The following is a 107,692-nucleotide window of genomic DNA, read 5'->3' as shown; positions in this document are numbered from 1 at the left end:
TTGTGTCAGCTGAGGCATTTGGGAAACCTTTGAACTCTTGATACTCCCATGCTGGCTTTCTGCTCCCAGCCGTGTATGCTTCTCCCATAGGTCATGGCTGCCACATTCATGTTCCTGTGCTCCTCCTTAGACTGCATTTTCCTCTTCTTGAAGAAACCCTTGCATGTAGCCCAAGTAGTGTGTGCTTTGCCACTCAGAAGGCATACTTGTTCTGCACAGACTTCGGTTCTCCCCTCTTGAGTGTTTCCAGTCCATGGTGGCCCTATGACCAGGGTCCCTTACTGGAAGGTGTAAAGAAAGGCAGGGCCAGATCCGAGTTGCTGCTGAAATCTGCAGCCTTTTGCTGCTCACATCACTGTTCTTCCCCAGGTAACCGAGTGTGAGCAACTCTTGTGTGCAGGGATGATCTCTGCAAGCAGTCACACAGAGCTCTGGCTGCTTTGAGGGTTTAGGTTGTGGCTGTGACAGTGGAAGAATGCTTAAATTAGTGGTTGTTCTATCTCTTGGGTTTTTCCTTGAGTAAAAACAGAGGCCAAAGGTGGTTTTATCTCTTGTGGTCCTGCTGAGTGGTGCAGCCAGCACTGAAATTGCTCTTGCTGTCAGGTTTCCAGCTTTTAAATAGGTGGGGTTTGAGGTGTATTCAGCAAAGCTCTTTCCGGGTGACTTCAGGGCACGGTGATTGTGTTGGTTTCTATATGGCTGATGCATTCAAATTGGTGGAGTCTTAACATCAGATACATGAACCAAATGGCCTGGTTTTCCAAAAGGGCTGAATGACAAATGTTTTAGTGAGCCTGAAGCGTGTGTTTGGATAACCCTGATTCATGTGAGTTACACACATAGAGCTCGGGCGTGTTAGAAACGGGAGGGAATCCTTACTGGGTTAAGAGTGGTGAACTGGTGAAGAGGCTATTGCCCCAGTGAGGCTGGTACCCACTGCTACAGAAGGATGCAGTGACAGAGGCTGCAGCTGGCTCCAGTCTCTGATTTAAGACCCATCTGTCTTGAAGCCCTAAGAAAGAGGAAGAGATGTTCCTTAGCTGCCCCAGCCCTTCCAAAGGAAAAAGGTAACACAGAACATCTCTGATAGTCTCTAAAATGGATCCTGGTGTCAAGCAGGAGCCGCTTAGGCTGTGGAACCATATTGCTGGAACAACCTTACAACAGCACCCCAGGTACGGTGTCTCAGCCTAGGCAAACTGGAGTACAATATCCCTTAGAGGACCAGCCGGTAACTGGCGATGCCATGTGAGGAGGGGATGGAGCGAGCTGGAATGCGCTGCCCGCATCTCAGGAGTGTTGGATTTGAGCTCTCCGGGGTTTGGAGGGCGAAGCTGGGTGATCAGAGAGGTGCACGCTGTCCCGTGTCTCCGTTTCTGTTGTGTGTTTCGATTTCTTTTGGTGTGTGAGTGTGTGGGGGTTCTGCAGCCTGTCTGTTCTCTCTGGGCAGAGTGCATGTGTAGAACAGGATGGTGTGTTGCCTCATTGAGTCTGGGAGAAGTCCTATGATAGCACATTGAGGGGGGGAAATAAAGGAAGCTTTTTCCTTGATGTATAAATGAATATTTGTATGATTAAATTAACACAGAAAAAAATGTTCTCTAGCTGTTGAGAGTTTTATTGAAGCTGCAAAAGCATCCGAGTCTGTCATGGTGTAGTTAAACGTACACGGCTTGTTTCTATCTCCAGGGTGCTTCCAGGCACTAAAGCACAGTGTCATTAAACCAGTTCTAGCCTTGTCCTCACCCAAATCGCTTTAACAACAAACCACATTTGGTGTGTATTGAATTTACCAACCAACCTTTCCGCTCCAGGGAGGCAGGGACAAGGATGGCCAAGAAATGCATCTGGGTGTTTTTGTGAGGGGTGATGGGGAGCAGAGCCTGTGACGAAGGGAGCGGGCTCACCACAGCATCTGTTTTGGAAGGAGGATTCCCACCGGCGCTGCACCAGGATCTCGGTGCCGGTACAGACCATTGCGGTGTGCAGTTGCCTGCTCAGTGATGTCGGCGGTGGATGTCCCTCGCTATAAGGTCAAGTAACTTCCCAGCATGAGCCCTCAGACAGTGCATGCAAGGGGATGTGCCAGAGCTGCAGCTGAGTGATGAAGGTGAGCACCAGCTCAGTGCCGTGCTGGGAAGGGCCTGAGGCAGCACTGAGGGGTGCAGGGGTGGATGTGAGGAGGAGGAGGAATCTGGCTTCAGTGATCGTAAGGGGGTCAGCATCACAAAGTGAGGCTGTAGCCACAGCCGCATCCTTCGGTGCCCCTTGTGTGGCTTATTTACATCCCAGCACTTTACTGGGAGCCTTGGTGTTCTACATCTTCACATAAGTGGCAATGGATCAGACCTGCTGTTCTGTGAGTATCTTGACGATGCAGGAAAGGAACCCTGAATGATGGGGATTTGGGTTTTCCTCTTTTCTCACTGTCGCTGAGGGAGCAGCGTTCCTGTGTACCAGGATGGGGACGTGTGAAAGTCTCTGCTTCGGTTTGCACTTGCCTGGTCACTGTAGGCTGCTGCTCTTTCCCAAGTGACACCTGACCACTGGAGGCACCCAGCCCAAGCATTTGCCTATATAAACTGTATTGTGGAGCAGCTTAGCTGAAGCCTTTCTCTCTGCTTACATGTGATTTTGTTACTAATCCTCGCAAGGAGCCTCAATGTGTGCACACGGGGTTTGCTTTTTACCATTTGAATAAGTGCCTGGAGCTTTCAGCTGCTGTTTCAGCTTCACTGAAAGCCTTAATGGGAACAGACATCCTGCTACCTGTGCCTACGGGTATTTATTTTGTGCCTTGAAAAGAACACAACCCTTGAGCTCTCGGTGCTCATGGGTGCCCTTGCAACCAATCTGGGTGGGTTGGGGTTGCCTCTCCTTCCCATCTTGTCATTTCCTAGTTATTTCCTGAAAGAATATGTTTGCCTTTAGGGTTGCGACCTGGCGATGCCAGTACAGGGCAATACAGTACGGTACAGGGCAATAGCATCGCACCTTCTTCCACTGTCCCCTGATCAGCCAGGTAACCTCAGGGATGGCTGTAACAGAGGTCATCCTAGCGCTGTGATCCCTGCATGGAGACTGGCTGTGGTGCAGGGTGGCAGGGCAGTCAAAGGGCTCCTGCAGCCACCTGTGAACTACTTGGGTTTGCTTTTTTTGCCTATTGATTCTTTTAGGGGGTCCAGGTTGTTGTTTATTGAAAGTTATAAAATAACCCTGGGTTTAAGCAGCTTTTGTTAGGTCCCTGAAGTGATGCTGCAGGAGGCAGGAGGGTGCTTTCTACTGTGTGTGATGAACTACAGCGAGGACAGCATGCTCAGCACGCTGGGTAGTGCCCAGGACTGGGCAGCATTGTCCCCTGCTCCTGTGCTCCTCTGCAGTGCCTCGGGGTGCAGGGTGCTCCAGAACCTCCACAGCATCGTGGTACCTGCAGGCTTGAGGGCAGCAGCTCTGACTGCAGCAGAGAAGGGAAGGGCAGGGGCTGTGACTTCTTTATCCCCTCCACACCAGCCACGTGCACTAAATCCTGCAGTGCACAGGAGGTGCTGAGGGGGCGTTTGTGCTCGCTTCACCTCTTCCCTTTGCTCTTGCTTCTCTGCAAGTACTTTGGGGATGCGCAGTGAAATATTAACAGGTCCAGAGGGAAAACCGGGCCATGGTGGTGAAGGGGATGGTGTGAGGGAGTCCCTGGAGAAGCAGTATGGGATCTGCATGTGCCTGCACAGGGTTGGGAATAACTTGTGGTGTAGGCTTTCTCTGGCATCTTTCTCTAAGCTGTGGTCTGTTGTTCACCTGCTGTACCTGTGTGTTGGAAAATACCTGGTTAAACAGGAATTACTTAAGGAAATCTAATCTCAAACGTTTCCTACACCATTCATAAAACAGCCGAATAGTAAAAGCATGCGGCAGAGACCGAGCCAGGAAGCAGATGGCACACACACAGGTAAGGACCAGCCTTGTTTGTCCCATTGAATGCAGTGGGCAGAAGTGGTGCCTTCCCAATAACTTAAAGGGCATGGGGGGGGGGGGCGGGAAAGGATGTTTTACACCTATGTACAAACAGAGTAACCAGTGCAGTGTCCTGTGAGGCTGCTTGGCTGTGTTGTGCTGGTGACACTGTAGAATCATGGCTCCATCTTCTGCCACGGTGATGGCGTTGGGACAAGGTGATGCTGGCGCCTGGGTGCAGGGGTTGACCTGGGCAGGGTATCCTCCACAGGAAGAGCTCATTGCTTGGCTTATTACAGTTCGCAAGCTTCCCAGAGGCTGCATCCCTGGCTCCTGCCAGTCAGGGCTCTGTGTTTGAACACCACCTGCATAAAACCAGTTGTAGAACCAGCTTCCCAGAGGCTCCCACGGGCTGCCCGAGCTGCTCTCCCAGCTCAGGTGTATTCCCATTCAAGCTAAGGATGTTTGAACAAGCCTGAGATTGTATGCACTTACCTTCACCAAGTGGTGTGTTTTCTTGCAGCAGTCAAGTGCCAGCTCTTCATCTCCGGGGCTACCTGGTGCTGCATTGGCTGTTCATGGGAATTCATTAAGGATCTCCACTACAAGGATAAACACCTTCACAGGAGCTTTCCCACTTGCTGCAGGGCTCAGCCCTGTGCTGCTTTGCTTGGCTGGCTCCAAGTGCTGCTTCAGGTGTGTGTGCTGTCCTGAGAGAGCAGGACTGAGCTGGGTGATGCTGCTGCTCCTCCTAAGGCACTGTGAAGCTCCAGAGCCACTGATCTCTTGCAGGTGGAAGGTGCTTGGCCAGGAGGCCCCGCTGCTTCACTCCCAGGTATGTTCCCACCAAGGTCAGTGCTTGCTGTGATTTATAAGTGGGAGATGCTGAGGCCGGAGATCCCAGGTCCCCCAGCCAGCCCCTGGGACTGCCCCACAGGGCCCATCTAATGCCAGAAAGTGCTGGTGGGTGCCTTGTCTTTGCTCCCCAGGGCTGTGGCTCATCCCTGCTGCCCTGGCTGAGCTTCCTCACCAGGGATGATTGCCCTGAGGAGGCTGGATGCATGGGTGCATGGATGCGCTGTGTGTCCTGAGCAAGCTGCATGGGTTGCAGCATCTTCCAGCTGTGGCTGGGCGGGTGTCACCGTGTCCCGCGAGGCGGGAGGTGCGAGAAGCTGCTTGGGAATGTTCTTTATAACCAGGTTTTCCTGAAGCAGGAGCCAGCAGAGGGAGCTGAGGCTGTTCCTCAATCGCAAATCCCAGCCCCCGAGCTGAGATGCCCCGAAGGCAGAGCTGCCCCGCCAGTGGGGATGAGGAAGGTGTCTGAACAGCAGCAGGTCCACGTTGTGCTCCGGTTGGGAGGGTGCTGTGCTGCTGGGGGCAATACAGGCTGGAGCCAAACATTGCTTGGATGCAGCTGAGAAAGGGTGAGAGGTTCCCCTTTGTTGGGACCCTGTGGCTGTTGGGGTGCAGTGGGTACAGGAGCTCTGCTGGCCAGGACCCTGCCCTGCCTCTCCACCAGGATAAAGCAACCCTGTGGTCACTCCTACCTACCTCCGTGTAGGCCCATGGGGAACCTTGCTCCGCTCTTGCTGCCTGCCCCAGGGCGATGCACGGCTCTGTAGGAGGGAGGGGACAACCTCTTGGGTCTGGGATGAGCCAGACCTGTTCGAGGAAAGCCATCCCATGGAAGGGGGATTCAGTGTTTCCTGGGGTCCTTGCACTGCTGGCAGGGAGCAGCCTGAGGCAGGCAGGGTTTGCCACGCAGAGCGAGCTGCAGCAGGAGCCTGGCGTTCCCGGTTATCTAATCTGCCCCTGCCTTCCCTCCTCCTTGTTTGCCGTGGCTGGGTTTCCTCAATCAGCTCCGACAGCTGCAGGCTGGGCCCTGACGTCAACCGGTGGAACCCAAACCCCCAGGGTGAGTGGTGTGGGACAGGACCTGGGGCACGGACCCCTCGCCCCCAGCCGAGCCTCCCAAGTAGGTGACAGCAGGAGATGCCTGTGGACCCACACGAGTCCAACAGCAGCGATGGTCTCTGTCCCCAGAGACCCATAGGATGTCCCTTGTCCATGCTCGTGGGACACTTGAGCCCATCCTGCTCTTGCCCCCATTGATGCTGGGTGCTGGTCTGTCCGGTGCTGTTGGTACTCGAGAGCAGCGCTTGGCTGGATTCTGCACAGAGGTGTTGGGCAGGTGTGGACATCGCTTCACAGCAAACAGAGCTGGAGGGAGAGGGCTTGACCAGCACCAGGTTCATTCCTGCTCCCTCTGGTCCCCAGCAAAGGCCTCTGGTGCCTTTCCGTGGTGGGAAACGTGTAGAACATCATTTTCCTCCCCAGCCCTCTCGCTGGCATCACTGCTCCCCTGAGCTTGGCAGCACTTCGCAGCAGCCCCAAAGCATCTGTGTGTGCTGCCATGGCCCATGGTGGGATGGGGAGAGGAGGATGAGCTCCCCTAAACACAGCTATGGAGCATCCCGGTTTGTCCGTCTCAGAAAGGAGGGGGTAAGCAGGGGCTCGGTGTTCAACACATCCCTCCCCAAGCAGGGGACCCCCGGCTGGGACAAGCCTGGCTGCTCCGCCTTGCCCGCAGGCAGCAGAGGGGGAAAGCTGGGAGGAAGCGGGTGCTGGTGCCTGAGAATCAGGTTTGTCAGAATTTTAAAGGGATCTAAATAAATAGCGATAAGGAAACAATTATTTAAAGAGCAAACAAAGGGAAACTGCTTAAATGTACTCGCTTTTATTTCCCGCGGGTGAAGGGTGCAGCGCTGATGCCATCGGGTGCTGGGAGCGGGTCCCTGCAGAGGAGGGGACCCCAGGCAACATGGAAATGAGCCTCGCCATGACCGGGTGTGCTTCATCCCACCACAGAAAGGGCTTGATGGGTCATCTGCAAATGCCTGTCCCCAGGTGAGCCCCTTTGTGCAGTCACTTCAGAGCAAGGATGTGCTGCTTGCACCTCCTGCATGGCCCTGCTCAGGTTTAAGCAGGGGCATTGATTTGTGGCTGCCCTGGAGCCATCCCTGCTCTGATGGAGAGCATTCCCCTGCCCTGCTCCTCTGCAGGCTGGGGGATCCCCATTGCCCTCGTGTCACAGCCGCACCAGCACTGCCAGCCCTGGAGATGCCATCCCCTGCTTCGGGCTGTGGCTGTCACCACCGGGGCTTTGTTTCAAAGGGCAGCTGATTCCCATCCTCCCTCCTCCCCCCATGGCTTTTTCATCAGCTTTTCGCTGGGGATTAGGCAGGTATTGACAGAACAAACATTTTGCTGCCCTCCAAATCCACCACTGAGGAGAGAAGCGATGTCCTCGCTCTGCCGGTGCCCAGAGCCAGTGCTGGGATGGCGAGAGCTGGGCCTTGGGGCTGGGGCAGCCCTTAAAGGAGAAAGCAGGCCCAGGCCTGTCCAGAGCTCCCAGTGCTGGTCACAGTTCCATTGCCCCCAAGCCAGGCTCTGGGAACCAAGGTGCTGGGGAGGTAACAAGGATGAGGACTCAAGGCCAGGTTGGACACAGGGGCTTGGAGCACCCTGCTCTAGTGGAAGGTGTCCTTGCCCGTGGCAGGGATTGGAGCTGGAAGAGCTTTAAGGTCCCTTCCAACCCAACCCATCCTGTGATTCCATGCCCATGAACTGCCCCCAGGACAAGGGTGCCTGACCTGAGCAATGCCCACCAGGAGCTCTGTTTCCTTAGGAGCCAGTGTCTCTGCACTGAGGCATTGCTGTCTCTGCAGCAGCTCCAAGCCCACTGGATCTCTGTCCCCAGCTTTCTTCCAGCCCCACAGGTTTTACCCATGCCCACAGCTCCATGCGGTGCTACGGGATGTGGAGCAGCTTTAACCCTTGTGGGGTCCCTGCCCTCTGTGTGCTGGGGGCACAGAGGAGCCATCCGCCCTCTGCACCCCTGCGAGCTGCAAGCCTGGTTCACCAGGGCTGCGGCTCTCTGGTGCCAAGATGGGAGGAAGGTGGCTCTGGTCCCTGCTGCCTTCCCGTCTCCATTCAGCTCGCAACAGCAGAGGTGAGCGCTGGGTTTAGGGTTATTTGCCCTGGGGCAAAGCCTCCTGCAGGCTCCCCAGGGATGGATTGCCTTGGACTGAAGGAGAAACTGCAGCCAAGAGCCTACCCTGCTCTCTGGGGCATTGCGTGCTGCCCTCCTTGCCTTTGAGCCCATTGGAGCTGCTCGTGCTCTGTGCTCCCACGCTCCCCAGTGGCCGCTCTGTGGGGCCGTTATGCCCGAGGATCATTTTGCCTGTGGGGAGAAACCCCAGCAGCAGAAGAATGGGGAATTTGCATTTCTCGATGGCAACCGGTGTGGGAAACGAAGCCGGGCCCCGCAACCGGGGCTGTGTGAAAAGACAACATCGCGTCTGCTGGCCGCGGGCCCGGCCGTCTCACCTGGCTGCCTCTGTGTGCCTGGGAACCGCCAGCACAGGCGACCCCGAGCCCGGCACAGGGAGGGGATGCTGGCCCCATTGCCCAGCTGTGCCGGTGGGGTGGGTAAGTGATGCTGGTACCTGGCCTGGAGGGGGTTCTGTCCTCCTGGATGGGGTTGGGACCAGGAGCATCCCCACGTGTAGGTTTCCCCTCTCTGCACCCCGAATCACAGGTGATGGGGGGGTGTGATCTTTCCTCCTCCTGCCAGGGTTCACCGTGCCACTGAGCCAGAGCACCCATGCCACCCTGAGCCGTCTCCTCCTTGGCACCCCTGGGCAACCAGCGGCCGTTTCTAGGCTTTTAATCCCAAGAGACAAAAGCAGGAGTTTAATGAGATTGGAGGAAGAAAAGAGCAGGGCTTTGGGCAGGGAACAGCAAACACTCCGGTGGATCCCATTGCTTCCAGCCCGGCCGGGTGCCCTGCGCCCTCCCTGCCTGCGTCACCCGAGGTTTGCATTGGCAGCGTTTAGGATGAAGCATGGGAGAACCGGCGCTGCGGGCATGGGAAGGTCTGGGGGCAGGAAGGGCAGTGTGTTTTGGTGGTCCAAGGTGCTGCTGGCATCAGCCTGACGCATTCATCACCCACCAGCCGGTCCTTCCTTGCCCATCCTGTCCCATGTCTGAAGGAGTGAGGATGCAGCAACCCAGAGCCAAACCTTGGAGCCTCCCACTGCTGCGGGGTGTGAGGAGCCTTTGTGCTGACACCTCCGTGCTCAGCCAAGGGATGGCTCTGGGACCTCCAGCACCGCCAGCACAGAGCAGACACTGGCCCCTGTGCTCCGGGATGGAGCTGGGTTCTCCAATGCCGCCTGCAAGCACCCTCGAGGGCTGTCCTGTCATGTAGGTGACACCCTTTGGGTCGTGGGACCATTTACTCTCCTTTAGTCTGTTTGGCTGGGTTTTCTTGCTCAAGTCTCCCTGCCACAGCTGGGAACACAGCTGGGAAGACTGGGAATGCTGGGAGCACCTCGTGCAGCATCAGAGCCCAGCTCTTTATCAGGGTGGGCCCTGCAGGCGGGTGCCAGCAGCAATAATTGTGACTGTTTGCGTCAAGCATACAAGCATCCCCTGTAAACGGGGTTTATGGCAGCATCTGGAAGGTGGTGAAGCCAAGCAAAGGTGGCCAGGGGAGGTAATAAAGAGGAGTGGCCCTGCTTGGCCCTGGGCTGCTCGGAAAATGGGTGTATTTGGGGTGAGGAGGAGTTTAAGGAGATTCAGTTGTCTCTGCTTTGGAGCGGTCGTAGGGATGCAAGAGCTCCAAGCATGGTCCTGGTGGATCTGCACAAACAAAAAGGGTGCTGGCTTCTCTGTGCATGCCTCTGAGCTCCTTCCCTTGCGCTCTCTGGCCCTTTGGTCACCTTCAGGGCTGCAGGGACCTCTTCCCCTCCCAGGTTCTCTCCAAGGGTAGAGGAGGCCTTGGCCAATGCCCACGGGAAGTACCCAGTCCCGGGATGCCCAAGCAGCATCTCACTCCCTTTCCGCATAGTGGTGCCTGCTCACACCCCTTATGGAGGGGTTTGGGGTGACACGAGGGGAGCACGAGCAGCTCATGTGGATGCCAGTGTTGTGCTTCCTGCTGTTCGCTCCAGTTTGGTGGCACTGCAGCCTCGCCAGCTGTGGGACTGTGACCGAAGGATGCTGCTCTGCACTGACACCTCTCACCACAGCATCTCCAAAACTCATCTGCAAAACCCAGCCTTCCTGGAGAGCAGGACACATGGATTGACAGAAGTGAGGGGACCCCTCGGAGGGTGGGCTCTGAGCAAAGCACGTGGGAGCTGGGGTAGGAAATGTGGCTGGTTCCCACCTCCTGCCCATTATGGGGAAAGAGGAGCCTGCGGGCAGTGGGTGAGAGATGTCTGAGACCCACTGGCTCCCAGGCCTCTGCCTGCTCCAGGCTTTGACCCTCTATATGTGCATTAGCTTGAACCAGCACGAGGGTGATGAACCCTCTCGGTGCGAGCTGGGAGGAAGCGAATTGTCAGCAAACAGCGAGTGAAGAGCAATTAAGATTGTGGGTGGCAGGAGGGGAGTGAGCAGCCACCTCTTCCCACCGGGACCTTCCTCCTGCGTGGTGGATCTCAGGCTTTCCTTCACCTTTAACAGGGCTTCCCTGCGTCCTGGCGCTTTCCCAGTAATGGGAAACCGATCATTTGTAGGCTGGTTTCTGCCTTGGTCTCAGCCAAGTGCAGGGAGCATCCCCAGAGCCCCTGCAGGTATGAGGGCAGGGGCGATGGTGTTGGAGAGGTGGAAACCCAAAGGATGCTTGGTCCAGTGGCAGCCTGGGAGCATCCGTCCTCATCACACTGCTGAGTGCTGCAGATCTGGCTCCCATGGGTTCACAGGTGCAGAGCAGCACTGAGCTGGGGGATGCGTTAAAGGCATTCAAACCATTTCCAGTCTCGTTGGGCTGCAGGGAAGCCTGGGAGTGGGATCCATCTCCCCTGTGAGCATCACCCAGAAGCACAGATGCAGGATGCAGGGCGAGGCCTCTCAGAGGGACCCAAGCTTATGGGTTTGCTTTGCATGGAGACCACCGCTGTCCCCAAGTGCTGTGTGGGAACCAAAGCAGAGGAAACACTGCTGCTGCAGGGGACCAGGAAGCAGCACTCAGGTCGGACACAAATGGGGCTCAAATCATCTCTGTGGTTTTTGCAGTGACATCAAGCGCCTTCAATAGTTTTATTATCTATTACATGGCTGCTGATCTGTTATTCTTGTGATGGAGCCAGAGATTAGCTGCAGGCAAGCAGGCAGAGAGATTCTTCCAGGCTGATTCACGAGCCCTTTCTCCATCCCTTCCCTTGGGCTGCGTTCCCAAGCGTTGAGGTTTCAGCCATGGCAGAAGGCACCGGAATTGGGTTGTCAGGGAGGACAAGGGAAAAGCGTTGAAAGCTGCGCACACAGGGCAGAACATCCAGACTTTATTTCCCCTCTTTTGTTGTTTCTCAGGTGTCGCAACCTGTCTTTGCCTGGTTTGCATAGGCAAGCATGTGCCGAGCCACCGATTGCGAAAGGCAGGGGTGAGAGCATTGCATGGCCGGTGACGCCAGGCAGCTGCAGCCACCAAACCTGCTCTGGGGAGGAGAGCAGAGATCTCACTTTTGGGCCTGTTTTTGCTGCTCTCCCCGAGCACAGCAAAGCAAATGTTGTTTCCCTTTAATCTCTTTTGCTTATCGGAATCTCCGGTGCTACTGATAAGAGGAGCAGGGAAAGCTTTTCCAGACCCAGATGTGAACCTGGCTTACCGACGGACCAGGATGACCGGGGTCCAGGATGCTCCAAAGCAGGGACCTAGCACCAGGTACTTCCAGCGCATCTCCTCTGCTCAGTGACCTCCTGCTTGCACCCAGTGTCCCCGATTGCGCTCACTGCTCCGTTGCTGGGTCCTTTGGGGTGACTGTTTTGGTGTTTGCTCTGGTAACGAGCAGTAATGAAACCTAAGGCACAAGGGAGACCTGGAGGTGATGTCACAGCAGGAGCTGCAAATCCAGCTCGCACAACCCGTGCAAACTGTAACCTGCTCAGCAAACTGCTGCTGCGGGAAGGTGCGGGGTGGCCGCAGTGATTTCCTACCGTGGCTTGTGTGTAGTTTAGACATGGTTTCACTCGGTACCTTAAGTTTCCACAGCCAAGATGCCTGCGTTTCTATGCTATGATAAAGGTACCCGCGCTTGGAGGGCTACAGTCTCATCTCTGGAGCTGTGTTGGGATGCTCCACCCCGGTTCCTGCGTGGGGATGCTGAGCTAGGACACGGGAGCAGGTTTGGGCACGGTGCCTGCTGTTCCCAGCTCCCCGCGGTGGCACTGGCTGGGACCTGGCAGCTCTCAGGAGCTTTGCAATGGCTGCAGGACCAGGCTGCATTGTGCTCATGGTACCGGCTCTGAAGCAGAGGGGCGATGCCTCAAGGGGTGCGGGGGGACTGCGCTGTGGCTGCTGTGAGGAGCCTGGGCCCCCTCCTGGCTGTGGCACATCCCCATCTCCTGTGCCTGCCCCATGGCAGAGCCTGGGGCACATCCCCACCGCTGCTGCCCCCCCGTGTCCTCCCCAACCCACATCCCCCCCCACGGCTGCCACGTGTTCTGGGCCTGGCCGTGTTTACCAAAACAGCTCAGAAAAGCTCCCCCCGGGTGCAGGAGCCTGAATCCGGGGGCAACTTTTTCCCCACCGATAAGATAACATTGAGGCTTTTCAGAAGGGACAGAAACCGCTGGTCCTGGCGATAGCGCCGTGAAGCCAATGCACGGGGCAGCCGTGACACCGGGGTCACCTCCTGACGGGGGGCTGTTTCCATCCCTGCAAACGGTGCTGATGGGGCTGCGTGGTGCTGAGCCCGGCTGTGACGGCTGCAGGGCCACGGTGACGTGGGTCTGACCCATGGGTGTTTGTGGCCGGGGTTTTGTCTGACGTTGGGTTTTAGGGCATGGGAGGGTTTGGTTTCAGCAGCGCTGCGTGCACGGGGGACCTGGCTGAGCTGCTCTGCTCTCTTCATGTGTTAAAAAGAGACAATAAATACCAGCTCGGTGTCTGTCTCGGTCAAAACAGCTTTTTCCTGCTCATTCCGGTGGAGACAACCCAAGCCTGGAGCGCTGCACCTTCTGGCCATGCCCCTGGTACCTTGTGCTGCTCCCAGGCAGCAGCAGCGTGGACCCTTCGGATACCCTCGGGGCATCCCTGCTGTGAGGGGTGGTTGGGTTGGTGTGAGGGGCTCCTGCTGTCCCTGACAGCCCTGAGCATCCTCACTCGCAGTCTCTATTGCAAGCCCCTTGCGCTTGCATAGGAGATGCTCCTGGCCCCGAACTAGTCCAGCCTGTGCTGGGGAAGCGGTGTCATGCGGCACAGTCCAGACAGGGGCTCTAATGCATCCCATAGGTCTCTGTGCTGCAGGGTCTGGCTGCAGGAGGAGCTTTTGGTCTCACCCCCTGATGTGTCCCCATCTCTTGGGTGGGTGTCCCAGATGAGGGTGGGAAGGGGTTAATGATGCCCAGATTTGCCCTCCTCGGGCCCATTTGGGTCTGAGCCCCGTGCCTTGATGCACCCATCAAGGGTTAACCCTGGCTTAGGCTATTCAAACACCAGCACCCAGCTTGTTTGTTCAGGTAAATAAGGAAGGAATTGGATATAATGGGCCAAGGAGGCATTTGCTGAGCTGAGCACCTTGCGTTCACTGCCGGCTTCCCCTCACATGCCTTGGCTGCCTTCACCCACCCATCACCCTCGGAGCCACTCGGGGTGCCCTGTCCTAATCCCTGTGCCCTGTCCCCATCCTGCAGTGGGGATACAGGGACGGCGCTGAGCAGGGCCGGGTGCTGCTGGCCGCCCTCGCTGCCGGTGCTGGGGCACCCTGCCTTGGGCCATGCGTGTGGAGCGCCATGGGGATGGCTCTTCCCACCCTGCGCTGGGACCTCTGCGGTTTCTGAGCCTCAAGGTAAGCCCTGCGCTGTATTGAGACCTTCCCCCCTTCCCGGGGGTCCTACAGCCCTTTAGGCACTACGTCTGTGTGGATGTGGTGCTATCCCATGTAAGCATCCCCAGCTGCAGCTCCCTTCACCTCCGGGTGCCATTAGGGCTAAGCAGGGACAGATTGTCCCCCAGCGCGAAGTTCCTGGTGCTTCCTGGCATGGCATCACCTGGAATGAAATGGGATTTGCCAACTGGAACCCCCTCCTGCTCAGGCAGCAACGATGCAATGAAGACAGAGCCCCTGCGGCCAGCTCAGCCGGTACCCACAGGGACACTGAGTGTCCCACAAGCCCCTCTGCCTGGCAGGGAGCAGGGGACACTGTGCTTTGGGGCACTGTGCTCTGTATAGAGCATCACAGGCTCTGGGCAGCTCAGGGGTGTCCCTATGCCTTGAACCCCTTTACAAGACCTGCACCGTCTCAACATTGCTTCTCTGCTGAGTGGTTTTTTCTCAGTGCTAAAGGCACATTGGCTCTAGGTTTGATTTTTGTGGTTCTGCTCGGTTAGTGAAACACAAACGCCGCTCAGTTGCCAAATCCCCCACAATATGGGCTTTCTCATGGGCAGGAGCTTGGCGGGGAGGAAGGTGCTGCTATAAATAGGAGCTTTCTGGCGCTGCATGGGGACACCAAGCTCTGCTGCTCACCCTGGGGACGCAGAGCACCGGGGCTCCGCTCAGGCCTGCCCCGTTCCTCCCCCTGCGCCTGCTTTCCTCCCTGCACCGATGGCAAGGGCAGCCTGACCCAGGGTGAGGGGACCTGTGGGGACACTTGGTCCCTGCACCAGCATCCATGCAGGTAACGGCAGGAGGAGCTGGGGGTCATCGGTGGTGTTGGAGACAGCTGGGTGAGGAGATGGGGGTGCAGGGTCCATGGGATGGGCTGCATCCCTCCTGCGGTACCTCCAGTGTGAGCCCTGGGCTCGCCCTGGCCCCAATCCTGTCATTGTCAGAGACAGATCCAAGCCCCTGCCCTGGCTGAGGGCAGATTTTGGCCTCCTTCTACCCAGAGATAAAGGGGGCTGTGTGGTTTGGACCTGGCCAAGCACTATGAGGCTGGTGGGTGGATGGGATGCGCTGGCAGCACCCCAAATTGTCAGCAGATTTTGAGCACCCAAGTGCTTGATGCAGCCCTGGCTCATGAAGGGACTCCAGGTCCCTTCACCTGCTTAATGTGGGCCTCATGACACAGCTCGTGTCTTGTCCTGGCCAGCAGTTGACTGGCGGAGGCAATGGGCTCCGTCGTCTCTCTGTGCCCCTTGGTGCTTGCATCGCCCTCCTTGGGGCCCAGAGTGAGAGCTGAGCCCAGGGAGGTGGCTGGGGCAAGAGGTGCTGAGTCAGAGCAGAGAGCAGGGGCAAAGCACCCAAATCATAGCCCCTCTTTGGGCAAAGAGAGGATTCCTGTGTCCGTGGGGTCCCTGTCTGCTCCTGCCTTGCTGTGCTGAGGGATGTGGGGCAGGCAGAGCTGAAGGGATGGGTTAAAGGCAAACCCCACTGTCCATGGCGCTGCTTCAAGCAGTCTCGGGCAGCTCTGAATTCCTCATGTCCCCAGTTCCTCTCTGGGCAGCAAAGCACATCCCTGTCCCCATCCTCAGTGTGGGACCTGGAGGCGACCTTGGAGCCTGGTCCTGTCCCACCACCCGGCGGCTGTTTGGGAAGGGCTTTGGAAGCACCTGGAGACTTGGGAGACGTCCTGAGTGCTGGGGGCCAGCCCTGCCCGATCTCGGCTGTGGCACAACCTGTTTAACTGCGGATTTAATCCTCATTAACGGGGTCATTGTTTGAGGGTGGCGGTTGGGCCCATTTCTGATTTATTTAATTCCTCTTGCTCCCAAGGGCTAATCCCAGCTCTGCTCCGTCACTGGTGCTGGGTCACTGCCCCGAGCAATGGGTTGTGTTTGCCAGAAGAGCTGGGGATGACACAGGAGATCATTGTCCTCATCCTCAGACCCCTCAGCTGTGGCATCCGCTGCTTCCCCCAGCATTCCTTGGAATGTGGCTGAGTCCCTGCAGCCCTGTGGAGCTGAGCCATGACCTGAACCCCTGGGGAGAGCAGGAGCACTGTCGCAGCCCCAGGCTTTTGACTTGAAAGGAACATGTTGGAGCTGTTTGGGCTGAGTTCTTGCGGTGCCCTTTGGGGCTCAGGAATGGCAGGAACCTCCCAGCTGTGCCCTTCAGTGGCAGAGCTTTGTTGTGGGAATGGAGAAACCTCTTGGGTGCTCAATGGCTCCATCCTCGTTTGGGATCTGCTCCTCCTCTGCTCTGAGCCAGATCCTGCCCATGGCAGGGTGCAAGCGTTGCAAGAACCAATTCTGTTATCACTTCCCCTCTTGCCCGGAGCAGCAGGATGAGCACAAGGCTGCGCTGATTTGGCTTCGCTGCAGGAAGGCTTTGGTGCAGAGCCCATGCTCACCATCAGCAGCACGCACAGGCCAGAAAGCGCTTGCTGTTGATGCAGTGACCAAAGAGCCTTGTTCAGCCTGGGCAGGGCATGGGAGGGTTTCTGGGGGTCCATGTGGGTCCGTGCTCCCTGTGAGCATCTCCCTGCGCCCGCGGCTGCCCCTCCTGCCTCTGCTTTTCCAGGGAACTGCACAACGGGAGAGGAGAGGGAAGCGGCTTCTGGGAGCAAACAGGTCCCACCCAGCCCGGCCGCCTGCGTGCCGCAGCGGGACAAAGTCAAACAAGGGCCCCCGCCCTGGGAGTACAGCACCGGCTGCACGGTGGCTGCTTGGCCCCAGGGATCGGGTCCTTCTGGTCCCAGTCGGGATGGGGAGAGGATGAGGCCGGGGCCGTCATCCTGCCCTGTGCCCAGGGCGGCTCCACAGCCCCGCTGCTCCGCTGCAAAGGATGCACCAGGACCCCGGAGCATCCCGCAGACCCTGGGAACAAGACCCCCATCCTCTCCCCAGTGAGCCCCGGTGCTGTACATCAGGCTGGAGCTGCACAAGCTGTTACCACTTCCCTTTTGTGCCGGGAGCAGCGTGGGGCTGGATTTAGCGCTGATCTTCTAAAGCTCTTCCTTTAATCCAGGGCGAGTCAAGGAGAGGTTTGGAAGCCAGCACCGTCTCTCAGGGAAACTGTTTGGGTGGTGGGGGCAGTTGGGTGCTGTGCACACCCCTTGTGCCCATGGGCAGCCTCTCTCCGGCACCCACTTTCTCTTCCCAAAGCCTCGGGGTGTTTTGTGGGGAAGTTTCTCCATGGATGGAGCTGTTCCCTGGTGTTGCTATGGAAATTCAGCAGGCTCATCCTCTCCTCCGTGGCCTCCGGGACTCCGGCGTGCTGGAGACAGATGGGGACGGGCTGATGTGGGGTAGTTTTTCTTGCAAGAGAATGAAAGGAAAGGTCTCATCTGGGGCAGTCCTCAGGCTCGGGGAGCTGGATTTGGGCGCTGTTGTGCAGGGGCATCCTTAGGTTAAAGCAGCAGCAGGTCATGCTTTCCATGCACAGAAATGTGCCTATATGGTTTAGGCATCCTCTGATGCCCACAGGCTGCCCAAGCAGGTCCTCAGAGCCCCTGCGAGGCACAGGGCACGGGGCTGGGACTGAACTGCTGCCAACCCAATGTGGAACTCATAGGGAGAGCCTAAGAGCCTGTGGTGCTTGGGACCTGCTTCTCCCTGCTGTCTGCTGCAGTGTCCTCCCCAAATCAGGACAGCCCCCAGCCCCATGGCTGATCCCAGCCTGCATTCATCCAGGGGCTTGCAGGGAGCCATGGGTTCTCTTTGGATGCTTTTTTCCCCTCTAACAGGCTTAGTTCCTCTCTTTGTGCCTGGCTGCTGGGCAGAGGGCAGGAGCCGGTGCCGGGCTGAGCATCTCCTCTCCTCTTCTCCTCTCCAGCAGGGTTGGAGCCGGTGCTGAGCGCAGCGATGGGCAGCGCCAGCCCCGCGCTGAGCGCTCTGCCCCCCGGCCGCCTCGCCTGGCCGGACACTGCCCCACGGGACCCCCACAACCGGAGCTGGGGCTGCCCAGGCAGCCCGAGCCCCCCCACAACCCCTCAGCAGCCGCTGCCCACTGTGTGCCTGCACTACTTCGACATGATTTACTCCGAGGACATCGCCTGGACCACCAAGGACCTGGGGGAGCCATCCCAAAGCGGTGCCCAAGGTGGGCAAGGGGAGGCGCAGAAGGAGCCGGAGCAATGTCCCATCATTGACAGCCAGGGCTTGGGGCTGGGGGCCGAGGGGGACCTGCAGGCCAGCCTGCCCCTGGAGGAGCACTCTCTGGAGCAGGTACAGAGCATGGTGGTGGGTGAAGTGCTGAAGGACATCGAGACGGCCTGCAAGCTGCTCAACATCGCTGCAGGTCAGTGTCCCCACAGCCATGGGGTGCAGAGAGGGAGGGATGTGCCGGGGCAGGAGCTAAAGCCATGGGCAGAGCCCAGTGCTGGGTGCGGGGTGACAGCGTGACCGAGCCATTGCCATAGAGCCAGGGAGCTGCAGGGACACGGCAGCCTCTTGCTGAGCCCTTCCCCTCCCAGGGCATTAATACGGAGGTGCCTTTCAGCCTCACAGTTGCATCTTGGGGGTGTGCGTGTGTAGTGAGGACTTGGATCATCCATTTCGTTATCCCATTTTCCCTGGACGTTAGGAATGGGCAGAGAAGAGTGTGGGGATGGGGACAGCCTGGAGGCTGCTGCATTACCTGAGCTAAGGGTAGGGTTGGGTGCAAAGGGAACAGGACAGCCCAGGTCCGAGTCCCCTGGGGTACTGGTGCCACTGGGCATCACCGAGATCCTCCTTGGGGTGTTACTGCCTCCAGACCCTGTGGACTGGAGCCCTGGCAATGTGCAGAAGTGGATCCTATGGACGGAGCACCAGTACCGGCTGCCGCAGATCGGGAAGTCCTTCCAGGAGCTGTCGGGAAAGGACCTGTGTGCCATGTCCGAGGAGCAGTTCTGCCAGCGCTCGCCTGCCTGCGGGGACATCCTGCATGCCCACCTCGACATCTGGAAGTCTGGTGGGTGCTGGGGACCGGCGGGTGGGCGATGCTGGAAATGAAAGATGCTCCTCTGATGCCTGCTCCTGCCTTCCAGCTGCCTGGATGAAGGAAAAAGCCACCCCTGGAGATGGGAGATACTGCGGTGAGTTCTGTGTGGGCTCAGCTCCATCGGCCTCACTGCTGCATCAGACAGGCCTGGGGTGGGTGGGAGGTCGCTCCCTGCTTAATTGCCATTATCTGGTGTGCGGCAGCAGCTGCAGCAGCAGCATCCATGTGGTCGCACTCCCTCTGCCCCACAGCAGCCCCTGCAAGGTGCAACCGAGGGGAAATGACCACAAGACTCCTGCACCCTGTGAGTCCCAGTGGGGCTGTGCCAGGGCAGGATGGAGCGGTTTCCCCAGCTCCAAGATAGGGAGGAGAAAGCGGTGCTTCCAGACCCAGCCTCCGGAGATGGACGAGCGTTGAGCTGAGGTTTTCCAGTTGAGGACTCCTGCAGGTCCCCAGGATGGTGAAGAGCAGCACGGTTTCTCTCCTCTCTCATCTCACCCATCCCTCTCCACAGCAGGAGGTGATGCTGGCTGGGCCGACAGTGAAGCGGACTCATCCTGCGCTGGCCAACCCATCCACCTCTGGCAGTTCCTCAAAGAGCTGCTGCTGAAACCCCACAACTACGGCCGCTTCATCCGCTGGCTCAACAAGGAGAAGGGTGGGTGCTCCAGCGGCCCCACGGTGGGTGCTGGCAGGTCAGGGGGTGCAGACAAGGCTGTAACCCCCCGGGCGCTGTTCCTCTCCCAGGCATCTTCAAGATCGAGGACTCGGCACAAGTGGCGCGCCTGTGGGGCATCCGCAAGAACCGCCCGGCCATGAACTACGACAAACTGAGCCGCTCCATCCGGCAGTATTACAAGAAAGGCATCATCCGGAAGCCCGACATCTCCCAGCGCCTGGTCTACCAGTTCGTGCACCCGGTCTGAGTGGAGGCACCTGCGCCCCGGCAGGGACAGGGGACCCTCGCTGCCTCCCCCTGCCTCCCAGCCACAGAAGCCATCTGCCAGCGCCAAGGACCGGGATGCTGAGGGGCTCCATCCCGCTGCCAATGGACCACAGGACTCCTGTCACCACCCAGCCTTGGAGAGGAGGGATGACCCCCAGCTAAGGGATAAGCACCAGTGTGGGGTTGATGGGGGTGAGATAAAGGCAGATAAATCTGTGCCTGTCATGGGGCTCCCCACAACCTTGGTGCCCTTTGGCAGGGATTGATGGTGGGAGAGCAGCTGGGGTCACCCAGGGGAGGAGCTGGGGGACACAGGAGTCCTGCCCTCAGGTCTCTCGCCCTGGCACATCGCCCCTTACCCTACAGCCCCAGGGCATTGCCAGGACACAGAGGCCAAGCTGGACACCTCAAGATCCCCACAAGCATCAGGACCATATTCCCCTCGGGTGAGAGCCTGTTCCCATCTCTCCACCAGCCCAGTTGTGGGACCAGTTGCCTTCAGTGCCCATTAGGAGGGGTGCAGTGGGGCTGCAGTGGGGCTGCTCTGGATTGACCCTAACAGAGCATCTCCTGACCCTCAGCTCTGTTCAGGATGGAGGAGTTCTGCCCATTGCTGCACCTCAGCTGTAAAGAAAGGGGCTGCCTGCATTTTGTGCTCACAGTGGCCAAGCTTGTCCCTCCCTCCTCCCCTCCCTCCAGGTGCTGGCTGCAGGTGGCATTGCCCCAGCCATTGTTTGGGGAGGACAAAGCACAGGCATGAGCTGGGACAATGGCATCTGAGGGAACGAGGGCACCTGTGGCTGCCCTTGGCTGTGCCCATGCGGGAGCAGCCTGGCACCAGCAGCACCCAGGGATGCTGGGAGCGGGGTGGCTGTGCCCTGGGGACCACAGGCATCCCCTCAGATGGGCGCATCCTCCCTTTGCTTCCCAGCTCTGCTTTGTCCCTCTGCAGGGATTTGGGGCACTTTGCAAAGGGAGCAGCTGTAGAAGGTGGGTGCAGGGCTGTCCACCATGGGCATCCCTCCAGTAGTGGGGGTCCCCCTCAGCTGGGACCGCATCCTTGGGCATGGGGTCACCCAGAGCCTCCCGAAGCCCCCAGCTCCTTGGCCTTGGCACAGAGCGCTTCCCTTGATTTGGATTTGGTTTTTGGACTGCCTGCTTCCAGAGTTCTGGAAAAGGGAGGTGGCAGATTTGCCATTTCCCTCTGGACAGTAAATCAGAAACGCAACCCCCTGAGCCTGGACTGGGACAGAAACCCGGGGGTTGCTTACACTGCACATTTCCCGACAGCCTGAGTTACCTGGTGATGTTGGTCTTTTATATTGCATCTTTATTTGTATATTTGCTTTCTGGTTTGGGCTGGCAGCAAGTTGTGGTTTAGGTTCAGATGATGTGGGGTGATGGGCCCCGGGCCCCATGAGATGCTTTGTGGGAGCTTTAAAACAAGAAAAAACCCTGGTTCTTGGTGTTTTGGTTTTAATTTAGCATAGCTGCCTGTGATGGCTCCTGCCCTTTGGGGTTTGTTCTGCCTGTGCCATCCTGCTCACATGGCCGCAAAGCAGCCACGCTTCCTCCAGCCCTGCAAGCTTCCCCGCTGGAGGGATGGAGGGCACTGAAGGAACAGGGGAAGGAGGAAAACTGCCTTGGCCTCTGGAAAAATGGTGGGGAGATAAAGGGAAGGGGGAAGATCTGCCTTGTGGTTTCCTGTGCGCGACCGATGCTCCTGCAGCGGTGTGGGAAGCACCAGGAGGATGTGCTGGCGGTGCTGGTGCCCCAAGTCTCGGGTCTGTGTCACAGGTCCCTTGGCTGCGTGTCGCTGTGAGGAAGGTGATCAGGAAGGGGGAGAGCTGGGGCCAGCTGGGGAGGGTGAACGTGGGGATGTGGGGACCTGACACAGCAGATCCACTGCAGCAGGACTGGGTTTCTCACCAGACCTCTTGCAGCTCCAGCCTTTAAACAAGGGGAAACCAATCCCTTTTCTCTGCCCCCTCTCCATCAAGAGCCCAGTGAGTGCCTCCATAACCCCATGATCCCGGTCTCACCACCCTGTCCCCCTTGTCCATGGCCCTGTCCTGGTCCTTATTCCCAAGGTTTCAGCACTCATAAGGAGCCCAAGAGGCTCTGTCACTTCTGTCAGCACCAACTCGCTGTGCCAGGGCTCCCCCATCTCCCCCTGCCCGGGTTCTGCTGGGCTGGGGGCTGATGCTGGGACCAACCCCAGAAACTGCTTTATCCCGAGTTACCCCATGCCTTTCACAAGGTTTTACCCCACGCGTTAGCAGGGGAGTTCCCAAAGGCAGTGTCTGCTCCTCCCCTTCTCAGCCCCCCAGCGCTGCATCTGAGCCCCCTTCCCACTGCACCCCAAACCCTCAGTGTGGGGGTGTCCCTGTGACTGTGGCTCCCCGAGGTAGGGGGGGTCCATTACCCCGGCAGCCTCCTCCATGGGGGCAAGACTGGAGCAGGGAGGCACACAAGGACCCGGACCCGAAGGACGCTGACAGAGCTCAGGTATTTTCGCTTGCTGCTTTTCGTTGTTGTATCCACGGTACTACAATCACGAGATATATATATATTATATATATACTTCTTAAATTACACCATCAATGTACAAAAAACCGGGGTGCATTGCTGAGACAGGAGGTTGGTTGGGTTTTGCCTGACTGTTTTGTGTGGTTTCTGCTTTCTTGCATACCTGGCAGGGGCGAGGGGCAGCGCAGCTCTCACCCGCCGTGCCCAGCACATGGAGCATCTCCTGCCTCCTGAGAACACTTGATGCCTGGGGCCAAGAAATTCACAAAGCAACAGAGAGGGCAGGAGAGGAGCAGGAGGAGTGTGCAGGGAGATGAGGGCGCTGATGCTGGATGGAACAGGGAAAACAAAGAGATGATCTGTAGGGAAGAGCTCAGGATAGCAAACATGCCTGGGGCAGAGGGGTTGGGGTGACTGTGCTGGGTGGCAGCATCCCTGGGTGCTGAGGGGCTCCTATCCATGCCATAGCCGGTTGCAGAACCCAAGTGCAGGAGGGTGAGAGCCCTTTGAGGAGAAGCAAAGGGCAAAGCTTGCATCCGTTCCCCTTTTGGCATGTCTTGTTTCCAGTCATCTTCACCAGGCAGCTGCTTTGCTGCCCACACTGGGGTCTGCTGCCTGCACCAAGCCTCCTCATCCTCTGGGTGCTGCAGCTCCTGCTGGCACTGTGCAAGGCTGGACGTTGCTTATCCTTCATCTCTGCTCTGCTCCTGCCTCTCTCCAGGAAGCGGGTGGATGGGGACTGCCCCCAGCAGCATCCAAGCCGGTCCCCGCTAGCCCAGGCTGGGTGCGAAGGTGCTTGCAGCAGCGTTGATCTGCAGCGGGTCCTTCTCCAGGTGGGTCCTTCTCGGAACAGATGGATTTTAGGGCCATCCCACCCGGAGCTGGATAACTGCGCTCATGAAGGGCGATGCTGCTCCCTGCAGCACACGCAGGGCATCGGCTCCGGCCACGAACAGGAAGAGGAAGCTGAGGAGATGCCACCAAGCTCCATGGCAAGGCTGGTCCCACCTCACCTGGGCATCCAAATCTGCCACGAGCAGGGCCCTGCCTGCGGATGAGGCCAGGTGGCTGCAGAGCCAGAGGGGGGGTGCTCATTCCCTTCCTTTGAGAAGGGAGGATGAAGCAGGGAGAAGAACACGGAAGCATGGAGTCAGACTCCAATCCACCTTGGGCTTTTGGGATGAATTTGATTAGTCCCAGGAGCTTCAGCGCTGTGCATTTCGGAACAGTTCCAGCCAATCAGAAGGCGGCTCATGATTTCAGTATCTTTAAAACCAACCGGTCAGGAGCTCTCACTGGTTGGGATTTAAGATCTTGAGGTATCGGCTTTTTGTTCAGAGAAAAGATCAACTAACGCAGACGAACAGACGACGTCATCTTTCGCTTCACGTTATCTTGAAGAAGAAGAAGAAAGCGGCTATGCAAAATACTCTTCGGAGACAACTCTTAAAAAAATAAAAGCTTGGTCGGAAAATATGTCTGAATCTCTAACTGTGAGGAGTGAAGGACCAGACAGCACCACGGCTGGTTGGTGGAGCGATGGAGGCAATGGAGGGTGGATTGAGCTGCTGACTGCGACAAGGAGCACACCACAAGACTTAGATTGCCTCCACGTAGTTGGCGGGGTAGAGACCTAGCTGCCCGTTGTCCAAGCGCCCTTTGCACCATCCTTGCTCGTCTTCTTCACCAAGTTTGGTTAATTCATCACCTGGGAGGAAGGTGGAAGGGGAGAGGTTTGTTGTGAACTTCTTCTACTACCTTATTTCTCTGCTGGATGGAGCTGCTGGGGGGTTTAGGACTGATCTTGAGCATGCTGATTTGTAGGGTAGAAAGGCAAGGGGGTGACCCATGAGACCTCATGGGTCTCATCCCACCTGGGTTTGGGCTAAGCTTGTGCTTTCCCCTTTCTGCCAGTTCAGCTTCCTGAAGGGCTGGGATAACCCAGAAGTTATTTGAGGGATTTCCCACTGAAACATGGGGCACCTGCAGCTCCAGCAAACCCAGCACTGACAATGGACCGTACCTGCTTTGAAGCTGAGCTCATCCTGCTCCTGCCCATCGTAGTCGTACAGAGCCCGCACCCGCACACCCTTCCCCACCGACTCCTCGTCGAAGGGGTTGGTGCCACCATTGGCCTCGCTGGTGTTGAAGGAGTTGCTGCCTTCATCATCGGACCACTCGGCGCTGTAGGTCTGCCCACGGTCGTGGCTGCTCACGCTACAGCAAAGAGGAAGAGGGGCTGTAGGAGTGGGCAAGGGATGGAGGACTGGGGCAGGCACCGGGTGCCGCTGGAAGGATGCTGCAGTTTCCCTGAGGCTACAGGGGAGCAGTGGCTGCAGCACGACCCCAGCTCATGAGGACCAGGACATCCTGCATCCCCATAGCACTTGCAGCGTTCCCATAGCATCTTCCCACCCTGCCAGCCCTCACCTCCCGCGCTCGCCCGCCGGTGCCCCGCTCTCGCCCGTGCCGCTGGCATTGGTCAAGGTCACCCCCTCGCCCTTCCTCTGCTTCTCCTTCCGCGTTATCGTGTGCGTCAGGTCCGGGTTCCACTCCTGCAAGCACAGAGCAACCAGCCCCTGAGCGCCCGGCTGCCCTGTGGGGCTGCCAGCACAGCCGTGGTGCTCAGCCTCACCTCAAACTGCGGCCAGTTCATGGGCATCCCGGGGCCGCTGGTGCTGCGGAACCACCGGAGGTCCTCCTGCGCATCCGAGAGGCGGATGGCTTGCTCCAGCTCCCGATAGACGTTGGCATAGCTGCAGGAGAGGTGGGGGTCAGGGGGCTGCAGGTAGGGTGGACCCCACTGTGGACGGGTTAGATGGGGACATGCCCAGGTGGGGTTACCCACTACAAGGCACAGGCCTCCTGCCACTCCAGTGCATCTTAGTGACCATGGTGGTGCCCATGCCTGTTTCTGGCCAACGCCATGGTCACCAGGATGTACTGGAGCGGCAATGGGCTGTCTGGAAGCACCCGATCCCTCCAGGGCTTGATTTGCCTTCCAGGCACTATAAGGAGACCTTGCATGGGCCCTTTCTGCCCAGCGAGCACAGGAGGCACCTACCTGCTGCTCTCGGCCAGGTTCAGGTGCCTCTTGATGTCCAGGAGCACTTCCTTGAGGAAGTTGAGCCTCTTCTCCTCAAACTGCTGGCACTGCTCGAAGACTTGCTCCATGCTCTCGATGTACTGCGGGGTGCACTTGTTCAGCTCGTCCAGCACCTTCTCGTACTTCTCCTGAGTCTGCAAAGGTACCTTGGTTATACCCCGAGCACCTCAGAGCCCCTCTGTGGGTGCTGAGAGGGCCTGGTTTGGAGGCTCCCATGCTGGGGAGCCCAGGTTGAGATAAGAGCCCCTCTGTGGGTGAAATCAAGTCTGTTACCAGAGAGATTTTGCCCTGGTAAAAGGGGTGAATCTCTGCCTTGCTCACGCTCCCCTGAGCACTGTCTGCAAGTCATCACACTTCTATAGGAGCATATGGATGGCAAAATGGGAATGAATGGGGGAAGAGGGCCACAGTGGTCATTCCCACCGCTTTTCCCTGCCCGATGCCTCGCACCTTTTGCACATCCTGCTTGCACTTTTCTACTTTGTCCTGGAGCTTCTTCTGCTGCTCGGGGGTGTTGGACTGATCGGCCTTGCTGTTGGCTTCCCGGGTCATGGCCAGCTTCTCCTCCTTGCATGCTAGGTGGTAGGCTTTCTTGGCTGTCTCCAGCTGGGGAGAGAAGACACATCAGAGCAGCAGACACAGCTCCCTGCCCATCCCGCTGCTTGCAGGGAGGTGCCACTCGGACCTGGAGCCAGGAGATGGCAGGGATGCCCCATGACATGCAGCGCTTCTCCTCTCACCTCCTTGAGCTTCTTGGCCCAGGGCTTCTGGGCTTTCCTGAAGCCATCCTCAGCCTCCTTGGCCTCCTTGAAGCCTCCCATGATCTGCTTGTGGTAGGCGTCCTTCTGCCAGTTCTTGACCTTCTCGAAGTCATCATTCAGCAGGCTGTTCTTCACGTCCTGGTGCAGCTCACTCACCTTGTCTGCCTCCGTCATGATGGCACCCCACGCCTTCTCCAGGCTGCCGTACTGGGGCCCTGGGAGGCAGAGGGGAGAGCTGAGCATCACCGCATAACCCTTACCCCCTCCACCTCTACCAGGTGAAGCTGTGCTGGTGCACGGGTACCCACGGGACCCGGCTGCTCTGGGGGAGCCGGTTCTCGATGGCACCTTTCTCAATGAGCTGCCTCCACCGCTTGGACCAGTCAGTGAGCTGCTGCGCATAGGACTTCTCGATCTTGGCCCGCTCGTGCACGCAGTTCATGAGGTCATTGCAGAGACGGTGCCCGTCGTCGATCCGCTTCACTGTGCGCTTGTAGTTCCCCACCTGGGAGGGGGATGCAGACAGACAGGCATGGGAGCTGCGTCCAGAGAGCCCTAAACCTCAGCTGACCTTTGGTGGGGATAGGGGTGGCACCAGGCACTTTGGGGGTACAGGGATGGAGCCTTTGCTTTGGGGCTGCTCAAACCCAGCTCTGTTTGGTCCCTTCCATTGCTCTGCACCCCTTGGGGACAGCCGAGGGTGAGAGCTCCAGCAGAGCTGGCTTGGATGCCAAAGCCACCATGGCAGGCATGCCCGCAGCAAGCACTGTCCCCTGCCATGCGGGGCCACCCTGGGTGCAGTGACAGCAATGGGGGCCCCATGGGAGCAGAGCATGGCTGGGACTCACCTCCCAGAAGCTGTCGGTCGTTTCCTCTGCAGCCGCTGCCGACTCATCGTAGGAACCCGACATGGCTCCCGGTGCTGCCTGCGGCGTCCGTGCGGGCACTGGGTGGCTCTTGGGCAGGCACCAGCCTCATGCACTTCGGGAAGAAGAGGGGGTCATGGTGGGGGTTGAGCAGGGCACCCCCATTGCTCCTGTCCACAGCACCATGGGTCAAGCACCCAGCTGCAGGGGATGGGGATTGTGATGGGCATGGGGATGGTGCCCATTCCAACCCCTGCACCGCAGACTCCTCCAGCGCCTGGACCCCACTTGGTGCCATCCAAGCCTGCTCCAGAGCCGTGGTGCTGGGAGGGGACATGGTGGGGATGGTGGCAGGAGCTCACCAGCCAAGGTCACCAGCGAGGGGCCGTGGTGGGGATGGGGGGGGGTGCACCACACAAGGAATGCTCGTCTGGATATTCCACCCTAATCCGTCCTGATCTTCAGGAAAACGGCATCCCTGGAGCGTCACGTGGCCCCGCTGCACGGCTTAACCCTTTGCCGCTTTGCCAAAAGCTGTGGCTGACCATGGCAGCTTGTGGGGATGGAGAGGGGGCTGTGGTGGCCATAAGCATCGTTGGCATCCCCATCCTGCCTGGGATTCAGACAGTGCTCCCACAGGAAAGCGCTGGCCCTGTCCTGCATAGCATGTGCCACCAGGATGAGGACACAGTAGCCATGAATTGCCCTGGTTTCCTCCTGCTCTGTCCCCAAAAGGGCTGTGGGAGTGGGAGATGTGGTCATGGTCCCCATGCACCATCCCTTCCCCTGGGGAGGTGGAGCAGGCAGTGGGAGACCTGGCCACCTATCCTACCCTGCACCTGGGCAATGAGGTGGGAGGTCAGGGTTGTGGGGGCACAGGGTCCTGGTGACCCACTGCCCACTCATGGGGAGCAGATGGTCCAAGCTCTCCAGCTGGGCACACAGCTGGCTCCAAGGAGCCCATGGTCCAAGGCAGGACGTGGCCCCAAGAGGACCAGGAGGGCCGAAACAGTTACTGGAGCGCAGCACAGGGCTCACTGTGCTGGAACTAACAGGGCCGGCAGGGATTTAGTGATATAACCAAGGAGGCACCAAGCCCGCCCTCCCCAGCCAGTTAAAAATAAACGCGTGGCTGTCCCTCGCTCAGCTGCCGCGATGCTGACGGAGGGGGGACCGCAGCGATGCACAGCGCAGCCGGCGCCAGTCTGGCACCTACCACGCTCCATGGACACCCATGGGCTGCCCCAGTGCACCTGAGCAGTGGCAAAGCACCCATGGGCTGCCCCTTCTGCAAGCCCTGAGCATGGTGCAGCTCTTGGCACCGGGGGCTTGGTTTGTGTCTCTGGTCTGTGGCTCTTCGTTTTGCTGCAGAGGCTGTGTTGGCGAGGCAATGGCATCCTTGGGGTGACAGCCCCAGGGCTGGGACAGGGACCCTGGGGAGGGAGCACCTCCATAGCTGGCTGTAGTGCCATGGGATCCATGGGCACATGAGCCAGCCCCAGCCTCTCCCTGCTCCTTCTCCTCAGTGACACCTGGTCAGAGCTACAGCCTGGGGGTTATTTTTGGCTCTGCATCACTTCTCATCTAACACTGCTGCCTTGTCGCCGCTCTGCTGCCACGCACCCCCCCGCATGCATGTGCCCCACCGTGCCGGGCTGCCCCACAGCGCACACAAGCCCCGTGCCCACTGCCGCAGCCCATCGCATCGCATCAAGGAGGCTGCGGTGATGCCCGGTGCCGGCAGCCAAACCGAGGGGTGGTGCTGAGCTGCCAGCCCCAGCCACACACTGCTGCTCTGGTACCCTCGGCCAAGGGGCTCTGCTGTGCTCCCCCAGCCCCATGTTTGCACAGCGCTGCTGGAGAGAAGCCACAGAGCATTTGGCATCGAGGGATGGTGAAGTTTGCCCCAGCTCCTGCGTGCCCTTGGGTTGCCCCGGCAGCAGCCGCTCCCTTGCATCTCTGTCCCCATAAGCCCGCTCAGTGCTGAGCACTGGCGCAGCTCATCTCACCCAGCTCCTGCTGGCGTTGCTGGGGGGTCTGTGCCCTCCATGGGGACCAGGGACGGTGCCGACCCTGTGCAGGCAGGAGGTGCTGCAATGCAGAGAGCTGGCGCTGCCGACACTGCGGGCATGGGAGCTGCCTGTACCCCACGGCACGGCAGTGCCCTGGCCCCGTGCAGCCCAGGTTTGCTGTCCCTGCCCCTGGCAGCGGGGCTGCAGAGCTTTGGGCAAAGCACTGCTTGGGAAGGGTGAATGTGCCAAGCCGGGTCCGCTGGGGGGGGCAACAGGGCCCCTGCCTCTCCCTGCTTGCCTTTGCTGTAGCACCACCATTACATGTGCAACCCCCAGTGTAGTGGCCTTGGGGTGTGCTGTCAGATGGGGGTGCCCCATCCTGGGCTCTGGGGTCCTCAAGTGAGGTGCCAGGCAGCAGCCCCAGGCGCAGGGATGCTGCAGCCAGGAGGCAGCTTGCTCTGCCTCCAGGTTTTTTCATTGCCCTGGCCCCAGCATCTCTGCTGCAGCCAAAAAGCAAGGGATGGGGATGTGATACAGGGAACAGGCACCCGCCTGAATGCATCCTCATCCTGCCTGCTTGCACATCGACTGAAAATGGTGGGGACCCAGGGCTGCAGAGCCTCCTGGTACAGTTTCTCCTGCTGCAAAGAGCCCTCTGCCAAAGCAGGACGGTGGTGGATGTGCTGCAAGGAGCACCCTGTGCTTCCATCCCTGTCCCCATCCTGTCCCAAGGCAGGAGGTTCACACTTTGCAGTGAATGGGAGAGGGCTGGGTGCTGTGGGAGGGGAGTCAGGGGGGAAATCACTGATGAAAGCACCCAGGAGAGAGGGATGCCACGCTGAGCTGCACTCCCGCTGTGGGAATCACAGCAAGCAGGAGCTCCCCGACACCAAACCCAGCACAAACCAGTGCAACGCATGACACTCCCCTGGTGCAAAGCCCTTCTGAAGTTGCAACCTGGCCAAGGGCTCCGGCTGGAGCACATGAGCTGGGGATGGGAAGGTAATTTACTGTGTGCTGTTGCCTTGTAGTTACCCGAGCCCTCCCAGTAATAAAGCCAAAGCTCAGCAATTGGAAAGGACCCAATGGTCTGAGCTGGTTTTCTTGCAATTAAACACTGGGACTGACCTGGCCTGTCAAATCAAACCATCCATGGGGCTGCAATGTGAAATAATTGCTGCGTTTTGGCTCCTTTTGTAAGCATAAGGCTGAAGGTGAGTGCAGGGGGTTAGGGAAAGGGAGCCAGGCTGCGGTTCTATGGGGAAGGTCATTTGCTCTCCCTTATCTTGGCACGGAGCTGGTGGAGGGTCTGTCAGGGAGTGCAGCACCAAATGCCGCTGCAACACATCAGTGCTATGGCCACATTACGGCCACCATGGGAAAGACAACGGACTAGAAACTGCCAAGGAAGCCCAGGGCAGCCTGGCAGCAGCATCTCCCATTGCACTGCAGCAGCTCTGGAGCTGCCTTGCTGCTGCATCGGCTGCTGCTGGTACCCGACCTCAGTGCTGCATCCACTGCAGGCACCAGTGCCTACATGCTGCTCTCTCTGTGGCCAAGTACGGGTGGGTGAGATGCCCTGGCACGATGGCAGGGCCTCAGGCAAAGCTGGTGACACCGATGTGCTCTGCAAGAGGCTTTGCAGCAGCAGGAGCTGCTCAGCTCGGACCTGGCCGGATGCTGAGGGTTTCCCACTGGCATAGGGCTGGTGCGTGAATCCATGGGGCTGGGGCAAGGGAAAGCCTCCTATAGGGGTGGTGAGGGTGGCAGCAGAGGGGGTTGGCTCTGGCATGGCTGAGCTGTCCCCCCCCTTCGGAGCCGATATGGACCCTGCAAGGAAACAGTTAAGCGGGCGCTGCTGATTCACGCTGGCACTGGGCATGGAGGCAGGAGCAGGAGGAGGCAGGAGCTGGGAACCAGGGTTCTGGTTGAACAGCCCGGAGGGTCGTGAGCAGAAGAACACCCGTCCTGCCTCCTCATTATCCAGCTGAGCCCAAGGCCAGGTGGGAGGTGAGCCTGAACCCTTCCCAAGCTGCCAGCTCCATGCGAGCAGGCTGCAATCAGGGCCCCATCCTGCATCCCCAGGCAAAACCCCTCCAGCTGCAACACAAACAGGGTTGGAGCCGCAGGCAAACAGCCAAATCCTGCAGCCAGAACCGTGACCGGATGGGAGAGGATGGGAGGCACCCGCACAATGGGTGCTTCTCCATGGGATTTAGGTCAGGGCAGCGCCGTGGGGCTGGCCTGGACCCAGTGCACGTGGTTGCTGGAGCAGCGCAAGAGGTGGCTGTGAGGGCAGCAGGTCCCTGGGGGTAGCACGTTGGGAATGGTGGGAAACACCTGGGAACCACTTTTCCAATGAATCCTGTGCAGGATGCACCAGTGGCAGCTGCCTTGTTCCCACTGGGGCTGCCTGCACGGCCCGGGGGGAGCTGAGGATTGGGAAGGGGATTTGCCAGGTCAGGGCTTGCAGGGTCCCCAACCCAGAGTGTTTGCAGAAGTGGTTCAGTGATCCAAGGACACTATGGGGAGCCACGTCCTGCATGCAGACGGGAGGACACCACCTCACTGACCAGGGTAGGGGCCACGCTGCCGGGTTGCAGCAGATGGGGAGATGCGTTTCCTCCAAGAAAACAGCTTTGCATTCCATGTGTGCTCTGCAGAAACCTCCCCTTTCCTCCCCAGGACACCCATCTGAGTCTTCAGGGATTTTATGAGCCTTGTGAAAAGATTTCTGGAGATATGCACGGCATTTACAGGTAACGGGAGTGCTTCTCTCCAGGGAAGCTGCAGCCCAGCTCAGGTACAGCTGAGGATGTGCCAGGAATGTGGACAGGCACCACAGTGAGGTGCGGAAACAGGATTGTCAACCCCATGCATAAGCTCAGGCCTGGGGAAGGGAGATGGGGCTTGTAGGATTTCCACTTGCTATCCAACTCCGCAGCGTTTGTCAGCCTGCCACCTTAGCTTGCCGCTATAAACAAGGATGCTCAGGCTCTCAAGCAGGGATTTTTGTGGTCCCAGGGGTAGGGTTTAGGCAGAAATCCAAATATGAGGTTTGCAATTAAACCAAGAGGCAGCAAACGATGGTGGTGGAGTGCACGGAGGTGCTGTCCCCTCACTTCTGCAGCAGGGAGGGGGGAAACCAGAGTGTCACACGCTGGCACGGGATGGGGCGTCCCATCCACTGTACCTTGGCAGCTCAGACCCAGGGTTGGCAGTGACAGGAAGCGAATGGGGCTGCCAGGAGCAGGGTAGAGGGACAGTGGGATTACAGCTGCCTGTGGTGGCAGGAAGAGACAGGGAGCCGGAGGGGGCTCAAAGAAGGGATGGGAAAGCAGGGGGAGGATCAGGGGGGCTGGAAGGGGGAGAGGAAGAAGGAAGCTGAGGTGACAACAGGGCCATCAGTGGTGGGATGAGGGACTCCTTTGGGCAGGGGGACACAATGACACAGAGGGCACAAGTCCCCCCCATCATTTGCAGCTGGGGAAACTGAGGCACAAACCCAGGAGTGTGGCAGCATCGCAGAAGGGGTGTCCCCTACCCCAGCACCCCACCAGGTGCACAGGAGGGGTGAAGGTCATGTTCCCCCCGGCCTTCCTGGCTTGCAGACAGGCCCGGGGGGCACCGTGTCCTGCCGGGGGCTGCAGGGGGGTACCAAACCCACACAGCGCTACCCGGCTCTTGCGCAGCATCCCCCGAGCCCTCCCCACATCCCCACAAGGAACCCGCGTGCGCCACAGCCCCATCCCCACCAGCAGCCCCATCCCCACAGCGGACCCCATGGCAGCCGCGGCCCCTTCCCCCGGCAAAGCCCCGCGGGGGCCGGCGCTTACCTGGGCCGGGGCCCGGTGCTGCGCCGGGCTCGGCGGGACGGGCCGGTCGCGCCGCTCCGCTCCGCTCCGCACCAGCCGCGGGGGCGCGCACGGCCGCGGGCACGCGCCCTGCCTGCAGCCGCCCGTTGCCATGGCAACGGGGATGGAGCCGCTGCCCGCAAAGGCTGCAAGAGCCGTCGGGGGAGGCGGGGGGGGAGGGGGGGGGGGCGCGCGGACCATGGCCCGCAGCCTGGGTGCGGGGGTCTCCACGATGCACCCCCGACGGGGCACAGACCCTCAGCGCCCACCCATGGGGTGCTGCGGGAGCACCGCGGTCGCTGCGGGCTCCGTTAGGGCCACAAGCGGGGTCCTCCCCCCTCAAGCTGCACTGGCGAGAGGCTCCTTGGGGAGCTGAGGGAGGATACCCCCGGGGTACCCTCGCCTTCGGCCCCTGTCCCTCCTGCACAGGACAGAGCAATGCGCTCCCTCCTCTGCTCCCCTGGGAGCTCTGCCGCCTCCATGGCCCCGGGAAGGGGATGCAGGGAGGGATTTGGAGCTGAGACGCAGTTTTTGCAGGAACAAATACCCCAAAAACGCCTTCAGAGAAGCAGACGGTGCTGCCTCCGTGCCAAATGTGCCAGCGGGGAAAGGCTGGCAGGAGAAGCAGAGGCTGTCCTTCCCACCCAGCAGGGCTATGGAACGGGATGACGGGGTGACAGGGGCTGCATCCCCCTAAGGCTTCTTCGAGGCCATGGAGCCAGGCAGCTCCTTCCCCACTGCCTTCTGCCTCCTCCTGAGCACAGAGGCTTGTGCCTGGGGTCAGTGGGGCTTGGCACAGGATGCAGGTGCCAGAGTGGAGCAGAAGGCTGGAGCCGTCCTGCCCCACGGCTGGGGATGCTGCGAAGCCAGGGGGATGCAGGTGGGGGTGCAGACAGGCTCTGCCCCTCTCAACTGCCCCTGTGCACTGGGTCTGTGCTTGCCCCAGCTTGCGGGTGATGTCAGGGAAATGAAGGGCCAGCAGGAGGGGAAAGCTTCCAGCCGAGTAACCGAAGCCACAATAATGAGGCTGCCGGGGGCCGCTGCCACCAGGATCGGGTTGCCCAGAGAATGTGACCCGGTCCCAGGAGGCTCCGACGCCGGCTCAGCTTTCCCCTGACAAGCGCCTTCCACAGCTTAATGAAGCACGGTGGGGCCCCATCCTGCTCCTTCCAGCTTCGTGCCATCCAAGGGTGTTTTCCCACCTTCTGTCCCCAAAGTGTTTCACTCCCAGCTGCGGCTGGCAGCAGCGTGTGGGACCCCAGCAATGTGATGCTCCCCCATCCCAACACGGGAGCAGGCATGGGCTGTGGTTCCTGCTGGTGCCAGGGCATCTTTGCCCATTGGCATTTCAGAGCGAGGACCTGGAGGGTGCTGATTAACTGGGCATCATCCTGCGTGCAAGCAGCTGGCAGTTCCCAGCACAGGGTTGCTGCAGTGCAGAGGAGCAAATGTTGTTAGGATTTGCTCTCCAAGAGGGTGACGGGGGGACTCAATGACTTGGGAGGGCTTTCCAGTGCTGACAACCCCATTGCCACCAGATGTGGCCCATGCAGGTAGGACTGACTCAAGTCCCCTTCCCCAGCAGCTCAGTGGAACTTCCCCCACAGCATGAGGCTCTTGCAATGTCGGTTGGTTCCTTCACCACAAACTTTTCCCTGGCTCTTGCTATCCCATTGCTTACTACTCCTCACGATAAGTCATTTTCCCCCTGTAAAAGAAGTTTCCTTGTGGGAGGCAGCAGCCAGCATTGGCAGGAAATAAGCCCTGATTTATCGTGCCACTCGCCACTCTGAAATTACGGCTCTGTGAGCACCATGGCAAGCTGAGAGCAGCAAATCAGCCCACACCGTGCTCTTGCGGCTGCCAGCAGCCTGCCTGCGCAGCAAGCTGGTGCGGGCAGGGGAGGAGAGAAATGACACCAGCTATCAGCCGCTCTGCCCATCACCCGGCCACAAATGCCAGCTTTTACATGAATAATGGGGGGGATTTTCAGCAGTGGCTTCATCCCAGCAAGGAAAGGAAAATGCATTTCCTAAACCACGGCAGAGCCCCCTGTTATGGAGCTTTCTGCTGAGCCGGCTGGCGCTGAGAGCAAGGGGAGAGCCCTCAGCCCATGGGAAGGCTGCTTGGGGTTGGGAGCAAAGAGGCCCAGCATCCTGCTTATCCTGAGCCCATCCATGGCTTCTCCCTGCCCCTTCCCACTCAATACCAGGGGCAAAGAGGAGCATTATGGCACCTGGCTCCCCTCAGGGCTTATGGGGCCATTGCCCCCGTGCTTGCCCCATGCCCAGGATATGCCCCCATCGCGGAGATGCCGTCGGTCCCAGGAGCCCTCTGGGGCTTGCTGAGAGAACGCAAGTGAAGCTATTCTGCATCTCTAATTAGCAGCGAGGATAATTGGCCGCTCTGCAGCAATCACACAGAAAGGCAGTCATTGTGGAGGGCCCCAGCGCAGGGCAGGTGCTGCCAGACACCCAACTCCCACCAAAACAATGCCCTTCTTGTCTGCTCATGACTGGCCCTGGGGGCATCCCCCGAGCCCTTCCGGGGAAGGGGCTGGGGATGGGACATAAAGGCTCTGTTTTTCCTGGAATGCTGCATGGAGCCCGGTGCTGGGACCTCGCTGCCTCCTTCCCCCCATGCTGTGCCATGCCGAGGGCAGCCTGGCTCCTGCGGGAAGCTGCCAGTTGGATGCGGCCTCTCCCTGCCCAAGACTCATCTGCAGAAGCCCGGGAGGGTCCTGTGTTTGCCTTCAAGGTGTTGCACAAGCACCAGCTGGTCTGGCCGCCCTGCGGGGACAAAGTCTGTCCCTGGGCAGAGCTGCTCCATGAGGTCTCCTCCTCCTGCCGCCTGTGCCAGGGAAGCCCAGCTCCATCCCAGCTCCATCCCGGCCGTGGCATGGCCAGGGGGATCACCAAGGTTGAGGACACAGGATTTTTGGCAAGCAGGATCCCACATAGAGCCAAACCCAGGCTTTGGCTTGCTGCAGGATGTGGCCCCAGTGCGGATGCACGTTGCCGGTGCTGATATTCCCTTTCTCTCCCTGCCCCTGTGCACGTCACCAGTTGATGCCTGCCAGCTGCCCAGGCATTTTTTCCCCAATCCTTTTACAGTTAAAACCAGCTCCCGTCCTGCTGCCCACACCCAGGGAGAGATGGAGAGGAGGGTTCAGATCATGGATCAGTGCGGACCCCAGGGCAGGGTCAGCACCATCAGCAGTGGCCGACACAGTGGCAAAGGGAACACAAACCCCAGAAGATGGGAAAGACCTCCAGGGTTTTGGGGTCAGGAGCAATGGGAGCCGCAGTTTGGCACCGAGTCCCCATTGGTGTCAGTGATGCGGTCTCCAGGCTGTGCTGTGGCAATGGCCTTGCTCGGAATGCATGGCTTAGGGATGGGTTTGCCTGGGGAAGGCGGTGCGGGGCTGACGGAAGCGGGAGCAGCCCGAGAGGCTGCCGGGGAAGCTCTAATCCGTTTAGCAAAGCACTTGCTTTGCCATTCCCCAGGCAGGTGCCAGAGGAGATGCTGGCAGAGGTGGGCGGTGCGGCAGGACAGGCGGACAAGGGCAGCAATCCCGCTCCCTGGGATGAGCCGGGAGACGCGTTCCTCCCAAGGGTTGCTGCAGAATCCCAGGGGCTGCTCTGCGGGAGGGTCCTGCCCTCAGCTCCATCCCTGCAGTCCCAGAGAGGGTGATATAAAATGGGGGCAAAGCCCAAGGATGGCACTGGCAGGTCCAGTGCCTTGGACATGCTGCATCCCTCCTGCCCCAGGGCTGCACGGGCAGCCCAAACCATGCAGGAACCCCCCTGGGGAGGGGGTAATGGGCGTCTTCCAGCCCCATGCACCCTGCAGGGACTTCGCTGCTCGCTGCAGCGATCCCAAAATCACAGCTCTAGTGCCCCGTGTGCCTCCATAGCAAACCCCCTGGGCTGGTGGGATGAGCACCGGCCCCTGGGGAGGCAGAGCCCTCTGGTAGCACTGAGGCTCAGCCTAAGCCGCCTTGCAGAGCCTCAGCTCCTGCCAGCTGCCCCGGTGCCGTGCCCTGCGGCTGAGGGGATTAGGGAGCTCTGGGCGGGCTCTGCCGTGAGCTCGGCTCCAGAGCACCCGGGAGCCGCTGGTGCACCTGAACCCCTTCGGCTGCGGGGCTTGGAGCAGGAGCCAGGGCTTCGCGCCGGGTAAGACGATGTCAGACGCGTCCCAGGGAGGTGAGGGGGGGATGCCAGCCCCCAGACCTGGCCTCAGGCTGTCCCCGCTGGGGTCCCAGCCCTTTATGCGTCCACGGGGGGCTGGAGGGACCCCACACCCAGGGCTGAGAGCAGCTGATCCACCAGCGGTGCCAGCCCCAGCCGGGCAGGGTGAGCACAGCCCTGGGGCATCCCTGGCCCCACAGTCAGTGTGTGGGGCCAGAGCTGCTGCCCGGAACCCCCGGGAGCCCTGGGTGCGATGGGTGGGCTATGGGGTGATGGGCACAGCATGCAGAGCAGGGCTATGTGAGCACCAGACTGTAGGTGCCCAGGGAGGCACAGCAGCCGGGCAGGACCTGTGGGACCCACAACTGCCTTCCCACCCAACAGAGACACCACCAAGCCGGGAAGAACAGGCGAACCCGAAACCGGGGGCGGGGTGCACACGCTGGAGGTAGACAGCGAGCCCCACTCAGCACAACCCAGCAGGAGCTGGGAAGTGCCCAAACAAGTCAGGGAGCTGCTCTGCTAAAGTGGGGCTCATTTCCCAACAAGCTACCATTGGCACAGGTTGGAGCCCATTTCAAACCCCCCACCAGCCAGGAGGAGACTCAGGGTGACTGCGCGGTCACAGCGCACCGAGCCCCGGCATCCCATCGCCACCGGGGGACACCGCCACCTCCATCACCGTGTGTGCTGCAGCAAGCCCCGGCCAACCCACCGATGCCAACCTCCCTCCTGGCCCCAAACCTGCCGGGAGCCTCATAGGGGGTACCTTTGGACGTGGGGAACGCGGCAGAGCGGGGCTGGCTGCGTCTCGCCGGGGCTGGCTCTGCACATCGGCAGGAAGGTCACGGCAGATGGGGAGGAGGGGGGTAAAGATCAGCATGGAGATTAGGGAAGCATTTTTAGCCAACCAATCGCCGCCCCCGTGTAACGACTCCTTGGCCGCACAAGGTGAAAACACGACTGTGGAGATGGGGATGGGGATGGATGGGAATAAGCCCCGAGCCCCTAGGCTGGCGGTGGTGGTGGGGGGTCCCCAGCCTCCCCGTGCTCCTCTGTGTGAGTTCATCCATCCTCTCCCGCTCTTCCAAGCCTGCTTTGCACCCTGCCAACCAGCGACAGGTCGGGGGGTGCCATGTGTGAAGCTCCCATGGGTCTGGGGTGGTCGTGGGGTGCTCAGACCTCCGGACAGGGCAGAAGCAACCCTGCTCTATGGGGGAACATCGCACACAGGAACACAGCTCTGGTTCCCCCTTTATCACCCTGCCTGGGGCCACCGCATCCCCCCCGGCTATGCAGGGCATTTCGGGGCACAAAGCGGACTCCGCGCGGCTCCAGCGAGCCCCGAGCCCTTTGCCTGGGTGTGAGCGGGGCAGGGAGCAGCGCGGGGCGCGCCGCAGCCCGGCTCCAAAGGGCACTGCCATGGGGATGGGCTGCGGTGGTGCCCAAGCGGGGCTCCTCGGCCCGGTACCCGCAGGGTGGGAGCGGGCAGCGCCCCGTGGCCGGGGGCAGCCGAGCGGGCCGCGCTCAGGATGTGACACGGTCGCCGGTGGCTGCGCGCCCGTCAGGCACCGCGGTGGGCACCTCACGCTCCAGCTGAGCGCTCTGCTCAGGCACCGCCGCGGTCACCCTCGTCTGCAGGGGACCTTTGGGAGGCCGGAAGCGGCCGCGCGGCGCTTGCGCCCTCCTTTCCGCTCTTGGGGCCGCCGCCGCAGCCACGGTGAGGCCGCGCTCGGGGCCCGCATCGGGCTCGCATCGGGCTCGCATCGGCGCCATCCCGCGGCGGGGCTGCGGGGTCGCTGCTGGGCAGGGGCAGGGAGGCGCGGCCCGGGCCCCCGCGGAGGGATTGCCGCGGTGGGGGGCTCCAGCTCCGACCTTACGGGGCGGGAGCGGCTGCGGGGCACTAGGCCGCGGGGAGGGCCCGCTACCGGGCAGTCAGGCTTTGACGCTGTGGCGGCGGCAGGGGCAGGCCGCGGAGGGAACCCCCTTGGGGCACCGGGGTGTTCCCCCCTTGAGCACCGGCAGCGCGGCGGTTCCCGCTGCTCGAGTCGCAGCGTCCCGTTCCCGGCCCGTGTGTATCGGGAAGCGGGGTGCGGCGGCAGCGGTGTGGCTGTGATGCACGGCAATGGGCTATGGGCACGGTTATGGGCCTCGGGTGCGCTTCCAGACCTTGCTCTCGGCTCCGAGAGGGGAGTGTGACCGGTTTCCCTGGCTCCGGAGTTAGGTGGATTGACAAGAGCAGCACAACTGAGCACGGGTCTGTGGCAGTGGAGGCGAAGCAGACCTCACCCGGAGCTGTATCTCTGCCGCATTTGTGCCGGCCCTTGTCTCGGCTGAGAGCAGATCGTTCACAGTCTTTATTTAACACAGTGATGTGGCTTAATGTTAACGCTCAGAAGTTCACATTGCTGTTTTCCTTCACAGGAAAACCATGGGAAGGGATGCCCAGCAGCCCAGGTGTTGAAATTGTTTGGTTTTCCCTATGAACTAGCACTGGTTTTGTTTAGTTACTTCTGGTAGACTTCTGAATGTGTTTACTTTAAATTGGCAGCATTTATCGTCTACCTCTAATCTCATTTAGATGTTGATGCCCAAGAAGAACCGAATTGCCATCTATGAGCTCCTTTTTAAGGAGGGAGTGATGGTGGCCAAGAAAGATGTCCACATGCCAAAGCACCCCGAGCTTGTGGACAAGAACGTGCCCAACCTCCATGTCATGAAAGCCATGCAGGTATGGAGGCGAGGGTGGGCTGCCACCAGCCAGGGCCTGGGCACACCAGGGTGCTGCCTACCTGTGAACAAGCATCATCAGCCAGGAGCAGATAAACACAGAAGTTGCATGCTCTGTTTCTTTCCTATTACAGCTCTCTCCCATTTTCCTGATTTTTGCCGTTTTCTCTTTGATTTATTGTTCCCCCCCAGGCCACAGGTTATTTATTTGTGGATGCACATCTCTAGTTCCATTTCTGAAGCTATGACGCCTGTGTGTGTGGTAGCCTTGTGTTTTTCACAGGGTAGAAACAATGCTGTGATTCAGACCTGTGCCTGTGAACTTTTGTCTGTTTCTAAATTCTTATTCCCCACGTACCCTCGATGAGCTCTTGTGTTCATAAAACTGTCTGGTGAGGATATTGATCAGAGCTGTTGAATGATGATCAGGCTCAGACGTGAAGTAATGCAGAATTCTCTCTCTAGTCTCTGAAATCCCGTGGTTATGTGAAAGAGCAGTTTGCATGGAGGCATTTCTACTGGTATCTGACCAACGAGGGCATCCAGTACCTGCGCGATTACCTTCACCTGCCCCCTGAGATCGTCCCTGCAACCCTGCGCCGGAGCCGCCCAGAGACAGGCAGACCACGGCCCAAAGGTGAGCTGAGAGGGGGCTGTGCTCAGGAGGAGAAGAAGGGGACAGGTTGAGTATGCTGGTGCAGGTGTAGTGCACAGTCAGCTGAACATCAGCTTCCAGAGCAGAGCAGTGTCAGTTATTGTGATTTTTGGACTCCTAAACGTGAACAGATCAAGCTGTGTAGGTTTTATTGCTTCAGTATTTGTTACTCATCTGATGGCCACTGGCCTACAGAGAGGGGGCTAAAGAAAGCTGTGAGGCTGACTGGGTGAGCTGTTTTGAGTGAGAGACTTGGCTTCTTGGTGACACTGGTGCCTGGAAGAGCAGGTGTGCTGGAACTGCAGGCTCTGGGTTGAGGCATCAGTTGGTTCCCATAGATGGCTGAGGTCTAGGATGAGGGATGCCTTTGGCTGCTGGGGCTTTTCAGAAGTGGTTCTTGTCATTTGGGAAGGGCCTGCTGCAATCCTTCCCTGTCGTTTCAGGAGGATGGTGTGCGTGCTGCCCACCTAGCGCAGCAGGAGCAGAGAACCTTGTCTCTGGCAGAGTTATACTTAGACAAACTGCCTGGAAGGCTGGTGTGTAAAAGCTGAGTGGCTTTGGCTGGGGTGGGTGAAATGGGGAACAAACTTGGGGTGCAGGAGTCAGTGACTGAGTGAAAGCCAAGCCCTGGGTTCTGGATGTGCTTCATGTGGGAGTTCCAAGTTGGATATCCATAGTTCTGGCTTTATCTGATGTGTTCCTGGGCAAGTCCCGTTATTAAAGCTGGCTTCACTTTTCGAAAGGTTTACAACAAACACGTGTGATTTGTTGGGTTTGTAGTTGGTTTTGTTTTTGTGGTGGGTTTTTCATAGCCCAGAGTGAAGGCAATGGTGGTCATGCAAACAGATGTGCTGCTGATACTGACTTCTCGCTTGCCTGCAGCTGTGTCTGCATGGGTGCCTCCCTGCAAAATGTCTTGTAGACTCATCTGTAGCTGGCTGAAACCTATTTCCAGAAGGTGTTCTGGTTGCAGATAGGAATATTAAATGCTAAAAGTTTGGGTTGCAGACCTGCCTCTCTAGGCCACACGAGGCAGAGGATATGCTTTTTCCTTGTGTATGCTTGGTATTGGCCTGTGAATGGCTTGTGAACCATTTTGATATACTTTGTGGTGAGCAAAGTCATAGAATAGTGCAGTATAAATAAACTTGAGGTGGATGTGCTGAAGCCACCATGCCTCTTGGTTCAGTTCTGAGAAGTTACTGTGTTCCAAGCTAGTAATTGAGAGTAGCAAGGATGATTATATTGTTTGTATGTGCTTAGAGATGCTCTGCAAAAACCCTGATGCTTAGTTTTCCTGGTTTCTTCTGTCCAGCAGTAGAGAAGAAAACCCAGTGCAGAACATGGGTAGTAAAATTGCCCAGAAGGTATTGGGGGAGATAAAAACTTCTGGAAACTTAAGAGAAAGGAGGGAGAAAATCACTGCAGCTGTGGTTGGCAGAACAGCATTGCAAGGTCTCTAGGGGTGAGAAATGTTTCTTCTCCTTCAAGGCAGGTGATGGTAGGTTTGTCTGCCTTGTGTGGAGTTGCCTGTTGTATTTACCAAGAATAATGTAGGATGTCACCCTGCCCATAAAGAAAGGCCCACTCTCCAAAGGGGAGTCCTGCGTGACTGAGCTCTTGGTAGCAGTCCACTCTCGCTGCTTCTGTACGCTGCTGTGTTGTACCCCATTGGCAAAGTACTGGATGCTGCACTTCACCTCCATTGCCTGCAATTTGTTCTTTAGCTTAACAAAACTGTAGCATCATGTGCTTCAAAGGAAAGAATTGCATTGAAATTAGGAAGGTGTTGGTTTCTTTGATCTCTGAGTAGCTTTGGATGTTGCCAAATTTATTCTTTAGATGCTGTGTTTATCCAGCAAGCTGAAGAAATTGTCTCTAGTGGGAGTGCAAGGGGCTAAAACTTGCTCAGGGTTTCTGCAGAGAGGCAGCTTCACTGTACAGCATCGCAGCCCTTCTCAGGGCAGTGCCAATGACCTCAACTGGTCCACACCTTGGCAGGGTTAGCTGGTAAGGCTGCACATACTGGCTGTTTCTGTGTGGATCACCTGCCTGCAGCAGACTAAAGGTTGCAGAGTGTGTGCGGATGGTGGTGCAGAACTTCTGGGTCTTGCTTGATGTCTTTTTTGAGGCCTTTCCTCTACTTCCATGCAGTGCTACTGGGTTTCTCAATTAAGGCTTGGTACAGAAGCTGAAGCAGTTAGTCTAAAGGAGGTTTCAGACTGCTGTGTGTTTGAGATTTGCAATCCATTTCTCTGTTACAGATGTAATTGAATTGTTAGAAATAAAGAATGGGCAAATTTGAAGTTTAAAAACCCTCCAAATCCATTGTCTGTGGGGTTTGCTCTAATGTTTTAACCTGACAGAAAGGATGTAAAAGCACTTGCAGGAAAAGTTAAATCTGTTTGCATATCAGTGGATGGTGTTTCTCTTTGTAATAAAAGCATCCATTATAAGAACTGTGTTTTTCTGTGGGAAAGCTAGTGCCTATAGTATAAATGAAGCCTGTAGAAGTGCATGGTTCATGTTTCTTGCTGCATGCTTGACACTGCTGGCAGCGACTTTAAATGTGTTCTACCCTTGAGTGGGAAGACCTCAGCCTGGTGCTGTGGGACCTGTTTGGTCTCTGATGCTGAGGATGAGCTCTGGAAGAGTGGGGTGACAGTTCCACCATGGCTGTTTCTTTCCCGCAAGTGTTCTGTCTGATACTAATCTGAGGTTACATAGATCATCTCCTCTTAGTTTTGTTAATCTATTCCATTGTGGAGGATTTGTGATACCGACCCTGCAGCTGTGTTGTGGGTTGGGATCAGAATGTCATGTGGTTTGACTGAGCTAGGAACAAGCTTGTTGGATGCGACAGATTCCCTGTATTTCTGATTTATTTTATCATCATTACTTTTTGGCCCTTGTTTGAAGACTGTTGAAATGATGCCATAAATCCATTTTTCACATTATTTGACTTTAACCCAAGCACAAGCTGGTGCACTTTGGCAGATTTCCTCCTTGAAGTGAAGCTTTCCTTATAACATCACTTTTTTTGTTGAGGTTTATATACACTGAGCCGTCCCAGCTGCTGCTCTGTTGGTAGATCTAATGGTTAACTGTTAAACTGGAGGGGTTTTTTTCCACCTTGAGATGGCAGGGTCACCAGGGAATGAGTTTGTGTCCTGGATAAGAACTACATTTGATGTTGCTGGTTTAACTTTCAGGTCTGGAAGGTGAACGTCCTGCACGCCTGACTCGGGGAGAGGCTGACAGGGACACGTACAGGCGCAGCGCTGTTCCACGTGAGTGTCCATCCTCTTGCTGGGTTAACATGGGGCTGACCCTGCTGTTACCTCTTTGGGAGGATTGTCTTCAGTATTAGCCCCTTTTCAAGAAAAACGGGAAAATTAGAGTCTTAGTGTAGTGTAGGCACTTGCACAGCAGAGTTCACCTGCATCTGCTCATAGATAGGAGTCTGATCTTGGATTTTGACAAGCTGCACCATGAGCTTGTCTCTGGGGTGTGTTCAGTAAGTCTCAGTAACAGCAGTTTTACTTGGCTGTGTTTAGCCTCAGTTTTAGTCATCTTTGATAAAGTTTTGATTCCAAGCAGGAGCACTGTACTTGGGGAGTGAATTCTTTGGTTAGTAACTCATTCTTCCTTCTCTCCAGCTGGTGCAGACAAGAAGGCTGAAGCTGGTGCTGGAGCAGCAACTGAATTCCAGTTTGTGAGTATTTGCAGTCAATATTTGTTTCCTTTATTGAAGCTTTGATTAGGAGAAACTGGCTAGGTGATATCTGCATGCTCTTCAGTGTGATGCTTCTCAGGTATTTAGCTCTCATTGTATAAGAGAGGCTGGCAGTTGTGCTACCCTTTATGCCCAGCTCCCTTATCGCATTCCTGTTGGGGAAACTATGTGATGGCTGTCACACTGCTGTGACAAGAAGCCAGTGACGCATTTGAGAAGCAAGCTGAGCTCTCTGGAGGCAATGGATGAATTCAGATTTCAGAAATAAGAGTTCTAGACATGATCCACCGAGCTGTTTAGGATGGGTTGGTTAACTTGTGTCAGGAAGCTAGTCTCAAACAGATCAGAGTGAGGCTATGCTTGGAGCAGGGGGTACTTAACAAAGTAATGCAGAACGGAGGAAGGGCAGCTCATCTGTGATGTTGCTGCTTCTTGCTGCTGTGTGTTTGCCACTGTCACTTGCTTAATACAGTGACTTCTAATGCTCTTCTTTTTCTGTTGCAGAGAGGTGGATTTGGTCGTGGACGTGGTCAGCCTCCTCAGTAGAACTTCCTGCTCATGTTTTGTGTATAATAAAATAGGTGAAAATGCCACCTGGGTTGCATCACTGTGTCTTAAGCACATAAATCTAAAGCTTGCGTAGCAGAGAAGTGACTCAAACCTCTGGCATGTGAAACAACAGCAGTGAAATAACTTGTGATTAGAAAACAGGTTATAGAGAAGGAACTTTGTAGGTTTGGTCCTTAGGGTTTTGCTAGTGTGTGGAGGTGTTAGTTAGGGGGGAAAGAGGAGCCTTGGTTCATGGCAGCGCTGCAGGCAGTTCTCTGCCCTGGAGGATGCTCACTTCTAGTAATTCCAGTGATGCAGGAAAGCAGGGCTGAGACAACGCTGTTTTTCAGAGAGAAAATTCAGCTGTGTCAGCCCCTGTGAATCGGACACAAGCAACGCATTCAGGCGAGCACGGCCTTTATCCCTGCTCTGAAACGCTACGTTAATTCATTGTGGCTCCAGAAAGGTGGGTGTTGGTGACAGTGCGCTGCCCACCAGCAGATGTCACTCGCTGGCTAATGATGGGATGATGCTAGTTGGGAATGGGTTTCTGTAGCCTGGTAAATGGTGTAATATCCTAGATGTGAGCCCGGGGAAGAAGAGAGTTTGTTCCAGCTCTGGTTTGGGATGAGGGAAATGGTGGGCATGGGATTTATTTCTTTCTGGGGGAGTTTGTTTCTTACTAGTTTATCCTCCTGTATAGCAGCAAAGTTTACACTTGCTAGTATTCATTTAGAGTTGTGATTCTGTTTGGGAAGCAGTGATGTGTTAAGCAAAGTGTTTAGCCACATAGAAAAGTAGGCAACTATTTCACATTACTTTGAGTATTCCAGCATGTGGTGGTTGGTATGAAATGCCACCTACTTTCTAATAGAACGTTTCACTTATTAGAGGGAAGATCCAGGTGAGCAGGTAAAAATGGCTTTTGTTTTGGGATGAAGAACCCCAGTCTAAATAGACTCTTCCACAAGGAAAGTAGTACTTCCACAGTTTTAATCTACCAGTCTCTGAACCTGCCAGTGTGGGATAGAGAGCAGAGCCCATCCTCATTCTCGTAAAGTTTGTGAGTGTTCAGCCACCTGAGCTGATGGGGCCGAGGGGCACGGCTGGTCCATGGCACCTCCTTTCCAGATGGAGCCTCTGGTGGGATCCAGACCTTTGTGTTCCACCCTGTACAGAGTCGGAAGATTACAAAGGCTCCAAGTCCTACCCTCCATGTCTGTCTCTGTTGTGCAGTGGAGGATGCTGAAGCCAAACCAGTGCTGGGCAAATGCTGTTCAGGTACGTGGTCTCCTTGGCCAGGGTTTTCCTGCTGGGGGAGCACACATAGCTCGGGCTGCGGCACCCGTTGGCCTGCTGCTGAGTCGCGAGTGCGATGTCTGCAGCGGAGCGATGCTGATCCTGGCTGCTCGGCCCTGGGACCCGGGAGCGCCTGCGGTACTGGGGGGACATGCAAGTGAGCTCCCTCCTCACGAGGCTCGGTGCCGAGGCGCAACGGGGCTGCACCGCCGTGTCCCGTCCGTTCCGCTCCTGCCGCGGGGTACAATGAGACCCCCGTAACCGCGCTCCGCCACTGGCGTAAACCGCCCCCCCGCCTTGCGCAAGACGGGCATTCTTCCCTTCCCGGCGTCTGCGCTCTTTGCGTAGCGCCGCTGTCAAAGCGGAGCCATGTGCGCGGCGGACTCCGGGGGCTGGCCGTGCCTCGGCGCCTTTTGCGTAACTGCCAGGGCGCCCAGCACGCAGCCGCCCGCCGGCTTACGAGCAGCCGTCTTATTCTCGAAGGCGGCCTGCGCCGCTGGCGCAGAGGGCTCGCGTCGAGGTGGAGGCGTGGTGGCGCCGTCTGCGCGGGGGGGGGGAGCGATTCTGGAAGCCGGGCTGCGCCGTCTGCGTGGCGGGCGCGCCGTGAAGCAGCAGGGGCTAGCCGCCACCTCCCCCGCCCGGCGCCTCTACGCCGTTTGCGTAGCGTGCCTCAAGATGGCGTCGCGGTCGTCGTCGGTGGTGGCCGGAGCGCTGGCAGCGGCGGCGGAGCGGCTGGAAGTGAAGGGAGGGATGAGGCGGGCGAAAGGCGGCAGCGCGTAGCGGGCGGCTCCCGGCTGCGGGAGACAGAGCGAGATCGAGACAGAGACTGTCGAGGGGAGGCGGCCCCCCCCCTTCTGTGCCCCCCCCTCCTCTCCCCGTCCTTCCCCGCCCGCCCCTCGCGGGAGCCCCGGCGGGTCCTGCCCACCCTCGCCCTGTAGGCCGCGGGCCTCGCCGCTCTCCGGCCCGACCCCGCCGCCCCTCGAGCGGAGGATGATGAAGCTCAAGTCCAACCAGACGCGCACCTACGACGGGGACGGCTACAAGAAGCGGGCGGCCTGCCTGTGCTTCCGCAGCGAGAGCGAGGAGGAGGTGAGGGCCGGGGGCCGGGGCAGGGATGAAGGGCGAAGCTTCGGCCGCAGCGGGGCTTTTCCCCTCTAGGTTGAAATGAGGCGTCGCTGTAAAAGTTGGTGTTTCCTTTTCTTCTTCATTTCTCTGCTCTAAACATGAGAAGAATGCTCAGTGAAAGGCACTGTGCGGTGGGGTGGTGGAACAGTCTGGTAAGGAGCGCTGTGGCACGGGATGGGGTTTGGCAGTGGAGTGGACCGACCACGCTGGCAGCACTTCAGTCCAGCACATCACATGAGATGGGAGAGGAAACCTGACCTTGGATTTATAAAAAGAAACTGGGATAAAAGGGGACTGATGGAGTGCCAGAAGTTGCTGTCCAGAGAGGCTTGGGAGGAAGTGGGAATTAAAGGTGGATTGGTTCATTTGGGAGCAGCTGTGTTGCTAAGATGGTGTGTTGCCCGTGGAGTTAAAAAGAGAAACTTTGCTTGGATGTGCGATGTTTTCACTGTCCTTGGTTTGATATCCTCTTAGTGTGCGCTTGGAGGGCTCGTGGCCATGCTTCTTCTGGAGTCAGGTGTACTTCATTTCACTGAGCCGCTGTGCTAAAGCCTTTGTTCTCCTGATTATCATATTTGTAGCTACAGGAAATCGGAAGGGAATGCACACAGTTCACTGGAGGAAAGTAAATTACCATACTGGCCAGTTACTATTTAACGTGAGGAAGGAGGCTTGACAAACCCTTTGGAGCGGTGCTGTCATGGTGAAGCGTGTCAACATTGCAAGTATCAATGGTCTGAAGTGAAAACACTGTGTTTTGGTGCAGCATTCCTTATAGCTGGTCCCTTCCCACTGGCTTGCAGGATATTTATGGTACTTTGGGCAAGCTATGAAGAAGAATATAATCATATTGTAAGGATACTGGGCTTAACCAACGTGGGTGGTTGGAGGTGTCTGAGTTTCCTGATGGGATTTTACACAGTTTGTAAGGCCAGTGTGGCAGTTCTCAAGAGTTAGGGGTTTGACCATGTTTGATTGCAGTGTGGGTGAAGATAGAAATGTACTTTTAATGGCCACTTGATGCAGTCAGCCTTTGACTGGTGGTTACTCTTTATTTTACAACATCACATGGGCTCTAACTTACCCCATGGTCTCTTGCATCTCCTGGACAATGGAACTGGTGTCCCTTATGGTGCTGGTGACGCAAAGGTTTGTTAACGTGGTGGTTTCACAGTACTGAGCCAAGATGGTCAAGAAGGAAAAGTAAACTCATTCCAAAGAGCCATGGAGGCTCTTGAGCGTCATCATCTCCCTTGAGCTTTGCTCAGTGTTAATGTTTGGCCTTGTCTCTGATCCCCCCAGATCATCAGGTGGTGTGGTGAGCTGTCCTGTGACCCAGGAAGGAGCATTAACTGCTTTGTAAGTGGTGCAGTATGGAATGTAGATTGATGTCCCAAATACGCTTCTTTGTGAGCGAGCCGCAGAAATGGTGAAGCAATGAATGACAGTTTTGTTTGAGTTTGAAGTGGCCTCCTGAAGACATCTCGCAGCCTTCCAAACACCATATTTCTGTAGGGTCTCTGTGTGTTTAATGCAGAGCTGGAGCTGCATCCTGTGTTCTCATCTCCCGGAGTGGGCTTTTTCAACAGATGCGTTTTGGAACGTGATGATGGAGTCACACTGAATGGGCTCCATTCGCAGATACTGCTCTTGATCTTGGTCAAAAGGTTGAGAAGCCATTTAAGTTACGCTTGTATTGACATCAGCAAGCAGGAAACCTTGATTTTTATTCATTTATCATTATTTCTTAGCTTTCTTCTCATTTGTTGGCACTTAGTTAAGCTTTAAGTCAAGGGAAGTCTACTTGTTTAATCTTACTACTACTTGCTCTTTTTCAGTGATGAGAAAGGTTTTGCCTGTACACATTTAATGATATACTTCAGCATGTCTGGAAAGATTTCTTGGTTGGTTGGGGTTTTTTTCCTCTTGGAGAATAATAACTTCTTTTTGGTGCCACTGACATGTTATTATTGATTACTTCTGTTTAAATAGAAATTGAGATCTGTTTGAAAGGGGGGGAGACCAAGCCCAAAGTATGTTAGTTACAGATCTAGTAAAAGCTTTCTATTAAAAAATAAATAGAAAAGCTATGCTTTGATAAATAATTTAAACTTGCTTTATTAAAGGAGTATTTTTTTCCTAGGACTGGCTGTTTCTGGTTACTTTTAAGCACTCAAGGAATAGTAGAGCTGAACTCTTGAGTTTCTTCGTAATTTCCTGCTATGAATTTAAAACCACACAAGTTTTCTCCCTTTTTGAACCCTGAATTAGTTCCTTAACGAGATAATTTCAAATGAACAGGAAGAAATCAGAAGAATCCTGGGTCCATTTCCAGAGCAGACTTTTTCTTTCTTTTTAGGTGTTTACCCCCTAACTTTCAGTTTATAGATTTAATTTGCTTTACAATCTCAGCAATCAGTGGAGATCACTAAACCAGCACGTCTTTGGTTAGGCGTTACATTTGCAAAGAAAGGTTCTTAGCATAATAATACTTACTTTGATTCTTTTTTAGCTTTGAAGTGCTTTAGTTTTTCCTTATGCTGCTGGAGTTTGCACATTTTCCCTGTATTGAGTTTGGAAGCTACTACTTTTGGACATGAAAGAAGCTCTGGAATGTTTCTGGAAGACCAAGCATTGGCTGAAAAGGTGTCTTTGTGACATATTCCTTTAAAAAGCAGTACAGGGAGAATTCATTTAAATGTGGATCTCAAATAGAGCAAAAAAATACGTCTTTTAATTGGCCTGTGTGGAAAAAATCTGCATCTGTGTTGTTTCCTAAACAGCAAAGGCGCTGCAGTGTGGTTGGTGCCTCTTTGGGCAGGAGGGAGAACAGGGGAAGCAGCAGGATTCATTCAGAGTGTGAACAGACTTCAAAGGACCTTTTGGCAACCGAACACCAGGATCCTGCTATTTTCATCTCTTAGGATAAACTCCCTTGATATTTGCTGCTTCTGCAGCAGTGGGGAAGGAGAACGTGCAGATCAAGAGATCCCAGGCTTGTGTTACCTCCGAAATCACTCCTCTTGCTGGCTGTGATGTCAGTGCCTCTCAATATTGCTATTATGGTGTTATTTTTAAATAACACAAGTATATTTTTTTTGTGTAGACCAGCTGTTTCGATGAGGAAATGTGCCAGAAAATTTCACTGATGTCTTACTATTAAGAAGCAGATGGAAGCCTGCTCAGTGGCAGCATCTCTGCTTTATACTTCAAAATAAACCAAAAGGAACCGTTTGGCTTGAAGTCCCGCACTGGTCCAGCTACAGGTTTAAGCATGCCTGCATTGTATCTGGTGAAAGGCCAAGCTGCTCATTAACAACTGGTATTTTTAAGGACTTTTTGGAGGAAATGCTTTGGAAAGAATAGGATCTGGGGTTGGTCATCTCTTCTTAATTGTGAATGAAATCTAAATTGAGAGGAGAAAACAGAACTTTCACCCAGGGTCTGCTGAGCGCCAGCACACTCATCAAAGCTACATTTATGTAGCCTCACAGCCTCCGTTGGGGAAAGTAATTTGAATGCAAACGAACCCTTTTCTTCTTGCTTCTGCTGGGTCAGTTTTAAAGCAAGCTGCGATGTAATACAGCAGTTCCTCAACTTTTGACTGTAGACACACAGTGATGATCACACAGTGTTCCTGGGCCATCCTTTGTGCGTTTGCTCCAATATAAAAGTAACAATAGCTAAGCCCACTTGGAGTACTTCAGTGTTGGGGTATAAAGGGAGCCCACATCGTGTGGTCATTGAACTTTCCGTGGAATATAGCCTTAGAATCTCTGTTCCTATGGCTTGGCTTGACTCTGTGCATTCCCTTCAGCTACATAAAAGGGTTGTGGTGGAAACCCAATCAATAGTTCTCCCTGTCTGTTGCTAACACATTACCACATCTCCAGTAGGATATAGGCCAGTAAATGTTTCTCTTGCTTGTGCTTCTCCAGTCCCTCTCAGCTGTGCCTGTAGCAAGGTTTCTCCACCTGCAAGAGCATAAACCTCTGCAGAGCCTAGCTTTCATCTTAAAAAAGGTTTAGCTTTTCCATGAATAAACAATTTTAGAAGCAATTCCATGGTCTCTTGTACTTCCCCAAACTGGGAAAGGATGCAGATTGTTAAACTTTCACTTAATTTCCTGGAAGCTCTGTAAGCTGTTGTGAAACTGAAGAACTGAGTCAGTTTTGTTCTGCCACAACTCAAGCGGGTGATGAATATGGAAAGAGAAGGGAGTGTGCTCTAGCCCTGCTTTGATGAGACAGGCCCAGCAGCAGTGGCTGCTGCCTCTTCTCCTTTGCAGAACGCATCCTTGACAGCTTCATCTCAGATCCATTTATTGCCTGACCAGAGGCTGTAGCTGGTTTTCCCACCTTTCCTTCCTCACTCTGTGTCCAGTTCCCCTCTTTAGTGGGTGTGCGTTTTGGTTTGGTGTTTTGAATCTTATGCTCGGTTCCCTGACGTGGTTCATCTCGGCACCCTCGGATGCGCTGCTGGAGGGAGGAGGCAGGTACAAGCAGTTGGGGTGTACCAGCAGAGACTGCAGCCAGACAACCTCATTTATCCGTGGATGGGGTCTCAAGTTCTGGAGAAGCAACTCTTTCCCTATTCAGTTGAAGGAAAAAGATGATGTGGTTGGACTTTATCCTTATTTTTTTTGAGATAAGGAAAGTCTCTCCTGGTTTGCACATACCTCTGTGTGCGGTTGTCCACTAAAATTGGACAGAATGAAATGAGGAAGCTCTTACCTCTACCTTATGAACTGTAGACATCAGTGTTCAGGGGCTGTATGCACTACCCAGCAGTGGGGAAGCAGGTGCTCAGTTTCTTTAAGCAGTAGTTGCTCTTCAGTCTACCCCAGACACTGACTGCACAGACCAGTCAGGACCTTCCACGTTTTGTGCACATTGATACAGCAATATGTGTCTCCGTGGCTTTGTTGTGCAGTGGTTAACACACACTAACTCTTTTCTCAGACATTTCATGTTAACATGCGAAGTTCAGAGGGATACAATTACCTACTGGATAGGGGTTTTTTCTTAAGATGCTTCAGCTGGTTTGAATGTTACTTTAATTCATATTGACTTGGGTGGTTACTTTTTATGTGTAAATAACATGTATTGATGTTACACATAGAATTAACTACTTGCATCTGAAAAGCTTCTCAAGTTTGCATGGCTGTAGGGTTTCTGCATGGTTTATTTTATGCATAGGACTTGTTACTCATAGAATCATAGAATGGTTTGGGTTGGAAAGGACCCTAAGATCATCCACTTCCAACCCCCCTGCCATGGGCAGGGACACCAAACCAGTAAGTGTATATATAGTTCAACTGCTGACATTCAGAGTCATTTGGTCTGTGTAAAAGGCCTAAATACTAATTTTGTGCTATCCCCCCTTTATTAAACAAGGCAGTTTAGAAGCAGGCATCCCTTCTGGAAAAAGTCTGCCTGGATGAGGTGTGCAAGTACCGAGTGGTCAACAAACTGACTCTGACAGGCAGAAACAGGCTGTTGGCGTTGGGGTCTTTCTCTGGGAGTGCCTCCTTATCAGCCCTTTGCTTCTGAAACAAGTAGCTGCTGGTTCAGGCATTTCAGCTGTTTTCTCTGTCCTGGCCCTGCTGTGGAAGGCATGTTGCAGATAAGGTTGTGGTTATCTAAAACACAATTCTGATGGAGGGAGAGGAGTCCGGATTGTGTTTTTCAGCAGGAGTAAGCAGTCACTCTTAAAGTCATGAGAAAACTGTAGTAGCAGCAACATGACTGTGGTATTTTGAAGCCAGTGCAGCACATGATGATTTATGATCTGTTATTCTAAGTAGCAGCCTAAATCTGTTTTTCCTCGATGGTTATAGTATTGTAGGTGCAATCACAACACTTGAAATGACTTGAACTTCTTCCAGTTCACCTCTTACTCTTGTTTCAAGCTTGTGCTTTACTGTGGTCAAGTTCTGTAGCACAAATACTTTCCTCTTCTAGCTGTTGCCATTAATTCCCAGCCTCCAGTTTCTAGGTACCACGCTGCAAGTTAGATCGCATTGTGCCATGGAGCAAGGTATGAGTGTGTGTGTGAAAGTAACACTCGTGTAAGGAAATGTGTCCTGTGAGGACATGCTGTCATGGTCAGGAGAGGGTATTTTGTGGCCTGGTGTTGAGGTTGTGCATATTCTTGTCTTAGCTAAAGCTATTGTCGTGTTGAAAGCTTGCTGACCACAGGCTGTACTTGTTACTACTATGTGCTAACTCCGTAACGTGCCCTGAGTAGCAAGAGGGTGGGAGAAGCCCTCCTGTAAACCTTGGCCTGTGTGTTTAGACCATCCTACTTTAGCAGTTTGGCAAAGCCCCTGTTTTGTTGTCGTGTAACTGAGGCTGTGTTTCTGCAGTTAAATGAGATTAATTTTTGCCTGGCTTTGCTAACTGCAGTCTCTCTTTTCCCCTCCTGTTCCTCTTGAACTAATTTGTCAGCGTATGCTTTTCTTAGTGTTAAAAAGTGATTTGATGTGGTCAAGTAGAGATCCCAGTTTTGTCAGATATACCAGCATTAAGAACAGTAACGGTATGTTGGGATTGTGAGAACATTTGTTAACTTTGAGTAAAGCATGAAAGCTCTTTATTATGCTGGACACAGAGCTGCACCGGCTACAATATCCTGCCTGGTCATAGGGTGAATTGCAGAGTTTCCAGCACTGTTCAAACTCCTGCATACAGAGACTCTTATTAAATTGAAACTTTCAAACAAAGACAGATTGTACAGGCCAAAATCGTTGAAGTCAGCCATGTTCTCCCCCAGTTTCACTACAGTGTGTGGTGAGATGTTATTTTCTTGTAGTCTCTGTTCTGATAAATAATGCTGAAGTGTGAAATGAGTTTAAACGTGCTTTAGTCGCTATGCAAAATACATTTTGTGGCTTAATATTGACGGAAAGCATGAAAGAAAGTGCAGAGGCTGTTTCAGTAGCCAGTAGCTATAGATCGGCTTCTGGCAGCAGGATGCTGGCTGGCCCGAACCCCATGCATTTAACATCTTGTCTTCTGTTTCTTACTGACTCTGCCAGCTTGGTTGTCCTTAGGCTGGCGCGTGTGGGTAGGACTGGCTCTGCCTGGGAGTCTGGAAGATTCACAGCTCATTTGCTAATAACGTTGTGGCCCATCTTCTAATAATGCTGTAGCCCTTTTGTCTTTGCTGTAATGCTGCTGTGGAGCCTCTTTCTAGGAATCGTGTTCCTTAAAGCATAGCTACTCCTGTTTTATTTATGGGTGGTAGTGGCTGTTTAAATCCACCATAGCATGAAAGAACCTGGGAATCCCTCAATCCCTGTTCTGTTAACTGGGAATGAATTCTCCGCCTCATTCTGGTTGCTTGGTTTCTGCTTTGCAGAGCACCATTAGTTCTGGGCGAGAAAAAGAAAGGGGAAAAAAACCCAAACCAACTGATGTGCATACAAAGGTTTGTAAGGAATTAGGTCGCTCACAGCATTGTGTGTCAGGGACTCCCAGATTTATCCAGTGACTAACACTATTCCCTTTTCCCATGGAGCGCCGAGGTTTGCGTGTGGCGGCCCAGGCAGCCTTAGGTCTCTCAGTGTGTTTCCTGTCTCCCTTAGGGAGAAGTTGGTGGGCAGCTCTGGAGCTGTTTGGAGTTGGGTGTGCGCGCTGCTTTGAAGGTTGCTTACCACGAGGCCACGATCCAGCACTGTTTAGGAGCCCCTGCTGCAGGCTTCGAACTTTGCTTGTTTTTCTTACCTTTCTCTTAGTTGTTTGATCCTGTGAGAGAGCTGCTTTGGAGCTGCCTTGTGCATTGCCCCAGAGGCTCCTGTTGCTCATTTCCCTGCTTTGAAATGACATCATTGGCTTTCAAAGCCTGGAAAACAGAGCTTGGCCGTGTGACATGATACCTGCAAACGCTTTTCCAAGAAGACTGCAAGACTTGGCTCCGAAATCTGCCCCTAAACCCCTTGTAAGCCAAGAGAATAAAATGGGAAAGGAACCTTCCTTTGGGTTTTGGTCTGATACAAAATAATAAGTTTTGTCATTTTTGGTGTATTTTTTATGACTGTTTTGATTAAAATCTCTTCTTTAGCCTATATCCAAATCAGGAATTTAATGTAATAAAGAAGTTAATGAGCAAAAATGGAGATATCAAGGACATACAAGGTGGTCCTTTAGAAAACAATGTACTCTTTATTTTGTAAAGTTTGTGTGTATTGGAAATTTTCAGTCTAACTGAGCAATTGAATACATGGGGTTTTGTCATGTTACGGTGTAAAATGAATGTAGAATTGCCATTCTCTGCGTTGTCTTTTTGGTGTAAGTTACCGTGATGCTACATCCTGTGTTCTGAACTCAGCAGCTAATTCTGGCTTGGCTGTGGCAGCAACACAAGCTGTTACATCTCTTCTGTACCTGCTTAGCTGATATCTTTCCTTCGCCAGGTATTTTATGGTTGCCCATTCAGCTGTTGAGGGGAAAGGTTTCTGCAGGGGAATGCAGCTCTTACCTTGGGGACAGCATTTGGGCTGTTCCCCAAATGCTAATGGCTTTCGGAGAGACGTTGTTTATCAGCACATCTCATTTACTGCCTTGGGGGGCAGCGTGTTAAGCATTTGAATGATGCTGCCTTGTGAAGGGGGCAGGTTTGTGACCACCTAAGGAACCTGAACATACTTGAGTCTATGGGACCTGATGAGAGGCATCCCAGAGTCCTGAGGGAATTGGCTGATGTCGTTGCCATCCACTCTCCATCATACTTGAAGTGATGGCAGTCAGATGAAGTCCCAGTGACTGGAAAAAGGGGGAACACTGTGCACCCCTTTTTAAAGAGAACTGAAAGGAAGACCCTGGGAACTAGGCCCCTTTGTCTTGGGAGAGCTCATTGGTAGCAATATCCTGTTTAAAGTTGTTTTAAAAGAATAACCTCGTAGGGCATGTTTCCTGCTCTCTCTTGATGGGATTTCCTCTTGATTAAACAGGAAATAGTCTGATTACATACAAGTGTGAGAATGACAGGTTTTTCCTTCCCACTGAGGGTTGTTCATGTTAATTCTATTCAGAAAATGCTCAACTGCCAGAGCAGCTGAAGTTAATTTACTTTGCCTAAAACTGTTGTTTACACCTAAAAGTTCCTACTGGTGGTGTGTTGCTGAAGCATTGTCTCAGGCTGAGCAGTCGAGCAGGCTTTCCTGTACAAGTCTTTGTGCAGGGATTTTCTTAGCAGCTGCTTTTTCTCCCAAGTGGAAGGTGGCAGGAGTTCAGTGGTATGAAGTGTGCTGTGCTGGCTTTCAGAGGTCTCTTTCTGCAGCTTCTCCTCATCTTTTTCTCTTGGTTTTTTTAATTCAAGCTGAAACTCTGAATTGAAATCGGAAATGACGAAGATGATGATGCTTCTTTATTGGACAATAAAACGTACTATAAATGTCAGTTGTTATTCTTTTAACTTTGCCCTCAGAATCACCTGCTGAGGTGAGGAATCCCAGTGGAAGCCCTTCTTGTAATGGGTCAGGACAAAGGAAGTCCAGCCCATGGCACCCGGCTGCTGGCTGAGCCGTGAAGGCTCTAAGGATGAATAGTTTCCATTCCCTCTTCAGGCATGGCTATTGATCGTGTTTCATGTGGATTGGGTGGTTGAGGGAAAGGGATTCTGTCTTTGGAAGGCCAAATACTATAGGATGTTACTATATAGGAAATGCTGCTCCATTGCAACCTAAGGCAGAAGGTACATCAGGTAGTGAGCATTAGGAAACTGCAGAATCAAGGTGGCCCGTTCAGTTTAATTCATTTCTAGTGTTCAGTAGGTTGGGGAGTGCTCAGGGTTTGAAATGGTGGTGTTTGGTAAATCATTCTTCTTTATGCATTGCAGAATTCAGGGGTAGGGTCTGACTGAAGTGGGAAGAGGAGGCTTTGAGACATTATTGTTGATGAGATTCACAGAAAATTGCTGATGAGAGGAGTGCTGACACTCGAGAACAGCGAGTTCAGTTCCAGGCTTAGGAAAGGTTAGACCAGCAGTTGCCAAAATGTTTGTTGTGAACCCTCTACAGTTTCTGCCTTAAGCTTTGCTAGTCCTGGTTTGAGAGCCATGGTTCAGTGCCCCTTGTTTCCTCACCCTTGTGTGTTATAGTCTGTGGTACTCTTTCCCCTGCGCTGAGCCTGGTCTGGGTGGCCTGGAGAAGGAAAATCACATTGAAGAGTGGTCAGTTGGCAGATGAGACTTCGAAAGAGAAAAGAACTGGGAAACCCTGGAAATCCTGTGCTTGGTTTCACATCACAAGTTTGATTTTGAACTCTGTAGGTAGGTTTCCTTGTGATAATTAGTGCAAATCTGTCCCTATCCTACTGATAGATCAACATAGACACAGCAAAGCCTGGGGTTTGAGTGTCTTGCACAGTCTAACTTGGAAATGTCTGAAGCTGTTACAGCTGGCCTGTAACCTAATTGGACTGGTATGTTGGAAAGTTTCTGGAGCAAGTCGCTTTGCCTCTAAGCTTTGTGCCAGTGAAATTACGAAGTATAGCATGATGACTGTAATGAACAGGCTTTGTTCAGAGGGCTAAAACCCAGTATTTGTTTTTAGTTTCCATCTCTACTCGTGGATGTGTTTCAAGTAGATTCAATAAGCACAGCGCCTCGATGTTCTTTGGGGAAAACTTGTAGCTGGTTGAGATTGTTGGGGGTTTTGTTCCTGGAAGACGACAAAACAAAAAGTGAGCTTGCTCAGAGCAGAATTACACTGGAATGAAATGCGTTTCAAGGAGAACTGCCACAAAGCAAGCTTATGAAGAGCGGTTGAACCTGATTCAAAGAAGTCTTTCCTCCTATGCAGTGGTTTAATGTAGGGTTGTATTTTGTTTGTATCTCACTGAACAGCCCCATCTAAAACAAAACTACAGAGCTGGACCCTGGTGCCTGCTGCAAAAGAAGAGGCAAACAGGGAAGTTGAAAATCTCTGTTAAAACAAGTGCACATTAATACTTCAGTGGGCAGTTACCTGACTTGTGTGTGTCACCAGTGTAACTGCAGAGGCAGATGAGGCCAAAGGTACCAGTGAAATTACATGAAGGTATCTCCACAAAGGGAGAAGGTGCTGAGCAGCTTCTGTGCCATCTTGTGCTGTTGCATGATGTGTATCCCGGGCTGTCAAGACTAAGCAGTGACTTTGAGTAGTGAACTCTTCCACTGTAAGTGCTGTGATGCTGTATTAAACAGCAAATCGTTTCGGTATGCGGAGGCATAATTTATTCTGCGACACATCGGAGCGGTGGGGAGGTAATGGCAGAAATAAGTCAGAGTGTTGGAGTGCTGAGGTGTCACTGATAATGCGCTTTGCACAGCTGCCTGAGAGGGGCTCAGGAGGTTGTCTTGGGAAGAGCGGCGTGTTCTCAAGGACTCGGTGCTGTTTGGAGATATGAAGGAAGCAAAAACAACTCCTCCTCCTCAGCCAGGCGCTGGAGTTCCCACGTTGCTGTGCTCTACTCCCCGCAGGTGCTGCTGGTGAGCAGTAGTCGTCATCCTGACCGATGGATCGTCCCTGGGGGTGGCATGGAGCCCGAGGAGGAGCCCAACGTGGCCGCGGTGCGGGAGGTCTGTGAAGAGGTGAGTGTGTGGATGGGAGGTTTTCAGTTTTGTTTTCTCTGTATGAAGAACGGTTTCTTAAGAGGACTTCAAAACACAGCTGTGCTTTTGTGGAGCTCTGTAATACTTAGGTAGAAAGTAGCCAAAATTCCTAATGTCTTCATGGTTTTGGGTATTTTTTTACCTGAAGGCGTTTCAGAAAGGCGATAAACACAGATCAGTTGTTTAAAGCTGGAAGAGCAGTCTTATTCTCCATAGGGAATTTGAAGGCAGCAAATGGCAGCTGACTGCCTTGTGTGTAAAACGTGTCTTTAGATGTCTCTTCTGAATATTAGCAAATTGGAGACATGCTTGAATTCAGAAACTATGAGAAGATTACATCTGGATGACCAAGTAGGTTCGCAATTATATAAGGCAGGATTAAAAATGCTTTCAAGAGGGTTATAAATCTTTGTGCTGCAGAACAGAAGTCAAGAGCTAATTAATGGAAGGATGCTTCTGTAATGGTGGCTTTATTCAATTGTCTGGTATATGAAGGGTTTTCTCTGAAGTATTTGGAAGTACCTCCTGCTGCCTAATAAAATGCTGACTATTTGGGCCTTTGGACTAATCTAATGTGGCAGTTCCTGAGTTGTGTGTTTCTCTTTGGATGTTTCTATAATGCAGCAGTTTCTCAGAAAGATATGAAAGATTACAGAGTCCAAAGTTGCTTTAGGTTTTAGTTTAAGTGTCTTTAGGTCCCTGTTAGTAGTGGGGATTGCTGCTTGCAAATTTCATTTCCAGCCTGTAACTCGGCTCCTGCTTTTTCAGGAGCTCGGCGATCTTACAAACACATTACAAGCCAAAGTGAGTTGAACCAGAACAGTAGGAACATTTTTAGCTTCAGACTCCTGCTTTACCACCCAATCATTACTAATAATAAAGTTATTTGATACAGAAGTCAAGGGTTCATTCAGGAGATGCGTGGCTTTGCCTTTCAAATCCTCCAAAGAAATGTCTATCAACCCTCCCCTCCCCTTGGAAGCATCGCTCTCTTTCCATGACAGCGGTGGCTGAAAGGAGGCCTTGGCATGGGCTCAGTCTGCAGTGGAGAAACTGGTTTGGGCTGGCTGAGATAATCCCCTCTCGCTCAGCTGGTGTTCCCTGGCTCACGTGGACCGGTGCCGAATGCGAGTGTAATTCAAACTGTGGCAGCCTTGCAGGGTTGAGTCATTCCCAACGAAGCACCTATCTGCACGCAGTAAACATGGAGAGCTCCAAAAGTGCAGGATCGGCCCAGCTGCTAACCTCAGTGCCACCTAGTCAGGTGGGAATGTGAAATGGAGCTGTCGGATGCTGTTACAGGAAAGGCTTTCCTGAAAGTGGGCTGCAGAATGGCAGCCTGTCACGTGTGTGACATTACTTGAGCACTTGTATAGCTTAATGAGGAGGCTGCTGGCAGAGGTGGGGAGCACGGGTTGGCTTGGAGGGGTGCAGGGCCTTCCTCAAATAGGTTTGTGTTCCAGGACACTGCTTACAATCTACACACAAAATTATAGTGTATACAACTGTCTTAAGTTCAGGGATGTGCATGTGGAGGGGAGGGTTTGTTAGATTGCAGCTGTAATGCTGTAAGGAACTTGTGCAGCCAGTTCCCCAGCTTGTGCTCTTGATTCGGCCAAGGAGGTGTTTTAGGAGACTGCTGGGCAACTGGTGTGCGTGCTAGCTGGGAATCCTTGCTTATCCTTTCATGTGAATTTGACTTTTTGGGTATTTGTAGCCGAGGCTGATCCCCTGTAGGTTTGATGTCTTTGCTTCTCTCCTGGGACAGACACATCTGTCACTTGCAAAGGAACAAGAGGTTAGCTGAGCAGGAGGAGACTGCTGCTTGTGTTGGCAGAGGGAAAATCCAGTTTTCTGTGTGTCAATGAAAACAAAGGGATTTTTATCCTAAAAGAAGGTGTTTTGCATGCTGGTCCAAAGTTGTGGAAGGAATCTGTGGGCTTTCTTTCACTGACTTTGGTATGCCTTTTCCAGTTTTTAATCAGAGACAGTTGGAAGAGCTGTATAGACTCATTACCCTTTCAGTTGCTTGTGGTCTTGGATGATGACAATAGGCTGGGTTTTCTCAATTCATTCTTTTTTGCATGGTATGCATTTTCTTGTTAAAATATGCTTCCCTAAACTAAGGATTTTAACTTGTGCATTCACTGGTCTTGTGTTACCGTGTGTGTATTTGAGTGTATCCGTGTTATTGCTGGAATAATTGTCATGTAAAGAAAGCTGACTTTTCCCTCTTTCTGATTTTCCAAGTTTTAGAAGATGCAATACTGATTCTGAGTGAAACCTGTGATCCCTCTGTCCCAGTTCGAGTCAGAAGTCCTTGTCCTAGTTTGGTGTAGTCCTTATCTATATTAATCTCTACCAGCAGAAGTATTAAGGTAGACAGGTACCAACACTTGTCTTACTTGCTGTTGTTGGCATATAATCTGAAGTGACTTGGGTTCTTGGGCATTGTTTCTAAGCAAAATGGCAGTAGACAAGCATGCTGGCTCTGACTGAGAGCAGAATAAACCCAGGTTTGTTTCTGACAGGTTGTTGAAAGTGATGCGGTCAGTCTTGCACAGCTGGAAACTCCGGGTATGTTCTAAGGTTACCTTCTAGAACCAGGGGCCCTTCTAAACCAGGCATTACTGCCAATGTAGCACATGTTTTGCTTCTTCATTCTTGGATTTTTTAAGGCTGTTGCATGCTCTCCCCCAAAATTAGTTTCATGTTAGGAATAAGGGTTTTTTTATGGGTGTGAGCCATTGGTGAAGAGCATGTTTTAGAAATAGATGCCTTAAATTGCACTTATTATAGAGTGACTTTGAAAAAAGCCTCCACACTCATCTGTTAAACCCAAAGACGTTTCATTTTGCACTTACAGCATCTTTCACATCCTGGCCTTTAAGTACTTAGTAAATGTCAAGTTCTATAAAATTATGGGAGTGTTAGTCATGCTTTCTTCATGGGAATCAAAAGCCAGATAAGTTCTGTGATCAAACAGGCAATTGATGCCAATATGAAAAATAGTCCATCATGATAGTACTTTGATCTGGTTGCAAGATCTCTTCTTTTCCCCTCCTAAACATGCTTGATAAATACTCTTTTCCGTTTCATGTATTTTGTTAGTGGTTTAGAATATGAATATTGATGGCTTTCAGTGCTAAAACAGGAAGATATTTCTTGTTAATATTACAAAGACCATGGATAAATGACTGAGATGATGGTGTTGTGCTCCTCCTAGATTTAGTATTACAGTGCAAATAGTGGTCTGAATTCACTACTGGCTGTTACCCTGTACTTGAACTTCATAAAAATGAGTGCAACATCTTAAAGTTCTTTGCTCTGTCATGGTAATTTATTTCTATTTCCCAAATGTAAAAGCATATATTGGTTGTAATGCAGCGAAGAATTGGATTAATAATTATAGCCCTCCCTGAAATGCAGTAGAGACAGCAAGAAAATTTGCCTGGCAGGTCTGTAATTGGTGGCTTTAGGACTTGTCTGAGCTAGCAGGCTCCATGGATGTGATTTACTGCCTTCAGTACTGCAGGTATTAGAGCAAAGATCTGGGTGTTTTACCACAGTCCTCTTGCCCAGCAGTAATCTGTAGTAGATGCAGGCTTTGAGCCGAATAGAGCAAAGTAAAATAGCTGAAATTCCAACCCACATTTTCCTTAGCTCAGATGGAAGGAAATAAAAGCTGTCCCTAGGAACAGATGGTGTTGCTGCAGGCTGCTTTTTGCATCTGACCCAAACTTATTTTCAGCTTTGAAACCTGAACCTGCTGTTCTTGGATGTCTTCAGTCATTTTTCTTTATTAAAACAAGTTGTTCCCATGAGCAGCAGAACTAGTAAAGCTTCATTTCCTCCAGATTCTTGTTGCTTGTCCTGAACACCCATCCCACCCCTCTGGGCGTGCGGCAGCGGTTTGAAGCCATGTGCTGTTTTGGATCAGCTGGCTGTTACTGTGCCATTGGTGCCAGATCTATCTTTTCCTCCAGTGAGGTCTGTCTTGGATGTTGGAAACTGGTTTGGATCTGCAGAGCAGTGGAAAAGGAGCTCATTTTGCAAGCTCTGTCTGTCCTCTTCTTATACCTGAGTGTGCCTCTTCTGGGGATGCTGTGGATGGACTGATTTGCTTTATTCTCACACCTGCAGATAGAACAGTTGGTGCTGGTTGGTACGTTTAATAGCATCCTCCTAGGACATGTGTGTATTCTGAGGATTGCAGCACGGCCTCTGCACTTGATGGGGGAACATGTGCCCAAATAAATTGTGCTGTCTCTGCCAGACACTGTTGTATCCCATGAGGGCGGAGGATTCTCAATCCATTTACTAATGAGGAGAAAATTCCTGAGTCATCTGGTGCAAATTAGGCTTTAGGTCCAGCTTTAATCCTGGGTGAGCCTGTGACTGTGCTTTGAACTTCTCAAGAAAATGCTCTTTCTTCTGAAGTCAGGAGGATGCTAAGGAGCTGGCCCATAGCAAAGCAAGAGGTATGGAGCTGGCCCAAAGAGGAGCCTGGCAGCCATAGGTCATTTTCTTGGATGTCTTGAGTAACTTTCATGGTAATAACTTGTGTGAGAAGGTCAATGGCACTTCCATTTTTGTTTGTTCTACTGAACAGTGTGTGTGGTTGTCCAGAGACTGTGACTTTCCTATCTGTGTGTGAATGAAGTGCTTTGTCAAAAGCAGGTGTATAATAGTCCAGTCGGTCTGTGCTGGATATACTGTATGTTGTTTTTAAAACCCACTATGCCAGTAAAATAGGATGAGAGCCATCGGGCTCCAGGATGTAACAGTTGATGTGCTTTGCAGACTTTTTGATAAGGACTCTCTTTATAAAGTCAGCCCAATATTTGTTTGAATCAAACCATTAAATTATGTCGCCGTTTACTACTGCATGTGATAAATTCATATGTGAAGAAAACCTTAGCACTTGTTTGAGTTGTCCAAGTGGTAATTCAATGTAATGTGGTTTTCCTGCAGCGCATGTTTGTCTTGGCGTTGCTTTTTGTGCCTTTATGGGTGAATGAGACCCGGCAGAACAGAGAGGGATCCTATTTTGTAGAGAGAGTGTTTCCATCACCTCTCTGTTTAACCAGAACAAAAGAAAGGGCTCCTCACCTGCCTGTGTTACTTCAAGCACAGTTTTAGAGCTGGGAATAAACTGCTTGGGAGGTTGGTTGTGCAGTATCCATACTCAGTTTCAAGGCTGGCTAGTTGCCTGGAGATAAATTTGTTTCTAGTCAGGCTTGAGAATTCACTAAACCATCACCACAACATCCCTGCCTTTTGATTCAGTGCCTTTACAGGTAAGTAAGGAGAGCAGAAATTCAATAGCCTTCTCCAGGAGTAAGTGAAGAGGATTGGCTTAAGACAGTTACTAACCTGTAACATTTCATTACATTCCACCTTTTAATGTATTTGTATATGTATTTATGGAGGTGGAAGCCGTGTGTTCCTCTGGCTCGTTGAGATGGCTGCTTAAAAACATCAAGGACAAAAAGCCCCACTGTTTGAGGAGTCCTTTGAATGAAATTCATTTGAAGCATTTGCCTTCCAGCTCACTTCTGAGAGAGATCAGTCCAGGTTAGCAGCAGCAGTCGTGCAGATGAGATGGAGCTGCTCACCCACAAAGGTCAGAGCCAGCTCTGTCCCGGGCGCGCATACGTGCGAACGCTGACCTTCATGGAATTGCTGTTTGACTCCAGAAATAGCCTCGTGCTTCACAGGCAGTGCTGCACCTATGGGCTGAGCAGGATGTCACTAATACTGATGAGACAATAAATTTTGTGTCCAAAACCAACGTAATGATTCAGTTGAAAAGCTCTTTCCTAGAAGCAGGGATCAAGGAGCATGTTACAGAAGGGATTCTGGATTTCTAGGAATGCTTGTAGAGGGGAAGCTACAAGTCCTTTTCTCTTAGGGCAGTTCTGCCATCAGCTGTGGCAGATGAATTTACCTTCCAGACACAGCTGGATTGTATGACAGACTGTGTGTGTTCTTCTAGACCAGTTAAGTATTGGAGCAAAAGCTCACCTTGTCTGTAGCATTGAGTTCCAGCTATTTACAGCTGGAAAAAGAAGGGAATGTAAATGATTGGGGGGAAAATGAAGGAGTCCAGGGGCAAAGAGTGGGGAGAGCATTTTGCACACATGCATGATGCAGGATCATGGAGCAGAGATGAGAAACAGCACTTTGAGAAGGCGACTGAGCCACAGTGGTGAGTGGATGTATAACAAGTGACAGAAAATGAGGTTAAGTGGGTAGATCTTTGGTCGTTTGAAAACAGAAGACAAAACTGTTGCTTAGGTCTTCTGTGTCTGTGCTCAGAAGTCTTCTTTCAGTGTGCGTCTGTGTTTTGTGTTACATCAAAAATAGTCTTGCTCCTGTTGTGGAGGCCACATTCCAACATTGAAAGTATTTTGTGTTTATATTGGCTTGCTTCAACTGCCTGCAGGACACCCCTGAAATACCTTGTAGCTGTTGTGTTGCTTTGGTGGTGTAAATGGATGCCTTATACATGCTTCAAAGGTATTTTCATTTGAAAGGGGGTGAACTGCTGAACCCCAAAGCAAATTGTATCCATGCTTAGGCTATAATAAACTTCAGAGCTGATTCTGGTCATTCAGAGTGTATTGGTATGCAGTTAGTGACTAATCGTAGAACTTTCTTTTCCTCCACATTGAAATAAAAATAGTGTGAATATAGAAAAAGAAGAAAAAAATCCTGGGAGTTCTTGCATGGTTGGAGTTGGTTCTGCACTTCTGTCCTTTTTCTTGGGATCGTGTTGTTTTAGGATTAACAGAAATTTACTGCATTTGCTTCCTGCCCTGAAGGAACTGCTCCTGCTCAACAAATAAGGAAATGTGTACTGACATACCTATCTGTATCTGTATGTTGTTAAAGCATGTTTCTTTCTCTTTGAACTTTTCATAGGCTGGAGTGAAAGGGACGTTAGGAAGATTAGTGGGAATTTTTGAGGTAAGTTTCAGACCACTGAGGCTGTGAAGTATTGATTCAAAAAACCAATTGTCTTGGAGTAAACGTCACTTCCTCGCATGCTGTGAAGTAAGCTGGGTAACCGAAATTCCCCATTACATAGAAATGGATGCTGATCCCATCATCTGCAATTTCCACTTCAGTTGCAGTCACTGGTGATAAGCCAGTGAAACAGGGGATGTTTCAGTGCCACGGAGCAGCCGGGAGCAGTGTCCTCCCACTGTCACCCATTGCCAAACCTGTTGCAGATACATACCTGCAGCGTGGTATCTGTCCAGCTTATACTGCCTTACACATTAGGAGCTAGACTTTTTGGCAGCAATCCCTATTAATTACTTTCAGACCTCATTTAAACACAACAGTTTTGAATGGCAAAGAACAAGCTGCAGTGTGAGAGCAACTGCAATAAGGTACCACAGCATCATCCCAAGGCAGCTCCCACCTTGTAGTCACCACGTGCCCACGTGCCTTTTTTCCCTTGGTAGCTTTGTCCTTTCTCCCTTTTGCCTTCTAGAATCGGGACAGGAAACACAGGACATATGTTTACGTACTTATCGTCACAGAAGTGTTGGAAGACTGGGAGGACTCTGTCAATATTGGTAAGTTCTTTGTGCTTGCTAGATTAATGGGTTTGATGCAGACAAAACACTCTGGGAGCTGCAGTCCTTGTGAGAACAGTCAAGAAAAGTTATAGTGGTGTATCCTTTGGTTGCTTGGGGAAAAACCTGTGGTCAGGTTGATGCTTTTGTAACCCCTGTGACCCAGGAGAAGTCAATTCAGCTGTACAGCTGCCTCTACAGCAGTTACATGTCTAATTCTGGCACTTCAAGATACTAAGCAAAGAGCATGAAAAGCTATCCTTTCTAAGGCTAGAAGAAAATACATGTGGGCAGTGTGGATTAATCATTCCCTGTTATCTTTTTGAACTCTTTTCCTCTAAATCAGATTCCCAAATGCAAGTGATGCTGTTCCACATGAGGTTTGTGGGTAGAGCTGTGGTGTCTGTACCCTCACTTTCATCATGCTGTGTATGGAAGTTTTTACAGAAACATAGAATCATAGAATAGTTAGGGTTGGAAAGGACTTTAAGAGCATCCAGTTCTAACCCTGCCTTGGGCGGGGACACCTCACACTAAACCAGGTCACCCAAGGCTTTATCCAGCCTGGCCTCGAACACCGCCAGGGATGGAGCATTCACAACTTCCTTGGGCTGCCCATTCCAGTGCCTCACCACCCTTATAGTAAAGAATTTCTTCCTTATATCCAATCTAAACTTCCCCTGTTTAAGTTTTAACCCGTTACCCCTTGTCCTATCACTACAGTCCCTGATGAAGAGTCCCTCCCCAGCATTCTTATAGAATGCCCCCTTCAGATACTGAAAGAGTAACAAATGAGTGATGTCCACCAAAAACTGAGGTTCGCTTGCAGATGGATAGGAATTGAGTGGTGGTTGGTGTGTGTTGTTGTGGATTGTCTTAAAATGAGTATCTGACTTGAATAGAAATTAGGGAACTAGGAAAATAAATGGCAGGGGTTTTAAATTAGGAAACACAAGGCCAGTTTGTTTGGATAGTGCATGTACTACCCTAAAGGAACACCTGGCATCGGGACAGAAGAGTTGTCAGTGTAGTGTTGGGAGGAGGTGCCCAGGGTAGTCTGGGAAAATCTGGGGAAAATATCTGGAAAAATGAGGAAAAAATTCCCAGTATCTTTTGAACTGACAGTTTGCTACACAGTGAAATGATTCTTGCCTTATTGGTGCACGTGATACTGATTGAAAGCTATTCAATGGTAATGCTTAAACACAGAAAGTGTAGCTTTGTTTTACTGCATCTCCTGATTTTTCTTTTCCCAACAGGAAGGAAAAGGGAATGGTTTAAGATTGAAGATGCCATAAAAGTTCTGCAGTATCATAAACCAGTGCAGGCCTCGTATTTCGAAACCTTGAGGCAAGGTTGTTTGGCAAACAACGGCACTCCTGTCATGACCACGACATACTCTGAGAGCTCTGTGCCTGACATCAGATGACTGAAGAGGTCCCTGTGAGAGAGGTTCTGAGAAACAGACTGAAACATGGATTTCCCTTCCCCGTCCCCTTTTTCACATGCCTCCTCTCTCAAGCCAGGCATGGGCAGCAGCAGCCTGTGGCACAGCAAGTGGTGAGAGTGCTGCAATTTAGTGCAAGGTGGGATTTATTTTTTTTTTTCCTTTTTTTTCCTTTTTGTTGGCTTTTTTTTTTTTTTTTTTTTTGGCTTTTTTTGGATCCGTATTTTGTAAAATACATTTTGTGCATGAAGTGCCCCTTTCTTTCCCATCACGCTGCTTCCATGGCCTGGCGAGCGAGGCTGCCAGTCTGGCCTCTGCCTTGTGTTCTGAAGTGTCCCGTTTGTGTCAGCCCAGCCATAGCCACTTCTTTTTTGGGGTTGGTTTTTTTTTGTTGTTTTTTTAATTAAAAGACTTCAAATGTGAGATCAACTCTTTTAAGTCTTAGTCTGTACTGTCAGGTGCTGTTCAGACCTGTGGGGGGGTCACTTGCAGCGCATATGTATAAACTTCTTTTTTTTTAGATGGAGAATCTAACATTTTAATTTTTCAGGAATTTGGTTTAATCCTGGGCTGCTCCTGCAGGAAGGGTTCGGAACGAATCTGTTTGCCTTTTTGTTCTTGTTTCTTAAAAACTCCACGTTCTGTGACAGTGCTGGTGGCTGGGCCAGTTCACTCCCCATTTGGTATCTCCCCATTCAGTGCAGTGACACTTGAAGTTGAGGGCAGAGTTTTCATCACCTGCAGACATCCCTGCTGCTCCGTTGCTTCTCCTCCAGCTTCTGCCAATGTCTCTGCATTTGCATCAAAATGAAACAAAAAGGAGTTGGTCTTTCAACACTTGGCCAAAACAAAATGAATAGCCTCAGAAATGCTATGATAGAAACTGAATTAATTGTCTGTGGTAGGGATCCAGAGTGGGGTCAAAGCCTGACAAACTGGAGCGTCAATCACCAATGCTGTCCTGCTGATCCTGCTGCATCCCGCTGGTGTCTCCTCTTGTCCACATGCCTTATACCGCGTGAACTGGATACCTGTAACTTGTGCTAAAGCGTCGGGTTGTATTTACTGAGTGTTACTGCACGAACTCTCTCCTGGGTAACCACGTGTATCCCTGCAAACAAGTCCTGGGGGGGAAGAATTCAGGTGTTCAGGCTCTTGTCCTGTGGTTCTGCAGCACTTAAGGTTGCACCATGGAGCATGCTCGAAACGTGTAAACTCTCCCTCTGTGAAAGGTACAGCTGACTCTGAGCAGAATTGTTAGGTGGAGGAGTACATTGTTCAATAGGATAGCTTCCCTGATGCATTGGCACACTTCACATTACTTTTTTGTTGTTTTTATTGATGTAAGTTTCATGCTGTCTTGATTTGCCAACAGTGTTGTCTAGTTGGGGAATAAAAGGGGAAGGGTTGGGACTTGGGGGGGGTAGGGGGGTGGGTTGGGACAGGTACAAGTTTTGGGAGGGGCATTAATTAATCCCTGGCTTGGGACAAGAAGAAGTTGCGGAGTTCAGTAACTTCTCCTTTGTCAGAGCAGAGCCAAGATGTGAAATTAAATCTGCAGTACTCTTTTTTTTCTTTTTTTTTCCTTTTTCCTTTTATTTTTTCCTCTCCCCCCCCCCCCTTATTTAACAAGAGAATATTCTAATAAATACTCACTGTTCCAGAGTTTTTCTCTCTTCCCGAGAAGCGCTCACAATATGAAAATCTGATAGAAATATCCATGGAGCCCGGGACAGGGGGGAATGGTATCTTTGCTGGTTTGGCAAGAAGCTGTTCATTTTAAGATCCTATTCTGTTCCTTTTACTTGTTCTTGCTTTCATCAGTGTGGAGTAGCAAGGCCAAAAGCAGTGCCAGTGATTGCTAACATGGAAAACCACGCAGAAGAAAAAGCTGAGGCATTATTCCAGAAGTAGCTTGAAACCGAGTGTCTGGAATTGAGCCTAAAATACACCAGTTCAATTCACTTCAACTTAGAGACGAATGTACAATACTTGCTTACTCTGTGCTGATCAGCCTGAACCAAACTCTCAAAAGGGCTTGAATATTGTATCTGGAAGTGTACAAGAAATTCAGTCACCGAGCCGTTGAGTGGCACCTAACACAGCCATCTACTGCCTTCGATTGAGTTTTTGTCTTTACTGTACAGATTAGTACGTTGAAAATGCTTTGCAACAAAACAGCTGGTACTCCTGAAAGAGTAACTGCAGTTTTAATATCAACAGCATGCACAGTTTTGTTTTTAAACTAAAAATGTTTTTACAGGGCTGTTCAACTGACAATTTAGGGTAGAATGTTGTTAATGACTCGCTAATGGCTTATTTGTTTGGGTCAGAAAAATAAATTGTGCCAAGAAAGTGTTTTAATGTGGCATGAATTGATGCTGTTAACACAGGGAGGTGGAGTGGCTGATATTAATGCCTTCTTAACTGGAAATAGCTCGTAGGGTAGAAATAGCCTTTATGCAACAGATGCAACTCTCAGAGCAGGCCTTAGTCCTGTTCTCCTTGAACCTCTCCCTGCACCACAAGAATTCCCTTCTTCCTCAGCATCTGAGGTTCTTCTCTAGTAACGGTGTAGTTGCGCGCCCTAGTTCAAGCAGTTTCATCCAACATGATGTTAAATTGGTTTGGGACCGACAATCAAACTACCTTTTAGTGACAGAAGAGTTGTTCTGAGCTTCGTGGACAGACTGGTGCCTGCTTGATGGACCTGCTTAGGGCTGCTCTCATGACCAACTGCTAAAAACCCCCGTAGGATTAGACTCAGGCTTCCAGCATTGCTAAAACTGGTGCTATATTGAGCTAGTGTTGGAGATAGTGGGATTCTTACCTCAAACGACATAGTGTATCAAGCCATTACAATGTGTCTCAGCTTCTCGCTGAAGGATAGTGTTCTTAGTTTGGCCTTCAACATTGCTTTCATCTCTGTGCTGGTGTGTTCTTAGCTAAAACTGAGGAATACCCCTCCTTTATTTAGGCATTCTGCAAGTTTGCAGCAGATTTGGGCAAGTCACCCCTCAAGTTGCAGATTTCAGATGCTTGTCTTGGGTTGGGTTAAACGCCAAGTGTGGTGATGCTGCACAGTCTCCATCCGAGGGGCTGCTGCTCATTACCCTTCGGCACACATCTGACTCCTGGGGTCTCATGAAAACTATATCCTCTGCAGCTTCTTAGGGGTGATATCTTTAATAGGATCACTTTTTCCCTTGCTTTTCATGCGTGTGTTCATGGTATATACAAGGACACCTCACATGATACATCAAGAAGCAAATCTGCCTGCAGTTGAGGAAGAGTGGGAAAATTACTGGCCCTTGAAACACTCAAGTACTGGATTTCTCTATGCACCTAAATGTCACCTCAGGGTTGCAAGATGAGTGATGAAGTACGGGGGAAAAGGGAGACCTGCTGCTCAGTGCAGCGTTGATTCACTCCCCACTCTGATATTGTCAGCATTAGAAGGCCTCATGTAGTGGAGTTGCATCCAGCCATCTCCTACCTTAATGAGAGAAGCGTGCTCAGCGCTGAGGCACCACCACTCGCCAGGATGATCTTTTAAACCTCAAAGTACCTTAAATCTGGCTCTCTGTCACTGGGAGTGTTTGACAGACCACGCTGGATCACTGCTGTGGCAGGAAAACATCAGCTGGTGGCTTAAGCCAATGCTGGGTACTGGGTACGTGGCATTTGTTGACTCCAGCCTGGGAACATGAGGGAAGGAAGGACACCCCCAGGATACAAATGTCTCCAGCAGCGTTTGTCGGATCCCAAACCTCTCTGCTGGTCTGGAATGGTGAGTGATGCTCAAAAGGCAGGTGATATCCCTCTGCAGAAGAGTGCCAAGTGTGATTAAACTTAGTGGAGCTGAAATTGTCCCTGTTGAGCTCTAGGAAGTCTCTCTCAAATAAGGTTTTGGGATGGTGGAACAGGGATTTCCATGCATTGGTTAATGTCAGCTTAGGAATCACGTGCAGCAGAAAATGATGTACAGCACCTTTGTCTTGAAGTGGTTACTGTAAGATGGGGTTTGGGTTTCAAAGTTGACTTTGTTCATGCTGAGGCTTTTCAAAGGCACGCTTCAGAAGGCAGAACCTTTGTTTAATGAGTATTTTCTGTTTGGGAAGTATTTAGTAGGTATTTGATCTAATAGGTATGCCATGTGGGTCTGCATGGTGGGTATTGGTGCCTGACTGTAAGACACTGCTGGGCCTGGGAGGTGACTCTTTTTCCTGGGAGATGCCTAGAGAAGAGTGAAAGAAGAGATTTTTTTTCCCCATGTCCCTGGAATCTGGCATTCAGTAAGGGTGAAGTACTTTGGTCGCTTCACAAAGATGTCTTTTGGTGTCTTCACAAAGCTGGATTATTTAATTCTAGACAATAGTTTATTGGCGATAGAGAAACTTGGTATTGTCACAAAGCCAGGGGAAGCTTGTACCTCCTTTAGCCCTGCACAGTGTTTCTACTTGTTACAGCCCTGGCTGTGCTCTCTGAGGGTTAGCTTTGGCCAAGCTCAGAACTGCAGTGACTTCATAGAAGAAATGAGTGTTTGGCGTTCCCCTCTCCAGGTACATCATTTGGCACAGCATTCCTTTGGGTTAATGGCTGCTTTGCAAACTGAAAATGAGATTTATTCTTTTTCAAATTGAAAATAAGTTTTAACTTTGGACTGTAAAAGCTCTTTAGGACTGAGGCAGTGACAGCCGGAGGGTGCAGGATGTACTGCAGCCACCGGCTGCTGTGCCATGGGCACTGCATAGGGTAGTTGTTAGTTGTTCATGACTTTGGGCTCTCAGAACATGGCATGTACCATCTGAGGGGTTTTACCGTTGAAATCTTGAGCTAAATCTGTGAAAGAAAAGGTGTCAGGATGAGGCTGTTCAGTAAGTGTAGGGCAGATGTAGCTAAAGATCATTCCGAGGATTCTGATGGCGAGCTCGCTTGTTCATGTTTAATGCTGTTAAACAGAGCTGAAGTCCTAGACTGGTATTACTGATAGACCCTATTAGCCAGTAACTGTAATTAAAACCCAATACAAGGGGATAACAATAGGGGCTTTAATGGAGGGGCACTTCAGTGGTTTGGGTTTTTAAGCTGCCTCATAGATCAGATAGGGAGAGCGTATCTGGCCTATTATCCCCCCATCTCTTGCTGATGGTCAGTATGGTAAGATGCAAGAAGTACTTGGGAGTGGCTGTTGGTTCTTGATAGTAGGGCTGCTGTGATTTAATGGGGTTCTTGTCTCTATGATACCTGATAAGAAACTGTTCAGATGTGAATGTTCTGATGATGATGATGGCCTTCAGTCTCACTGCTGTGGAAGAAGGTAAGAGTTCTAGTTAGGGGGCTGGAAAGGAACAGTAGTTCAGGCATCCACATCGGCTTTCTGACTCAGTGCTGGACATTGTGTGCACTTCCCCAATTTCTCTTGAGCAAGACAGCAGTTTAGTTCAGTGTCATCTTGAATGTGCCTTAAAGCAATCTCTATAAACTGGAAAATCAACAGGGATCGGAATCTGCTAGTGTTGCTTTTTCCACACAAAGTGTTCAGTGGCAAAAAATGTCGGTAGGGAATGTCAGGAATCCTCGGTTCCCTTCTCAAATTGAGCATGGACTTGGTGGCCTCTGCCTCAACTTATCCATGCAGTGAACATGTCACCGTTTTGCAACACACTTTGTGCTCTGGAGAGCAGCTGATTTGGAGCTGCACTGGGTGAATCTTTGCCTCTCCCAGTTACAACCATTTAGATTCCCTTGCTCGTCCTCAGAAGCGCTGCTTTATCCCGAATTGATGTTTGTGCTTTTCAGAGAGCCAGATGCAATGTTTGTACCTGCACAAAGCATCCAGTGCAAGCAAACCTGGGGGAATGTGGCAGCTTGTGAAAGATAGGTTCGGGTGTTTAACTTGCCTGGAGAGGAAGCTACAACTGGTGCTGGCTCCTTGAAATAGATCGGGCACTTCAGCCAAACTTGCATCAAGAAATGAAGTTGTTGTGGGCCCTTGTTGGTGTGAAGAGCTTTTATCTTACAAAGATGCTGAACAACTTCGTACCCTGCCTTTAAATGACTCTGCCTTCCCTCCTGGCCCTGTTCTTCTGCTCAATAACATAGCATCATCTAGTGGCTGCATCACAGCCTGGGCATGCAGGTGACCTTGCTCTTGGTGTCCTCTCATCTTGTCTCAGTGTTAGATACTATAACATACATATATATGTATATATCTACGTATGTGAGCCTCACTTTTCTTAGTGTTGGAATGAATTGAAGACAGGGCTTTTGGCTTCGGCGGTGGAAGGTGACGTGTAGATATGTGTAGTGCTTTACTGGGTGTGGTGTCATGAGGTCTGTACACGAGAGAGGTGTGGGTGAGTGAAAAAGAAAACTGGGTTGAAGATGTATTTAGGAGATTTATAAAACCTCTTTTTGGTGCTACTTGATGGGGTTTTTTTCCTCCTTTTTGTGGGAAAGTGAGAATTTTGAAGTTATTGAGAAATTGGCTCTAGAATTGCCTCAGAAATGAACCTTGGGAGGTCCAAGAGTGTTTGCTGAACCTGTGTGTGTCCTGTTTGATATTTATTGCATCAGAAGAGCTGGAGCAATCACTTCGTGTTTCCTGCTTGGCCTTCCCAGACCCGCTGTCCCCGGCAGCGCTCCCGGTGCCGGTCAGAGCAGTGGGATAAATGATCACCCTGCAAAGGGCACAGCTGATGGCAGCGGTGTGGATGCCTCTGCTGTGGCTTCTCCATCCTTTATGGGACCGAGAGACCTCGAGATGGAAGCTGCGGGGCTGTGACTCTCTTCATGTCTGAGCCGGTTCCAACTCAGCTTCACAGCCAAGGGTAAGACTTTGGTACCAATCCAGGTACTGACCTGTGCCGGCCTCATGCATGGTGGGAGCGATCCCTAGGGAAAAGGCTGGTTGGTGTCTTAAAGCCTTGCAGATACTTTTCCAAGTCATTCAGTGCCCAGGCCTGGTGGCAGCAGCAGAGGTAGCGAGTGGTCTCCTGGCATAACCTGCTCCTGCATGATTGGGATAACTCAATGTGGGCTCCTGTGCTGCTGCTGCTGCCTAGCTTTCACATGGAAGCATCAGTGAGTTCGGAGGAGGAAAACTGATGTAGAGACCAGGCTTGCTAATTTATTAGATTAAAAGAAGGCTGAGATTCTCAGTGAGGTGTAAGTTAAATGCTCGGTTCTCTGTGAATTCTGGATGGTTTTGGACTTGTAATTCCCATAATCTGTTTTGGTTTGTTCTTCCGGCTGCAGACTTCTGTTCCTCACTCGAGTGCTTTGTGTTTCCAATCTGGTAACGTTAACGTGATTGTTTGAAATGGTTTGCAAAAACACTTTACAACTGCAAGAGTGCTTTGGAAATCTCACGTTTCAGCTGATGCTTCTCTTTCTTACTGACTTGGACTTGTTCTCCTTTATGAAACATGGGTCAAAGTCAAATGCATTCAATAGAAAGCAACGTTTTGTTTGCCTTGAGGCTCAGATCTTAGTTTGAGCTTATGAATAGTGCAGGTGCTCTCTTGCTCCTGTTTAGTCTTGGCTGGCAGGGGTAGCTATACCTACGTACTTTGGACCCCATAGTGTCTCCACAGAGACCAGGGGGCTCAGTGCCCACTCCACACTCAGCTCTGGTATCGGTACAAACCCCGCATCCCTCTTCTGCATTGAGTACTTGGTGTGTTTTGAGATGTTGATGGCTGGTGTCGGGCAGCTTGGTAGGCTGGTTCCTCTCTTGAGGTGTCTCTGTGTGTGTGTGTGTGTGTGTGTGTGAGTGAGGAGAGGTCGTCGCTGTCTTTAAGAGACTTAAGGAAGTGGAAACTGAAACTTGGAGGGTGCAGGTTTGACAAGTGCAGGCTGTAACCTAGTGCCAACCAATAAACACGCCAGTATTTCACACACAGCTCGGCTCGCTGCGTGGTCTCTCTTCTTCCCGGCGCTGGTACCCACATACATGAACTTGGACATGGGGCACTAAAGGAGAAAGCCCTCCCTGAAGTGCCTTGGGATGGAAAAGAAAATCTGGAGGGATGTCACGAGCAGCCCGAAGCTGAGATGGGCTCGTCTGAACAGGGAGGGCACCCTGCACTGACACCGGGGTGAGTTCTAAGGCATTTAGTCTTGTTTGGATGCTTCTAGTCCTGACCAAGGGCCTCGTGGAGCAGGAATGGTCCTGACTCCAAGTCTGCTCACATCTATCTCACAAAGTCCTTTCTGAGAGGCCAAGTCCCCACTGGCACCACGAGAGCTGGGCTGAGCGCTGCAAGGGGACAGTCAGGGTGATGGCTTCATGCATGTGCACACAAATGTGCACAAATGCTGTGCCAACGTCTGATTGCTTTCCCAAAGCCCACGGTCAGGCTCAGGGTATCCCAAACCCTTCAGCAGCCTCGTGCCCTCCCTGCCTGCCTGGGTAAGTGAGCTATGGGAACTCTGGTGCTTATCTGCAAAGTGGTTTGGAAGATTCATCTCTTAACCTTCCTTTGCAAATTCCCTTTGGGATCTGAACGCAATTGGGCTCCTCCTGCCCTGCGTTATTACAGCAAGGGAAACCCCTGGCTCATGCTTCATGTCCTCACATTTGCAGCATGGAGCCAAAGGCAAGGTTAACCTCTGGTGGGCCTGGGGCTGGCGCTTCCCCTGCCCTGGTACCTCTGGCTGAGTGAGCACTGGAGCGATGCGCGGGCTGGAAATCCCATTGCTTGCTCTTAGCTGCTTAAATGGAGCTTAGTGCTCAGCAAAGCTGTCCCCAGTTCTCTGTTGGGGTCTGAGCAGAGGAGGAGAAGGGGCTGGTGTCTCCCATTGCAAGTTTTGGAGCAGAAATACCCTGTGTCACTATTCTGGCTCATTGTCTGCTAAAAGCCCACCTTCCACCCCAGTCACGAAGGTGCCACATGTCCAGGCCAGGTTATGCCATTGACCTCAGCATCCCCGGGGAGGTTTCCCCAGGGATGAGCATCCCTCAGCTCCCCCTTTATCCTCGTCTGGATGCTCTGGGCAGCAACGGATGGGGAAAGAAAAGAGCCACCCAGGACTTGGAGATGCTGTGGCCGTGGGGAGTTGTTGTGTGAGCCCCAGTCTGCTCCCTTGTGCTCTCCAAGGACTTTCCTAGAAATGGTTGGATTTATTTCAGCCGGGAAGAGACGGATGCAGCACAGCAGGAGCTGCCGCGAGCATCCCGCAATGCCCCGCTCAGGTGTGATGCTCCCATGCGCCAATGGGTTTGGGGACCAGGAACCACTGAGGCTGTGGCTGGTTGGGGAAGACTGTATAGGGCAGGGAGGGTCAGCATGGACAACGGGACCAGGCCCCCCATGCCTTTTCCTGGCTCCTGTCTTCCACCTCATTGTTCTTAGCTCCTCGGCAGCAAAACGTGGCTCCTTGCTCCCCAGTGCCTCCTGCTCCCAGGGGCTGACCCGCTTAGTGGGGCCATCTGGCTCCAGCGTGGGCAAAGCGGATTAGCCCCACGGCCGGGATCAGGGCTGGGTGCTGCCACTGCCATGAGTGACACCGCCGGCACCACCATGGCCCTGTCTCCTCGCCCTCTGCCTGTAGCTCCATCGTCCCTCTGTCCGTCCATCATCATCTGTGCGCCTACCCACCCCTCTGCCCCGATGCGCACCTCCCATCCCTTCATCCTGCATCCATCCGCTGCTTCCACCCCCCCAAGAGCCTTTTCCTTATTTTCCCCGTTCTGTTTTTTCCTTCTTCCCCCCCCCGTTTTCAATTTTCCCATTTTCCCCTTTTCTTTCCTCTTTTCCTCCCTCATTTTTCCCTTTCCCTCCTTCACGCCCCCCCCCCCCGGCCCGGTCTCTGCTGCCCCCTCCCGGCCGCGCTCTGCCACCGCCCCCACCCCGCGCCAAGGGCCCCGCCCGTTGCCCCGCCCCGCCCGTCACGCGCCGCCGCGTGGGTTCCGGGCGCGGGGGGTGCGCGGCGCGCGCAGGTGGGGCGGGGATGCGGGATGGGAGGGGGGGGGCCGAGGGTCGGGGCCGGGGGGGGGGGGGGGCTGAGGTCGTTGCGTGCCCGTCCCCGTCCCCCCCCCCCCATCGAGCGGGGCTCCTCGTGTCCCGGGGGTCGTTAGCGCCGGGCGCGCTGGGCGCTGACCGCCGCCCGCAGACGTCCCCCCCCCGTGGGGCCGGACACGGGTGTCCCGATGCGGGCAGGAGCCGGCGCTGGGCTATGAGCAACGCCACGGCCCCCACGGCCCCGGGCGCGGCGGGGGACTCGCTGGTGGGCTACGTCCTGGGCCCCTTCGTCCTCGTCACCCTCCTCGGAGCCGTCCTGGCCGCGGTGAGCGGGGTCGGGGCAGGGATGGAGGGGGTCCGGGGCAGCCGAGGCGCGGCCGGGGCCCGCTGACGCCTTTCCCCGCAGGTGATGTACATCCAGAAGAAGCGGAGGTGAGCGGCGGGGTGCGGGCTTACGGGGGGGGGCCCGTGGGACCGGACCCTGCTGAGCCGCCGCACCCCGGGCAGGTTCGACCGGTTGCGGCACCGCCTGCTGCCCATGTACAGCTACGACCCGGCCGAGGAGCTGCAGGAGTCGGAGCAGGAGCTGCTGGTGCAGGCGGAGGATGCCCGGGTGGGTTGAGCCGCTCCGGTGGTTCGGGGCTGCAGGGCTTGGGTTTGGCTGCGTGGGGCGTTTTCCAGCCGTGCCCATCTTTTACATGGGGAAGCAGCGTTCGGCAGCACCGCGGGTGTTTTGGGCCCGGGTGGGAGCCCCCGGTGCCAGCCTGCCCTGCGGAAGCGTCTCTGGGAGCTAAGCGAGGGGTTGGGCATCATCCAGATGGGAGACATGGGCTGTGGTGGCTCCTCCACCCATCCTGACATAGTCTGGGGTTGCTTTGCCCCTCTGGGTTGGGGCTGGGGCTGTCCCCCCCCATAGCACTGTGTGTTGCAGGTGATGCCTGGCTGGGAGGGGGCTGCGCCCCTCCGGCCCCTGCGCGGGGACTGGAAGGCCTGATCCTGCTGCAGAGCTGGGACCGAATCCTGACCACAGGAGCCAAGGGATGAATGTGTCCGCACCGGCACCGCTGCCTGTCGGGAAGGGCAGGATGCACCCGAAGTAGTGTGGCGCTGCCGGGAGTGATCCCAGGCCACGAGCACTGATGCTAACGGGTGATCTCCCACCTTGGCACCAAGTTCTGCTGATTTCTTTTGCTTGAACTGCCCCGCCAGCCCCTTAGAACGCCCTGAGCGGGGCGGCCGGGGCTGGTACCCGGTGCGGCAGCATCCGGATGCGGGCCTTTGCAGGGTGCGGGGGGCACGATGCCTGTGGGGCAGCAGTGCTGGAGCCAATAAAGGTGTTTCTCTGCACTTGGCCAGAGCCTCCTGCATAGGGCAGGGAGGGTTTCAGCAGGCCCCAGGCCAGCCTGGGGGTCAGCATCATGTCCCCACCATAGCAGCATCGTGGCTCGGTTTGGTTGCATAAAGGTGCTGAGCATGGGAGTTCTTGGAGGGGGGGCGGCAGGGTTTTGCCTGTTTCTGTTCCCATTGGCAGTTCCCATCCATCCCTACGGAGGATGGCACCATCAAGGTCCTATGGAGAAGGTTCCTTGCGGAGCATCAGTTTGTGCCTGTGTGCATGGACCAGGGCAGAGGCGTCAAACATCCATAAAACGTTTTATTCAAGTAACTGCAAAGAGGAACCCAAAAGGTCGTTAACAGTGAACCCAAAAGGAAAAGACCAAACCAACCAAACCCCGATTGTCCCTCACCGGGGCCGCCCGGCACCGATCTCCGGTCCCGCTGCAGCCGCTGTGCAGGGAGCGGTGCGGAGGGGAAGCATCCCACAGTCCCCATCCCGCCGCAGCCGCTGGCCCGGGGAGCAGCAGAACAAAACCTCGGCTGTAAAACCAGCAATTAATGAAAACAAACAAAAACCAACCCAAAAAACAAAGGGGAAAGGAAAAACCAAACCAAAAACACCCCCTGGCCCCAAGCGACACCCCCGAGAAAGGAACCATGGAGCCAGCAATGCCCCGGCAGCTGGCACAGCAGCAGCACGTGTGTGAGTGCAGAGAGGAACTTAAATATCCAGAGGTAGTTGTGAATGAAAGGAAAACAACCCCAAAACAAGTACTAAAAACCAACTCTGTTTATAGCAGAACCGATGGGGAAGGGGCTGCCCTGAGCTGGCCCCACTTGGGACCCTCGGGGATGGGTGCAAGGGGAGGTTTGCCTGGGGTAGCAGCAGGCCGGGGCTAAGGTCTGATCCATGCGAGGGTCTCGCCTTCGCTGACCCCCTCATCTCTTCCCTGCAGGGTCCCCGGGGCAAAGCCCAGCGCCCGCTTTGGATGGGTGAGATCACTGCACTGGGGGGGCAGCAAAGGCAGGGGGTCCCAGCCCCAGCTCTCTGCCAGGCACCCCGTTTGCCAGTGGGGCTGCCCCATAACCCAGCACTGGGGAGAGAGGGGAACTGGGGAGGGTGCCCCCCCCGGGCAGGGGGCTGTGGGGGCCACCCGGGTTGGGCCATTTTCCAGTGCTGCCGTTGTCTGAGGGTGAGGAGGGAGCAGAGGAGGGAGGAGGACAAAGCCAGGGCTGCGCCGTGGGTTTCTCCCCATCCCTGTCCCCCGGCCGCCGGGGACATGGGACCATCGATCAGGCAATGAGGTAGCGCCGGTTCCGGAGGTTTCACTGCTCCTCCTCGGATGACTCCTGGGAAATGTTCACCTCCTCTTCGTCCTGCTGCTGCGAGGCGAGGGAGCGCGGTCAGGGGGGGCCAGGGGCTGCAGGCACCCCCCACCATCCATGGAGGAAGGGCTCCCCAGCCACATCGCATCCCTTGCGCAAAGAGGGAGGCACCAGCATCCTCCTGGACCGGGGCTCCGGCCTTCGCTCCAGGTCTGACCATTGTGGGTTAAATCCCAGGTAAGAACCCCCCTGCGTGGGCTCAGTGCAAGGAGGGAGCCCCACATCCCGATGTGATGCTGCCTTGTCCCCAAGTGCCCCCGGGGTGGCCATGAGCATCTGCACGTGGTGCTGAGTCAGGGCGAGTGTGAGCATGAGTCAGCGCCGGCCCCGCTGCCTCCATGGAGCAGCAGCACAGGGCATGGGATGGGCTCGGTCCCACCCTGGGGGCCCCAAAACAGTCCCTGGTTCTGTGACACCGGGGCAGGAGACCCCAGGGTGCAACCTGGTCTCAGCTCCATTGCCTTCCACAAGGAATTAAAGTGGGAAAAGGGGCAAAATCTCACATGGGGCAGAGCCACATCACAGTGAGGATGCTCCTGGGTGTCCGAGTTGTCCATGGGGATGTGGCACAGGGCTGGGGACAACAGGATGTGCACGTGGGGAAGGGAGATGAAACCTGCTCTCAACTGTCTGGGTGGCACTTGTGGGTGCCTGCTACATCCCATGGGGCTGTAAACTAAGGGGGGGGGGGGGGTGAAATTAAGGGAGGAAAGCACAAAATTAGAGGTGACCAGAATGCACGGGGGGGGGGGGGGGGGGGGGCGCTGCTGTACACGCAAAGGGCCAGGCACCCTTCCAGCATGGAGGAGGAAGGGAAAACCCCACTCACCGACTTTTTGGGTCGTCCTCGAGGTTTTCTCCCTGGTGTGACTGCGGCTTTCTGAGCAAATTGGGGGCAAAAAGAGACGTTTTGGTCAAGCTGGGGCTGGTCCCTCATCCCCAGGATGCTGCTGGAGGAGGAGGGAGGATGCTGGTCCCCTTCCTCCCACCCAACGACTGCCAGATTCATCACCCCAATGGCACGTCCCGGCCCGCAGGCAGGACCCCTCCTATGACTCACGGGGTGGGCGCAGGATGTGAGTCGCCTGTTTTGCAAACAGGTTCCTTGCTGGTGTCCTCATCCTGACACGCACAGATCCTGCCCCCCCTCCCCTTCCCTGGGGGTCAGCGCCAACCCCCCCCCACACCCCCAGAGATAGATCAGCCGCAGATTGCTTGTAATTGAACTCAAAACGGAGCTTGGCCAGAGCATCCCCCATCCCCAGCACCTACCCTGCCTTTTGGGGTGGCCTTGTTTTTACTGCCCTTTGGCCGTCCGCGGGGTCTCTTGGGGGTCGGGGCCTCACTGGGCTCCTGCTGGAGGGAGAGCAGAGGGGGGTCACTACAGATGGGGGTCCCTGGGCATGGATGCGTGCCCTGAGTGGCTCCCAGTGCACCAGGATAAACTGGGATGCACCAGGATACCCTGGGATGCTCCAGGCTGGGAGTCCCATTCCCCGCGGCAGAGATGCTCTTGCATGTGGTACTGGGAGCACTGATTGCACTGGGATTGGCGCTCAGGCTGCTGCGTGTCCTTCACCCGGGCTCATACATGACCCATCCCACCTGGCATTAGCAGCGTGGCTTAGCCCATGGTCCCGGCTGGTTCCTCAGCCCCGGACCCCAGCTTGGTGCTGATGCTGCTGCCTGGCAAAGGGAACCTGCCAGTGAGGAAAACGTGCCCGAACCCCCCTGCCCCTGGGAGGGAACTGGAGGAGGAGTTGGCACTGCAAAGGCTCCAGCAGCATCTTATCCCTCTGAGCAGCTTTTGCTAATGGGGCTTTAATTAGCCTGTCTGCAAAGGCAGGTTCAGGCTGAGGTGGAGCAAGGGGAGGCCCCAAGCCCTTCCCTGGACAGGAGCAATGGGGTGTTATAGAGCTAAAGGGGTGTGAAGCCCCTTGGGAGGGTTCTGAGCAGCAGGAGGAGCTGCCCAAAGGGAGGTGGTGGGGGCTCATTGCAGGCATCCCCATCCCGGCCCGGGGGATGCTGCTTGGGGTGCAAGTAGGGGATGTTTCTCGCTGCCCTGTAACATGGGGGTGCCCGGCCCCGAGGGCACTGCTATGGGCAGAGCTGCCCATTGGGGTCCACCCACACCTCCCAGGGAACCCCATGTACCTGCGGCTTCTTCCTGGGCCGCCCCCGGCCCCTCTTCTCCGACACGTCCTTCTCCCCTTTGGAAGCCAGGGGCTGGCTGGATTTGGCACTGGATTCGCTCATGGTCCTTCCAGCAACAGCGGGGGAAGAAGGGGGGGGTCAGTGATGGTTTGGCCACGCTGGCCCATGCTGTTCCCTCCAGCCCTCACCCCAGAGCAGGCAGGCACTGGGAGCTCAGAGGGATGAGTGGAGCAGACGGAGCCTCCCATGGAGTTACGGCCATGCTCTGTCCCTGCTACCTCCCAGGTAAGGATGCTGGGCCCCCGGCAGCCACCTCCTGGTCCCTCTATCGGGATGCGGATGGCAGTGCGGGTATCAGCACAGACAGGAGGTGACAAGGACGAGGGTCCCCCCTCTAATAATGCCTCTTAGAATTATCATGCAGCTGAAATGAGCAGCTTCTACCTTATTCCATCCCTTCCCGGAGGCTCGCCTGCACCCTGCTGCTCTCTCTGCATGGACCAGCCCGTGGTGGAGAAACCAAAAGCATCACTAAAAGCTATGCCTAGAAGAGACCCCACCTGTAGTTTTGAACCCATTCAGCAGTACCACACGGGGGGGTGCAGGACTTCTGTGCCCCAGAAACACAGAGCACCGCGGGCAGCAAAGACCATCCCTCCTGCTGCGGCAAAACCACCCCAACGGCCCCCATGTCCCTCCAGCAAACAGGCCTTTGGTCCCTGCTGCGCATCCCATGGCATGGCACCTGCTGCATCAATCAGTGCCCCAGTGCTATGGCAGCTCTCAGGGTCCCCAGCAAGCATCTGGGGAGCAGCAGCTCGGCCCGTTCCTGCAGAGCCCGTTCGCTTTCCGGAACGGAGGAAAGCGGCTCCGGATTTAATGTGGAGTCTTTGAAATCCCAGACCTGCTGCTGACGCCGGCGACTCGGAACAAGGTGAATGGTGGCACAGGGCCTCTGGGCACCCCCATGGGGGTCTCAGGGCCCCACATGGCTCCCACAGCCCTGCTCTCCACATCCAGCCCCACTGCACCCCTACCTCACTCCTGCCCCCCAGCTGGGTTTAAGGACAAGGAACCCCCAAACCGGTCCGTTGTCCAAGGGACACTGAGCTTTCCCCTTCCCTGTGAATGTTCCAAAGGGCTGGATGCCTTTCCTTGCTCATAGGGAAATCCCACAGAGGGAAAGGCTCCATCTTCCCCCCTCCACTTCGACGCTTCCCCGGGGCCATAGCGAAAACCGGCTTTTCCAGAGCCGTGGGGCCAGATCCACACCCAGCTCCCAATGCAGGAGCCAGGAGGATGGGCTCCAGGCTGGAAGGGAGCAGGACTGCTACCACAGCCCTGGTTCTTAATGGTGATCCTGAGTGCAGGGCTCTCACTCCGCTCCTTGGCTGGGAGACTGCGGCCATGCAGAGGGGGCACCTGCTTGGGGGGTGATGTGATGATTCCCAATGGAAACAGCCCCATCTCACTGCCCATAAGCATGGGGCTTGGAGCTGCCTGGGAGAACAATCACAGCTTTGCTCTGGGATGGATGGAGCAACCCCCCTGAGCCACCTCTCCCCGGGGCTGCTCTGCATGCAAAGGCGGAGGCACTGTCCCTATCTCTGCCTACCCCTGCTTCTGAGCAACTGGTTTCAATCTGGGCAGCATTAGAGCAGCTGGGACAGCGCTACCGGAGAGAACAGGGCTGCGGGGGGCAGCCAGGGTGCTGAGCCCCGCCATCCCAGGGGATGCTGAGCCTCATGGGGATGGCTGGGGAGGGCACGGGTGGGATGTGCAGTGCCAGGAGCCAGGCTCAGACCTTCGAGGGTTGTTACAAACCACACGTCAGCTCCTGCTCCCCTCTGGAAGTGACTCACGAGTGCAAAACAACAACAACAGAGAGACAGAAACCACGCTGCCGTGTAAACACCCCGAAAGCATTACTCAGAGCAGCCCAGAGCCCTTCGAGGGGTCTCTCAGACAAAAAAAGAGAAGAATGGTTTAGATTTAGGGCAGAAAAACACTGTTTGAGCAGGGGCTGGGACGGGTTTGCCTCTTTTTAAGTCAATCTTTGTCAAAGGAAACACAGCTTCCGAGCTGTGCCGTAGCCTCTCCCGAAGCTGGAAACAGATGGGCCCAGTACAGCCCCCACCGCGCCGTGCTGGGACAGACACGGCCCCACGCAGCGGCTCCAGACGGGGATGCTGAGGGGACTCTTCCCACTGGGAATGGCCCCCGAGCCGGAGCCTGCTGCCACAGTTGGTGCTGGGGAAAGGATATGCACGTCCCATCCCTCTGCCACCTCCAAGCTGCCCCCATGGGCTCCAGGGCTGAAATCAGCCCCGGGGGCTGAGGGCTCCTTGCCGTGCTTCAGTAAAGGGGGATGAGGAGGAGGATGGAGCTGGGGGATGCTTCCCACTCCCACCCCAGCACCTTCCCAGCCAGCACCCGAGGGTGGCCCCAGCGCGGTAGCACCTGCCTGACCCTGGGTGCATCCCGAGCCTGCGGATGGTGCCGGACACAGCGCGGGAAGCAGTTCCAGCCCCGCTCATGTGCATCGAAGCCGTATGGGAGGGAGGGAAGGAGGGAGGGAGCAGCAGTGTTGCCATGGAGGAAAGGAAGCAGCTGAGAGAGAAACCTTTCCACGCAGGGAGGAATCAGTCGGAGAGGAGGGCAGGGGGCTGCCGGGCTCCTCGAGGCTGGGAGGGATAAATCTGTGCAGGGTTTGGAGGTGGAGGGGCTACATCTGCCTCTGGATTGATGGAGTTGGGAGGAGAAAAACTCCCCTCTCCATCCCTGTGGATGGGGAGCCACCGGACTCATTCCCCAGCCCCACGACAGGAGCTGGGCCATTCCCAGCAGCCACCTCTTACACAAGCATGGTTTGGGTTGCAAAAGAGCCAACCTGGTCCCTCGGAGCGATGCTCCTCGCTGCCCCTGGGCCTGCTCCTGCCTCCCCCAGCCCGCCCGCGCTGGCTTACGCAGCTCTGTGCAAATAACCCCATAAATCCCCCACTCCTGCTCCTGCCACCTACTCTTAGATTAAACAAACCAGCCCAGGAGAGGCAGGAGACAGGCGGTGGCTTAGATCTTAAAGGAAAAAAAGCAGAAATCTCTTCACGCCCAGGAAATCCAGCCCGATTGCAGCTGGAGAAGGATCCCGGCCGCACCTCCTGGCAGAGGGAGGACGGGAGAGGGAGGAGGGGAAGGAGTAGTGGAGCAGAAGTTGAAGAGCCTGTTCGGCAGGGGTGCGAGGGCTGGGAAGGGATGTGCGCGGCTCCTCATTAGACAAACCCTCCATGGGGCTGCTTTGAAGCCCCCTCAGGCCCGCTATTAAGGAAAGTCATCCCCCCCCCCTTCCTTCCTGGGCATGCATAATAAAAGGAAGTGATAAAAGAAAGGAAGGAGGGAGGTGGGGGAGAAAGAAAAGAGGCAGGAAGGGCACCATCACACGCTTTGTGAAGCCCCTGTCCTGCGGGGTATAATAAACCCCGGGTGGAGCCAGCCCTGGGTCACATTCCACGGCCCCCCCGCCCGGGGAGGGCTGGGTGCGGGGTGCGCGGCCCCAAGGTCCCGCAGCGTGGGCACCGTGCGGGGTGGGGGCGAGCCCCCAGCACCGCAACTTCGCACCGACCCGCGCGCGTCTCTGTGTGTGTTTGTCCGTGCGTGTCCCCTTGCGCTCGGCCCCTCGCACCGGCCCCACGCACGGTCCCGATCCCGCGCCACGCACCGGCCGCGGCCCCGCGCACCTTGCACGGCCCCGGCCCGCCCCGCACGGCCCCGCGCACGCTGCGAGCCCGGGCAGGGGCCGCGGCCGCGCATCACCGGCACCGCGCAAGTGGAGCCAAAGTACCGGAGCGCAGGGGACCCCCGTCCCCCCCCCCCCCCCGCCCCGCCAGGTGCATCGCACTATTAATACCGGTAATTAATAACAACAATAATAGCGAGAGGCATTGCGGAGCCGGGCCGCCGCACGCACACACGCGTCCTTGCACATACCAAGCAAACCGGGGGCGATCGTGCGCAGCATGCGGAAGGGGGGGAGCAGAACCCGGCTCTCCCCCTTCTCAACCACCCCCCGGCCCTCCCCGCACCCCCCGGAGCAGAAAGGAAAGAGGAAGGCCGGCACTCACAGTCAGCTTGATCCCGGAGCCGGGTGCTTGGGGTGGGTTTTTTGGGGGGCGGTTTCGTGTTTTTGGGGGTTATTTTTTTTGTCCTGGCGTGTCTGTGTTGTGAAGAGAATTAAACCCCCCCCCTCCCGGCGGCGGCGGCTGCTCGCAAATGCGGATCTGAAAGAAGGCAGAGAGAGAGGCTGCGACTCACACACGCATCCACGGCTCAGCCAGGCCCCCCTCTTATTTATATAAATAATAAAGGGGGGGGGGGAAATACTCCAGGAGGAAGGAAGCTGGATCAAAATCATTTGCAGGAACGAGGAAAAAAAAAGGAAAATAGGGAAAAGGGAGGGGGGGGCGGGAAGTGGGGAGAAAGGGGGGAAAAAAAAAAGGAGCGAGCTCCCAGCCTTACTGGAGGGGATCCAGCTGCTAAAAATAGCAAAATCACACTCGAAATTAAATAAGGGCAACCAGGCTAAGGGGAGCTTCCAGCCCTTGCGGAGCGGGGGGAGGAGGAGCCCGGCTGCATCACGGCCGGGGGCGGGCGGCGGCGGGGCCGGGACCGATAGGTCCGTTCAAAGGGCTGCGGCGGGCGGGCGGCGGCTGCTCCCCCGCCCCGAGCCCCGGGGCCGGCGGAGGGTCCCCCTGGGGGGATGGAGGCAGCGCGCGTGGCGGATGGAGGATAAACCCCCCCCCTCAGCCGGGGATGCTCTTGGCGGGGCCGTGCGGGGGGCGCGGGTACCCCTCGGTGCTGAACGCCCCCGGCAGAGCGGACAGCGCTGGTTGGGGCTGAGGGAGGGGATTCGGGATCTCCGTGGGGCTGTGCCACCCACCGGCTCCATCACCCATAGGCAAAGCATGATGCTCTTCCCTTTTGCTGCACCCCTGCCGGGTTAAGCCCCATGCACACACACCCCAAAAAAGCCTCTGGTCCCCATCTGTAGGCACAGGGATGTAGGCATCCCTGGGGCCTCCCAGGCCCGGATGGGTGTTGTTGTGGTATTTAGTGTATTTTTGTACTGTAGCACCATGGGAGGCTGGTGTGGAAGTGCTGCCCGCTGAGCACCGGGGGGGTTTAGGAGCTGGTGAGCAGCCCAGGGGCTCTCCCTGGGGTTCAAGCAGACGGTGAGGTTGGTCTGGAGTGAAAGAGCTTTATTCTGAATTCCTGTGATCTGGTTTGGAAGCGGTTTAGGTCGGTCTGGAACAGGAGCTGGGGTCAGCTCACCAGGTAAGTACCCTGAAACCCCATTGTGTCAGGGGCAAGGTTTTCCAAAGCATGGCAGGCATTGGGGATCTCATGGGGAATTTCTTGGTGGATGCAAGGAAATCCAGATCTCCTCTCGGTGTCGGGACTTCCCCCAGACTCCTGCAGAAACTCCAGTCACAAATGTAATGGAAACTCCAATTTAGGTGCTTTTGACTCTCCTGACACGAAACTGGATTTAGGAGCTGAACTTTAAACTGCCTGAAGCTGGATTTGGGTTTCAGGCAAGTTTTTATTAATGAAAAGAAAAAACACCTTTAAAAATGTGAAACTGGGGAGCATCAGTACCTGCATGTGCAAAACTGCTTCAGCCAGGAAGGTTTGTGGTGCGAAAAGGAGCAGATCAACAGAGCCAGGCTCGTGGCACTGGTTTTGCTCATTTTCACTTGGATTTTTCAAATCCCCTGCAAATTCCCCTGCCCAAAGCACAATCAAGGCACTGTCCCCTCGGGATGATTAAAAAATGAAAGCCAAGAAGAGGGGAAAACCACCCTGTGAGAGCCTGACCTGTTTACAAACGCCTGTACAAAGAGCTGGCATCGCCCTGCTTGCACTGGAGCTGAGCCTGGCTCTGGGTCCCCCGCTTGGGAATGGTGATGGATCTCCTTCACCTGAGTGCCTTGCATCTGGACAGGGTGGGGTGTGCAGACCCTGAGTATCTCTTTGACCCACGTCGGTGTTCCCCTGCATCTGGAGGTGCCAGGGTACCCTCTGTCAGCAGCAACCACAGCCCTGCCCATGGCCACTCTTGGGCTTCTCCCCTTTGCTGTGGGCCTGGCAAGGAATTTGGTTTCTGTCCCTGGCAGAGGCTCGTTGTTATTAATATCCCTCGTTATTTATTCTGCAGCAGCAGTGAATGGCTGTAACCAGAGAGCTGCGAACAACCTGGGCTGCTCCTTCTTGCTTTAATCCCTGAGACTTTGGGCAATTCCCTGCTCAGTGAGGCCATGCCAGAACCCCCCAGGCTGGGTTCACCTGTGGGGTGACCACTTGGTCTTTAAAGCAAAACAGTGCTGCAGTGGTCCCTCGAAACTAAAGAGTGGTGCTGAGATGCTTCCAGCAGCTGTGAGCAGTGTTCCGACGGGAAACCTGCACACAACTGCGCGTGAGGAGGGGAAATAGGGAAAATAAACGGGGATTTGGGGAAATGGGATTGATTTGGTGCTCAGGGCTTGTTTGCCAGGCCAGGAGGGCCCAGGGGATTTTGGAAAGAGCCTGGCAATGCACGGCAGTGAGGTCTGCACCCGCGGGAAGGGGGCTCAGGGCAGCATCCCCTGTGTTAAACAAGAAGGAATCCCTGTGCGATGCCTATGCAGCGAGGTGAGGAGCAGAGCGCTGCAGGGCACTGGGATTCCAGCAGATCCCAGTGCTGGGCCCAGGGCTTCAGGCCGGGAAGATCATTTTCACTTTTGTTTTTGCAGTTTTCTTGAGTTAAAGCCTGCGCCCGGTGCGGGTTCAGGGTGAGATCCGAAAGTGACAACGTCTGGAAGCAGGGAAACAAGAAGTGATTTGTTCCCCCCTCTTCCATGGCGGCTGAGCCCAATGCAGGGGTTGTCCCTGGTGGGGGTGCTTGTGGGGCCGGCTGTGGCAGGAGGGAGGACAGGGATGGGGCCTTTGTTTCCCCTCCCGGCTTTGTTTCCCGCTGGCCCCATTGATGAAGTCCCATGTGGCCAAACAGCCCCAGACCCACCCCGAAACTGTCCTTTTAACTTGATTAAACAGCTCCTTCCTTCTCCCCCACTGAGTAGATTTAACACTCACCAGAGCAGTGTTTTCCCGTAGCCCTATTCCGGGGGCAAATTCCTAAATCACCTGATAATTATAGGCTTAATGCTGGTGCTTTCAAGAGTGCGAGCCCTGAGTTTGTGGGAGGTGGTGATGCCGGATGGGGGGTGCACGTGTGAATTAGCGGGTATCCCTATTCCTCTTTTGTGTTTCAGGCCTGGAAGGAGATCTGATGGGGAAGCGGGTGCCCAGTGCTTGGGAAAAGCTGCACCTCTGCCAGATCCCCAGGAAAAGAAGGTGCTTGAAATCATTCCCTGCTGCTTCAGTTCAGCAGGGCTCTGCAATACTGCAGGCACTGATTGACTCCCCTCGTGGGGGACCAGAGGGTGGCCCTAGGGAGGGGGACACCTCATCCTGCTCTGCCACTGAGCCCTGCAAAGCTGCGTTTAGGATTTAGGTGCCTAATTCCTGCTGATGTCCCTGGAAAAGGGGAAACTGGATCCTCTAAGGCAGCTCTGGAAACAATCTCAGCCCAGGCTGTTGGATAACTGCTGCGGGCTAATGAAGAGCGGGGTGTGTTTGCCACCTCCAGAGCCCTCCTGAACAACAGTTCATTAATCCGGTAGCTCTATTGTTACCCTCACTGCACTGATGGGGAAACATCAGTGATGCCGCTGAAGTGGCTCAGAGGTGGGGTGACTTGCTGGAGAACATGTTTCACCATGGTCAGTTCTGGTGCTCAGGCTGCACTGGGTTCCTCTTAGATGCCTTTACCCTGCATTGCTGTGATTTTGCTGGCCGGGGAGGTTTCATTCTGCGCTTGGAGCATCCCCCTGCACTGCTCCGGTCCAGGCTGCATCATGGGGACCATTTGTTGGGGATGCTCCTGCTGCACAAGCCGCAGGCAGGACCCAGCACACTCTGAAGCTGAGTTTTCTCATTTCCAGCACCCTTGGGTTGATGCAGGCAGGGCAGCACGTATTTGGCTCCTCTGTATAGAGAAGCCCCTCTCCCTGCAGCCCCTTGGGCGTTCCTGGTGTCTCTGAGGAGGGGACACAGCTTCAGATCAGGGGCAGGAGGATGGTGGCAAGGTCTGACCCCGGCCTGAGCTTACTGCTTCAGTCTTGTCTGTCTCTTCCAGCACAGGAGTTGGCTGAGCTTGGCATGGCCAGAGTCAATGTTCATGGCACTATGGGACCCAGTGTCCTCCAGTCACTGCTGGAATGACTGGAGACCCCCCCACGTTTCCACCCAGTTCTGCTTTTTCTCTATAAGGTGAGTGGTGGCTGCACAAGCAAGAAAGCTCTGCAGATGGGTCCATGGTTAATTAACTGCCTTCATTAGTTCTTGCCCAGTGCAATAGGGTGAGCGTTGAGTTTGCCACATTCCATGTTTCTTAAGGCACTGCAGGGCTGAACTCCTCCTCCTGGGATGACATCTCCAGTGTGGAGCATCCTGAGACCCCAGGTCTTGGAAAGGGCTTTCCTGAGGTTTGCCACATCCTGAAGAGCTTCCGACACACAGGAACAAATACTCTTCCTCCAAGAAGCAGAAGGACTTGAGTTGCTCTGTGGAGGAGAGGCGGCAGTGAAGCCAGGCACGCAGGACCCATCCTTCCTCCCATCACTGTTATCTCAGAGCTTGCGTGCAAATCCCTGCTGAAATATTTATTACTGGCCACAATCAATGATTAAGCACCAGGAAAAGACGTTGCTGGCAGCCTCTTTGCTTGCTTCCAGAGTGGGAAGGGGCCGAGGCATGCAGGTTGCTGAGCGCCTGCCCCCCATCTATACCCAGGGGGGACTGGGTGTTGGGGAGAAGGGCTGCTGGAGGTGTACATGGGTCTCTATGGTGCAAAGTTGGAGGGGAAGAAAGTGAAGATTACGCCTTATGCCTGTCTCAACCCTCCAGCATTGAGGGGCCCGGCTGACCAAGAGCATGGGTGCCCTTTGTGCCTGGAGAGAAATGGCCAAATCTGCCTGGACCAAGCCAAACACATCGGGTGCTGCCTTGTTTTGAAAGCTCTGCCGGGAAGTCACCCCTGGGACAGCTTGGCCGCCTTGGGCGAGAGTCACAAGGCTCGTCCCGGTGCTGCCAGGCGCTCGTGGCACATTCCCTCCCTCCTGACCCTCTGGATGTGGCATTTTGTGTTTGTGATGGGGAGGCGTTGGGGGCCACATTCCCTGCCTCCGGGAGCTGCGGATTTAGGGAAGAGCTTGTCCACTTGGCCACAGGTCCAGCCATGCCGTGGGAACCAGAGGTGAAGCCATCCCTATGGGCACAACGTCCTCCATAGGAGGACAGAGGCTGGGGCAGGCGCAAGGCACCCTGAGTGACCACCAACCTATCCCTGTCTCATCCTTCCTCTTGTTCACAGTCCCTAAAACCCCTGGCTTCAGGGGTGTTCAGCTGCTGCTGCCTTCCATACTGTGGGGCTTGGGCTTCAGACCCCCTTGATCCCAGAACCAGGTCTAATTCCCCCTCCTCCTTTAACAAAAAATTGGGATTTGCTTGCTTTTAATCTCCTGCCTGCAGGAGCTGAACCTGGATGTGCTCGCTGCCCCAGCTTGGTGCTGCCCAGGCCTCCAACTTGCATAACTTCATGTATGTAAATACAGACATAAACCTAATGTGCAGCTCAGGGAGTGCTGGTGCAGGGTGAGCCGGATGAGCCGGTGGGGCTGGAAAGCAGCTCTGGCTCAGGTGGGGACGATGCTGCCATGCCTGGGCAGCCCCCCCTTGCCTGCACGCCCTGACCTGCTGCTGCCCGTGGGGACATGTCCCTGCCTGTGCACCCGCTTGGTTCGGCAGGGGCTGCATCACCAGCCTGAGCCCAGTGAGTGCCTCTCCCATCCCCTGCCATGGCGAGGATGCGCTTTGCGTGCTGCTGCCCAAAGAGAAGGGGTCCACGGGGGAGGCTGCTTTGGCTCAGGCACCCCGAAGTGGAGCGTCCCATTGGTTTTGGGGGGCTGCTCGGTGTCCCACAGAAGGGTGCCCCATGCTCCTGGGCCACCGGCTGTGCCACCTCCTGGGGTGGGCTGCTGGGAGCTGGGATGCTGCAGCCACACTGCCGTGCACAATGGCCTTTTGTCTGCGGGGCTGCCCCAGGAGCATCCCGACATCCCACTTTTCCAGTAACATGAAACCTCCTCGGGGCTGCCTCCAGGAGCACAAAGACTGGGGCTCTGCTGGAGGGCCGCTGCCGGCACCGATAGAAAGGGGTGGCATAAATCAGGGCACCACCAGGAACGGAGCCGTGTGCCAATCCCTGTGTCCATGGATGCGGCCAGCCCATGCTGGGGATCCGGCACCTTCTTCACCGCGGGGCTCCTCCTCTTTAGCTTTAGCCCCACCATTGCTCTCAGGGGCACCCAGGGCACACGCCAGAGAGTGAGGGAATACTTGTGGGTGCCCCCTGGAGCCCCTTTTCCCTCTGCAGCTCTCACCCAGCCTGCCATGTGCTGGGGCTAACAAAGAGGGGTAAGAAGAGAGGTTCCAGGCAGGAACCTCTGTAAATCATTAACGGGGGACGTGGTGGAGGAGAATGCAACGGGGCCCTTACTTGAAAACTTGGGTCTGACTCACACGGGGTCTGATTTCTTTTTAAATCAAGGCATTTTACTATGAGTGGCACATCAAAACTGAGCAGGGCAGCAGAGGGACTGGTGGTGGCCGCAGCATCCCAGCGGGGCAGCAGGGGCAGCGTGGAGGGAGGCGTTGCAAGGGACGGAGGGCACATGGTGCAAGCAGTTGGGGGATGCACTATGTACTTGTGGTACAGGGGGATATAGGACACGGTGCAAGGGACAGGGGACATGTATTTCCTGCCCTTCCCAGTCCAGGACTCTACCCCCTGGCGTCTCTGCAGGACCCGTGTGATGAGCCCTCCACCTCCCTGGGCAGCCGGCAGCTCCACTGCCCTATGTGCGAAGTCCATCCATCCCAAGCTGTTCCCAGTGAGCACCAGCTTTGTGCAGGGACATGACCTGAGCTCATCCTCCCACCCAGGGCAGCTCCACAGGGAACACTCCTCATTCGCATCTCTTGGTACCTCTGGCACCCCGTGTCGTGTCCATATTTCCCTTTGGAGGGGTGCTCCTGGCAGTGCCCCCCATGCGGGTGTACGGACACAGGCACCGTGTTCTTGTTTGCAACGGGCTGCGCTTGTTGCCGGTAACCCCGAGTGCACTGTGGCAAAGGGGATGTGCGGAGAGGCTGCTCCTTGTCGGGGCTCCAAGAAAACACTTTTCCCAGCCAAATTCTTTGACACTTTCCCTTTTACTCAGCTCCGGTTGGAAAAGCATCGAGGACCGAGGGACTTCCCTCCGTCGCGGTGACTCAGGTACTGGTCACGGGTGACTCAGCCGCTGGCGGTGTCCCCAGCTCCGGGGGTGACCACAGAGGCAGGGACCGGAGGTTGGGGGGGAACATGGAGGTGGCGGGGACAAGCGGGCTGCGGTGTGACGGAGGGAGCCGGGGCAGCCCCGCTCTCTGCTGCGGATGCCGTGACCCGCGTCCCCCTCCGCGGGCCGGGGGGGGGTTAACAACCGCCTTTGATGGGGCGGGCGACGGCAAGCGCGGCTGCGGCATCGCGGTCCCCTGCTGCCACCTAACGGGGAGCGGCCTCCTGCAGCAGGGCGGGCATGGGGGGGGGAGGCAAAGCCCTTTCCCCGCGGCCGTGCTCCCCCGTTGGGTGCGGAGCCCCCCGGGCTGTGTTTGATCGCCCACGAACCAAAGGGAGCATCCTCCTGGAGCGGTGGGGTTGAGGGGGGACCTGTGAGGCACACGAGGGGCTGGAGAGGCACAGGGGTGTCCTGGTGCTCATCCCAACCCTCCAGTGGGTCAGCTGCACCCAGCGTGGGGCTGGAGCTGCGGGAGCGCTGGATTGAGCCCAGCTGGGAGCCCACGAGGTGTGCAGTGGGGCTGGTCCCTGCTCCTCAAAAGCAGAGTGGGCAGGAGCCGGCCCTGGGTAGTCTCTGTGCTGCACCCTGTGCTGCTGGGATTTGTGCCCTCCTCCTGCCCGCAGGCATGGTGGGTCTTAGCCTCCTTCTCTGAGGCACAGGCTGGTTCTGGGGTGGGCTTGGGGATGAGATAACGCTGGCCAGGACTCAAACTGTCCCTGCTTCTCCCAGCCTGCATATGGCAGTCCCCATAGGGGCTTGCTTGGTCCCCTGAGGACAGGACGGATGGACAGGGGATGCTGGTGGCCTGGCTTCAGGACTTAGCTCTTCACAAACTGCTTGCTTTGTCTCCCAGGGACCGCAGCGGCAGCATGTTTGTCCCTAGCCCGGGAGAGCCCTGCTCTGTGTCTGTCCTGTCCCTGGGGAGGATGTGATATCCAGCCTGGCCAGAGGATTAGGGCTGTAATGGGCTGAGTGGTCACTGGTCGTTCCCAGCTCCGGTTACATGGTGCCTGGCCTGAGTGCTGCCCGGCGATGCTGCGGGTCAGCTTTCAAATGACATGGACATGCTGGAAGAGGAGCAGAGCATGGAGGGAGGGGGTGAGGGGCTAGGGGGGCTCCACAAGGCTGGAAGCCACCATGGGGCTGAGCATCGTACCCCTCTGCCCCCAAACCTGCAGCGGGAGGGCTACTGTGACCTCTGCCTGTTCCCATATGGTGCCTGCTGCCTTCATGGCTTCCTTGCAGTGGGGACGAGGCTTCTCGTGTGCTCCGGTCTCTTCCATCCATCACTAGAACAGCTCGGTGGGAGTTTGTGAGGCTGTCACCTGCCTTCCCAGCCAGCTCCGGGGCCTGATTAATTGCTCTCTTAGCAACGGCTGCTTTATGTAGGTGCTGGAGCTGGGGAGGTGCGTGTGCATCTCTGTGGAGCATCACGACGGCGGCGGCTGGGGAGCGGCTTGGAGTGACTCGGAGCAGTGTTCCCATTCCCAGTGAGAGGGCCCAGGGTCCCTGTGTAGGGAGAACACCCCTAAACCAGGCCAGCACCCAATCATCACCACTGAATAGAAGCATGTATTTAATGGGTGCCCGCTCCACAGCAAGCTTGGGGAGACTGCTTGGGATGCATTGGCTGGAGAGGGTTTTTTTTCCTGAAGGTTTAGGGGAAGGTGCTGAGGACATGATTTGTGTGGCACCATCTGAAATGAGAGCGGTGGGAGTTGAGTTGTGCTCATGCTGTGCAACACCCTTTGCATGTGGGGCAGGAGAGGGCAGTCCTCACCATAGCCGAGTGTGAAGGGGGAGTCAGGACAGTGAATTGCCCCAAATGCCTTTCTCCCTTTCCCTCCTGTCCTGAAGGGAGCCCAGCAGGGCTGGATCCATCACGCCGCATGGCTGCAGTGAGGACGGCGGCCACAGGAAGGCACTGGAAGCCTGGAGATGCGAGATGCTGAATCGAAATGTGGGACCCCAGTGCTGGTGTGGGCTGGGGTATGCGGGAGGCTGGGGACCCCGGGGGCTGGCTCTGCTCTTTTGGGACCCCTTAATCGCTGCTCCCGTTAGATCCTTGCACAGTACAAACCATTCCACCGTGCTGAGCCCCATGAAAACCCCATCCCTTGCTCTGGGTGCTCTCTTGTCTCCTCCCCAGTACCAAGCCCCCTTGGAGCTGAGGAATGCACCTGCCTTTGTCACCCCTTGTCCCAGGGGATGGGGGCTTTGTTGGACCTCACCTTGCTATCGCCAGTGCATCCCCTCACTGGGATGCAGGGAGCTGTGCTGCCCTGGCATGGTGAGGTTTGGCTGCTGCAGGCAGGTTGGTGGTAAAAGTTTGTTGGATTTGGGTGATGTTTTAGGTGCTTTGCCTGCTTATTTTTAACTGGCTCATGGTGCAGGAGCTGGGACATCTGGGCCATGCTTTATTACAGCACAGGTTGCATTGGGCAAGATGCGAGTGATTAAATGCTGCTTCTTGGCCAGCCAGTCCCTGAGGAGTGGTTAAAGGAACCCCCTGTCACTATGCTGGGGGCTCTGCTTCAGTGTGGGTGTCCCCATGTGCCAGTGACCGGAGAGGTGTCCGCAGCCCCACTTGCCCCAGGGGTTTGGTGCCTGGTGGCTGCTGGTGGCAAAGAGAAAAAGCAAGCAAAAGTAATGCTGCCAATGAAGGGTTTGAATATTGAGCAGGCAAACGGGGCCAGGGCCCTCTGCTGAGCTCTGCAAATGGAATGAAATATGAAGGAGCTCTTCATTAACTGTCCAGCATCCAAACTGTGAAGCAGGAAGGGGGTTTGGTAAGGTGTGTATTTACAGGCATGTTTGTACTTACAGGCACATTCAGCTGCATGTAGGAGTGTGAGAGGAGATGGATGTGACTGGGATGGAACTGGATTGGATCTGGGGTGATGCTGGGGGAGTCGGTCCCTTCTGGGGTGGCTTTGCTGATGCAAAATGATGCATCCATGAGCATGGGGAATCTCTTCGGATGCAATTTTATGGTGTAAGGTCCATCCCACCTCTTCCCAAGCCCTTTAATGCCTCTTTCAAAAGCCTCTTTCTTGCATGGGGGACACGTGCTGATAGGCCTCTTCCTAGTGCAGCCCCTCTTATTGCAGCATCCAGTCGATGAGGAACATAATTACTCCTGCAAAGGCAAATCCGTGCCAGCCCCGGCTGCTTGGTCGCACTCCAAGGAAGGCAGTGTTTCCTTGCAAAGTATGAGCCCATGAATATTTTATGCCCAAGGAAGATATTTCTTTCAGGAGGTTGTTGCATGAATTATGGAAAAGTTGGGAGGAGAAGACGGGTGTTGTTGTGATGGGGTCAGCTCCATGGGGGAGGCTGCCCTGGTACCATGGGGCTTTGCTTGCCCAGGGTCCCTTTGCCAGGATGGGGAGGGAGCTCTGCCCCTTGCCCCCTGCTGCAGCAGCAGGCAGAGCTCGCTGAAGGAGCCCTTGGTGCAAATCCATCCCAGTTTGGGGCATTTTGCTCTCTAGCAGAGCAGGTTGGTGCACCTGGAGTGAGTGGGGCGGTTTTTGGGGTGAGCACCTTTTGGTGCTGGCTTGGAGGCCTTTGAGAGGGGTCCTGCAGCTTCCCCAGGCACTTGTGGGGAGAAGCAAAGTGATGCAGCCTCTCTGGCCTGTTCCATGCTCTCCTTGCTTTCCCCATCTCCTGTGTGCCCTCATGCCTGGCTGGTGCTGGAAATGCCAATGCTTGGTGCTGGACTCATCCAGCATCCTGCAGTTTCCAGTGCCGGTCTCTCCCTGATGGCTCATGGCTGTTCCTGGCTGGGACCTGGCAATGTGATGTTCACGTGCTGCTCTTGGGTCTCTTGCCCATGTCCTGCATCCTGGGTATGGCTGATCAGGAAGGAGGAGGGGGTTAGTTAATACACAAAGCTGTTCCTCTGATGTTCTTGGTGCAGAGGGAATATCTGCTGTGTTAATTTTGCCACCAAATGTGCTTTCTCCTTCCTTTTCCTCCCTCTTATTTTAATCCTTTATTTTACTATTTCCTCTTCAAAAAAAGCATTTCCAGCTGCCCATGATCCTTGCAGGTAGAAAAACCTCTCCTCCATCCAACTGGAAGTGCAGACAGAGCAGTCTGCCCCTTTTCCTTGTGAAACTCCCCTGGAAGTAATCTCTTGCCCAAAGTAGCCTCTCGCTGCTCATCCCTGAACCTGCCCCATGTGAGCCCGTGCTCTGACACAGAGCAGCTCCTCCAGAATCACGGAATCAACCACGGCTATTTGGTTTTGAAGGACTGTTTCAAGGCTTTCAGGCCTGGAAGGTGCTGCAGGGTGCTCGCTGCTGCTTGGCCTTAGCCAGGGAAGCATCAATGATGTTTCATGCCAGGGCTGGATCCTGCTGCAGAGGGCTGCTTGTGGGACAAGAAACCTGTCCTCCTCCCTCTTCCCTTTCATCCATCAGCTATCCTGGGAGGGTGGGAGCAGCTTGGGTCCATTTCCAGTTCTCTCTGCCTCTGGGTGAGGGCTGGCATCTTGCTCAGCCATGCATCCCAGTAGGAAGGGAAGGAAATCGATGTCAGAGCTGTCCATGAACACACACCCCCCACTTTGACAAGACACAGACTCTGTCTGGAGATGTCCCAGCACATCCCACGCTGGTAGTGCGTGAAATAACTGTGATTTTCACGGTACCAGGGGTGTCGGCAGCTTGGATTTGAGGGTGGCCTCTGCTCAGGCTGCGATGCGGGTGCCGTGGGGCTCCTCCTTGCTGGCACTCTTGCCGATAGGTGGAAGTGTTGTCGAGGAGAAGAGCTTTGGTGCTGCCTGACTCGGAGCTCAGAGAGCAGCGGCAGGCAGGCAGGAGGCCTTTGTCCTCCTGAAACACGGAGGCAGTGAGGTACAAAGGGGAGTCTTTAGGCTGCGTACACCCAGGAGAGTGCAATAAACCCTCGACAAGAGGCTCCTCTGTGGCAGCTGGAGCAGGTTTGGCCGGGATAGGTATTGCCACAAGACAGCGGTGCTTGCTCCATCCCCTCAGTGTTGTAGGGATGGGGAAGTCCCCCCCTTGGTTCTGCTGCTTGGACTCAGTCGGGGGTCTTCTGGAGGTCCCACATCAATGGGATGTGGGTGCTCAGCAGGACTTCAGGATGCAGGGGAGCCACTGATGGGGCTTGGGAGCCCCCAGTGTTGGTGAGGGGTGAGTGGGGGGCTGCTGGGGACCTGGCACGGCCGCAGCAGCCTTCCTCGCGAGGAGGAGCTGTCATCACTCACAGCCTGCAGCCAAATCATCCCTCTTTCATTGCTAATTCCTCCCTGCAAGCCCCCATGGGCTTCCCCCCACACTGCATTTCTTTAAAATACAACTCTTTCCATCAAAATCCAGTTAGTCATGAAGTCTGTAATGAGTTTTATATATATTTTTTAAATGGTCTGACATTTGGCATCCCATTATCCTCACTCCTCAAGAGAAACATGAACTCGCTGTGTGAATGTTGATCCAATGTGAGTGCGGTCGGTGCCATTTTTGCTCTCTGAAATATCTGTATCTATCACCCATATTCACACACTGTTTGTGTGTAGGAGTCTCTTTCTTTCAGAAAGAAATCCAAGGCTGGGTTCTGGTGGTTTCTTTCGCTCGGGCCTGCTATTTAGGTACCTTCTGAGGGCAGGATGAATTATTTCATTGCTTGGTTTTGTTTTGCAGTTGTGTTGATTCCTTCAGTAACTCCCATCCCTGGCTCTAATTGCCCAGCGCAGGATAACTCAATGGCTTTTGCAAGCAGCTCATGCAGTTTCTGCTGGTACATGGCAGTGGGGGGGCTGAGCCGGGTCACCCTGCTCAATAACCAGCCTGAGTCACCCTGCAAACTTGCTTTGTTTTAAATACACACGAAACTAGCTCTTCCTGGGACTCTGGCTTTTTAATTGTGTGGATATTGCACCTCATTACAGCCCTATTAATATTTCACTTTGAATTAAAGATTTATTTTCCCCACCTTCCTATCCAAGAGGGAATTAAATCCACACCCAAGGCAACTACAGGCGCTGGCAATGCCTCCCACTCTGTCTGTCTCTGTGATCCATGAAGACAAAGGTGGTGACTTGGCTATAAATTATTCAAGGTCCTTCTGCAGAGCAGAGCTGCAAAGTCCAGTCCATGCGATGTGGTTTCATGTTTTCCTATATTAAAAACAAACAATGAATTAAAAATGGCAAATCTCCCTGGAAGTGGCTTTAGCAGTGGACACAGTGACCTTCCTTGTTGGAATGGGGCCCAGGCAGTGGGAGGCTGGATGCTGTATGGTCCGAGCGGTGCCTGTCTCCATGGACTGAGGGGGCTCTGGGAACACCAGAGCATCCTGATGGGGTCTGCCAGCCCTGGAGACTTGGGAAACGCTGATGGGGACCTTGGAGAGGCTGGAGCACTGTGAAATCCCCGGATGGAGTTGAACATGGAGCTGGGAATTGACTTGGGGTGCACACGTCCAACCCTGGAATAGGCAGTGACTTGTTCAGTTCCTTCTCTTGAGGCTGATGAAGCTGTATTGATCCTGCGGAAGACAATGCTGCATCCATTTGCTGACAGTATCAAACTCTCCTGGAGTATTTGATCATCTCTTGACCTGTGTGCCCAGGCTGCAGCACTAGTGACCTTTGCTGAACTGCTTATGGGGTAAACCCATTAACCCTGTGCATGGGCTGCTTCATGGTATCTCTGGGTATCTCCTGTTGGTCCCTACTCATCCTGCTCACCCACAGGGGGAAGCTCAGCAGCATTGTCCTGAGCCAGGTTTCCAAATGTTAATTGGGTTTTGATGCTCTTGATGGTGACACAAGCGCTGTGATGATATTTTGGCTTCTGGCTGATGGCAGGGAGAGGGGTGTGAGAAGGGGAGATGTGTGGTCCGTGAGGCTTGGAGAAGAGGAGATGCTCCACGGTAGCAAGAGCATCCCTTCATCCCTTGGACTCTGGTCCACAGGACAGGGTTGGGGGTTGTATAGTGGTTATTTGCTATGGGAGCCAGTGAGCACCAAGCATCTCCAGGTAAGCAGGCTGCTGCAGCAGCATGAGTGATGCTCAGACACCTTACCCCAGTTGTTCTTCAGGACCTGGGCAAAACAGAGCAGGCACAGCCTTGCCCTATGCTGCCAGACCCCAGGCTGTGAGAGGGATGCCCTCATTTCTCCCTGAAGGCAGAGCACAGGTCTTTGAAATCCCCTGGGAGCTCAAGGCTTTACCTGACCTGGAGCAGAGCTCTTGACCTTAGGGTGCCTCTGGGAGCTGCTTTTGGCAAAGGGTTTTGTTGCCCAATTTATCCCATGGTGGCTGGAGCCCCCTCAGCCCTGGCTTGTGGGTGACCTGAGGACCTTTGGGGCATGAAGCAGTGGCACAGGCTTCTCTCTTCCCAGTGGCCCTGGGCACTGATGGGCTCAGACTCCCCTCTTGCCTTTGGCTGTGCCCTGCTGGCCCAAGTAGCACCCTTGGGTCACCAGGTGATCCCATACGTGGGTCCTTGTTTTGGTCCCAGGGCCTCTTCCAGCCCCGTTGCAGTATTTCAGCTGCTGCCTGTGGTGGGGACAATGTGGATTCTTGATGTTCAGACCCCCCCCCCACCGCTGCTCTGCTCCCTGTACAGTGCTTGCCTCTTTGGGAATAAGCCATGGACCCCCAAGGCAGTCAGACACTGGGTGAAAGCCACTGCCCTGGAGCCCTGCTTGGAGACAGGAAACTGCTCCTGGTGGGGCAAATTGCAGCTAAGAGCTGGGCAGTCCCCATCGCCCATCCTTGTGTCCCCTCCCCACAGCACCAAGGTCCTTTTGCTTCCATTCCTGGCCTGGATGAGGGTTATACACCATGCGTGCAACTGGGGGTCTGGATGGGGCTGTCCCTCTACCAGGGCTGCACTCCCCTGCACCACAGCAGAATGACAATGAGGACTGCTCCGGCTCTCACTGTAAGTGAATTCACTGCAACAGCTTGGTCTGTCTGCAGGAGACAGTGCTCTGGGATGATCCCGTGAGCATCTGAATCCATGGGAATATTGCCACTTATTTTAATGGCAGGAGGGCGGCTGGCCAGCTATTCAGGTGAGTGCATCTTGCTGGAGAGCACGTAGCCCTTCAAAGGCTCAGCCAAGGGAACTGTGTTGGGAGCAGGGCACTCCTGAGTGCTTCTGGAAAACCAGATTGTCTTCAGCCTCCTAAACAGAACTTGAGCAACAGGGCTGCCAGCACCCAGCCTTCTGCAGCAGTACCCTTCCTGCCTGGGACCTGGCTGACCCCGCACCAGGAATTGCACTATTCCAAGCAAGTAACACAAATTGGCTCTTTGGGAAGATGAGGCTGGAATTGTCTATTTGAAGGCCTGTGCTTTGCTTTTTCATGCTCGGAGGGGCAAGTGGAGGTGCAGAGAGCCCTCCCTGCAGTCAGATCCTCCCTTTGTGTGCAGGGACCGGGGTCCCTATGGGCTGGGTGCTGAGAGTGTGACCCCTAATTACTCCCGTGACTGATTCCCTTGCATTCATTACCGTGATGGATTGGAGCAGTTAATGCGTCAATGGCCATTACTAGGGGGCTGTGTTTGCTCTGGATTAATGAATTGACACACCACGATGGGCTCCTCAGAGCTGCCTCGGGCTGGGGGGGTGATTTGGTAGGGAAAGGATGCATGAGCCATGCTCCATGAGCACGTGTTCGGAGTGGGATGTTGGCATCATTTTATGGAAGGCTGAAGAGAAGGGCAACGGCTTGGGGTGATGAGTCCCTTGTCACTGCCTTGGGGAGCTGCTCCCACCGTGGGGAGGGGAATTTGGGGATGACAGGCCTTGGCAAAGGTTGGTGTGTTTGCACCTATGGGAGCTGCTGCGAGCCTCTGCCTCTGCAGAGGCTGAAACTGGAGGCTGTGACCTGCAGAAGCTGTTTAGCACCACAGGGTCTGGAGGCCCCTGGCTCCGGGCAGTCCTGCTGCTGCGCTCATGGCCGCGATGGTGGCTGTAGGCGATGGGCAGGGATAGAGGGAAACGTACAAGCAAAATACGTCTCGGTGCAAAGACCGGGAGCGGAGGGGTGTTGGGGGCAGCAGGGCATGAGAAGGGCCAGGTCCATCCCCATGCCCGCCGGCCGGGGCTTTTGCAGCCCTTTGTGCTTGGCGGAGGGCGGTTTGAGGGGCTGTAGACCCCTCCCCGCGCCGGAAGCCGGGTCCGGGGGGTTCCCCGCAGCCTCCCCGCCGCTGTGCGCTAGTGCTTTAAAAGGCTGGCAAAGCCGGCGGCGGGCTTCCCAGCGCCTCTTCATGCAAAACTTCCACGGCCCCGGCCCTCCTCCCCCTCCTCTTCCTCCTCCTTCTCCTCCTCCTCCTCCTCCTCGCCGCGGCTGCGGTGCGCGGAGCGCGGCGGGTCCCGCCCGGCTGCGGCTCGCTCGGCTCCCCGGGCCGGGGCTGGGGGCCGCGGCTGCCCCCGCCGCATGCCGCAGGGTCCCCCCGGGGTGCCCGCGCCCCGCCGGGGCCGGAGGTCGATCGCGGCACCGGGCAGCGGCCGCGGGAGGAGACGGGGTCGGCGGCGCCGCCAACTTCGCGCTGCCCGCGGGTAAGTGCGGGGCGGCGCGGGAGGGGCGCGGAGCACCCCCGGGACGTCCGGTCCCCCCCAGCCTTCCCGGCGGGGCTTTGGGACGCCCCCTCCACCCAATCCCTGCGGCCCCGCTGCTCCCGCCCCCCCTCCCGCAACGCTCCAGCAAATTTTCCTCCTTTCCTTGTTCTTGTTTCGAGGGGGCTGCGACAGCCGCGGCTGCAGCAGGGAGCCCCCAGCGAGCCCCAGCCCGTCTTCTGCTCCACCCCCCGGCTGCCCCCTACTTCCTCGGGGCTGCGCCCCGGCTCCCCCCTCTCCCACTCGTGGCTGTGGGGCTGCTCCTCGCCGAACCCCGCCGTGGGGGGCACGGGGGCACGCGCCCTGCTCCAGTCCCCAAGCTTGTCCCCAGAGGGACCCATGGGCTCTGGGGGGGGGCTGAGCGGGGATGGGAAGGGGTTTGGGGGCAGGAGGCAGCGGTGGCTGTGGCTGAGCCGCAGGCGGGTGCCTGCCCTCGCCTCGCCGCAGCGGCCGGGGCCCGCAGAGCCCACTGCAGGGGCAGAGAGCTGGGGCTTTGCCCAGGTCAGTGCGGAGGGGGCTGCCCCTTTGAGCTTGGAGGGGCTCTGGGGGGTGAGACCTTTCCGCGGAGCTCGAGGGACCCCGCGGAGGCAGCCCCGGTCCCGCTGTGCGCGGACGCCAGCTCCGGGTTTGTTTTCCTCCCGTAGCGCTCTCCCGCTCCCCGATGCTCTTCGGGAGCGCGGATCCGTGCAGCTTCGGGAGCGGCTGGGGAAGTTGGCAGCCGTGGGAAAAAACCGGAGAACTCTCCCACCGCCTGCCGGGACACAGCCCCGCCGCCCTTCCTCCTCCTCCTCCTCCTCTTCCTCCTCCCGCTGTGATGAGTTTGCCGTGCTCTGCCAGCCGGGCTGTTTTGCTCTATGTTTGAGGGGAAAGCCCGGCTCCCCTCAGCGGCGGCTGCGACAGAGGCTGCGGAGTGAGCCACTGCCACCGCTGCTGCGGGTGACCTGTGGCTCGGGGCTTGGCGAGGGGATGGCTCGGGTGACCCGAGGAGCTCACCGGCGGGGCCCTGGGGAGGCAGCGAACGGAGCCGATCTGTTGAATGCAGTGAAGAGCTCGGAAAGATGCCAAGAGAACTGCCGAAAGCAAAAACAAGCTGAATTTCCTTTGCTCCCTGTAAGCAGGGATTTATCTGCTCGGGTGAGACCCTCCTCCCTGAGCTGAGAGCTGCAGTCTGATGGGATGTGCGGAGATCCTGGCTGCATTTGACCACCCTGGTCATCCCCATCCCTGGGGATGCAGTGCAAGGCTGTGGCATGGGGGGGGTCCTGTCTTTGCCAAGGACTTCAGGTCCCCACAGCCAGCGGTGTGCTGCAGGTGCTCTGGGCTGGGGGGGGGGGGGGCACAGGCAAGCTCGTTTTGGGGAGGGCAGCAGGCGCTGGGCTGGGGGTGCTGAGCTGCACCATGGGGTGTCAGGGCAGCAGAGGGGAAAGCTTCAATGGGATTTTACAGCAGGAACCAAAGCTTGGGTGCAGCCGTGGCCCGGTCCCACGTTCCAGGGGCCAGCATCGCCCTGCAGAGGAGCTTGCTGGCTCCCCAAAAAAGAGCATCACGTGCTTCAACTTTGGCATCAGGCAGGAGGAGGATGGATTTGTCAGCTCAGCCACCCCCTTCCAGCTCTTCCCAGAAAGGCAACGGCTTAGAGATGTGGCAGGTCCTAATTATAACATACGCAAACCTGCTCCTGCCGCCCTCCCTGGCTTTCGCACCCACTGCGGGCACCGTCTCTTCCTCTTGGGCTTCATGTCTAGTGGAGGGGTTTCCTCTCTGGACTGCTCCAGTTTCCTGCTGCACAAAGCCTGGCTCAGGACGAGGGTCCCTGCCCCTGTTGGGCACTCCCCATTGGGCTGGTTATGGGCAAGGGCTGGTGCTGGTGTAGGTGTGATGGGAGCAGAAGCGTTGTGCCGTGCCGCGGGCACCGCTGGGGACTGGCAGTGAGGCTGCGCTCTCGCTCCGAGCCAGCATCGTCCCAGTTTGCAGAAGGTGATCAAAAATTAACAGTGGGATTTTGCTGCACATGGCAGGAGTGAGGATGAGTCCTGGCTCCTTCCCTCCCTCCAGCCTCTCCCACCTGGAGCTCTGTGCCTTGGCTGCTGGCAGAGACCCTGCACTGCTTCCCGCAAGGTGAGCCACTGCCATCGCTGCTTGCTCCGTGGCCGGATCCTGCTCGCCTTCTCCACACCGCTCCATCTGATCCTTCAAAGTGAGGGATTAGCTCTGGCCTGCTTGGCAGCAGGGAGGGAGGGGAAAGGAGGGAGCTTGCTTGCAGTTAAGGATATTTTATATATGTGTATATATATATATATCTTGCATGATAAATATTCCCTGGCTCTGATGGGAGCTTCTTCTTTGGTTTTCAGCATCCTTTGTGGGATGCTCAGGGGCAGCGAGGAGGCTGGTGACACCCGGCTTCCCTGCTGTGGGGCTGTGGTCCGGGCGCTGGCGGGACCTGCTTGCAGAGGGGTCGAGTCAGCACCCTGGTGATGGGCTTGGGCTTATGCAAGCATTGCGATACCTGTTTCAGCATCGATCGAGGGGTTCCTGGGATGGGGGGAGGCTGTGTCTTGGAGCATGCTTGGTGGGGTTTGGTGGTAAAAGCTGGGGTCTCTGCTCACCACTGCCTGCTGAGCCTTGGCCTTGCTTTTCCTCCAAGCAAACACTGGGGTACTTGACCTGAATACTGAAGGTTTTGCCTGGAGAGAGAACTTAACCTGGCGTCCCCTCTCTCCGTGTCAAAATTCTGCTGTATTTTATGGTGCTTTTGCAAGGAAAAAACAACCCAGGAGCCAAAACAAACTTCCCTGGAGTCGATTCTAGGGGGGGAAGAGCAAGTGTGCGCTAATTGGGATATTGTGCTGGTGCCGGCTGGCTCTGCTTGCCGAAGGCATTGCAGGTGGGGAAAGAAACAGCCTTGATTATCAAAGAGCTGCCGGCAAGTCCGTGACAACGTGGCACAATCCAGCACAGCCTTTCCAGTGCCGGCACTGGGCTGGAAGGTCTCTGGTGGTGAGCTGATGGGTGCTTGGCTCCTTGGCAGCCAGGGATGGGGTTGTGCTGGTGAGTGCTGGGTGCAGCCTCTTGGCTGCTTATTCCTGCATCTTCTGGATCCCATCACCAGCTCAGCCTTTGCCCGGTTTAATAAGCCCAATGGAACTGGGTGGGCTCAACGCAAACCCAGTGAGAGCCAACAGGTCCTGTGCAGCTGAAGGAGCCCGGTCCTGCTGCAGGCAGAAGAGGCCTGTGGTCCATGGGAGCAGGGTCTGCGTGGAGAGAGGTGGGATGCTTGGGCCACCGTGTGATAAGCCCTGGCTGGGATGCGGATAAGCGGTGATAAAGCCGCGGTGATGGAGCCAATGATTAGCGCTTAGCCAGCGCTTGGGTTGATGGCACATGAGACGCGGCACCGGCTCCACGGAGCTAATGGCACTGAAATGACTTGGTTTTGACTGGGAGTGGAGAGAAATGGGCCGTTTCCTTCCTTATTTATTTATTTCTCCCTCCCCCGAAGGAGCTTTTTCATTGCTTCGAAATCTCTGCTTGGGGGTGGGGGGGAGAATGTGTGTCAGCAAAGAAACCCCTGTGCTGTGCAGCCACGATGGGCCAGGTCTCCTCTGCCCCCAGGACTGGGTGCTGGGGATAGGTCGGTGTGACTTGGGGGTCTCTGTAGGCTGTTTGTTCCCAGGGCTGTGGCAGCATCAGGATGGGGATGCTCCAGCTGCATCTCCTGGAGATGCACCAGCCCTGGGAAGTGACCTGGGCACTTGCCTTGGCTCCAGAGCTCTGGAGCCGTGTGGCTGTATCCCAGTGCCTGTGAGCACTGTGGGACATGGTGAGCCCAGGCTGTGTCTCGCTGCAGCCCTGTGGACACCAGTGCAGAGCTCACAGGGATGCATGGAAGGAGGATGAAAAGGACCGGTGGAGGTGAAGCCTGGGGTGGCCGATGCCTG

The 107,692-nt window shown here is 54.9% G+C and overlaps 6 protein-coding genes across 10 annotated transcripts; 4 read left to right on the top strand and 2 right to left on the bottom strand.

Moving 5' to 3' along the window:
- Positions 1 to 17,704: 17,704 nt before the first annotated feature.
- Positions 17,705 to 19,889, top strand: SPDEF (SAM pointed domain containing ETS transcription factor; the record flags this gene model as incomplete). The annotated part of the gene is made up of 5 exons (XM_080632720.1): positions 17,705 to 18,140; positions 18,597 to 18,794; positions 18,871 to 18,918; positions 19,339 to 19,482; positions 19,572 to 19,889. 5 exons carry the CDS (start codon positions 17,705 to 17,707, stop codon positions 19,748 to 19,750), a joined length of 1,005 nt encoding a protein of 334 aa, XP_080488846.1. The 3' UTR covers positions 19,751 to 19,889.
- Positions 19,890 to 23,897: 4,008 nt separating this feature from the next.
- On the bottom strand, positions 23,898 to 27,077 carry PACSIN1 (protein kinase C and casein kinase substrate in neurons 1; the record flags this gene model as incomplete). Its single annotated transcript, XM_080632962.1, has 9 exons — positions 23,898 to 24,007; positions 24,323 to 24,516; positions 24,730 to 24,854; positions 24,935 to 25,055; positions 25,364 to 25,539; positions 25,856 to 26,011; positions 26,146 to 26,381; positions 26,515 to 26,671; positions 27,015 to 27,077. 9 exons carry the CDS (start codon positions 27,075 to 27,077, stop codon positions 23,898 to 23,900), a joined length of 1,338 nt encoding a protein of 445 aa, XP_080489088.1.
- An 11,644-nt stretch (positions 27,078 to 38,721) lies between these two features.
- Positions 38,722 to 44,802, top strand: LOC308229247 (small ribosomal subunit protein eS10). Of its 2 annotated transcripts, none has more exons than XM_080633154.1 (6): positions 38,722 to 38,808; positions 39,670 to 39,819; positions 40,284 to 40,455; positions 43,686 to 43,763; positions 44,133 to 44,188; positions 44,714 to 44,802. In XM_080633154.1, the coding sequence occupies exons 2-6, from the start codon at positions 39,670 to 39,672 to the stop codon at positions 44,753 to 44,755; spliced, it is 498 nt and encodes a 165-aa protein (XP_080489280.1). In that variant the 5' UTR covers positions 38,722 to 38,808; the 3' UTR covers positions 44,756 to 44,802. The 2 variants fall into 2 exon arrangements, with proteins under 2 accessions (XP_080489280.1, XP_080489279.1); XM_080633153.1 differs by lacking the exon at positions 38,722 to 38,808 and adding an exon at positions 38,853 to 39,545.
- A 1,813-nt stretch (positions 44,803 to 46,615) lies between these two features.
- On the top strand, positions 46,616 to 69,478 carry NUDT3 (nudix hydrolase 3). 3 transcript variants are annotated; one of them, XR_013958363.1, is made up of 6 exons: positions 46,616 to 47,146; positions 58,646 to 58,756; positions 65,705 to 65,749; positions 66,282 to 66,366; positions 67,626 to 67,952; positions 68,719 to 69,478. XR_013958363.1 is itself a non-coding variant. In XM_080633155.1 (5 exons), the coding sequence occupies exons 1-5, from the start codon at positions 47,048 to 47,050 to the stop codon at positions 67,793 to 67,795; spliced, it is 510 nt and encodes a 169-aa protein (XP_080489281.1). In that variant the 5' UTR covers positions 46,616 to 47,047; the 3' UTR covers positions 67,796 to 69,478. The 3 variants fall into 3 exon arrangements, 1 of the variants encoding a protein (XP_080489281.1); XR_013958364.1 differs by having other exon boundaries at positions 68,364 to 69,478; XM_080633155.1 differs by having other exon boundaries at positions 67,626 to 69,478.
- An 8,224-nt stretch (positions 69,479 to 77,702) lies between these two features.
- SMIM29 (small integral membrane protein 29) lies at positions 77,703 to 78,555 on the top strand. Its single transcript, XM_080633114.1, has 4 exons — positions 77,703 to 77,759; positions 77,933 to 78,106; positions 78,188 to 78,213; positions 78,289 to 78,555. The coding sequence occupies exons 2-4, from the start codon at positions 77,996 to 77,998 to the stop codon at positions 78,401 to 78,403; spliced, it is 252 nt and encodes an 83-aa protein (XP_080489240.1). The 5' UTR covers positions 77,703 to 77,759; positions 77,933 to 77,995; the 3' UTR covers positions 78,404 to 78,555.
- Positions 78,556 to 80,401: 1,846 nt separating this feature from the next.
- Positions 80,402 to 82,761, bottom strand: HMGA1 (high mobility group AT-hook 1; the record flags this gene model as incomplete). Of its 2 annotated transcripts, none has more annotated exons than XM_080633054.1 (4): positions 80,402 to 80,502; positions 81,335 to 81,385; positions 81,778 to 81,858; positions 82,660 to 82,761. In XM_080633054.1, 4 exons carry the CDS (start codon positions 82,759 to 82,761, stop codon positions 80,446 to 80,448), a joined length of 291 nt encoding a protein of 96 aa, XP_080489180.1. The 2 variants fall into 2 exon arrangements, with proteins under 2 accessions (XP_080489180.1, XP_080489179.1); XM_080633053.1 differs by having other exon boundaries at positions 80,446 to 80,499; positions 81,778 to 81,861.
- Positions 82,762 to 107,692: the final 24,931 nt, after the last annotated feature.

This window comes from Psittacula echo, assembly GCF_963264785.1.
Source record: "Psittacula echo genome assembly, chromosome: 22".
In the NCBI taxonomy this organism is placed as follows: Eukaryota; Metazoa; Chordata; class Aves; order Psittaciformes; family Psittacidae; genus Psittacula; species Psittacula echo.
Note: the sequence above shows the minus strand (reverse complement) of the source record. Positions and strands in the feature narration are given on the sequence as shown.

What these genes read in the sequence shown, in the direction of transcription:
- LOC308229247 (XM_080633153.1), top strand. Translation starts at nt 39,471, where the DNA reads ATGTTAACGCTCAGAAGTTCACATTGCTGTTTTCCTTCACAGGAAAAC. An exon ending in CAGGCGCAGCGCTGTTCCAC is followed by an intron (nt 43,764 to 44,132) that starts GTGAGTGTCCAT and finishes CCTTCTCTCCAG; the next exon opens with CTGGTGCAGACAAGAAGGCT. An exon ending in CAGCAACTGAATTCCAGTTT is followed by an intron (nt 44,189 to 44,713) that starts GTGAGTATTTGC and finishes TTTCTGTTGCAG; the next exon opens with AGAGGTGGATTTGGTCGTGG.
- NUDT3 (XM_080633155.1), top strand. Translation starts at nt 47,048, where the DNA reads ATGATGAAGCTCAAGTCCAACCAGACGCGCACCTACGACGGGGACGGC. An exon ending in GATTAGTGGGAATTTTTGAG is followed by an intron (nt 65,750 to 66,281) that starts GTAAGTTTCAGA and finishes TTTGCCTTCTAG; the next exon opens with AATCGGGACAGGAAACACAG. An exon ending in GGAGGACTCTGTCAATATTG is followed by an intron (nt 66,367 to 67,625) that starts GTAAGTTCTTTG and finishes TTTTCCCAACAG; the next exon opens with GAAGGAAAAGGGAATGGTTT.
- SMIM29 (XM_080633114.1), top strand. Translation starts at nt 77,996, where the DNA reads ATGAGCAACGCCACGGCCCCCACGGCCCCGGGCGCGGCGGGGGACTCG. An exon ending in TCGGAGCCGTCCTGGCCGCG is followed by an intron (nt 78,107 to 78,187) that starts GTGAGCGGGGTC and finishes CTTTCCCCGCAG; the next exon opens with GTGATGTACATCCAGAAGAA. An exon ending in TACATCCAGAAGAAGCGGAG is followed by an intron (nt 78,214 to 78,288) that starts GTGAGCGGCGGG and finishes CACCCCGGGCAG; the next exon opens with GTTCGACCGGTTGCGGCACC.